General features: G+C 43.8%; 2 protein-coding genes across 2 annotated transcripts; both read right to left on the bottom strand.

Annotated features, from left to right (window-relative positions):
• Positions 1 to 19498: 19498 nt before the first annotated feature.
• LOC138675775 (sodium-coupled monocarboxylate transporter 1) lies at positions 19499 to 82522 on the bottom strand. The gene is made up of 15 exons (XM_069764294.1): positions 82064 to 82522; positions 80298 to 80363; positions 71685 to 71736; positions 68689 to 68756; positions 68095 to 68249; positions 67678 to 67818; positions 53253 to 53382; positions 48900 to 48988; positions 48661 to 48773; positions 44474 to 44541; positions 44098 to 44184; positions 43612 to 43811; positions 42239 to 42342; positions 22212 to 22306; positions 19499 to 20452 (listed from the first exon to the last, which is right to left on the bottom strand). Exons 1-15 carry the CDS (start codon positions 82412 to 82414, stop codon positions 20312 to 20314), a joined length of 1860 nt encoding a protein of 619 aa, XP_069620395.1. The 5' UTR covers positions 82415 to 82522; the 3' UTR covers positions 19499 to 20311.
• Positions 56934 to 60222, bottom strand: LOC138675776 (uncharacterized). The gene is made up of 6 exons (XM_069764295.1): positions 60142 to 60222; positions 59614 to 59671; positions 59397 to 59507; positions 58821 to 58997; positions 58491 to 58601; positions 56934 to 58309 (listed from the first exon to the last, which is right to left on the bottom strand). The coding sequence occupies exons 2-6, from the start codon at positions 59669 to 59671 to the stop codon at positions 57627 to 57629; spliced, it is 1140 nt and encodes a 379-aa protein (XP_069620396.1). The 5' UTR covers positions 60142 to 60222; the 3' UTR covers positions 56934 to 57626.
• Positions 82523 to 131634: the final 49112 nt, after the last annotated feature.

The following is a 131634-nucleotide window of genomic DNA, read 5'->3' as shown; positions in this document are numbered from 1 at the left end:
GTCCCAACCTAATGATGTCATTTGGAGGGCTTAAAAACTGTGGCGAAATCGAGTCCTTGTTAAATTTTATCAGAGTCAGCCTGTCTACATTCTCTGTAGTCAGCTGTGTGCGTGTACCTGTGATGATCGCCCCAGAGGCACTGAAAACACGCTCTGACACCACACTAGCAGCAGGGCAGGCAAGCACCTCCAAGGCATATATGGAGAGGTCTGGCCAACTGTGCAGCTTAGATACCCAGTAATTAAATGGAACCAAAGCGTCAGGAAGGATGCGGGTATAGTCACTTAGATACTCGTTGATCATGTTGTTCAACTTCTGCTGCCTTGACATGGTTACTGGTCTAGATAGCCCTTGCTGATGAGCCGGTTTATTGAAGATGGCCCAGTTTGTGGACAATTCCCCCCACCTCTTTTGGACCTGCTGGGCGTGTCTCTCCCCATTAATGCATGCTGTTGCAAAGAGCTGGTACCTCTGCTACCAGCGGTGTCTGAGTCTGATGTTGTTATCAAATGATTCACAATGGCCCTCTTGATGGATTCAGTTGTGAAACACCTTGGTGACTGTAACAGTAGAGAAGGAAATTTGTCCTTGGGTCGAGAAAGGAGGCCAGCCAGTATAGGTTGCTATTGAATATGTGGATCACGCGAGGGTCTTGAGACAAACAATTAGATATGAATGGTGTCATGTGTGCCAAGTTGCAATGAGGCAAATATTCTGTGGCCCCAGAAGAAGGAACAATACCCATCCTCTCCTCAAAGATTCCATGTTTAGTTTATGCAGTGTTTCTTTCAACGTACATAGCATCGGGATGATAACGCTGATAACAGCCTGATCACTGCTCACGAGGTTCTTGCCGTACTCAAAGTTATCAACATCTCACAAATGTCAGTGATCCACACCCACTCGACAGTTGTTATGTGTTTTGGCTGAGTCGTAGTCTGACGGGCATGTTTAAGCTGGTATTCAGAAAGTGCCCTCTGCTGCTCACTAATCCTTGCCAACATATGATATGTTGATTTCTAGTGTGTGGGCAGGTCACAAATGAGTCAGTGATTTGGCAAATTAAATTGCTTTTGAAGTACTGCAAGATCAGCAACAGCGGTAGAGGAATGGTGGAAATGGGCACAAATACGGCGCACCTTCTCAAGTATGTACGGCAAGTCAGGGTATGTTTTGATAAATTTCTGAACCACTAGGTTCAGCACGTGAGCCATGCAAGGCACGTGTACCAGCTTCCCAAGCTTTAATGCCACCACCAGGTTACGCCCATTTTCGCAGACAATCAGACCGGGTTCAAGTTGCAGTGGGGAGAGCCACTGATCAGTCTGTTGTTTTATTTCTTGCCACAGTTCTGCTGCAGTGTGTGGTGTTTGACCTAAACATATCAGCTTCAGCAGAGTGTGTTGCCGCTTTGTCGATGCGCTGCTGCACAACTCCCAACTTGGGAGTGATGTGGAGGGTAATTCAGCATAGGATGAGGAGGTGGAGGAGGAGGAGGAAGAGGGGAGACTTGATGCATATGATGAGGCGGAAACCATGACTGAGGTTGGGCCCGCTATACGTGGCGTGGGTAGGATATGTGATGTTCCAGTTTGCGACTTTGTCCCACCCTTTACTCGGTTCAGCCAGTGTGCCGTGACAGAAATGTATCATCACTGTTCACAACTACTTGTCCATGTGTCTGTTGTTAGATGGACCTTCCCGGCTACGGCGTTGGTGAGAGCATGCTTTAGATTGTTTAACACATGCTGGTGTAACGCAGGGATGGCACACAGGGAAAAATAGTTCCGGCTGGGAACAGAGTATCGTGGGGCAGCCACAGCCAAGAGATCACAGAAAGACTGTGCCCCCACAAGCCTAAATAGCAACATCTCCATGGTTAGCAACTTGGCAATGTGCGCGTTTAGTATTTGTGCTTGTGGGTGCATGGGTTGGTATTTACACTTCCTTTCATAGATCTGGGGCATGGACAACTGGACGCTTGGCTGGGATAAACAAGTGGATGGGATTGTTGTGTCCTGTGTCTCTGTAACAGCAGCTTGTGAGCAGGAGGTATGAGCAACTGCTTCCTGGCCAGCAGATTGTGAAGGATGGATCACAGGCGACATGGCAGTGATTTGACCCACAGACACTGATTTGGTACCACTGACTAGGGTGCTTGGCTGCCATGTGTTTACGCATACTGGCAGTGCTCTGGTTGTCTTTGCCCTCGCTTCTGCGCAGCTTCGTATGGCAGATTCTACAGATGACAAAGTTTTGTTCAGAAGGACTATATGAAAAAAAATTCCAGACAGAGGATGAACGCCCCCTTGCCTTGACTTGGGGCACAGAGGGATTTCTCTTGGCAACCATTGACACACTTCACACTCTACTCAAACCAGTAGCCCTTGGTGCCTTTGTTGGTGCTACGTATCCACCTTCTTCATCTGTGCTGCTGTGTTGGCTATGTGTACCAACGGTATAGGTCAGATCAGTGGACTCATCATCGACCACCTCGTCATCCATGTCATCCTCCTTCTGTGTTGATGTTGTCGGCTGGCCAGATGGCAACTGTGTCTCATCATCAGCAGCCTCCACTTCTTGAGCCGGTATATCGCGTGGCTGAAAGTGTCTTTCTTCTGTCTGTGGGTTTTCAAATATTTGGCCATGAACAGACGATACCTCCTCACGTTCCTCTTCAATGTTGTGCACTGAGAGGCCAGAGGCAACCAAAGGATCATATGTACCAAACAGATCATCGGAGTGGCCAAGCATGGTGTCAAATGTTTCCTGTGACTGCTGAGGGGGAGAAAGTAGGAACAGGTTGAGGATTGGATAACCCAGCGTTCTGTGTATCAACAGTAGACAATGTGGCCGTGGAGGATTGGGTGCTACTAGAAAATTTCACTGAGGCCTTATCTGCCATCCAAGACAGCATCTGCTCTTGCTCTTCTGGCTTCCAGACACTTTACGTTCCAGACCAGGAATTTTCGCCAGGAACATAGATGCATCAACCTTCTTCTGTCTCCCAGACTCAGTGCCTTGTCGGGCACCACTGACGACCCCACGCCCACGTCCCTTTAAACAGGCTTTTTGGGAATTTGGGGGTTTTGTGATATAGTTGCAGATGTTCAGATGCAGATATTGGGGAACAAGGAGCAGTTCATGCTTTGTGGAAGGTAGCACTACAGCCTAGTACTGCTTTGCGTTTTACAAACAGGAGCACTGTCTGCAATGTAAAAAAATTGGCCTGAGTTTAACGCCAAATATTTTGCTTGCCAGTCACCACAGAAGACAACAGTACTGGCTGTGTGTCAGTTGTGCAGTAACATGCGTGCTATTCGGTGTGCAAACAGCACCGTAAGGGAAAAAAATTGTCCCGAGTTTAACGCCGAATATTTTGCTCACCAGTCACGACAGAAGACAATGGTGCTGGCTGCGTGTCAGTTGTGCAGTAACATGGGTGCTATTGAGTGTGCAAACAGACCGTAAAGGCAAAAAAATTGGCTGGGTTTAACGTCAAATATTTTGCATGCCATTCACCACAGGAGACAATGGTATTGGCTGCGTGTCAGTTGTGCAGTAACGTTCGTGCTATTCGGTGTGCAAACAGCACCATAAAGGCAAAAAAATTGGCCTGAGCTTAACGCCGAATATTTTGCTCACCAGTCACCACAGAAGACAACGGTGCCTGGCTGCATCTCAGTTATGCAGTACCGTGCTTGCTATTTGGTGTGCAAATAGCATCGCAAGAGCAAAAAAATTGACCTGCAGGGGTAAGTGTGACCCCCAAAATAGCTGAGAAAACTGTCACTACTCCCTGACCTTATACAGTACTTTCAGCAAGAGCTGAGATATTGAGGTACTATGTATGTACTGTAACTCTCCTGCCTGTCTCCCTGTAGTACTACAGTCACCTACTACTAGAATAGCTCTCACAAGAGTTTTGTGGTTTTTTTAGATGATTTCTGGACGATTTCCAAAAGAATAACTCTCTCTAGCAGCTGCACACACTCTCTCTATGCTAGCACTAGCTGTGTTCTGGATGCAATGTGCAGAAAATGGCACCGGCAGAGCTTGTATAGAGCCTATAAGCCATAGCCTACTATGATGACTCATTTATGATGCTGTGCAGCCAGCCAATCACAGTAATGCCGCCTACAACCAAGAAGGCTGCTGCATTACTGTGATTGGCAAATGCTGGGTGGTAGATACGAATATTGCGAGGCGAGTAATGAAATACTCGCTAGGATTTGAGTACCGTGAGTACCACATTACTTGCTGAGTACCGAATCCTAATGAATATACTCGGTCATCCCTATGGAGAACATCTAATATTCTGGAAATGTTTGTGCAGGCTGTGCTCTAAGTAGATTCCCCCTCGTAAGAACAGAACCTCTGCCATATTTTGGAATAGATCACCAACGTCACTGGTTTCCTACTCGCCTGCATGGTAGTTATCACCTTGTCTGATAACCCCATGGAGCTTAGGATTTTCTGCTCAGGATCCAGGCCATCAGGCACAGAAGATGAGGGTCTTGGTGCCAGAGGGGACCCTGGGACAGCAGGTCGCGTCTATCTGGAAGAGGAACCAGATCTTTCAAAGCCATGTGGTGTAACACTGGAAACCAGCTCCTCTTGGGCCAGAAAGGGGCTACCAATATCACTGTGGCCTGTTCTCTGATTTATCCCTGGTATGAGGGAAAAGGGGGAATTGCATACAGAAGACCTTCTTCCCAACTCTGAGATAGGGCATCTATGCCTTCTGGGTTGTCACCTGGATTCATAGAGAAGAATCTTGCCACCTTCGCGTTCTTCCGGGTCACAAACAGGTCTATACGTGGTGTTCCCAATCTCCGGGACAACTGGTGGAATACTTCCGGGTTCAGTTCCCACTCGGAGGGTCAAAGTTTTTCTCTGCTGAGAAAATCCGCTGTTATGTTTTCGAAGCCTTTCAAGTGCAAAGCGGAGATGTAATGAACGTTCCTTTATGCCCTGTGATGCAGCGGTATGACCATACACAGTGAAATGGCAGTGACCCAAACAAGTTAAAAAAAACGTTCTTTTATTGTGTTACTTCACACAGTCAATATAGTCAGGGATGGACTGGCCCACCAGAGAACCTGAGAATCCTCCGGTGGGCCCTGGCTTTTCCTTCTGGAGAGTTCATAGTGCAAACCTTGAAGTTGCTAAGGGGCTCTTCACTGGGGGAGAAAGGTGGGCCCTCAGAATCAAATCGTCCGGTGGGCCCAATGTTCTTCAGTCTGACACTGAATATAGTATACGGCTTCTTCATACAGTCCATTAATAATGCATGGATATAATGCAGTCAATACACAGGCCGAACTTCCCTCTGTCCAGTTTCCCTGGGTGAACGCACACCGGTAACAAGACTCTGTACTCACTCAGAACACTGCACTCTTTTTCCTCTGGAGTGCAGCCGGGTACACATAAGACAGCCCAAGACGCAGGGTGCCAGTCTTTCTGGTTCCTTTAGCCTCTGTGTTGCTCCACACAGAGAGAGCTCTGCAGACAACTGCCCTGTCTGCTTCCAAGAACACACTGACACACCTCCCCCACTGCTACAGGGCTTTTTAATCAGTCACTGCTCCACTATTCTAATTACAGCCACACCTGTGTCTGTAGTACGCCCTCATGGCCTCACTACGCTTCCATGCACATTCTGGGGAGCACATACAGCGCCCCATAGCTGTAACAGGGGTCTCTGCCTCACAGCCCATTGAAATAGATTTTCTGCTAAGGTCTGTAAGAGCTGGCCCCTTGGACCTCCCTGGCGCCGCAGAAAGGAAACTGTTGTGATGTTGTCCGGCAGCGCTTTCATATGACGATCTATGACCATATCCCGACAATGTTGCAGAGTCTCATACTGCCTTTAGCTCTCAGTAATTGGAGGATCTTTTCTGGTCTTCCAGGGACAATGTGCCCTGCAGGAAATGACCCTCCACATCTGCGCCCCATCCCTTCAAACTTGCATCGGAGATAATACGGATCAGAGAAAGGATAAATAGCACTCCTCTTCTGAGATTGCTCCTGGATGTCAACCATGACAGGGAATTTCTTAGACTGGCAGGGATTCTCATTTTTCTGTCCAGGCCAGATTAATGCCTGTTCCAAGACACAAGTATTGAAGCCTGAAGCCGTCTTGAGTGAACCTGACTCCAACGTACGCTTGGAATGCAGGATGTCATCAGGCCTAGGATCCTAACGGCATATCTGATGGAGATAGTCTTCTTCCTCTGCAACGCCCGAATCCTGCTTCTGATTTCCTCATGTTTTACGCGGGACAGGGAAGACATCCTGCGATGGAGATTGACAAAGACTCCTAAAAACACCTTCTGGGTCCCAGGACGTAGGTCGGATATCTCCCAGTTCACTTGCCAACCCAGGCCCTCTAGAATGTTAACAGTTTGGGCCAGTTGTCGATTGAGGCAGGTAACCGAGTCTGCTACCAGCAGAATGTCGTCCAGGTAGGGGACCACGATAATCCCTTGCTTCCTCAGAAAAGCAGCCACCTCCGTCATTATCCTTGTAAAGATGTGAGGGGCTGAGGACAGGTCAAATTGAGGGCACGTAAACTGGAAATGGTGGCCTGAACCCTGATGGTCTAAAGCGAACCTCAGATATTGCCGATTGTCTGGGTGAGTTGGCACATGATAGTATGCGTCCCTCAGATCTAAAGTGCACATGGTGCGGTCTCTCCCTATTAGCTGGATGCTTGATTTTATTGTCTCTATTTTGAATCTCCTGTACCTAATCCACTGATTCAGGGGTTTTAGATTTATGATGGTACGATATTTGCCCGAAGGCTTTTTTATGGAGAAAAGGGAGGAGTAGTGACCCTGACCTATCTCTAAAACAGGTACCGCTTGACAGCCCCCAACTCCAAGAGGTTCCGGACATCTGCTGAGTCTGTTTTGCGTGGAGAGAGATTGGGGTTTGGTGGGGCAAAACCGTTAGGGTGAAAGATGGGAAAGTCTATCATGTAATCTTTCCATATGGTCCGCAGGATCCACTGGTTCCACATTCTCCCAGGAAAAGTTGCAGTCTCCCCCCCCCCCCCCCTACCGCTTACCCTCCTGGCATCAAGACCTTCTATGTGAGCTGGAGGAGAACTTTGTCGGTCTACCCTTACTTTTCTTGGGGTAACTCCACCTGCCTGATTTACCCTTCCCCTTATAGTCCTGCCTAGGGGACTGACAGAGTCTACCAAAGGGACGGATTCTCTTGGCTTTTTCCTCTGGAAACCCCTTCTTGTCATCACTGGCCCTCTCTAAAATGTCATCTAGAACTGGACCAAAGACATGTTTACCTGAGAAAAGGATGGAGCTGAGCTTGCTTTTAGACTGACTGTCTCCTTACCATGCACCGAGTTAGAGAGCACATTACTCCTAGCTGCAAACCTTACAGATTCCGCTGAAGCATCTGCAATAAACTGCGTTGCCATCTTTAACATAGGGAGGGACTCTGATATAACCTCTCTAGGGGTGTTAGATTTTATCTGGGTGGACAGCTCATCAATCCAGACACACATGGACCTAGATACCGAGGTGACCGCTATACTGGTCTCAATAATCACCGACTCCCATCTGATCTTCCCAAAGACGCAGCAGCGATGCGGCGACCTGTAGCGACCTGTACAACGATGTCGTTGGTCGTTGTGACCCTGTCACATGGCAGCTATTATGACGATTCAGACCTCGATGAGGGACGTCCTGTGTGACGTTGTAGTCACACAGGCGTGCATTTGCGTTGCCTTTTCTGCGCCCAATCACTTCCGATTGGTGGTCGCTACTGCGTTCTGATTGGTGGCGGCCTTGCCTTATGAGGCGACACAATAGCCCTTCCGTCCTTTGTTCCTGACCGCGTGGTGGTTTGCAGATCGTTGTAGAGTTCTCCGGCCTGCGACTCCTCTTCGATTTATCTATTCTTCAACGGTTCTTCTGACACCTATACTTTGTGCACGGTAGGTATCGTTTGGGGTCTCAAATGCGTTTTCATTTTTCCTTAATTTATAGGGCACCTACTAATTATCTGCTATCATTGCTCTGGAGGGAGGGAGGGCTTGGCTGCTATCTGTGTACATATACTTTTGCACAGGCAGCCATTTTAGGCAGTCTCGTGGGCACACGGTAGTGTGGTTCAAACTTTATTTTTAACTCTTTTTAAAATGTTCCATATATGTTCACTGTATGCTATTCTTTCTTTCAGATGTCTTACAATAGCGAGGAATTTGTCCGTGAATTAATCGAGATGTATCGGTCTCTGCCCTGCCTTTGGCAGATTAAATCTGCTGAGTACAGTAATAGAAATAAAAAAAGGGAGGCATATGGAAAACTTGTTGCTCTTTTTAAGCAGCATAACCCCTGCGAGAAGGTGGATGAGAGCGTTGGTCGGAAAAATATCCAGGGTCTACGCACAGTGTATAAAAAAGAGCTGAACAAGGTGGTGAAGTCAATGAAGTCTGGTGAGGTTTATGTGCCCTCGTTATGGTACTATGACTTGCTTGGCTTCACCCGTGACCAGGAGCTGCCGCGCACAATGGTATCTTCGATGCGTCAGACCCTGGATCAAGACCCTGTGATCCCGACTGACACCCCTGTTGGAGATGTAAGTACCTTCTTTGCTTGCTTCCCTGTAAAAAGCATTAAAACTTGGTCTCTCATGCCATAGTTGAATAGAAAATATTAACTAAGTTTTTACCTGCTTTATTCTGCAGTTTATAAAATATCCCTTCCACTTCAGATAAGTACAATCCTTTACTATTTTTGCCCCACTCAGTGCTCATACCGTTGAATGACAATTCCTATCCTGTACTACTAGTTCCTCCCCTTAATTCTAATTTTCTGTTCCTGCAGCAACATCGGCATGATCTGTCAACCGCAACCAGTGACGACATGCTGGGTGATGAACCAAAACTGGCAGAGGCTACTGAGGGGTCGAGTGAAGACCCTGCACCCTCAACCCTCAACTCAGCTACTGTACCACGGCGAATAAACAATTTACGCAGAAGAAAGGCCACCTTGTCGCCATCGACAGAGCTAGTCTGTTTGGCAAAGCAAATTTTAAGCCAGCAGAGCAACAATAGCGTGGACAGCTTTGCCAACTTCGCCGCTGATCGTCTTGGGAAGCTGGAAGACACACAGAGGATCCATGCCGAAAGGGTCATTTTTGAGACTTTAAGTAAAGCGGCAGCCGGTCAACTGGATGAAACGTCAACTGTACACAGTTGGATGGAACGTGATCCTTGTTCACGGCAGTCAATGACCCAAATGCCAGAGGCAATACGTAGCACACCAGTGCGTCGAATTATATCACATCAAAACCTGCCGCTTGCCCCTCCACCACAATATCCCAGGTTTTCACATTCTTTCCTTGCCCAATTATCTTCTCCGCCCAGGCAAGGATTTTTGAATGCAGAAAACCCAGTATGAAGATCTTTAGTGCCATTTTACTTTTAGGGTTTAAGTTTAATTGTTAAATAGTTAAGTTATTGTTAATGAAATAGTTAATTTAAAATGTTTATTAATTTTAATATTTTGTTTTTTTGATTCAAAACTTGCAGCCTGCTTTACTGAATTCAGCATATAGTTATTTGCAGGTCTAGTAGGCGGGGTAATGGGCTGGGTGCATGCAGGGCTGCCACTAGAAATTTCGGGCCCCCATACTGTCAAAATTTTCGGGGCCCCCTTGAGACTCCGCCCAGGCTCCACCCCAGCCCCGCCACCACGCTCCACCCCTCAAACTGTCCACAGTCCCACCGCTCTCTCTTGGAAAAATTCCACTTCTTACCTATCACACATTGACAGTTCCCATCACCAGATCACACATAAAGCCGGCAGCTTTTGTTTTGGCCAAAAGATTTTTTAAGCCACCAAAATGACAAGGTAGACACTTTTGGCCAGGCCCTACTCTACTGTAACCTATGAAATATTTGTTAAAATATGCAATACAATTAAGGTTTATTTTTATTTATTTTTCAATTTTTAAAATGACCTAAAATACCACATACAAGGAACAAATACCACAACACCATGACCAGACACCATATTATCACCATAGTGACCTATAATACTATCTACAAGGCACAAATACCGCCACACCATGACCAGATGACATTATCACCACAGTGATCGAATAATATCAAATACAAGGAACAAATACCACAACATCATGACCAGACCACATATTACCAGCACATAGTGCCTGAATACTACAATACTGATCAATAATAAAAAAAAACCACAATACTAACACCATAAGTGCCAGTATTCACAGGAGATCTGTACTTAGTATGCAGTGTCTGTGTACAGATAATACAGCGATCACTGGTGACATTATACACAGGAGCTCTGTATATAGTGTATAGGTAATCCAGTGATCACCGGTGACATTATACACAGGAGCTCTGCATATAGTATACAGTGTATAGTGTCAGTGTATAGGTAACACACTGACTCACCAGTGACGTCTCTAGGTGAAGTCCTTCATCTTTCATCCCACACAGACCGCCATCACTTCATCCAGCCAGGACTCGTCTCTGCAGGAAATATAACACCGCTATCTCGAGTTCCACTTGCAGAACACATTACTTAATTTTCCCAACTTCTACATTACACCACATGAAGAAGGCGACATAGTATCACTCTACACAGTAATAGGACCGCCCCTCCATTTAAAACAGTAAACTCAAAAAATAAAATAAATACATCACTGCAGTAATAATATCCCTTAATTAGCCCCTATGGTAATAATATTCACCATCCTGGCCCCCGTGTGTCTCATTCCTGGCATCAGCCATATGTTCTCCCATCCTGCCCTAATAAGTATCCATCCTGCCCCATATGATCTCCCCATCCTGCCCCATCTGTCTCCATCGTATGCATCCTGCCCCATCCATCTCCAATCCTGCCTCCAGTGTCTCCAATCATGCCCGTATCACCATTCTTCCCCATCTCCAATCATGCCCCCAGTGTCTCCAGTCATGCCCCAGTGTCTCCAGTCATGCCCCAGTGTCTCCAGTCATGTCCCAGTGTCTCCAGCGTTCTGCCCCAGTGTCTCCAGCCGTTCTGCCCCAGTGTGTCCAGCCGTTCTGCCCCACTGTGTCCAGCCGTTCTGCCCTGGGCCCCCCGGATCGCCGCTCAAAATAAAATAAAATAAAAAAAAAATACAAGTTCTGCTTACCTGCCGCGCTCCTGGTCACTCCACGCAGCTGCAGCGTGCACTCGCCGGCGACTGACAATGACGTCAGACACCAGCGACATGCACGCTGCGGCTGACCCCAGCTGCCAGCCCAGGCCCGCACGTCAATAACTTTAAACAGCTGCAGTGCAGGCCACCGCTAAGGGCCCGGTTCAGCCTGTGGCTGCCGGTAGGGGCCCGGTGAGCAGATGAGAGGGGGCCCGATGCGGGCCCCCTCTGCCCACCGGGCCCCATACGCCAGTCATGGCTATAATGCCCTGATGGCGGCCCTGGGTGCATGTATACAGATGCATACATATAATGAGTGTGAGTGATGAAACGTTATTTGTTTTTAACAAAGCGTACACAAAGCGTACACAACAGCGGATATATACTTAAATTTTGTTTTATAACGATAATAAATATAACACCAACAAAAAACTAAACAAAAAAAAAAATTAGTGGCTGCCGCTCTGCTGTTGGGCAGCCACAAAACTTGCCAGCATCACTCCGTGCTGTTTGACTACATCAGTCAGTGTCCGCTGTGCCGCCATCATCCTCCTGTGTGAAGCCAGGAGGTTCTCTAATGTAGGGATTTCTATGGAGGGAATGGTAAAACTTATTCTGTACATGCATCTAACTATCAGGCACGTGTTTGTTATTTAACACTTACGGTTTCCGGTTAGCTCGGGTGATGACGAGCTAAGGGACCACCCGGATCCTCTGGCATCACCGGCTAGGGAAAGATACAACACTTCATAGTACACGACAGCCCTATCCTTTACAAGTTGTATGGACCTTTTTTTATGTGCAAGAATTACCGGGAGACAAGGCTGCACCCATATCACGGAGTGCTGCTGCCGAGCCTGTAGGTGACGAGCCTGTAGGTGACTCCGGCTGGGGCTCCGGGTCTGCAGGTGCTGGAGAAAAAATAACTTATTACATACCTGAGGTGCTGCACTGTAATTACTGTTGTAACTAATGTGCCGCCATATACTATGCTAACCTATCTTAACGCCACTCACCACGATGGGGCAGGCTCTGTGACCGGATGCTGACGATACGCTCACTGGACCTGTACCGCAGATCCGCCAGCTTCTTCCGGATCTGGGTACTGGAGCGCTGCACCCCAAATCTCTGGGCTAGGCACAGCCTGCTTGTGGAGGACTGGATGTCCAGAGTGCTCATAACACCCATAATCCCTTGCATCCACCTCTGCAACTAAGTAGCGCACTTCTGCGTCACCCCATGGTGTTGCTCGTCTCCTGGCTGCCATTTTGCCGCCTCTTGTAACAAGCTAGGCCGCATCAACGTCGTAAAACCCGCCCACGACGCATCAACGCCGTAAACCACGCCTACGACGCATCAACGTCTCCAGCAGGTTTATTACAGGACGCTACAGCGTGCGCGAAGGAAGCGGGCTGAATTCTAAATATCTCCAGGTCAGACTGGAGACGCTGCTGCGTTCGAAAAGTGACGCATTATCAATACAGCGTCTCCGGTTGCACAGGAAGACTGGAGTGTTGGTGGTTTTATGTATGGATATATATGTATTTTTAGATAGGTATTTATATTTGTATGTCTGTGAGTCTGTATGTGTATATGTAGGTATCTGTATATCTGTATAGATTTCTATGTATGTGTACAGGGCCGCCATCAGGGCATTACAGCCGTGACTGGCGTATGGGGCCCGGTGGGCAGAGGGGGCCCGCATCGGGCCCCCTCTCATCTGCTCACCGGGCCCCTACCGGCAGACTCAGGCTGTACCGGGCCCTTAGCGGCGGCCGGCGCTGCAGCTGTTTAAAGCTATTGACGTGCGGGCCTGCGCCCGCACGTCAATAGTTAACAGCCACCAGCCAATCTGAGGCTGGCAGCTGGGGTCAGCCGCAGCGTTCATGTCGCCGGTGTCTGACGTCATTGTCAGTCGCCGGCGAGTGCACGCTGCAGCTGCGTGGAGTGAGCAGGAGCGCGGCAGGTAAGCAGAACTTGTGTTTTTTGTTTTTTTTTATTTTATTTTGAGCGGCGATCTGGGGGGCCCAGGGCAGAACGGCTGGACACAGTGGGGCAGAACGGCTGGACACACTGGGGCAGAACGGCTGGAGACACTGGGGCAGAACGCTGGAGACACTGGGGCAGAACGCTGGAGACACTGGGACATGACTGGAGACACTGGGGTATGACTGGAGACACTGGGGCATGACTGGAGACACTGGGGGCATGATTGGAGATGGGGAAGAATGGTGATACGGGCATAATTGGAGACACTGAAGGCAGGATTGGAGACAGATGGGGCAGGATGCATACGATGGAGACAGATGGGGCAGGATGGGGAGATCATATGGGGCAGAATGGATACTCATTAGGGCAGGATGGGAGAACATATGGCTGACGCCAGGAATGAGACACACGGGGGCCAGGATGGTGAATATTATTACCATAGGGGCTAATTAAGGGATATTATTACTGCAGTGATGTATTTATTTTATTTTTTGAGTATACTGTTTTAAATGGAGGGGCGGTCCTATTACTGTGTAGAGTGATACTATGTCGCCTTCTTCATGTGGTGTAATGTAGAAGTTGGGAAAATTAAGTAATGTGTTCTGCAAGTGGAACTCGGGATAACGGTGTTATTTCCTGCAGAGACGAGTCCTGGCTGGATGAAGTGATGGCGGTCTGTGCGGGATGAAAGATGAAGGACTTCACCTAGAGACGTCACTAGTGAGTCAGTGTGTTACCTATACACTGACACTATACACTGTATACTATATGCAGAGCTCCTGTGTATAATGTCACCGGTGATCACTGGATTACCTATACACTATATACAGAGCTCCTGTGTATAATGTCACCAGTGATCGCTGTATTATCTGTACACAGACACTGCATACTAAGTAATAATAATAATAATTTTTATTTATATAGCGCCAACATATTCCGCAGCGCTTTACAAATTATAGAGGGGACTTGCACAGACAATAGACATTACAGCATAACAGAAATACAGTTCAAAACAGATACCAGGAGGAATGAGGGCCCTGCTCGCAAGCTTACAATCTATGAGGAAAAGGGGAGACACGAGAGGTGGATGGTAACAAATGCTATAGTTATTCGGACCAGCCATAGTGTAAGGCTTGGGTGTTCATGTAAAGCTGCATGAACCAGTTAACTGCCTAAGTATGTAACAGTACAGACACAGAGGGCTATTAACTGCATAAAGTGAATGAGAACATTCTTTTTTTTTTTTTTTTTTTTTAAATAGGCCACACAGGGATTGTTACGTTAATGCATTGAGGCGGTAGGCCAGTCTGAACAAATGAGTTTTTAGGGCACACTTAAAACTGTGGGGATTGGGGATTAATCGCATTAACCTAGGTAGTGCATTCCAAAGAATCGGCGCAGATCTCCTGTGAATACTGGCACTTATGGTGTTAATATTGTGGTTTTTTTTTATTATTGATCAGTATTGTAGTCTTCAGTCACTATGTGGTGGTAATATGTGGTCTGGTCATGATGTTGTGGTATTTGTTCCTTGTATTTGATATTATTCGATCACTGTGGTTATTATGTCATCTGGTCATGGTGTGGCGGTATTTGTGCCTTGTAGATAGTATTATAGGTCACTATGGTGATAATATGGTGTCTGGTCATGGTGTTGTGGTATTTGTTCCTTGTATGTGGTATTATAGGTCATTTTAAAAATTGAAAAATAAATAAAAATATACCTTAATTGTATTGCATATTTTAACAAATATTTCATAGGTTACAGTAGAGTAGGGCCCGGCCAAAAGTGTCTACCTTGTCATTTTGGTGGCTTAAAAAATCTTTTGGCCAAAACAAAAGCTGCCGGCTTTATGTGTGATCTGGTGATGGGAACTGTCAATGTGTGATAGGTGAGAAGTGGAATTTTTCCAAGAGAGAGCGGTGGGACTGTGGACAGTTTGAGGGGTGGAGCGTGGAGGCGGGGCTGGGGTGGAGCCTGGGCGGAGTCTCAAGGGGGCCCCGAAAATTTTGACAGTATGGGGCCCCGAAATTTCTAGTGGCAGCCCTGTATGTGTATATGGATGTATCTGTATACATATGAGTACACGTATGTATATACGGGCCCTTACTACTGAAAGAATGAGAAACAAAGCTTTTGCAAAGTAAAACACACAGTTTATTAGACAAATCATTACAATAATAAAAATAGTGTATAAATGTCAGTAGTAGCCCACTATAAGTTCTGATGCTGCCAAGTAACAGCACCAAGACCGTTAAAATATTGGCAGTAGTTGTCTCGGCAGGTCTTCGCATCGTGGGTGTTTCTGCCAGGTCCCAATGGTTGAAGGCCTGCAATTGCGGGATCGTTTGCGCGCCATTCACCGAGCTGCACTTCCCCATTTACTAGGCCCACAGAGTCCATGAAGCCAGGTGGACTGTACGCCAATGCATCGCGATGGCGAAGGAAGTTGTGAAGCACGCAACAAGCCAAAACAACGGAGTCTATTGATTCAAGCTTCATGTTAATAGGCGTGTGGAAAACTCTGAAGCGATTGGCCATGATACCGAAGGCATTTTCTACAACCCGACGTGCCCTTGACAAGCGGTAATTGAAAATTCTTCTTTCCTCTGTTAGACTTTTTGGGGGGAACGGTTTGATAAGATTGGGATGAAGCGGGAAGGCCTCATCACCGACAAAAACAAAATTAAGGTTGCCTCTAGTCTCAGAGTTGGGAGGCAAGTGAAGGTCACAGTTGTTCAAACGCTCCCCAAAGAGTGTGTGCTCTAAAACACCACCATCGGAAACCCTTCCGTTCATGCCAACATCTACATTTATAAATTCGTAATTCGCATTAACAAGGGCCATCAGGATGATGCTGAAATAGCCCTTATAATTAAAGAAATAGGATCCGCTGTTCGGTGGATGAGTGATCCGGACATGTTTCCCGTCCAAAGCCCCACCACAGTTAGGGAACTGCCAAAGCTGCTCAAAATTGGAGGCAATCTTTTTCCATTCCTCCTCCGTGTTGGGAAACTGCATGTAGCTACGTAGACTGTAGAAAATCGCATTACATGTCTCTGGAATTAGAACACTGAGCAGGGGCCTTGAAATGGCTGAAGAAAAATGCCAGTCTTGCAGCGAGCGCCCGGTGGCCAGGAATCGCAGCGTGACTGCCAATCTTTCATCTGCCGGGATGGCAGCACGCATCGCTGTATCCTTCCGTTGAATCAGTGGAGTAATTCTTTCCAGTAAATGTTTGAAGGATTCCTCTGACATCCGCAGATAGTTGCGGAAATCATGAGGATTCTTCTCCTGAAGCTCTCTTACAAGTTGCATGTGGGACAAATCAGACCTCTTCTGCAGCCACTCTCTGGTCCACATGCGACGCTTTCGTTTGGAACGCCTCTCTAGCATCCGTGCCTCATCTTAACGCCGAGCTTCCTCAACCAGCAATGCAGCAAACACAACAGCACACTGCGCATTGTTCATGATGCTGCAAACTGAAACAAATAAAATAAAAAGATGAGAAAGTTATTAAAAAAAAACAATAAATGCACTCCATTCCGTTACCGTGCATGACAGAAAACATGCTGTATGGGTGTGCACGCACAAGACCCCCTAAAATGGCAGCCCGTGCAAAAGTATATGTACACAGATAGCAGCCAAGCCCTCCCTCCCTCCAGAGCAATGATAGCAGATAATTAGTAGGTGCCCTATAAATTAAGGAAAAATGAAAACGCATTTGAGACCCCAAATGATACCTACCGTGCACAAAATATAGGTGTCAGAAGAACCGTTGAAGAATAGATAAATCGAAGAGGAGTCGCAGGCCGGAGAACTCTACAACGATCTGCAAACCACCACGCGGTCAGGAACAAAGGATGGAAGCGCTACTATGTCGCCTTCTGTTGAAGGCATGACCGCCAATCAGAACGCAGTAGCGACCACCAATCGGAGCGGAGGGGTGCGGAAAAGGCAACGCAAATGCACGCCTATGTGTCGGTGTCTGAGTCGTCAACGAGGTCGTTGGTAAGGTGTCAAACACAGTGATGTGTGCTACCCAGCGGGACCTCAACGATCAAAAAAAGGTCCAGGCCATTCCGACATGACCAGCGATCTCACAGCAGGGGCCTGGTCGCTGCTACGTGTCAAACATAGCGAGATCGCTACTGAGGTCGCTATTGCGTCACAAAACTTGTGACTCAGCAGCGATCTCGCTAACGACCTCGCTTAGTGTGAAAGTACCTTTAGTGTTGCATGTCAGGCAACTCCTCATTCTTTTCCAGGAAGAGGAGCCAGATCTTAAGGGAGTCCCTTTATCCTAATACAAAAAACGGAACATTTTCTATTCTTACTGAGTGATCACTAACATGTGGTGAAGCAGGCGCTATTGGGGTTACTTACACTGGCCAAGAACTGCTCAGCTGGTGCTTCTGAGCAGGGCGGATTAACCTCCATGGTTCAGACTGTGCACACCGCCTATTCTATGAGTACCCTTTTAAAGGGTCTTACGTTGTCCAGGTGGCCTTCAAATTACACCCATAGCTCTTTCATGCGTTCCTGCGCCACCCTGATTGGAAGTGCCCCTCTGAACCAGAAGTGTGCATCCTTGAAAGGCGTCCAGCTGGAAACGCGTTTCACGGTGGAACGCATGCTCACTCATGCGGCCAGAAGTCAGCGGCCGGCTGTGGCGTGGAGTCTAGAGCCCTCCGGAGAGGGAATCGGCAATGTCAGAAGCTCCCCTGCTCCACCGACAAGCTGAGGGACCCCCGCCCAGTGAGGTATCAGCATCGTAGCCTCTTGACAGCAGGTAGGGAAGAGATCCAGTCCCCTCCGATCCTGCTGAGCCCCAGTAAGTATCGCGCTCCTGCGCTCCTCTTGTGTGCCCTGTCCTGCTAGGGACAGGAAAAACACTGGGGGTGATGTGGAAGGGGGGGGCTTTTAACCTCTTGTGAGTTTCCTGTCCCTAGAAGATAAATAGGACTACTCCTGTCGTGCTGTCATGAGGGAAGTCCTGGGGAAAAAATTATGAAACATTAATTTTACAATTTAAATCTAACTAAGGGGTGAAAAAGGGGGATTTGATTTACTATTGTTTTTATTTTGATAACTGTGATAGGGTCAATCACAGTGATCAAAAGCAACCAATAGGAAAAATGTCCAATTCTTGTGGGGTGCTGGCCGTCAGATTTTGTCGCGCGCACTGCGCATCCGCCCACCATGTTTTTTCAGGAAGATGACGACAGGCCCGGGGACGGATCAGGAGGGCCTGGGGATGTCAGTGACCGGGGAGGTACCGGTGGGTCTCGGGGGGACATCATTTCTCTTTCCTCTAACATGTACAGTTGAAACCAGAAGTTTACCTACACTATATAAAAAGAAACATATGCATGTTTTTCTCAATATCTGACTTGAAATCAGAATAAACTTTTCAGGTCAAATAGGATTACCATAATAATAATATTTGCCAAGTGCCAGAATAAAGAGACAGAGAATATTTTGAGGCATTTTTATTACTTTCTGCAAAGTCAAAGGTTTACATACTTTTCATTAGTTTTTGATACCGTTGCCCTTAAACTGAATGACTTGGGTCCAACGTTTGGGATATCCTTCCACAATAGTTGGTTGGAATTTGGGCCCAATTTCCTGACAAAACTGGTGTAACTGATCCAGCTGTGTAGGTCACCTTGCTCGCACCTGCCTTTTCAGCTTTGCCCATAAATTTTCAATAGGATTCAGATCAGGGCTTTGTGATGGCCACTCCAAAACATTGGCTTTGTTATCCTTAAGCCACTTTGTTATCATTTTGGCAGCATGCTTGACGTAAAACAGGTAAGGTTTATTCTGATTGATTTCATGTCAGATATAGAGAAAAACATGCATGTGTGTCTTTTTTATATAGTGTATAAAAACTTCTAGTTTCAACTATACATCAGGTCAGAAGAGAGAGAAATCATTGAAGCAGCGAGCACACCTTTTTTTGTGATCGATGTTATTCACTGAATAACAGCGATCACGTGATCGCACACTAGAAAATCCGGCCCTGATCATGTTCTCCGGGGTCTCAGCTACAAGACCCCAGAGATTTTCTGACTCATGGGGGCGCTACAGCCTTATTCCCAATCGCTTTAAAATGGCAATGATGGAATAAATAACCTTAAGAGCCACCTATTAATGTGTATCGGCGGTTGTTAAGGGGTTAAACAAGAGGTCATTTTCTAATTACAGCTTCCCTACACTGTCTTCCATTTAAAGGGAAGCTATCATCACAAAATGACCTTTTATTTAAATCAGGGTTTTGTGCTACATATATTTAAAAAAAAAATCAAAATCAAATGTTTTCATTTTTATATCACAATCTTTATTAAAAAAAATCATAATCTTGCAATTTTCCCACTACACACTGGGGATTGTGTTTAAATCAAATTTGCTGTTCTTTCAGGAAGAGTTTACAACAGGCTCCTTACCAGCAAAGACATAATGACAATGACAGGTAACACCTCTATACCCTGCTGATAACACTGGATCCACAAATCACAATAGGTGATGTCACAGCTGACCCTTTTCAATGCCTTTTGTACAGTCTCATTAGTCACTTCAATATAAAATATGTGACTATGTACATGTGTTGTTTCTTGAGACAACAGAAAATTAGAGTTTAAAAAAAGCTCTAGTGGTCAGTGTGAAAATTGTAAAGATTTTTTTTCTTAATTTAAAACAAAAACCAATAGGTTTAAAAATAGGTCATTATTTGATGACACATTCCATTTAACTACATCTCAGTTAACGAGTCAAACAAAAAAGTTTGCATTGTACAAAAGTGTCTTTTGCAATACTAGATGCACAGATATAGAATAACTCATTTTTATTTAGAAAATAATGTGACGGGTAAACTATATACAAATAGATGCAAATACATAAATCTATTGTTGTATCACATTGGAGTGAATTCCCTGAGTGAACTTTATGCAATTACAGCAGCGCTTCTGTGAGTAATCCCTATGTATTTATTTTTCTATACATATCATTTCGACAAGAGAAGGTTGGCTGATGTGTTTTACGCGACTTCTACAGATCCATATAGACAGTATGGAATCGTTTCTGTTGTCTTTTGTTAATACAACAATATTATTTAAAACCTCAGTAACATCTCATGGGTTAACACTGTTAACTTTCTCGTTTTTTTCTGTGTTATACATTTCCATGTGACTGAAAGCAGGATTGTCTGTCCCTTTATCAGGATTTGGATCACTGTCCCGGGTCTTCCAGTTCAGCACTTCAACTTTCTCAGTCTGCAGAAAAAAATAAAATCATCAAAATGAATATAAATTGTTTGCCCTATAAATAGTAATGCAGTTAACATGTAATAAACACTAGTCAAATCAGCTAAGCCATGTGTCCTAAATATATTAACAAAGGCCTGATTGGCTGCTACGGCTTATGGTGCCCATACAAAATAATTTCCAAAATTAATTTACCTTTTTTTTCCTACAGTACTGTATTTTTCTCAATTTTTCAGAATTATTATTCCATGTACATGTGCTTCTCACAAAATTAAAATATAATCAAAGTGCTAGTTTATTTCAGTTCTTCAATACAAAAAGTGGAACTCATATATTTTATACAGTCATTACAAACAGAGTGATCCATTTCAAGTGTTTATTTCTGTTAATGTTGATGATTATGGCTTACAGCCAATGAAAACCCAAAAGTCATTATCTCAGTAAATTAGAATACTTTATAACACCAGCTTGAAAAATGATTTTAAAATCTGAAATGTTGGCCTACTGAAATGTATGCTCAGTAAATGCACTCAATACTTGGTTGGGGCTCCTTTTGAATCAATTACTGCATCAATGCGGCATGGCATGGAGGCAATCAGCCTGTGGCACTGCTGAGGTGTTTTGGGATTAAGGTCAGGCGAGTTTGCTGGCCAATCAAGCACAGTGATACTGTTGTTTCTAAACCAGGTATTGGTACTTTTGGCAGTGTGCACAGGTGTCAAGTCCTGCCGGAGAATGAAATTTCCATCTCCAAAAAGCTTGTCAGCAGACGGAAGCATGAAGTGCTCTAAAATTTCCTGGTAGACGGCTGTGCTGACTTTGGTCTTGATAAAACAAAGTGGACCTACACCAGCAGATGACATGGCTCCCCAAGCCTTCACTGATTGTGAAAACTTCACACTGAAACTCAAGCAGCTTGGATTGTCTGTCCGTCCACTCTTCCTCCAGACTCTTGGACCTTGATTTCCAAATGAAATGCAAAATTTACTTTCATCTGAAAACAACCCCTTGGACCACTGAGCAACAGGCCAATTCTTTTTCTCCTTGGGCCAGGTAAGATGCTTCTGGCATTGTCTATTGGTCTTGAGTGGCTTGACACAAGGAATGCGACACTTGTAGCCCATGTCCTGGATACGTCTGTGTGTGGTGGCTCTTGAAGCAATGACTCCACAGCAGTCCACTCCTTGTGAATCTCCCCCAAATTTTTGAATTGCCTTTTCTTAACGATCCTTTCAAGGCTGTGGTTATCCCGCTTGCTTGTGTACACACTTCTTCCTTCCACTCAACTTTCCATTAATATGCTTGGATACAGCACTCTGTGAACAGCCAGCTTCTTTAGCAACGACCTTTTGTGGTTTACCCTCCTTGTGGAGTGTGTCAATGACTGCCTTCTGGACATCTGTCAAGTCAGCAGTCTTCCCCATGATTGTGGAGCCTACTGAAACAGACTAAGGGACCCTTGTAAACGCTTAGGAAGCCTTTGTAGGTGTTTTTTGTTAATTATTCTAATTTACTGAGATAATGACTTTTAGGTTTTCATTGGCTGCAAGCCATAATCATCAACATTAACAAAACTAAACAGAAGAAATTACTCTATATAATATATGACTTTCACTTTTTGTATTGAAGAACTAAAATAAAATTAACTTTTTCATGATATTCTAATTTTGTGAGAAGCACCTGTACATGACTCTATTGGCATTCCACCCTTATTACAATAAATGCTACCACACACACCACCAACAAAAAAATCTTTTAGTTTACTTACTTCTTTGCCCCAACGGGAAGGAAGCAATACTTGAAGGTAGTCAAAGTCTTGAGATGTTAATAGGCAATCCCGATTTACATTTTGTTTTAAGCCTCCTGTAAGACAATAGAGTATGATAAGTTAAGAAACATTTACCAGCAGATTTATTGATTATTGCAGGTCTTCATATTTTTCTAACAACTCTCACTGTATATGTTTTAGGAGATCTAAAAGACTTCACTGCGCTATAGTAAGTTCCATCAAATGTAACACTTCTAGGAAAGATATGTTCTAATCAATATAAATTTTGCAAAAAAAACTGTTTTGGATTGTTTATTTTGATTATCAGACTTTGTGACCAAGGGCATTGGTGGGTTATTCTCACTACAGGTAATTATGGCATAACTACAGGATATCTTGGACCTCCACATATCTTGAGAATGTGGTTCTCTGTTGCTTACTGTTTCTCCCATAGACTTATGCTGTGCTAATATAGCAATGTCATATTCCACAGCGCTTTACAGACATTATCAGCACTGTCCCCATTGGGGCTTGCAATCTTAATTCCCTAGCAGTATGACTATGGAGTGTGGGAGGAAACCAAAGTAGCAGAAGGAAACCCACGCAAATACGGGGAGAACAAACAAACTCCTTTCGGATGTTGTCCTTGGTGGTTTGAACCCAGGACTGCAAAGTAACAGTGCTAACCACTGAGCAACCATGATGCCCATTGACTTGAAGTGAGAAAGTCACTCACATGCACAGACACCTCCTCGATCATTCTGTACTCAGTAAATGGGAAACAAGGTTGCGGGATCTAAAATCGGGCTCATCCCTATATCCTCTGTGGGGCTCTTATTTTATCGCTGCTCCCCACCTCAGCATAATCTTGCAGTCTTTTGGCATATCTTTGTTTTACCTACGCACACCATGCTGATGCAGGCATACTGTATCTTTGTTAGCCCTTCAGGGCACATTTCCAGGTTCATGCCCTTTCGACATTTTCTCTGTTTATCATTGATATGTTCCATATCATCCTGTCATCAGTTCAAGCATATATTGTATTTCATTGCATCTAGATGCAGTCCTTTTGACTGCTCCTCTTGATACATTTATCTTATCAGATCATTATCTCTATTTTATTTCTCTAGATATATCTTTACATGGGTTTGTTCACACTATTCATGCTGCAATAATAACTATCGTTCATTACCTATTATATGGACATATGCTTCCATTGGTGGTGTCTGCAGAGGTATAATAATTTTCTTGCTTATATTGTATTATACATTTACTTTGTATGTCATGATATTTACATATTTTGGCATAATAACTATTTATGTATTGTCAGATACTATGGTCTGGGGAACCATTTCTTTTCGTTGTATTTTTAATTGTTTTTAGATGTAACTTGTCTGGTGTTAGATGTCCAATAAAATTATTCTTTTTTACAATATAAATTTTGCACGTGTACACTAATATTCAGGTAGCCCTTTCTTCTTTGCCCTGTTTCATCCTTTCTACCTGATGTAGCACATTATTTTGGTTATTCAATGTCCTAAATTGTGGTGCGCCCGATACTACATAATTTCAGGGATCCACAATCTTGACATAGCTATATCATAGGTGAGAACTGCCTCTTTTAAAAATGTATAATATGGGTATACCTTGACGATTGGTGGAGCAGCTTAATATACATTTTTTTGCAAAAAAACGTATTAACTAAATACTCTGTATTTTTTTTCATTTTTTGACTAGCACTTGCTTATTTACTGTGACTTTTTTACAACAGAGTATTTTTGACCTCGCTGTGCGCTTTTGTGTCTTCAAGTTTCTTGGTGGTGTGTGAACAGGTTCCTACAGACTTGTTCACTGTGCAAGTAGCCCATGTGTTTTGGGTTCTATAATTGTTCTCTTGTTTTTACAAGACTGGGGAGTCCACCACTCCTTTGTGGGTCATTTGCCTTGAAGCTGTTCCATCCTGCATGTCCACATGGATATTCCTTCTCTGAACCCTGCTTATACAGGTACTATACAGATGATCAGGTTTTTAAATACATCAGATAGGGATTATATACATTAGATAGGACTGCTCTATTATGGGTATACCTTGACGATAGGTGGAGCAGCTTAACCCCTTCATGACCTTGGGATTTTTCGTTTTTCCGTGTTCGTTTTTCACTCCCCTCCTTCCCAGAGCCATAACTTTTTTATTTTTCCGTCAATTTGGCCATGTGAGGGCTTATTTTTTGCGGGACGAGTTGTACTTTTGAACGACATCATTGGTTTTAGCATGTCGTGTACTAGAAAATGGGAAAAATATTCCAAGTGCGGTGAAATTGCAAAAAAAGTGCAATCCCACACTTGTTTTATGGTTTTTTTGCTAGGTTCACTAAATGCTAAAACTGACCAGCCAACATGATTCTCCAGGTCAGTACGAGTTCATAGACACCTAACATGACTAGGTTATTTTTTACCTAAGTGGTGAAAAAAAATTCCAAACTTTCCTAAAAAAAAACAAAAAAACAAAAGAGCGCCGTTTTCCGATACTCGTAGCGTCTCCATTTTTCATGATCTGGGGTCGGCTGAGGGCTTATTTTTTGCATGCCGAGATGACGTTTTTAATGATAGCATTTTGGTGCAGATACGTTCTTTTGATCGTCCGTTACTGCATTTTAATGCAATGTCGCGGCGACCAAAAAAACGTAATTCTGGCATTTCAAATTTTTTTCTTGCTACGCCGTTTAGCAATCAGGTTAATGCTTTTTTTTAATTGATAGATCGGGCGATTCTGAATGCGGCAATACCAAATATGGGTAGATTTGATTTTTTTTTATTGATTTATTTTGATTGGGGTGAAAGGGGGGTGATTTAAACATTTATATTTATTTATTTTTTTCACTTTTTTTTTTACTTTTGCCATGCTTCAATAGCCTCCATGGGAGGCTAGAAGAAGGCACAGCACGATCGGCTCTGCTACATAGCAGCGATCTGCTGTTTGCTGCTATGTAGCAGAAAATCAGGTGTGCTGTGAGCGCCGACCACAGAGTGGCGCTCACAGCTACCGGCGATCAGTAACCATAGAGGTATCAAGGACCTCTATGGTTACCATTCTGAAGCATCGCCGACCTCCGATCATGTGACGGGGGTCGGCGATTACGTCATTTCCGGCCGCCCGGCCAGATGCGGTAGTTAAATGCCACTGTCTGCGCTTGACAGCGGCATTTAACTAGTTAATAGGCGTGGGCAGATCGCGATTCTGCCCGTGCCTATTATGGGCACATGTCAGCTGTTCAAAACAGCTGACATGTCCTGGCTTTGATGCGGGATCACCGCCGGAGCCCGCATCAAAGAGGGGCTTCTGACCTCGGACGTACTATCCCATCCGAGGTCAGAAAGGGGTTAATATACATTTTTTTGCAAAAAAACATATTAACTAAATACCCTGTATTTGTTTCATTTTTTGACTAGCACTTGCTTATTTACTGTGACTTTTTTACAACAGAGTATTTTTGACCTCGCTGTGCGCTTTTGTGTCTTCAAGTTTGTTGGTGGTGTGTGAACAGGTTCCTACAGACTTGTTCACTGTGCAAGTAGCCCATGTGTTTTGGGTTCTATAATTGTTCTCTTGTTTTTACAAGACTGGGGAGTCCACCACTCCTTTGTGGGTCATTTGCCTTGAAGCTGTTCCATCCTGCATGTCCACATGGATATTCCTTCTCTGAACCCTGCTTATACAGGTACTATACAGATGATCAGGTTTTTAAATACATCAGATATGGATTATATACATTAGAAAGGACTGCTCTATTATGGGTATACCTTGATGATTGGTGGAGCAGCTTAATATACATTTTTTGCAAAAAAAATATTAACTAAATACCCTGTATTTTTTTCATTTTTTGACTAGCACTTGCTTATTTACTGTGACTTTTTTACAACAGAGTATTTTTGACCTCGCTGTGCGCTTTTGTGTCTTTTAAAAATGTTTAGAAAACCCAGTGAATATGCCTTAATTATAGTAGAAATACCCTTTTAATTCAGATTCTCAAACACTTATTGCTCCCTTAGATTTGGACAAGTTAGTGGAGTCCATTAGGAAGATATTGGGATTTATGATTTGACAAACCATACACTTATTCCGGTCTTCTGGTATAAATGGAAGCAGGGATGCAGATTGGAACATAGCCTAAAACAGCTCTCTGCAGAGGTGTCAAACTCAACGCCAAATCCGGCATGCCATGTCATCTTATGTGGCCAGTGAGGTCAAGATACAGAAGAATCAGCTCTCCACTTTCTTTGTACGGAAAGTTGGTTGGAGCAGTGTGGAAGTGTGCGCCTGAGAGCAAAATCTAAGATACCACCGGCCCCGTGCTAGCGCCACCATTCCTACTAGGTACTGGCTGTGTGTAACGCTCGTGCCCAGACTGGTTGGCGCGTGCGTGCAGGGGTGTGACCCCACTGGACCACAGACCAGACTTCCCTGGAAGGGGCGTGTAACTAAGTAGCTTCCTAGGTGTTTGCTGGAGCCTCTAATGGTGAGGACAGACTTGTGCGGCAGGTAGCTACCACGTACCACTCAAGGGTGAAGTCTGACTGTGGATGCTGATCCCACCGGGGGACAGGACACAGGCAGGCAGGCATGGCAGTGACACTGGCTGATGGACGGGTACGGCAGAGGCCCTGATGGGCAGACTGGCTTGATGGAGATACTGTCAGGCAGACGGGCACGGCTGGCACTCTGGCAGACAGGCGTGCATGGCTGGCACTCTGGCAGACAGGCGGGTGTATGGAGACAGGTAAGATCCTGTTCAGACTGGAGGGTATATGGAAACAGGTAGGAACCTGTTCAGACTGGTGAATATAAAGAGACAGGTAAGACCTGTACTGCAAGTTGCAGAACAGAGATAGAGCAGAGAAGAGGAAGGCGGAGTTAACAGTGAAGAAGAAGGTAGAGAAGGAGAGGAAAGAGCTAAAGACGGAGCTGCTGGAGGCAGAGCCTAGAGCGGAGATGCAGGAGGCAGAGCCAAGAGCGGAGATGCTGGAGGCGGAGCCAAGAGCGAGAAGGCACAGAGCCACAGGTAGTGGTGAACAAAGCAGCGAAGCACAGGACCACAGGTAGTGGTGACCAGACCAGAGAAGTGCAGAACCACAGATAGTGGCAAGCAGAGCAGAGATAGCACAAAGATACACACAGCAGAGTGGGAATGGCAACAACCAAAGCAGGAACAGGAACAGACATAAACCAGAGTTCAGACAGGAACAGACATAGACCAGAGTACGGACAGGAATGGACATAGACCAGAGATCAGACATGGAAGTAACGGAACACAGATTCAGACCAGGGTATGACGCCCCACTGAGTGGTGAACACAGACCAGGGTACTACGCCCCACTGGGTGGCGGACACAGAGACAGAACCAGACACCTCAGCAGCAGAGTACTGACTGAGGAAGTAAGTTTGCTCAGGCATCCTCCAATGGGTGAGGTCGCCTTAAGAATCAGAGGCCTCTAGGCTATTGGCCAGAGACACCTTAGGGAGGTGCCACTTTTATCAGCCTTCTTGGGTTTTGCTTGGGTAGCTGCTGGGACAGGTAGAGGAACAGGCGGGTTTTGGACGGACTTGGACTGACGTGGCAGTTTCTTCGGGGATTCGCTCGTCTGGACCGCTTCTGGGATCTAGTGAGGGAAAAATTTGCAGGAGGAGCTGACTTAGGCGCTTTGGAGGCTTTGAGGAAGACCATCAGGAAGGCCTCAAGGTCAGAGACGAGAGGATCCCTTGCTTCCCAGAAGGGGTTAATCCAACTTAATGCATCTCCTGCTAGGTAGGACATCAGGAATCCCACCTAGTACCGATCGGAGGGAAATTCTGAAGCATTCGATTCAATATACATCAAACTACGCATCAGGAACTCCATGCACTTCTCTGGATCCCCTTTGAATCTTGGCGGAGGCTTCGGACGGAGTTCTTCATAAGCAAGTTGATAATACATCTCATCAGAGATTATGAATTGACCACCTGGAGTAGGTGTAGGTAGATCTTCCAATCGGGTATAAAAATCTCTCGGGGGCCAATACTGGCTACAAAAAAGTTCATCTCGCTCCGAGAGCAATGACTCATGGGACTCAGCGGGGACCATGGCCACAGCAAACTGTAACGCTCGCGTCCAGACTGGCTGGTGCGGGGGGGTGGCCCCACTGGACCCAGACTTCCCTGGAAGGGGCGTAACTAAGTAGCTTCCTAGGTGTTCGCTGGAGCCGCTGATGGTGAGGACAGACTTGTGCGGCAGGTTGCTACCGGGTACCACTCCAGGGTGAAGTCTGACTGTGGATGCTGATCCCACCGGTGGACAGCACACAGGCAGGCAGGCAGGCACGGCAGAGACACTGGCTGATGGACGAGTACGGCAGAGGCCCTGACGGGCAGACTGGCTTGACGGAGATACTGTCAGGCAGACGGGCACGGCTGTCACTCTGGCAGACAGGCGGGTACAGCTGGCACTCTGGCAGACAGGCGGGTGTATGGAGACAGGTAAGATCCTGTTCAGACTAGAGGGTATATGGAAACAGGTAGGGACCCGTTCGGACTGGTGAATATAAAGAGACAGGTAAAGACCTGTACGGCAAGTTGCAGAACAGAGATAGAGCAAGGCCGCAAGAGCGGATGCAAAGCAGAACAACAGGAGGTGTAGCCAAGAGCAGGAGGCGGAACCAAGAACAGAAACGCAGGAAAGAGCAGAGAAGAAGAAGACAGAGCTAAGAGCAGAGAAGAGGAAGGCGGAGCTAAGAGTAAAGAAGAAGGTAGAGAAGGAGAGGAAAGAGCTAAAGACAGAGCCGCTGGAGGCGGAGCCAAGAGCGTAGATGCAGGAGGCGGAGCCAAGAGTGGAGACGCTGGAGGCGGAGACAAGAGCGGAGACGCTGGAGGCGGAGACTAGAGCGGAGACACTGGTGGCGGAGCCAAGAGCAAGAAGGCACAGAGCCACAGGTAGTGGCAAGCAAAGCAGAGAAGCACAGGACCACGGGTAGTGACGACCAGAGCAGAGAAGTGCAGAACCATAGATAGTGGCAAGCAGGAACAGGAACAGACATAAACCAGAGTTCAGACAGGAACAGACATAGACCAGAGTACAGACAGGAACGGACATAGACCAGAGTTCAGACACGGAAGTAACAGAACACAGATTCAGACCAGGGTATGATGCCCCACTGGGTGGCAAATACAGACCAGGGTACTGCGCCCCACTGGGTGGTGGACACAGAGACAGAAACAGACACCTCAGCAGCAGAGTACTGACTGAGGAAGTAAGTTTGCTCTGGCATCCTCCAATGGGTGAGGACGCCTTAAGAATCAGAGGCCTCTAGGCTATTGGCTAGAGACACCTTAGGGAGGTGCACACAGACTGAATAAGAAACAGGAGTTTCTGGCGCCGCCCCCTATGCACACAGACAGAAAGTGTACACAGAGCAAGCGGCCATGAAGCACACAGCATGGAGCCGGCAGCAGACAGATCTCACAGCATGGCACTGGGTGAGTGAGTTGATGTAACAGGCAGGTGGGTTATGGAAGGCCATGCAGTGATGCCGGCAGGCTTGTTACACTATGTTATACGTCAATACAGTCAGAGCTTAGCAGACGGAGAGGAGTCAGCACAGGAAGCTTGTGTCATCTTGGAATCTGAGTGGACGCAGCAGTGCTTACAATGGAGCAGGTGCCATCTTTGAAACCAAGTGAACACAGTCAGCCAGTACAAGAAGTGAATGCAGTCAGCCAGGACAAAACATGAATGCAGTAAATGCAGTCAGCCAGCACAAAAAGGGAACACAGTGAACACAGTAAGCCAGCACAAAAATGTGAATGCAGTCATTCTTCACAAAATTTGCAGTGAATGCAGTCATTCATCACTGTCAGCCAGCACAAATAGTTACTGCAGTCAGTCAGGACCAAAAGTGAACACAGTTGATGCAGTCAGCAAGCACAAAAAGTGAATGAAGTGAACGCAGTCCGCCAGCACAAAAGGTAAACACAGTCAGCACAAAAAGTGAATGAAAAGAATGCAGTCAGCGAGCACAAAATGTGAATGCGTCAGCAAGCACAAAAGTGAACACAGTGAATGCATTCAGTCTTCCCAAACTGTGAATGCTGTTAGCCTGCACAAAAAGTGAGAGGTCAGCTAGCACAAAAATTGAATGCAGTCAACCAGCATAAAAAGTGAACAGTCAACCAGCACAAAAAGTGAACATAGTCAGCCAGCACAAAGAGTGAATGCAGTAAATGCAGTCAGCCAGCCCAAACATGTAACTCAGTCAGTACAAAAAAGGAACAAAGTCAGCCAGCACAAAACGTGAAGGCAGTAAGCACAGAAAGTGAATGCAGTTGATGCAGTCAGCAAGCACAAAAATTGACTGCTCGGTGAGAGGCTTGACAACCTGAGAAAACCCCTTAATGAATTTCCGATAATTGGCGAAACCCAGAAAACGCTGCAACCCCTTGAGGTCTCTGGGTTGCACCCAATCAACAATGGCCTGTACCTTTCCGGGATCCATCCGAAACCCATTGGCAGAAAGGATGATCCCCAGAAAAGAAAGCTCCTGGACACAAAACAAACATCAGAAAGACAACCATTGGAACAGTTAGGACCCCATTTAACAATATCACGAGATCCCCAGTCTATAACAGGATTATGCCTCTGCAACCAGGGGAAACCCAACACCAGTCCCGCAGGAAGATTATTCATAACATGAAATTCGTTCCTGGTGCAAGGACCCCACCTTGAGGAACTCCTCAGAGACAAATTTAAGGACATTTTGAGCCAACGGTGTCTTATCAATGGCAGCGATATGGATGGGAGTCTCTAGCCTAACTGTCCCTAACTTTAACTTGGACACCAGACTAGAGTCAATGAAGTTCATGGAAGATCCACAGTCCACAAACGCTGAAGTGGATGTAAAACCACCTCCAGAACACAGTTCCACCTCTACCAAAATTTTTTGAAATGTCGAAAATGGTACCTGAGAGTCTGGATGGCCTCCCAGATCATCACCCAGACTCAGCAGCTTGTTACTCGATGGACAAGAGGGGCAGTCCTTCTTCCAATGTCCCGGATCTCCACAATAAAAACATAATCTCCCATCACGTCGCTGTTTTCTCTCCTTCTCCTTGAAATTGGTGGCACCAACTTCCATTGTCTCCTTGAATGACATCGCCTCAGACTTGGCAGGCAAAACAGGAATCTCACGCTGGATAATTCTTCTCTCCCGTAACCTCCGGTCCATACGAATGGCCTGGGTCTTGCCCTTTACCAGGGAACTGGGTGGAGTATGAAGGGCCAGCGCATCCTTGAGATGATCTGAAAGTCCTCTCTCAAACAGGCGCTTCAGAGCAGCATCACCCCAATACACCTCAACAGACCACCGCCTAAACTCAGAACAATACTGTTCAGCAGTGAGTTCATTCTGGGAGAGACTCATGATCATGTCCTCTGCTACCCTGACCCGGTCTGGTTCATTATAAAATCAGTCCCAAAGCCTCAAAGAATTTGTCCACAGACACACGTTCAGGGGCAGAAGCAGGTAAAGAGAAGGCCCATGACTGAGGTCTCTCCCGCAGTAAGGAAATGATTATCCCCACCCGCTGACTCTCATCTCCAGAAGATCTGGGTCTTAAGGTACCTTCACACATAACGATATTGTTAACGATATCGTTGCATTTTGTGACGTAGCAACGATATCGTTAATTAAATCGTTATGTGTGACAGCGACCAACGATCAGGCCCCTGCTGGGAGATCGTTGGTCGCTGAACAAAGTCCAGAACTTTATTTCGTCGCTGGATCTCCCGCGGGCATCGCTGGATCGGCGTGTGTGACACCGATCCAGCGATGTCTTCACTGGTAACCAGGGTAAACATCGGGTAACTAAGCGCAGGGCCGCGCTTAGTAACCCGATGTTTACCCTGGTTACCATCCTAAAAGTAAAAAAACAAACAGTACATACTTACCTACCGCTGTCTGTCCCCGGCGCTGTGCTCTGCTCTCCTCCTGCACTGGCTGTGAGCGTCGGTCAGCCGGAAAGCAGAGCGGTGACGTCACCGCTCTGCTTTCCGGCCGCTGTGCTCACACAGACAGTACAGGAGGAGTGCAGAGCAGAGCGCCGGGGACAGACAGCGGTAGGTAAGTATGTACTGTTTGTTTTTTTTACTTTTAGGATGGTAACCAGGGTAAACATCGGGTTACTAAGCGCGGCCCTGCGCTTAGTTACCCGATGTTTACCCTGGTTACCGGCATCGTTGGTCGCTGGAGAGCGGTCTGTGTGACAGCTCTCCAGCGACCAAACAACGACGCTGCAGCGATCCGGATCGTTGTCGGTATCGCTGCAGCGTCGCTTAATGTGAAGGGGCCTTAAGAGAAAAAAAAAGCTTGCAACTCTCAGTAAAAGTAAAACATCTCTCCCTCTCCCCAGAGAAGGTATCTGGGAGCTTGACTGTAGGTTCAGGAGAGTGCAAAGAGACATCAACAGTGTCAGAGCGCTTACAGTCAGTCTGCAATGATTTAGCTGTGTCAGAAAGCTCCTTTTGCAGGTGGTTATGAGAAGAGGACAATGCCCTCTGTTCCACAAACAAGTCTTGTATCATAACTGTCAAACTATCCATTTGATCTGCTATGGTATAGAGCGGATCCATAGCAAACAGAGCAGAGAAAAGAAAAAAAAATGCAGAAATCCCGTTAAATGTGTTGGTCAGCTATAATGTCATGCAGCTGCAGTGCAGTACAGCGCAACCTCCACCAGGGGGAGCCTGGTAGGGAAGCCAGACTGCACACAACTGAACAGACGCCACCTAGTGGCGAGAGCGAGGTCAGAAAAACCAAGTCAGAGCACAACAGTACAAAAGGATTTAGACAGAATGGATAGTCAGGACATAGCAAGGGATCAGTAAACCAGGACGGGCAAAATACGGTACAATAGGGACAAACTGAAACGGAGTCAAAAAGCCAAGCCAAGAGATCAGAACCAGGGAGTCAAGCAGATATACAGACAAACAAAGAGACACTGGGAAAGGGCAGGCAGGGGGAGATAACAGACACAGGACAAGTCAGGGTTCACAGTAGGAAAAAATCAAGGGCTTCCAGAGTCAGGTTCACATGCCAAAGACAGAGCTATAGCTGACACCACCCTCAGGATACCTGGAAGCTAAATAGCAAACCCGAGCCCAGAATGAGGCAGAGCAAAGTTAACCCTTGACATGATCCACCAGAGAAAGAGCAGACAAGACTAAACTTCCGAATGGATCATGACAGTATCAACCACAGAGGACTCTCAATTCCAAATATTATTCATGACACCAAGAGAGACAGAGGTGCATAGGAGAAGACGCTGCATGACAGGCCGCAGCAGGAAGCATGTGCACACAGGTTGATGCCTGCTTGCAGATGGGATCCAGATGACACCAAATCAGATCCAGACCCCGAACTACACCACCATAGTCCAGACTGTGCCATTCAAGGCCCAAATCCCAGACCTGCGCCGGTCAAGGTACCGAATACTGATGACACCAGTCAAGATCCGGAGCCCATCCCTCTTCTCCCCATATCCAGGAGTCAAGCATTGTCGATTAAGCACAGAAGACCCCTGAGGAGACTCCACCAAGAGGAGGACGCCTGCGGTGGTACAAGGAAAGCACAAGAGAGCCGAGCCATCGCTTCCAGTACTAATGTAAGGAACAGTGATCAGTCTGGGCTAGGACAGCAGACAGAGTGGGGGTGAGGTGGAGTGAATGAGGCTCAATGTGCATTAATAGACTTTGTCAGGAGAACATACAGACTAGCTGGAACAACCTGCAATCCATGCTAGTGTAACACCCCAGGTAACCAGTTGTTACAGTGATGTTGCCTTCCTTTCGGGGAGGGTGATATCACGCTTGGAGGCAAGGAGGATTCTCTTTACCAGGTAAGCATCTACATTCAACACATTCTGAATCCAGACCAGAAGGCGGAGCTGTGAACCCGGATTCAGGGGAGCTTCCCCAACTTTATGTATTCTGGTCCCAAAGAAGCTAGTTAGTCTGTTGGAGGGAGAGATAGGAGAAGGATGTCTGGAACAGACAGTGGGGCTGAGCAGCCACGTGGGAGCTGTAGCCCCTGATAAAGGAAGAGAAAACCTGAAGGGTTGGATTGTAGTGGAGCTTAAGAGGAAAGGAGCACAGTGGAAGAGGAAGGGCTCAGAGGGGAATGGCAACCGGACACCATCAGAGCCAGAACGCAGAAACCGGGCACCGGGAGCCCGAGGTCGTGTTGTTCTCTACGATGCACGGCAGAACCGGAGGGCATAGGACTGTATGTTAATTGCCCACACAAGTCTGAGGTGAAGCAGTAACCTGGAGAGCCCTGGTCGTGATAGAGACTCTATAAAACGGCTCACACTGCCCACTGTGCAGACATCTGTCTCAGGACTTTGCCAGCAAGCTACAAGCAGCAGGGTCCTCACCAACTAGCACAAGTAAGAAAGGCTTACGGACCTCACCTGGGAGAGGGATCCCCTATTGCCTCCAAGCCGGCCGGACCACAGCTACCCCTGCACTTGGTACCTTGGACTGAGGCTGACTGCTAACATCAGTAGACCAGGTAAGGACTGCAAACCTGTTTCCTGGTTCTTTACTATACCATCCACCACACCATCTGTGCAATACACCTTGGGAGCCCTGGGGCCCTTGTTTCACCTGTGGGAAGTGTCACCATCTTGCTGCATAACATCACCCCAGAGGACCCCTTTAACCCTTTAAGCCCCAAGGGTGGTTTGCACGTTAATGACTGGGCCAATTTTTACAATTCTGACCACTGTCCCTTTATGAGGTTATAACTCTGAAATGCTTCAACAGATCCTAATGATTTTGACAATGTTTTCTCTATACATATTGTACTTCATGATAGTGGTCAAATTTCTTTGATAAGACTTGTGTTTATTTGTGAAAAAAATGGAAATTTGGCAAACATTTTGAAAATTTCGCAATATTCCAACTTTGAATTTTTATGCCCTTAAATCACAGAGATATGTCACATAAAATACTTAAGGAGTAACATTTCCCACATGTCTACTTTACATCAGCACCATTTTGGAACCAAATTTTTTTTTGTTAGGGAGTTATAAGGGTTAAAAATTGAACAGCAATTTCTCATTTTTTACAACACCATTTTTTTTTAGGGACCACATCTCATTTGAAGTCATTTTGAGGGGTCTATATGATAGAAAATAACCAAGTGTGACACCATTCTAAAAACTGCACCCCTCAAGGTGCTCAAAACCACATTCAAGAAGTTTATTAACCCTTCAGGTGTTTCACAATAATTATTGGAATGTTTAAATAAAAATGAACATTTAACTTTTTTCACACACATTTTACTTCAGCTCCAATTTGATTTAGTTTACCAAGGGTAACAGTAGGAAATGGACCCCTAAAGTTGTTGTACAATTTGTCCTGAGTACGCCGATACCCCATATGTGGGGGTAAACCATTGTTTGGGCGCATGGCAGAGCTCGGAAGGGAAGGAGCGCTATTTGACTTTTCAATGCAAAATTGACTGGAATTGAAATGGGATGCCATGTTGCGTTTGGAGAGCCCTTGATGTGCCTAAACATTGAAACCCCCCACAAGTGACACCATTTTGGAAAGGAGACCCCCTAAGGAACTTATCTAGATGTGTGGTGAGCTCTTTGACCAAACAAGTGCTTCACAGAAGTTTATAATGCAGAGCCGTAAAAATTAAAAATCATATTTTTTCACAAAAATTATATTTTTGCCCCCAATTTTTTATTTTCCCAAGGGTAAGAAAAGAAATTGGACCTCAAGAGTTGTTGTGCAATTTGTCCTGAGTACGATGATACCCAATATGTGGGGTAAACCACTGTTTGGGCGCATGGCAGAGCTCGGAAGGGAAGGAGCGCCATTTGACTTTTCAATGCAAAATTGACTGGAATTGAGATGGGACGCCATGTTGCGTTTGGAGAGCTCCTGATGTGCCTAAACATTGAAACCCCCCAAAAGTGACACCATTTTGGAAAGAAGACCCCTAAGGAACTTATCTACAGTAGATGTGCTGTGAGAGCTTTGAACCCCCAAGTGTTTCACTACAGTTTATAACGCAGAGCCGTGAAAATAAAAAATCATTTTTTTTCCACAAAAATTATTTTTTAGCCCCCAGTTTTGTATTTTCCCAAGGGTACCAGGAGAAATTGGACCCCAAAAGTTGTTGTACAATTTGTCCTGAGTACGCTGATACCCATATGTGGGGGAACCACCATTTGGGCGCATGGCAGAGCTCGGAAGGGAAGGAGCGCCATTTGGAATGCAAACTTAGATGGATTGGTCTGCAGGCGTCACGTTGCATTTGCAGAGCCCCTGATGTAACTAAACAGTAGAAACCCCCCCCACAAGTGACCCCATATTGGAAACTAGACCCCCAAGGAACTTATCTAGATGTGTTGTGAGAACTTTGAACCCCAAAAGTGTTTCACTACAGTTTATAACGCAGAGCCGTGAAAATAAAAAAATCTTTTTTCCAACAAAAATGTTTTTAGCCCCCCAAATTTTATTTTCCCAAGGGTAACAAGCAAAATTGGACCCCAAAAGTTGTTGTACAATTTGTCCTGAGTATGCTGATACCCCATATGTTGGGGTAAACCCCTGTTTGGGCGCATGGGAGAGCTCGGAAGGGAAGGAGCACTGTTTTACTTTTTCAATGCAGAATTGGCTGGAAAAGATCGGACGCCATGTCGCGTTTGGAGATCCCCTGATGTGCCTAAACAGTGGAAACCCCCAATTCTAACTGAAACCCTAACCCTAGTCCCAAACCTAGCCCTAGCCCTAACCCTAACCCTAGCCCCAACCCTAGCCCTAATTCTAACCATAGCCCTAACCCTAACCCTAACTTTAGCCTTAACCCTACCTCTAACCCTACCCCTACCCCTAACCCTAGCCCTAATCCTAACACTAGCCCTAACCCTAGCCCCAACCCTAGCCCCAACCCTAGCCCTAGCCCTAGCCTTAACCCTACCCCTAACCCTAGCCCTAACCTTAACCCTAGCCCTAACCCTAGCCTTAATCCTAACCTTAGCCCTAATCCTAACCCTAGCCCTAACCCTAATGGGAAAATGGAAATAAATACATTTTTTTAATTTTTTTATTTTTCCCTAACTAAGGGCGGCATGAAGGGGGGGACGTTGATTTACTTTTATAGCAGGTTTTTTAGCGGATTTTTATGATTGACAGCTGTCACACACTAAAAGACGCTGTTAATTGTAAAAAGTTTTTGCGTCTCCACATTTTGAGAGCTATAATTTTTCCATATTTTGGTCCACAGAGTCATGTCAGGTCTTGTTTTTTGTGGGAAGAGTTGATGTTTTTATTGGTAACAATTTTGGGCACGTGACATTTTTTTGATCGCTGTTATTCCGATTTTTGTGAGGCAGAATGACCAAAAACCAGCTATAAATGAATTTCTTTTTGGGTGGGCGTTTATACCATTCCACGTTTGGTAAAATTGATAAAGCAGTTTTTGTTATGAACAGGTGATTCAGAACCACAATGGACCTAGTGGTTAAGAGCACACAAAGTGACCTGATAGTTACTAACATAGGACGAGCTCTGAGACGTGGGAATTCTGCTGACCGCAATCCCTAATCCTATCATACCACACTAGAGGTAGCCGTGGATTGCGCCTAACGCTCCCTATGCAACTCGGCACAGCCTGAGAAACTAACTAGCCCTGAAGATAGAAAAATAAGCCTACCTTGCCTCAGAGAAATTCCCCAAAGGAAAAGGCAGCCCCCCACATATAATGACTGTGAGTTAAGATGAAAATACAAACACAGAGATGAAATAGATTTAGCAAAGTGAGGCCCGACTTACTGAATAGACCGAGGATAGGAAAGGTAGCTTTGCGGTCAGCACAAAAACCTACAAACAACCACGCAGAGGGGGCAAAAAGACCCTCCGCACCGACTAACGGTACGGAGGTGCTCCCTCTGCGTCTCAGAGCTTCCAGCAAGCAAGAAAAACCAATATAGCAAGCTGGACAGAAAATATAGCAAACAAAAGTAACACAAGCAGAACTTAGCTCATGCAGGGCAGACAGGCCACAAAAACGATCCAGGAGAGAGCCAGACCAATACTGGAACATTGACTGGAGGCCAGGAACAAAGAACTAGGTGGAGTTAAATAGAGCAGCACCTAACGACTTAACCTCGTCACCTGAGGAAGGAAACTCAGAAGCCGCAGCCCCACTCACATCCACCAGCGGAAGCTCATAGACAGAACCAGCCGAAGTACCATTCATGACCACAGGAGGGAGCTTGACCACAGAATTCACAACAAGTTTTATTGTTCGGGTCAGTACGATTACAGCGATACCTCATTTATATCATTTTTTTATGTTTTGGCGCTTTTATACAGTACAATAAAAACTATTTTATAGAAAAAAATAATTATTTTTGCATCGCTTTATTCTGAGGACTATAACTTTTTAATTTTTTTGCTGATGATGCTGCATGGCAGCTCATTTTTGCGGGACAAGATGACGTTTTCAGTGGCACCATGGTTATTTATATCCACTTTTTATTCGGCGATATGATAATAAAGCGTTGTTTTTTGCCTCGTTTTTTTTTTTACCGCGTTCACTGAAGGGGTTAACTAGTGGGACAGTTTTATAGGTGGGGTCGTTACGGACGCGGTGATACTAAATATGTGTATCTTTATTATTTTTTTATTATTATTTAGATAAAGAAATGTATTTATGGGAACAATATTTTTTTTTTTTACTGTACAACATTGCCCCGGGGGGGAGGGGTGGGGGGGGGAAGCATCATGTAATAGCGTCAGATCGCTAATCTGACACTTTGCACAGCACTGTGTCAGATCAGCGATCTGACATGCAGGGTTGCAGGCTTACCAGCGCTTGCTCTGAGCAGGAGAAGAAGGTAGGAGACCCTCGGAGCAACGCGATCACATCGATATCACAGCAATAGTCAGCAGACACCCGGCCGTGATCGGCCGCACTCCCCCCGTGAGCGCGGCCGATCGCATATGATGTACTATCCCGTCACTGAGGATTAAGTCCCAGGTCACCTTGACGGGATAGTACGTCATATGGGATTAAGGGGTTAAGCAGCGTCGGTCCCTACTGGCCGATAACCACAGGTGGAGTCACGAACACAAACTTTAATTCTAATTCCCTTAAGACACCTTTCCCCATCAGTTTGAGCACTAAGGGCCACGGAAAGGGTCGCAGCCACCGTGACATCCCCTTTAAGTGCGACCGGACCCGGTACCGAGTACCCCACTACCCAGGTGGGTGACTCACTAGGGCCATTGCTTCAGGAACAGCCAAAATAGTATCTCCCACTGGGACAAGTGTATCACCACTGTCAGAAGAACACTAGTATAATTTCTGAGAGGCATTACTGCCATTCTAATTGTAGTTTGAAACTCATATGTTCTGTATTGTATAATCTACTTGTGATTACCCTGTTCAAATTGTTTAGCTGTTTCTTAACTACTGTAAGTCCTCGCCAAAGCAAAGGAAATAAATAGTTCATTGGCTGTTCCTGCTTTGTGACTATCTGTGCTTTGCATCGCTGCTGAGAGACGCTGAATTGTGTGCTGGATGTGCAGAGTAGCACTGTCTGGCACTAGGTAGCTTCCACCATTCGCAAGCAGGCAACAACACTAGGGATGGGAATGATTTGGATCTTTCATCCATCGACAGACATACATCCACACACATTAGCAAGTTTACACTAGTGCATGGCCGAGCGGCCATGCAAACCTTTTATAGCAGTAGCGCTCCGGGACCTTCCTGATGGTCCAATAGGATCCGCAACAGGACCTGAGCATGTGACCCCGACCTACTCACTGCTGATCAGTGCTGGCTACAAAGGCAGAGCCTGGAAAGGCAGCAGTAACCATTCGCACAGTATCAGCTTGAGCCAGATGCTGGGGCGGATGTCTCCGCTGAGCAGATTCCACTGCGGCTGGAGGAGAATGGGAGACCGCAGCGGACCTGGTTCGAGATTCCCACTGTGCACTTAGGAGACTCCGCCTAGAGGAGGACGCCTGTAGTAGCAGAAAGAAGGCATGAGTGAGCCAGGTCATCGCTTCCAGCTTTAGCGTACTGAACAGGGGTCAAGACCGGACAGCAGACAGGGTGGGGGCCAGATGGAGCACAGGAGGCTCAAAGTACATTAGTAAACTTTGTCAGGAGGACTTACAGCCTAGCAGGAACAACCAGAGACCCCTGCTAGGGCCATTCCTTAAAGGGAACCTGTCACCTGAATTTGGCGGGACCAGTTTTGGGTCATATGGGCGGAGTTTTCAGGTGTTTGATTCACCCTTTCCTTACCCGCTGGCTGCATGCTGGCCGAAATATTGGATTGAAGTTAATTTTCTGTCCTCCGTAGTACACGCCTGCGCAAGGTAATCTTGCTTTGCGCAGGCGTGTACTGCGGAGGACAGAGAATGAACTTCAATCCAATATTTCGGCCAGCATGCAGCCAGCGGGTAAGGAAAGGGTGAATCAAACACCTGAAAACTCCGCCCATATGACCCAAAACTGGTCCCGCCAAATTCAGGTGACAGGTTCCCTTTAAGAAGAAGCCAAAGTAGTAGCTCCAACAGGGACGAGTGTATCACCCTTGTCAGAGGAACACTAGTATAATTTCTGCGAGACTTTACTGCCGTTCTAATTGTACTTTAAAACTCATTATATGTTCTGTACTGTTTAATCTACTTGTGATTACCCTGTTCAAACTGCTTAACTGTTTCTTAACTACTGTAAGTCCCGCTCTAAGGGCAGGGTGGCATATTCATATACACTTCAATTTAACATGTTAAAGGAGTTTATCTGGTGATGCAGATGAAAAACAGATTATTTGACATGTTATATTTGCAATATAAAGTTATATCTACGGTAGCTTGCATTTCTTATCCCAAGTGCAGAGGATGGCACATTGTGGAAAAAAATAACTTAAGAATCAATATGAGTGACTATTGCTTCTAAGCAGTGTTATCATTATCTTACAAACTACCGTACATGCTATTTTAATTATATGAACACTAAAAAGCAAATACCAACATCATTAAAAGGAATGATTCAAGATTTCCAAAATGTTCAAAGTACTTCACTATCACCCCAATATATAATTGTTCTTTCTACAGTTTTCTGGAGTAATTTGCTCTTTAGTGGATATAGTATATGTGCCTTATTATCTATAAGATTTCCTCCATTTTTGATGTCATCTTTCTTTTTTAATCCTTTCTTATCCACATTTTTTTTTAGATAGATTTACAAAATGCAACTTTTTTCAAATGTCACATTTTTTGGCACACCTTACTACAGTCCTTGCCTATAGAAAGAATTCTGGCAGAATTTTTAATTTGTCATATTTTTAGACAAACATCCAATTTTTAGGCTATGTGCACACGTCAAGATTACTTGCAGAAATTTCCTGAACAAAACCGGACTGTTTCTGAAGGAAATTCGCATGCGTTTTTTGCGCGTTTTTTGTGCTTTTTTTGTGCGGATTTTTCGCGTTTTTTCCCAGAGCTTCCCAATGCATTAAATAGCGGAAAATCCGCAAAAACTCCGCAAAATTAATGAACATGCTGCATTTTTTTCCGCGGAAAAAAATGCAACACATGCACAAAAATTGCGGATTGCATTCTATTAATAGGATGCATAATGGATGCGTTTTTAACGGTTTTATCGCGGTTTTATAGCGAAAAAACGTGAAAAATCCGGAACGTGTGCACACTAAAAACTGCAAAAAAACTGTTACAGACAACAAAAAATAATTTTTGATTTTGCACCAAATCTGTGAACTGTGTGAGCCATTTTGAAGAATTTGTTGCAAAAAAAAAAAATATCTGCAAATTCCCAAATTCCACAAGACAAGCAAAAAAAGTGACGGCAATAAATCACAAATGACGAATCAAAACCCGATTATTTTCTATTTCTGCTTTAGCATATTATATTGTATATGTATAAAAAAAATTAAGTTTGCTTACCAGATAATAGACTGACTACTACTCCAACAATAACAGCTACGAGTGTACCAATGGTACTAAAGTACAGATAGGACATTGAGTACCAATTATCAGCCAGTGCTGGTCTGGAAAATAGATGGAAACAAATGTAAAAACGGGATATTCATATTTATAAAGATACAATAGTTATCTACAGGTAATAGTAATCTTATTTTTGTTTCTTTAAAAAAATGCTATGCTCTTACAGTGATATAGGCCTTTTTATTTAGGGCAAATTTTTAGGGTCTTTGCTAAGGGGGTATTGCTTAGAGGGTAATAATGCAATGTGGCCTAAAGATATGCCCCCAGAAAATTCAATAAAGCCACACATTTTGTTAAAAGACATAAACTTTATCACTACATATAAAGGCTCATATCTCTGGAACAAAATTGTGGATTTAAAAAACAAGCAAACAAAAAAAAAGCAAAAGCATAAAACGCAGGAGAGCACAGGTAATAAAGTAAGACCAAAAAAAGGCCAGATTTGACCTTGTGACAAGTCCTCTTTAAGGTTTTTTTTAATCATTTTTCTTACAAGTGAGAAAAACAGAGTAATCACTGACACCATTAGGGAACAACTCTGTTCAGCACATTAGAGAACAGTAAAATATTAAAACATTAATAGATGGCTAACATTCCTAATTCTGGGCAACAGACCAAAGACTTGGAAAAAAATTGTATAGCTACTTCCTTCATGTTTTTGTGTATTACTGATGTCCAAATATGTCATAATGTAAAAGCCATCAGCTATCGCATGAGTTCTTGATAGTCATGGTGATAAACAAATGTCATCATCACACAGAAAATTCTAGAATAGATTTGTTAGATTTAATCATGTGGTAAAAACTACTTATGCCTTAGCCCGTAAGTAGGAAAGTTATTGAGATATAATGTCAGGATAATTAATATCTTAAACAGCGTATTATACTTCTTTATAGTCTCAATTCTAGGGTCAATTGTTTTTGCATACAGTGACAGGATTGTTTTCTAATTACTGATAGATTTCAGCTGGTGTCTTGACTTTCCATGGCTTTTTGCACCTCTCTACTTTTCCCCTGTGCAATTTCTCATTATTACACATAACTTAATTTATAGGCATCTATGGCTTGAGTTCTTTGCCTGTGTGGATTGGATGGGTTGTTACTGACATCTGGTGAGAATTTCATGTCAATAGCACATTTAAAAATAATAACATTAATTAGAAAATTGGTGATGTGTTCAATACTTATTTCATAAGCTGTATATTCACGATTTGCTCTAATTCTATCAATTATTTCTGGAACAGTCAAACATTATTTCAAAACGTCTTCGTTTCATTAGCATTAATGTCATACAGTGCCAGATGCATCACATACCTCTCACTAACATCCCCCATTAAGTCTGTCACTAGGGGCAGTGCTGTTGTTGTCCAGTTGGTATCGATGGTACTAAAATTACAGCCTTCTATAGACAAGTGTTTAGGCAATGATCTTATAGGAAGCGGAGGGTAAATTTGAGATCCAATCCCAACCCACAATGAAACTGTGAATCCAACCAGGAGACCAACTATTGCACCCTGCAATACAAAACAAGACTGGATTTAATGGGTTGGGTTGAAGATGAAATAAAAATAGAAAATATGTATATTGGAGAGAGTATGGTAAGGAGATGGCAATAGCTAGCACAGGACATAACATAGCAATGAAACAATATGAAAAAAAAAACCTAGCTGACATGCCTTTTCTTGTCTGCTCCACGCAAGTTGGCCTTGTCTAGGAGTAAGAAGGCTGCTGGACAACTGAAATATTATATAAGTTTATCCAAAAAGAATTTACAATCAATGCGTGATTATATGTACTTACTAATGAGTTTACAAAGGGAAAGAGGATTCCTAAAGAAAATAGCCCCAGCAATGGACCTCCAACCATGCCAAAAATAGAGAGCGCTGCCTGTATAAAATATAGACATAAGTTTAATTGAGCAAGGACATACAATGTTTTATCGTCAGCTCAAAGTTACAGTATCTAGTTCCATGGTTCATAATGATGTATGTATGAAATTCATATAACGCCAAAATTATACCAAAACACTACTCATACACTATGTTTTATATTTGTTTTAGATTTCATAGCCGTGAGCCATCTTACACGGTACACCAAGTATCAGTTTCTTGTAGAGGGAGAAGTGATAAACGTTTTTGTATAACACACTCTTAATGGATGTAAAAAGACCCCTTACTTGTAATAAACCTCCCATCATGGATGCCAAGCCGGCCATGCCAATACACACAGCACCATAGAAGAAACCTGAAAAGTATACAAATCTTTTAGAAGCTTGGTACATGTGAAAAATGAATTTGGTATATTTTTAAATAGCTAATTTTATGTGTGACTACACCCCTTAACATTGAAATTAGAACACCGAGAAGTAAAATTCATAATTATGGAAAGCACAGAATAAAATGTTAATTTTACTGCAAATGATGAAAAGATGGAAACTAAATTTTCAAAATATCTCAGCTTATTTAGCATCAAGTAAAGGTGCAGAAATATATGCACATGCATGGCTAGCTATGTTAACAATGAGGTTATTAGTGGTTATTAGAGGAATGTTCTGTCATGTTGAATGCACTTGCACATGCAGTTAATCAAGATCCACCGCTGGCAGCTCTCTTTGCAATCAATGACCAATGAGGGGCCAGAAGACAAGTCCAGAGATGTTGCAGTCCATGGCAGCACATTTAGGCCCCACAAGCTGCTCACAGTAGTTTGAGCAACAAACAGTTTGGCATGGTGTTAAATTACAGCTTAATTCCATAATCCCAGAAGGATTGGTGTGACGTTCCCTTATGAAGACCTCATCATTGTGTTGCCCAAATGGTCTTATCAGATAAAAAAAATGTTGCATATTGATCCATTCTGCACCGCAAATGAAATTGGATGTCACACACCAAGCATAAGTGGTCAAATCTACAAAAGCCATCAGAAGATGTTTGCACGGAAACTGATTATGAGCCAGACATTCAGCTGTAGGTGTTCCATTGACATCTATAAAGACATCTTTGAGCAGAGCAATTCTGGAATGGAGGCTGGAATGGTAGGCTATTGTGTTCACAGATGAATCCTACTTTTGGGTGCGATGATAGCCACAGATTGGTCTGGGGACCACATCAAGGTGTCCCAGGGTCTGCTTTCCAACAAAATGCTAGGTCACATGTTGCTCATGCTATTGTGAGTAGCCTACATATCCTAAATTAGCTACTCTGCCCTGCACTGTCTTGTCTGCACATCATTGGTCAACAATTGTAAAAAGATCTTGACGATTTTAATGACCAAATGCATTCAGCGTGGCTGAACATTCCTCAAACAGCCATTAATATCCTTGCTAATAGCAGCCAAGGCATATACTGTAAGTGTGCGTATTTCTGCACGTGGCACTCATGCTTCATAATGAATAAATCGAGATGTTATACAAACGTTGTTTCCATTTTTTAATTATTTGATATCATCAAAATGTTTATCGATCCTGGGATTTTCATAATTCTGCAACTTTTACTTCTTGGTGTTGTAATTTCAATATTGAGGAGTGTATTTATAGGAGGAAAACCTGGATAAATTACATAGAGTGGTGGTGCAATTTATACTTTTGTTTTCTTAGTTCAGCAATTCATTCTCTTACTCTCTCCATATCCAGTTGCCCACATTTCACAGCGATGATAATTTAATTATCTCCATAACTCCAAGCTGCACAGCATTGATCCATTTTGTGCAGAAGACTAAATACAGAAAGGCACTGAAGCAGGTATAAATACAGGGAAACTTTTCTCAGCAAAATGTTTGTAATTTAAAGGGAGGCTGACAGGAGGTTTGAGCATTTGAAACTGCGGACAGTACTTTATAAGTGATGGACTTGGTGTAATGGACCTTTCAGCACTTGGATCACATTAAACTGGCCACACAATGGAATAGTGGCTGCAAAGCTGAATAAAAATGGAGTTTTTATTTTTTATTTTTTCCACTCCGTTGCGGAGATATTAGCTTATAAGGTGTATGTTATAATTTATGTTAAGTTCATGGGGGCGTTACCAGAAGATCAGAAGAGCATGTTTTCTCCTGTGATAAGTAATGATAGACAGTCCAGTTTTCAGCCTTGATCTCTGCAGCTTCAGAGTAGAATAGAGAGGAGCATGATTACACCTTTAGGTCGGAGTCTGACTAGCATATGGCATCCGATATGCTGATGACCCTCGGCTCCTGCTCTGCTGCGAGCGTGATAAGAGTGTCATGCTACTTTGCTCCAGTCCTCTAGCACAGAGAGAATCAGAGCACAGCTGGGGAGGAGACGGAGAAATCAATTTCCCCATCTCCTCTGCTGCCAGCATCGGAGCATATCGCATATCGCACTGCACTCAGATGATATCCGATGTGCATTGTGTCACTCGCACCCATAGGCTTACATGGGTGCGAGTGAGCCGGGACTCGACAGAGTCTCGGTGCCAATCAGAGCATGCTACGATTTCACACGCAAGGGCGAATATTTCAGAGAAAAAATATGTTGATGTGGATTTCCCCATAAAGTAACACTGGACCGAGTGCTATGAGATGTTTTATCGCATAGCAGTCGGCAATATTGTACGGTAGTAAGATTCCAGCCTTAGCTCTTTCATCTCATGGTGGTCAGGGTGAGGGTATGAGAAGTAAAACTGAACTGAGTGTGATTATATACTGTACACCTCTGCAGCTCTCCCATCATTATGCTGTCAGTTCTGCTGTATACCCCTTCCCCCACAGTGACTGCTGTGGGATGAAATTTGAAGGTGTAATCTCACTCAGTTCTGCTTTGTAATACACAGTAGATGCAGAGATCAGGGTTGAGAGCAGGACTGTCTATCATTACATGTGTCATAGTAGATGATATGTTCTAGGGGTGTGTTCTTTCCCCAATTGTCACGTTTGCAGGTGGTGCACATGGTTCATGGATCCACTGTGCCACAGGGCCGTGCCTGCCTTCTGGCTAAGTGGCTACCAGGTGTTCACTGGAGCTCCTGATGGTGGACACAGGCTTGCCTGCAGGTAGATGACAGGTACGACTCCTAACTGAGAGGTACCACTCCTAGGCAGTGTTCTGTGCTGCAGCTGCTGACCACAGGGGTCAGGTTTGCTGACATGGACTCAGGCTACGTTTAGACTGGACTGATTCAGAAACTGGTTTTAGCAGTCTGGATACACGGAATAAACGGTGGCACACATACAGACAAACGGGTGTCAGATACTTTTACTGGCACCAGCTGCATACGGACTGGGGGCCAAGGATCAGCCACTAGTCGCACTTGGACCAGGGACTTCGGGTTCAGGACTGGCCTCACTGTGACTGGGGATTCAGGTTCAGGACACTGGCTACACAGGGACCAGTGATTCGAGTTCAGGATCCTGGCCACATCGAGACAAGGGATTCGGTTTCAGGACACCGGTCACACCGGGACCAGGGATTTGGGTACAGGACCATGGCCACACCGGGACCAGGGAACCTTACAACTGCACTGAAGAAACACCACACTACCAAATGACTAAATGTGTTTTTTGGCACCTCCACATTGGAGAGGGTGCCTTTTAAACAAGATGCCTCTCAGCTATTGGCTGGGAGCCATCTTGCAGGCAATCACATTGCTACTAGATGTGTTCGGCGCCTCTCAATTCATTTTCACTGAGAGAAGCCAGATGAGACAAGGCAGCATATGACCGCAGGTATGCAAAGCGCATCTGCGCGGTCAAACTGGTAATACCAAAGTATCATGAGAGCATGCGCACTGAAGGCTGAAGTCATGATTCAGAAGTCTGCAGCCACATAGAGTGAATGACTTTACTCTCAAACCTGGACAACCCAGAGTAGAGAAAGATAAGTGGATATCTTTTCTTATATTCAGGAAAGTTAATGCAGACAGTAAAAGTTGACCCTTTGTGGATCTAATTTTACAAGATAAAAGCCACTGGAATTATGGTCTATGTGACTTGGTATGTTGATGGATCCTCTTAAAGGGGTTCCCTAATAAACACAGAGCAGAAACCTTTTCACTCTCTAAGGCCTCCTTCTCACGTCCTCATATATCAGGTACTGGAAAAATCAGTACCGATGGGTCCATGTGTAACATCTGTGTGGCATCCGTTTGCCATCCGTGTGCATCATACATTTTCTAAATACCGACTTCTGGGAAAAACAGTACAGTGTGCGCTGCTCCCAGGCGCCGGGTGCTGAATCCTGATCTCATCATTGTTGCCTGGTCTCCCTGCGATCAGCGTGATCAGGCAACACTGATGAGAGTTGAAGTCAGCACCCGCTGTCTGTGTATCATGTGTACTAAATAATTTTTTATTTTTTTTTTAAATGCGTGGGGTCTCCCTTATTTTTTCTGTCAGTTGTTATCTCACTTGCTCCTTTCGAAATCCACGATAGCTTGGTCTCACTGAGAGATCTGAAATAAGGCTTCACAAGGTCTTCTACTGTAACGGCTGCCAAAGCATTTATACTGGATGACACCGTGCTGAAAAACATATGAAATAGTGGAATTAGTGGTAGTATTTTTATTTTATAGTAATAAAAAACAGAAGGAAAATGGTGCATGATGTGCAGACATATATTTAAATTACATTGAAAAGAAATGCTTTACCTTAAGGTCCCACTGTATGCACATGCTACAAACAATCCAGGAAGTCCTGGATAATCCCGCAAAATGTCAAGGGATAGGTAAGGCATCAGCTGTGGGCAAATAAGATGATATATCTAATATAATCTATACCCTAAAGTATAACAAACGAATATTAGATATTGCAATGCATTGGTCATTTTGTAGATATGGAGTGATTTAAAAACTTGAAAAGTTTCCATGTCTTTAGGGTTTCTGGAGTATTAATCAGACACATAAGAAGGCTTACAGATCCCATGCGATTTTGAGAAAATGGCATGGCAGTTCAGACAACTATTAATAACGTCATTGATAGCATGCCAATACATGTAAGTGTGTATTTTTGCAAGTCACGGTTTATAAAAGCAGAGCAAAGCACATAGTGGAATTTCCTTCAGACAAGATACTTTAAACAAAATGATGACTGAGTACTCATGCTTAATTAAATAGCAAGTTTTAACAGTTCTATAAAAACAAGCTCTTCAGATAAAAGACCAGAAAAATTATATTCAAAAATGTACATGGTTTAAACATCTCCCTGCCTCGTCTCTCACTTACAATTTTTTGAGAGGAAAGACAGGTCGTATGTTATCTTTTTTGGCATTTTCAATATTCATTAATAAAAACAAATTGAACATAGGATTAAGATTAGGTTTAGGAATAGTGTTAAGCCTATGATTAGGACTAAGATTAGGGTTAGTACTAGGGTAAGGACTATGAATAGACCTAGGATGAAGGATAGGGATGGGGTTTTAGGTAATCTTACACACTACACTAATGTTTGATGCACCCACCAATATAGACGAGAGTGGCTGGCAGTCTAATGTGTATGGTGGCGAGAATGTTGATCTTTCAGCAACATTAAAAATTATTTCTCCTGATTAATGTTTTTACTACTTTATCAAGTGAATGGTAGCCCGTTTAAACAGATAAGGAAGCAAGCCTTCTAAGGAATTATTGCTGCACATTATAAGGTAGTCTAAGTGTATTCTTAGGGGGTGTCATATATAGTAGTTGCCATGCCTCAAGCATCTCTAACCTTGCTTTGCCACTATGAACATGCATTTTTTGATGCACACAAAGAGTTCTGTAACACAACTGACATGCTGCTGATTTTAAAATCTGCACTGCATGTCAATTTACAAATAGTAAAAAAAAATCTGCAGTGTACACATTGAGTGAGGAGAGCCACGGACAGTCCATGCATCTCAGTCTGTGCTCGGACTGTGACAAATGGTTGAGTGAAGCAGCAAGAATTATTGTCCAGAAGGACAAGGTGCATGCTTTTGGAGGATGGCCTGGAGTCAAGAAGGGCATCAAAGAACCATTTCTCTCCAAGAAAAACATCAAGTACACACTGACATTTTGAAGAGAGTACAGGGATTGGACTGCAGAGGTCTATGGTAAAGTTATTTTCTCTGATGAAGCCTCCTTCAGACTGTTTGAGAAACCTGGAAGATTGATTATTGATTGTCTAGAGAAGTAAAGGTGTGAGATACCATGAGTCCTGTGTCTTGCCAATTGTAAAGCTTCTGAGACCATTCATGTTTGAGGGTTGCTTTTTATCCAGGGGAGTGGGTTCACAATTTTTCCTAAGAACACTGCCATGAATGATATATAGGAACATTCTCCAAGAGCAACTTCTCCCAATGATCCAGGAGCAATTTGGTGATGAACAATGCTTTCTTTCAGCATGATGGAGCACCATGTCACAAGACAAAGTGATAACTAAGTGGCTGGGTGAACAAGAAATTTAACTTTATGGTCCTTGGCCAGGAAACTCAGAGATCTCAATCCCATTGAGAATCTGTGATCAACTCTATAAAAGCATTGTCAGGCTGCTGCAGTGCAGTACAGTGCAACCTCCCCCAGGGGGAGCCTGGTAGGGAAGCCAGACTGCACACATAGAGCAACTGAACAGACGCCACCTAGTGGCGAGAGCGAGGTCAGGACAGCCAAGTCAGAGCATAAGACAGCACAACAGTACAAACAGATTTAGACAGAATGAATAGTCAGAACGTAGCAAGGGATCAGTAAACCAGGACGGGCAAATACGGTACCATAGGGACAAACTGAAACAGAGTCAAAAGCCAAGCCAGAAGATCAGAACCAGGGAGTCAAGCAGAACGACAGACAAACAAAGAGACACTGGGAAAGGGCAGGCAGGGGGAGATAACAGACTCAGGACAAGTCAGGGCTCACAGTAGGACAAACCAAGGGCTTCCAGAGTCAGGTTCACACGCCAAAGACAGAGCTATAGCTGACACTGCCAGCAAGATTCATGGGAGCTAAATAGCAAACCTGAACCCAGAATGAGGCAGAGCAAAGTTAACCCTTGACATGATCCATCCAGAAAAAAGGGCAGACACTAATAAACCCTGGAATGGATCATGACAAGCATAAGGCTAATAAGCATATAAAGCACTGATTAAGCAAGAATGAGTTGCCAGGATTTAGCCTACTAGCTGATATCTGGGAGCTAGGGCGAATTGCAGAAGTCTTGGAAAATAAGAGACAACACTATACATATTGAGTCTTTACATAAAATGATGTATTTGTTAATAAAAGTTTAAAAACTTGTGAAATGCTTATAATTGTATATCAGTAACTATAGAAACATCTGTCGGGACGCATTCATGCATTCACCTGCGTGACCATACAGGTCACTCTCATTCATTTGTTCACATTTTGTGCCTGCCATTTCTGTACACTCTGCTTTACTTCCAATGTGCACTCGGGACAGTCTGCCCTCTTTAGTGTTTGCAATATCTGGCACTTCCACACAGTGACGATGTGTACATAGAGACGACTATATACAGATCCTCTACACCCATTGAGGTTCTACAGCTGTATATGCACGTCATCCCCATCTTTGACTTTTTCTGTGCCATTTTTCCTTATGCTATCATTACTACATTTGTTTGACACCCTGTTTCCCTGTGCAGCTCTTTGGTCATAAAGCCTTACTACCTTCTGTGTACAGTAACATGTTATACGGTTACCTTCTTTTAACCATTGACCTCACCTCTAACTGATAACAACCCCCTCCTTACTTAGGCATTCACCACTTTTTATGTATCTTTCATCTTCCTTTGACACAAGTATTTACATTCTTCCCCTTGATACACCCGATTGGTGTTGTTTACCTCTTACAAATTTGTGTTCTATATATTTACATGTTTGGTACCCTTGGTACCCCACTACTTGGTCTATTGTCTTTCATGCGCGTCTCATGTTAATTATATCATCATCAGTATATGTGGTCACATCTGTGTTTGCAGGCACTCGCTGTATGTTGTTAGTGCCATCTTTTACCCTTTCTTATCTTTGTCTAAAGGTACCTTCACACTAAATGACGCTGCAGCGATCCAGACAACGATCCGGATCGCTGCAGTGTCGCTGTTTGGTCGCTGGAGAGCTGTCACACAGACCGCTCTCCAGCGACCAACGATGCCGGTAACCAGGGTAAACATCGGGTTACTAAGCGCAGGGCCGCGCTTAGTAACCCGATGTTTACCCTGGTTACCATCCTAAAAGTAAAAAAAACAAACGCCACATACTTACCTACCGCTGTCTGTCCTCGGCGCTGTGCTTCTCTGCTCTGGCTGTGAGCGCCGGGCAGCCGGAAAGCAGAGCGGTGACGTCACCGCTCTGCTTTCCGGCCGCTGTGCTCACAGCCAGAGCAGAGAAGCAGAGCGCCGAGGACAGACAGCAGTAGGTAAGTATGTAGCGTTTGTTTTTTTTACTTTTAGGATGGTAACCAGGGTAAACATCGGGTTACTAAGCGCGGCCCTGCGCATAGTAACCCGATGTTTACCCTGGTTACCAGCGAAGACATCGCTGAATCGGTGTCACACACGTCGATTCAGCGATGTCAGCGGGAGAGCCAGCGACCAAAGAAAGTTCTGGCCCTCTAGCCCCGACCAGCGATATCACAGCAGGATTCTGATCGCTGCTGCGTGTCAAACTAAACGATATCGCTAGCGAGGACGCTGCAACGTCACGGATTGCTAGCGATATCGTTTAGTGTGAAGGTACCTTAAATAAAAACAATGTTTTATCCTTTACAACCATTGTCTTATCATCCTTTGTGACCTTCTTGTTCGTTTTTCCTCCTTATTTAATTATCTCACATCCGAATGGTCTGCCATTTATTTTTATAAGCAAGTATATATGTATATTTAATACTAAATTTACTTTTCGGTACTACATACCTTACGTCCCAGCATATACTATTGCTTTGTTCAGTGTGTATTTTTCCTTTTTAAGTATAAGTAGACCCTTGACTAACGAATAAAGTAAAAATAACATATTTGTCCTTTGTTTTTTATTACATACCTGGTCAGGGGCTGATACAAATTTTGCAGTCCAAGGGTCACAGTCCTTATAAATAGAATACATAGCCAGCCCACTAAGCACAGCACAGCAGAGAATAGCCCAGAGTCCTACTAGATTCACATACAGCGACCTAAGAAGATATGTAATATATAAGGCCCAGGTAAGTATGGAAAACTATTAGTTACACATATTATTCATCTCTGAAGTCATCAATCATATCAGACATTATAATCTGGATGCATGGAAATATATAATTCCATTCTAATGAGCGCTGATTTATTTTAGATTTTTTTGTCCTTTTTGGTCGAGCTTTTAAGTGGGTAGACTGTGATTTTGGAAAGGTTCATTTAATCCTTTTACGACTTGCGGGAGCGGGTGTATGGAGCAGACACACAATGTGAGCTCGCCCCATATTCAGTAAATAATGGCTGTGTGTTTACAGCCACAACCTGTCTCAAATAGCTGGGGGTGACGCAAATCGCTGCTCGTCATTGTGAACCTGTTAAATGTAGCTGTCAAACTCTCACGGCAGCATTAACAACGCACTGACAGGTGGGTACAACATTCTAGGTGCCCATCTGTGTTCCAGCAACGTGGGTCACCGATGGGTTGCTATTTCAGACGGAGATCTGTTGAAGATCTCCGTGAGTAGTGTATAATAGCCATGTCTCGTCAAACTCAATCTGACAGGTGCCCCGCCCCTATCAAAGTGTATCAAAATGTGTAACCCCTCCCCTCCCCTTGTCTGACGGCTGGTATCCAGCTGTCCCTCCTTGTTTGATTCCCCCTTTTGATATAGTTTAATATAGTTTAATTTGTTGTAGTTTTGATATTATTCCCGTATTTTGTGGAATAACACATGTTTATAATTATAGCCTAGTCGTGTATTTATTTTACACGTGGTTTATAACACCTTTTTCATTTGTTTTATAATAGATTTTATACGTAGCCCCGAGTTTGATTCTGTAAGCTTTTGTTTTATTCACAGTGTATCCATATAGTGAATAGGGCTGATGTTTCTGTATGCAATCCTACAGCCTGTTATGTGAAAAGTATTCTCAAACACTAACTAAATGGTAAACATTACCTAAATTAGGTTAACTGTGGGTCAGAGGCTTATAGCACCTAGGTCAAGCAATTGTTGTTGTATTTGCGTACCCCATAAATGTTTATTCTCACAAACAGAAAAGTTATTGTGTCCTGAAGATGGCATCTGAGGTTATTTGTTTTTTGTATTAGCTTTCTCAGAAAACAGCTGTGTTATCTGAGGGTCAGATATTTTTGTACAAACTCATGCTGTTTGGTGATCTTTGTGAAGCAGAACTTTGTTTTATAACACATTTGTACTTGTATTGTACCTGAATTGATATTTGCTTTCTCTTTTTTGTGTCCTGAAGATGGCATCTGCAAAGTTATTTGTTATCTACTGAGGCCATTGCAAGTTGTGTTTATTCACATTGTAGCAGGTTTTATCCTTGTGGCTGCCTTATATACACAGAAGAGATATGCACCAATGTCACAACACAAGTTATAATATGACCCAATGTTACAACACAAGTAAGAAGCGTCGTGTTTTATACGAATAAAAGTCATTTAGGACTTATGTTATCATGTTTTTGCACTTTATTAATATGCTGACCACATAGGTCAGTGATTTTTGCACTTTATTAATATGCAGGCCACATAGGTCAGTGATTTTTGCACTTTATTAACATACAACACACAAGAAATAGACATTTAGAACTTATTTATGATTAATATGCGATTATTAGGCATTTAGGACTTATGTTATCATGTTTTTGCACTTTATTAATATGCTGACCACATAGGTCAAGGATTTTTGCACTTTATTAATATGCGGTCCACATAGGTCAGTGATTTTTGCACTTTATTAACATACCACACAAGAAATAGACATTTAGAACTTATTTATGATTAATATGCGATTATTAGGCATTTAGGACTTATGTTATCATGTTTTTGCACTTTATTAATATGCGGTTATTAGTCATTTAGGACTTATGTTATCATGTTTTTGCACTTTATTAATATGCTGACCACATAGGTCAGGGATTTTTTGTACTTTATTAATATGCGGACCACAAACACTTCTGCACCCACGGGCACTTCTCAACCAACCATGCATCCGGTACTCATCAGTCACTGTGAAATAATGCAAAAATACATCTGTGCGCGGCTGTCGGCATCAACATTGTGCTATTATAAGTTTATGGTTCTGTAAAGAACACACAACACATACAGAACTCACACACACACACAAATACACACAGCACACAACACGCACACATTTCTCAAAATGCCATACACTTCAGAATATATTTGCAATTCACTACGCATGTAACACATATTTCTTCGCCCCACACGCATTTAACAGTCTTTCATATGTATCGCAGAAAGATTTTAGTTCCAACTGCGGGTCAGCGGCTTAAAGAAAAGTTATTGTGGCCTTGATTCTGGGGTAACACATGTTTATAAATATAACCTAGTCGTGTATTTATTTTACACATGGTTTATAACACATTTCATTTGTTTTTGTTGTTTGATTGTCATGTAAGAAGCGTTGTGTTTTATACGAATATAAAAGTGACACATTCCCATATATTATTACAGCTTTCATTAATTCTACATTATTTTAGCACATATTAATTTTACACTATTAATTTTACAGGAGCCTGTGCTGCCTATAATTTGACTCCTTTTTATACAAAGACATCTAACATATACAGACTTTTAATATTTTTGTGTAAAATCGCGGTCAGACAGGCACAAACACACACACACACAAATACACACAGCACACAACACGCACACATTTCTCAAAATGCCATACACTTCAGAATATATTTGCAATTCACTACGCATGTAACACATATTTCTTCGCCCCACACGCATTTAACAGTCTTTCATATGTATCGCAGAAAGATTTTAGTTCCAACTGCGGGTCAGCGGCTTAAAGAAAAGTTATTGTGGCCTTGATTCTGGGGTAACACATGTTTATAAATATAGCCTAGTCGTGTATTTATTTTACACATGGTTTATAACACATTTCATTTGTTTTTTGTTGTTTGATTGTCATGTAAGAAGCGTTGTGTTTTATACGAATATAAAAGTGACACATTCCCATATATTATTACAGCTTTCATTAATTCTACATTATTTTAGCACATATTAATTTTACACTATTAATTTTACAGGAGCCTGTGCTGCCTATAATTTGACTCCTTTTTATACAAAGACATCTAACATATACAGACTTTTAATATTTTTGTGTAAAATCGCGGTCAGACAGGCACAAACACACACACACACACACACACACGCACACAACACAGAACCACACACAACAAACACACAGAACCCACACACACACACACACACACAAGAAATAGACATTTAGGACTTATTTATGTTATTATCTTTATGCACTTTGAATGTGCTGTCTATAATTTGACTCTATCCTTGTTTTGTTGAAAATAACTGGACATACATAAGAAACCGGGCAATATATCTTTATAGAAATAACACTTCTGCACTCTTTGTGTATTTCTATCAGTTTTATTCAGGCATTTATAACACAACATGTTTGATATTGGTAATTTGATTCTGGGAACACATTTTAAGTTACTGCTGCACATGTATTACTGTTTTTCTTGTTTTTTTGTGTAAAATTTCGTTGTTGGCTTACAAAGACATTTCTTTGAGAAATGTGTAGCATAACCAATTACCCATCACGGCCACTAGATGGCAGAATATCATATTAATTATTCTGGGATAACATTTCTCTTTGGGCATTTCTATCAGTTTTATTTATGCTTTTATAACACAACATGTCTGCTATTGTTAATTTGATTCGGGGATAACACATGTTTATAAAAATAACGCTATAGCAAGCGGTAATGTCAAATTCTGAAAATAGCCATTTTATATTGAATTACTAACATTTTTCTATTTTAGCGCTGACACAGCCACATATATTATTCCAGCTTTCTTTAATTCTGCATTATTTTATCACATGATGAAAATAGTCATTTTATATTGAATTACTGCAGCTCGCGGCGCGTTACCACTGGACTCGTTTCTCAATTAATTTCCCAGCTGACGACGCTATCTATAATTCTGCGTATACCTTAGGCGTGTATTTACATGACAGTGTAATTATTTCTCACAATAAAACAACAGCTCAAATTTTAAGTTAGCTAACAGCATAATGATGACAAATGCATCTTTGCGGAATCTGATAACGACACGCTGAACAAAGGACGGAGCCTGACAAATACACACAACACACAACACGCACATATTATGAAAAATGACAACCATTGTATGTGATTTAAAAGACTTTAGTTAGATTTATCAGGGGTGATTTAGTTTGAAAGCACGCAACTCCTCGGTAATGTCATGTGTTGGACACGCATTTAACAGTCTTTCATATGTATCGCAGAAAGATTTTAGTTCCATCTGTGCGAGTTTGCTTTGAGCGTACTGCGCAGACATGTCAGTAAACATTTTGACATGGTCAGCATCCCACGAAGGACGACCTGTGTAAGGTGTATGTACAGCAACTTTCTGCTTTCTACCTACACGGCGTCGGGATACGGTTCGTTTCTTTAGAGGTAATACAGGGGCAAAAACGCTAGAAAAGTCTGCAAGAGCAGTATCTGCAGATTGCACAGTCTGGCACACAGGTATATTGAGGGGCTCTGTGGGTGACCACATACCCTCGGAGAGCTGTTCAATTTCTCTGTTTTCAGGCGTAACTTGGGGTATGGCGCTTGTGCTATTGGCGGGCCGAGTTATGCGGGGCCTAGCGTTCGGCGCTGCACGTTTCTCTCTTGAAACGTTCGTATATTTCTGATGTGAAATCTTGGGGCTTGGATTCCCGGGTTGTTTTGGTGCAGCGTAGCATTCATCACGATCCACAACACAGATGGGCGAGAGAGATGTTGTTCGCACCGCCGTATTAGCTCTTTGTGGTTGATTCTCTTCAGTGTCGTAATTACGCCGGTGCAAAACTCGTTGTTGAAGAGGCGACGTATCTAAAAGAAAAGATACAAGTGGCGGTTAGCCGCGAAACGGCGCAAAATTGGAAAAGCTAAACGGCGACGCATAGCTATGATCATACGTAATATTTGAAAAGTTAATGGGGACAGGTAGCCATGAAATCATTGTAACAATATTTACATAAACCTGTATAGAGCAGTCCAGATATATACTTACAAGTATGAAGCGGGAATTGTCCCACATCAGCTCCTGGTTTAACGGGAGGCGCAATGCTCAAACTCGCAGAGGCGGGAATATTCTCTTTTTCAAGCTGTATTTTCCGGGCAACTAGATTAGCGGGTGTAAGTAAAAATATAACGATTAGCGAACACAGAATTGATTTTCTACACAAAACTGCAGCGGTGAGAAGAATATATATATATATATATATATATATATATATATATATATTCAAAAATGAATTTTCTGACAGTTAGCTAGCAGCTGTAAGTAAATATGAGTATTACACAAAAGTGAGAATCGACTGTATTTCAAGTGAACAGATACCTTTTCTATTCTTGAAACATCGGCGTAACGAGTTGCCGCGTCTTTTAGGCGCATCGGGTTTCGCTGAAGTTGCAGGGTTCTTGACATCTATGATCTCCACGTCTGAACCCAGCGTATCGCGTGGTTCGGGAACACACCAGTTTTCAGCCATAGCGTCAGATGTCTCCGTGTCAGTATCTGTATGAGAAATTGCGCGTAGTTCGTGTTTACATACAAAGGATTAAAGCAACTGATATAGTATAATATAGTTTTACGGTATAAACATATTTGCGGTGTAAATTAATATAGCAAGACTTATGCCGCTATATATTAATAATTCAGTATTATATTGATGGCTACCGCTATTATTTGTTTTATTAATTTAATCATATATTTATTATGCCATAATTTGTGTAATACAATAGTTAATAGATGCTATAGTTTTACGCCATAAACAGTATATATTAACATAGATAATATATATATATATATATATATTTAGCTTTCTTACATGTGATACATGAAAGATAAATATCTTTGTACCGTGTTACAATGACATTTTTCCCTATCTAAAAGCAAAAAGGTGCTCCTAATTACCCATGATGAGATGAAGAGCAGGCCCATTATCGGCTATCGGCGCCACGGCTTCAATGCGCGCATAATTCTGCGTTATGAAATTATTGCGCCAATCGGGCGACATACACGGCTCTTAAATAAGAAAGAATGCATGAATATATAATTAATATAATTTACTTATAATATAATGACACAATCAGAATGAGTCAATACTCTGTACATTATACGCGTATAATACCTAATTGTGTGCTTGCAAGAAGGGGGCTGCATTGCTCGCGAGGGTATTGGGCTTCCATCTTAAATAAATAGGGGATAAGTTTTATCTATAACTGCGCCGCCAATAAATACAGTTTAAAACTACGTTACAAAAATATGCTTTACAGGCATTGATAATATTAGACCGCAAATAAAACAGTAAACACCTACTTTTCAGAGAGTAGCGCAACTGTTCAGAGAGAAATTACCACCCACCGTGAACACACCTACAGGAAACAGCATTATACGTCACCCGTGACTAATTGCGCGCACATGTCAGATAACAATGGTTGTTATGCCCCATCCATAAGCCTTTCTATATTAATTATGTCCCACAAATATTGCTTATACAGTAAAAAACTATATTATACATCGCTACTAAATATGCAGTTAGCTGCCAGTATAACACTAACTTATTAAACAAATAACAGCCTTAATTATGGTTTAGAGATGCATAGTTAAATATAATTATGCATTTGCGAATAATAACACAACTGTCTTATATACTTACATTTAGAATAGCTCTGCTTTTTATCCTAGTCGGACTTCTGGTGGATGTCTGTTGTACTGTAGTGGGACAGGCAGCTGTATTTATCCTGAGTGTCAGAAAGCAACTCAGGTGTTAACACCCAGAAACACACCCAGTTACGCCACATCACACGCCTTCTGTTAACACCCAGAACACAGTCATACATGCAATTAATGCATGTATTAACTCGGTATTATACGCGTATAATGTACAGAGTATTGACTCATTCTGATTGTGTCATTATATTATAAGTAAATTATATTAATTATATATTCATGCATTCTTTCTTATTTAAGAGCCGTGTATGTCGCCCGATTGGCGCAATAATTTCATAACGCAGAATTATGCGCGCATTGAAGCCGTGGCGCCGATAGCCGATAATGGGCCTGCTCTTCATCTCATCATGGGTAATTAGGAGCACCTTTTTGCTTTTAGATAGGGAAAAATGTCATTGTAACACGGTACAAAGATATTTATCTTTCATGTATCACATGTAAGAAAGCTAAATATATATATATATATATATATTATCTATGTTAATATATACTGTTTATGGCGTAAAACTATAGCATCTATTAACTATTGTATTACACAAATTATGGCATAATAAATATATGATTAAATTAATAAAACAAATAATAGCGGTAGCCATCAATATAATACTGAATTATTAATATATAGCGGCATAAGTCTTGCTATATTAATTTACACCGCAAATATGTTTATACCGTAAAACTATATTATACTATATCAGTTGCTTTAATCCTTTGTATGTAAACACGAACTACGCGCAATTTCTCATACAGATACTGACACGGAGACATCTGACGCTATGGCTGAAAACTGGTGTGTTCCCGAACCACGCGATACGCTGGGTTCAGACGTGGAGATCATAGATGTCAAGAACCCTGCAACTTCAGCGAAACCCGATGCGCCTAAAAGACGCGGCAACTCGTTACGCCGATGTTTCAAGAATAGAAAAGGTATCTGTTCACTTGAAATACAGTCGATTCTCACTTTTGTGTAATACTCATATTTACTTACAGCTGCTAGCTAACTGTCAGAAAATTCATTTTTGAATATATATATATATATATATATATATATATATATATATTCTTCTCACCGCTGCAGTTTTGTGTAGAAAATCAATTCTGTGTTCGCTAATCGTTATATTTTTACTTACACCCGCTAATCTAGTTGCCCGGAAAATACAGCTTGAAAAAGAGAATATTCCCGCCTCTGCGAGTTTGAGCATTGCGCCTCCCGTTAAACCAGGAGCTGATGTGGGACAATTCCCGCTTCATACTTGTAAGTATATATCTGGACTGCTCTATACAGGTTTATGTAAATATTGTTACAATGATTTCATGGCTACCTGTCCCCATTAACTTTTCAAATATTACGTATGATCATAGCTATGCGTCGCCGTTTAGCTTTTCCAATTTTGCGCCGTTTCGCGGCTAACCGCCACTTGTATCTTTTCTTTTAGATACGTCGCCTCTTCAACAACGAGTTTTGCACCGGCGTAATTACGACACTGAAGAGAATCAACCACAAAGAGCTAATACGGCGGTGCGAACAACATCTCTCTCGCCCATCTGTGTTGTGGATCGTGATGAATGCTACGCTGCACCAAAACAACCCGGGAATCCAAGCCCCAAGATTTCACATCAGAAATATACGAACGTTTCAAGAGAGAAACGTGCAGCGCCGAACGCTAGGCCCCGCATAACTCGGCCCGCCAATAGCACAAGCGCCATACCCCAAGTTACGCCTGAAAACAGAGAAATTGAACAGCTCTCCGAGGGTATGTGGTCACCCACAGAGCCCCTCAATATACCTGTGTGCCAGACTGTGCAATCTGCAGATACTGCTCTTGCAGACTTTTCTAGCGTTTTTGCCCCTGTATTACCTCTAAAGAAACGAACCGTATCCCGACGCCGTGTAGGTAGAAAGCAGAAAGTTGCTGTACATACACCTTACACAGGTCGTCCTTCGTGGGATGCTGACCATGTCAAAATGTTTACTGACATGTCTGCGCAGTACGCTCAAAGCAAACTCGCACAGATGGAACTAAAATCTTTCTGCGATACATATGAAAGACTGTTAAATGCGTGTCCAACACATGACATTACCGAGGAGTTGCGTGCTTTCAAACTAAATCACCCCTGATAAATCTAACTAAAGTCTTTTAAATCACATACAATGGTTGTCATTTTTCATAATATGTGCGTGTTGTGTGTTGTGTGTATTTGTCAGGCTCCGTCCTTTGTTCAGCGTGTCGTTATCAGATTCCGCAAAGATGCATTTGTCATCATTATGCTGTTAGCTAACTTAAAATTTGAGCTGTTGTTTTATTGTGAGAAATAATTACACTGTCATGTAAATACACGCCTAAGGTATACGCAGAATTATAGATAGCGTCGTCAGCTGGGAAATTAATTGAGAAACGAGTCCAGTGGTAACGCGCCGCGAGCTGCAGTAATTCAATATAAAATGACTATTTTCATCATGTGATAAAATAATGCAGAATTAAAGAAAGCTGGAATAATATATGTGGCTGTGTCAGCGCTAAAATAGAAAAATGTTAGTAATTCAATATAAAATGGCTATTTTCAGAATTTGACATTACCGCTTGCTATAGCGTTATTTTTATAAACATGTGTTATCCCCGAATCAAATTAACAATAGCAGACATGTTGTGTTATAAAAGCATAAATAAAACTGATAGAAATGCCCAAAGAGAAATGTTATCCCAGAATAATTAATATGATATTCTGCCATCTAGTGGCCGTGATGGGTAATTGGTTATGCTACACATTTCTCAAAGAAATGTCTTTGTAAGCCAACAACGAAATTTTACACAAAAAAACAAGAAAAACAGTAATACATGTGCAGCAGTAACTTAAAATGTGTTCCCAGAATCAAATTACCAATATCAAACATGTTGTGTTATAAATGCCTGAATAAAACTGATAGAAATACACAAAGAGTGCAGAAGTGTTATTTCTATAAAGATATATTGCCCGGTTTCTTATGTATGTCCAGTTATTTTCAACAAAACAAGGATAGAGTCAAATTATAGACAGCACATTCAAAGTGCATAAAGATAATAACATAAATAAGTCCTAAATGTCTATTTCTTGTGTGTGTGTGTGTGTGTGTGGGTTCTGTGTGTTTGTTGTGTGTGGTTCTGTGTTGTGTGCGTGTGTGTGTGTGTGTGTGTGTGTTTGTGCCTGTCTGACCGCGATTTTACACAAAAATATTAAAAGTCTGTATATGTTAGATGTCTTTGTATAAAAAGGAGTCAAATTATAGGCAGCACAGGCTCCTGTAAAATTAATAGTGTAAAATTAATATGTGCTAAAATAATGTAGAATTAATGAAAGCTGTAATAATATATGGGAATGTGTCACTTTTATATTCGTATAAAACACAACGCTTCTTACATGACAATCAAACAACAAAAAACAAATGAAATGTGTTATAAACCATGTGTAAAATAAATACACGACTAGGCTATATTTATAAACATGTGTTACCCCAGAATCAAGGCCACAATAACTTTTCTTTAAGCCGCTGACCCGCAGTTGGAACTAAAATCTTTCTGCGATACATATGAAAGACTGTTAAATGCGTGTGGGGCGAAGAAATATGTGTTACATGCGTAGTGAATTGCAAATATATTCTGAAGTGTATGGCATTTTGAGAAATGTGTGCGTGTTGTGTGCTGTGTGTATTTGTGTGTGTGTGTGTTTGTGCCTGTCTGACCGCGATTTTACACAAAAATATTAAAAGTCTGTATATGTTAGATGTCTTTGTATAAAAAGGAGTCAAATTATAGGCAGCACAGGCTCCTGTAAAATTAATAGTGTAAAATTAATATGTGCTAAAATAATGTAGAATTAATGAAAGCTGTAATAATATATGGGAATGTGTCACTTTTATATTCGTATAAAACACAACGCTTCTTACATGACAATCAAACAACAAAAACAAATGAAATGTGTTATAAACCATGTGTAAAATAAATACACGACTAGGTTATATTTATAAACATGTGTTACCCCAGAATCAAGGCCACAATAACTTTTCTTTAAGCCGCTGACCCGCAGTTGGAACTAAAATCTTTCTGCGATACATATGAAAGACTGTTAAATGCGTGTGGGGCGAAGAAATATGTGTTACATGCGTAGTGAATTGCAAATATATTCTGAAGTGTATGGCATTTTGAGAAATGTGTGCGTGTTGTGTGCTGTGTGTATTTGTGTGTGTGTGTGAGTTCTGTATGTGTTGTGTGTTCTTTACAGAACCATAAACTTATAATAGCACAATGTTGATGCCGACAGCCGCGCACAGATGTATTTTTGCATTATTTCACAGTGACTGATGAGTACCGGATGCATGGTTGGTTGAGAAGTGCCCGTGGGTGCAGAAGTGTTTGTGGTCCGCATATTAATAAAGTACAAAAAATCCCTGACCTATGTGGTCATGCCGCTGACCCGCAGTTGGAACTAAAATCTTTCTGCGATACATATGAAAGACTGTTAAATGCGTGTGGGGCGAAGAAATATGTGTTACATGCGTAGTGAATTGCAAATATATTCTGAAGTGTATGGCATTTTGAGAAATGTGTGCGTGTTGTGTGCTGTGTGTATTTGTGTGTGTGTGTGAGTTCTGTATGTGTTGTGTGTTCTTTACAGAACCATAAACTTATAATAGCACAATGTTGATGCCGACAGCCGCGCACAGATGTATTTTTGCATTATTTCACAGTGACTGATGAGTACCGGATGCATGGTTGGTTGAGAAGTGCCCGTGGGTGCAGAAGTGTTTGTGGTCCGCATATTAATAAAGTACAAAAAATCCCTGACCTATGTGGTCATGCCGCTGACCCGCAGTTGGAACTAAAATCTTTCTGCGATACATATGAAAGACTGTTAAATGCGTGTGGGGCGAAGAAATATGTGTTACATGCGTAGTGAATTGCAAATATATTCTGAAGTGTATGGCATTTTGAGAAATGTGTGCGTGTTGTGTGCTGTGTGTATTTGTGTGTGTGTGTGAGTTCTGTATGTGTTGTGTGTTCTTTACAGAACCATAAACTTATAATAGCACAATGTTGATGCCGACAGCCGCGCACAGATGTATTTTTGCATTATTTCACAGTGACTGATGAGTACCGGATGCATGGTTGGTTGAGAAGTGCCCGTGGGTGCAGAAGTGTTTGTGGTCCGCATATTAATAAAGTACAAAAAATCCCTGACCTATGTGGTCAGCATATTAATAAAGTGCAAAAACATGATAACATAAGTCCTAAATGACTAATAACCGCATATTAATAAAGTGCAAAAACATGATAACATAAGTCCTAAATGCCTAATAATCGCATATTAATCATAAATAAGTTCTAAATGTCTATTTCTTGTGTGGTATGTTAATAAAGTGCAAAAATCACTGACCTATGTGGACCGCATATTAATAAAGTGCAAAAATCCTTGACCTATGTGGTCAGCATATTAATAAAGTGCAAAAACATGATAACATAAGTCCTAAATGCCTAATAATCGCATATTAATCATAAATAAGTTCTAAATGTCTATTTCTTGTGTGTTGTATGTTAATAAAGTGCAAAAATCACTGACCTATGTGGCCTGCATATTAATAAAGTGCAAAAATCACTGACCTATGTGGTCAGCATATTAATAAAGTGCAAAAACATGATAACATAAGTCCTAAATGACTTTTATTCGTATAAAACACGACGCTTCTTACTTGTGTTGTAACATTGGGTCATATTATAACTTGTGTTGTGACATTGGTGCATATCTCTTCTGTGTATATAAGGCAGCCACAAGGATAAAACCTGCTACAATGTGAATAAACACAACTTGCAATGGCCTCAGTAGATAACAAATAACTTTGCAGATGCCATCTTCAGGACACAAAAAAGAGAAAGCAAATATCAATTCAGGTACAATACAAGTACAAATGTGTTATAAAACAAAGTTCTGCTTCACAAAGATCACCAAACAGCATGAGTTTGTACAAAAATATCTGACCCTCAGATAACACAGCTGTTTTCTGAGAAAGCTAATACAAAAAACAAATAACCTCAGATGCCATCTTCAGGACACAATAACTTTTCTGTTTGTGAGAATAAACATTTATGGGGTACGCAAATACAACAACAATTGCTTGACCTAGGTGCTATAAGCCTCTGACCCACAGTTAACCTAATTTAGGTAATGTTTACCATTTAGTTAGTGTTTGAGAATACTTTTCACATAACAGGCTGTAGGATTGCATACAGAAACATCAGCCCTATTCACTATATGGATACACTGTGAATAAAACAAAAGCTTACAGAATCAAACTCGGGGCTACGTATAAAATCTATTATAAAACAAATGAAAAAGGTGTTATAAACCACGTGTAAAATAAATACACGACTAGGCTATAATTATAAACATGTGTTATTCCACAAAATACGGGAATAATATCAAAACTACAACAAATTAAACTATATTAAACTATATCAAAAGGGGGAATCAAACAAGGAGGGACAGCTGGATACCAGCCGTCAGACAAGGGGAGGGGAGGGGTTACACATTTTGATACACTTTGATAGGGGCGGGGCACCTGTCAGATTGAGTTTGACGAGACATGGCTATTATACACTACTTCCGTGCTTGTCATTACAGAGCTCCTTTGAAACCCTGTCCTGACCCTGTGACCGTGATTTTTACTATTGCTATCTATAGCATAAGTGATCAGATAATGGCGGGGTCCAGTACCCTAAAGGCTCTAATAAAGAAAGTGAAAAATAAAAAATAAAGGATTTAAAAAAATATAAAAAAAATATAAAAAAAAATAAAAAGCAAAAGTTCAAATCACCCTCACACTAAAAATAAAGATAATATAAAAAAAATATACATAATTGCGTTCAGAAAAGTCTGATCTATCAAAATAAAAAAAATAATTAACCCGATCGGTAAACACCGTAAACGGAAACAAATTAAGAATGACAAAATTAAAATTTTCGGCTTCTGTAATATCACAAAAAGTGCTGTAACAACTGAGTAAAGCATCAAATATATACCAAAATGGTATTAATAAAACACTCGTCTCATCCCGCAAAAAAATAAGCAATCACACAGCTTCACTGCCAGAAAAATGAAAATGTTACGAGCCTCTTGAAAGAGTGACACAAAAGTGTCACAAAACATACACCATAAAACTAATTCCCATAAAAACAATGTCAGCATTGCAAAAGCTTTTTTTTTCACAATTTCTCCACACTTAATTTTTTTTCACTTAATTTTCTTTTCCCATTTGCCAGTACACTATGTGGCAAAATGAATGCCGTCATTCAAAAGTACACCTTGCCCTGCAAAAAAATAAACCATCATATGCCTATGTGGACAGACAAATAAAAAAGTTATAACTCTGGGAAAGAAAAAACAAAAAAGTAAAAATGGAAAATGGCCGCATCGTGAAGAGATTAATACTCACATTTTAGCATGGAATCTGGTTTTACAAGCAATATATCTCTGTACTTGTGCCTGATTGACACCATAGATTCCAGTCCATGTAAAGGTTCCTCCAATTACAATTGTCCAAAAGGAATGCCGCTGCAGTGGATTGGGGTTGAAGCTAGAGATGATCAAAAATCTAGATTAGACTCACATTCTAATATCAGAAGCATATTAGTAAATACTGTCAATTAAATTCTAATGGTGCCCATGTCCTTGATATTCTCCAACAGTAAAAAGAGCGATAAAACAAAGTCTGTTTGTAAAACTTTTAATATAGTTATATGTACGGAAATGCTCCTTCTATTTTACAGTTTTCTTGCCCATCTGTTAATCACTATTAAAGTTACAACCAAGTAAAGACGTGCAGTAAAACACAGGTAATACATTTACTTACTCCCAAAAGTTTAGTCTTCCTCCATAATAAGAGTCATTCAAAATGGGTTCAATTCCACCTTGGACGACCACAGCTCGAATAATCACAGATGAAAATCCGGCAACCATGATCCCGACTTGGAAGACATCTGTCCAAACAACTGCTTTAAGACCACCCTGCAACAGAGAAAAAAGATATTAAAGTAGGAATATAGACTACTAACGCAGTATAGTTTATCGGCCCTGTAAATGTGAGCTAGTCCGACAGTACATGACCGCATAATTGGACACATATGCCCAGAACCTAGTGGTCATGCTGATATATTGAAGTTATATGATAACAGAAAAATTAAGTCATTTATCAGATATTATAAAAAAAATAATAAAATAGATGCTTGTTATATATTGTAGTGTTTTGTGTCAATTTAGCCAACAGTTACCAGAACTGATTTATTTCCACTGTGTCTGATTTTGCTACAATCTTGGTTTTAACAATTTGTAGAATGTCTGACAACACATTTAAATTATCACATGACTAAAAAAGAAATACATAAAAAATTAAATATCCATCATTTTAACTATTGTTTTTGAATAGTAATGTGACAGCATTACTAACCAGTGTGCAGTAGAAGGTACAGACTACCCCCGTGGCCACGACTGCACCCCACAAATCAAATTTAGTCACTGAAATAGATAAAAATATTGAAAAGCATTAAAATTAGTTTAGCCTGCACACAAAAGTACTGATACAGATGTGGCCATAAATTCACTTAGCTGTCCACGACAGCTATCCTTCCTGTTTCATATACACAACACATGTATGCTCAACCTGGCCAAGTGTGCATGTGTTCTGAGGGGAGAAATGAGGTGTATGAGCCACTGCATCTGTTATGTTGACTTATTCCACCTAGAATGTGAACCATTTCCTGGAATAATGTTGCTTCCTTTAGCTACTGTCGTGAATTTTTATAATTTATAGAGTTGTGGCATTTCTCAAACCTTATCATAGGACATTAGGACACGTAATGTATAAACTGATAAAGAAGCTGAAAAAATTCAATCAATACTAAAATCCATAATAGAGCCTTGTTCTAATAAGAGCAGCCATTCATCTACTACATCTCCCATGTAGTGTGCTAGTAGAACATGCCACGTTAATACATTGTTTTAATATAAAACCAGGAAATGTAGCTGAGGAAAGCAGCTGTATTTTATTTGACTGCTATTTTATTAGATTTAGATATGTACGATAGCTATTCCTAGCGAGAGTACAGTTTTTTAATTTAACCTGTTTACTATGTAGTAAAACTGAATTGGCAATATGATTCTCCAGTACGAGTATGTGATACCAAACATGTACAGTTTTTTGATTTATTTAAGTGGTGAAAAAAAAATTGGAAATTCGTAAGGCTGGGTTCACATTACGTTTCCCCAGTCCGTTAGACGGACTGCATTACACCGTGGCATAGCGCGGTGTAACGCAGTCCGTTAATGCCACAATTAAACCCTATGTTGGGCGCATCGCTAGCTAGTGATGAGCCATCATTGAGTGAAGGACCCTGAGACACGGGCTGCAGCGTTTCCGGGTCCGTCACCGCTAGCGCAGATACAGCATCTGCTAGCTTTATCTGCGCTAGCGCGATCACATTTTGGCACTTGCTTTAATGCAGCCCGTTTAATGCATGTGTTGAACGGGCTGCTTTAACGCAATGTGAACCCAGCCTAAGAAAAAAAATAATAATAATTTGTGTCGCCATTTTCCGAGACCCATAACATTTTCATTTTTTGGGATATGGGGTCCTATTTTTTGTACCATGAGCTGATGCTTTTACTGATACCACTTTGGGGTAGATACAATATGTTAATCGTATCTTATTTCATTTCATTGCAATGTTGCGGCTGCCAAAAAAATTTATTCTACCGTTTTATTTTTTTTTCTTGTTACACAGATCGGATTATTTTATCTTATATTTTGATAGATCTGACTTTTACGAAAGCATCGATACCAAGTATGAGTATTTTTATTGTTTTATTTTTAATGGGGCAAAAGGGGGTGCGATTTTGTGGAGGGGTTTCATATTTTTAAAACCTTTTTTCTCACTTTTTACTGTATTTGTTAGTCTCCTCAGGTTGCGATCGTCCAATTGCTTGTGCTATACATAGCAGTGCTGTGTAAGGGTAAAATCATGATCTCCTATTGTCATAAGAGGATCATAATAATAGGCACAAGGGTCATTGCAACCCTTTGGTGTCCCGCGATCATGATTTATGTTGCTGTTTCGATAAAGTCATTGTTTTATCAGTAGGAGATTAAAGGCCCCGTCACACATAGCGAGATCGCTAGCGAGATCGCTGCTGAGTCACAAGTTTTGTGACGCAACAGCGATCTCAGTAGCGATCTCGCTATGTGTGACACGTAGCAGCGATCAGGCCCCTACTGTGAGATCGCTGCTCGTGTCGGAATGGCCTGGGCCATTTTTTGATCATTGAGGTCCCGCTGACATCGCTGAATCGGCGTGTGTGACGCCGATTCAGCGATGTCTTCGCTGGTAACCAGGGTAAACATCGGGTTACTAAGCGCAGGGCTGCGCTTAGTAACCCGATGTTTACCCTGGTTACCATCGTTAAAGTAAAAAAAACAAGTGCTACATACTTACCTACCGCTGTCTGTCCCCAGCGCTGGGCTTCTCTGCTCTGGCTGTGAGCGCCGGGCAGCCGGAAAGCAGAGCACAGCGGTGACGTCACCGCTCTGCTTTCCGGCCGCTGTGCTCACAGCCAGAGCAGAGAAGCACAGCGCCGGGGACAGACAGCGGTAGGTAAGTATGTAGCGTTTGTTTTTTTTACTTTAACGATGGTAACCAGGGTAAACATCGGGTTACTAAGCGCGGCCCTGCGCTTAGTAACCCGATGTTTACCCTGGTTACCCGGGGACTTCGGCATCGTTGAAGACAGTTTCAACGATGCCGAAGTCTTTCCCCTGATCGTTGGTCGCTGGAGAGCTGTCTGTGTGACAGCTCTCCAGCGACCAAACAGCGACGCTGCAGCGATCCGGATCGTTGTCGGTATCGCTGCAGCGTCGCTAAAGTGTGACGGTACCTTATCACTACAGGACTAGGTGACTCGTGCCTCCTAGTCAACTACTCTGTGCAGCAGCTTTCTACATATGCACTCTGTACACAGAAAGCTGCCAATTAGTGATGTGGGGGTTATAAAGGTTCAGCACTCTGACCACTGCTAGATCTGCAACATTTATCAAAATAACAGAATGCAGACCAGCAAGTGACAAATTGCTGCAACCAGGGTCTCAGCACCTACCTTATGCTGCTCACAGATTACATAACAAAATCTGGTGACAGATCCCCTTTAATAAATCATGAATTTATACCTTAGTAAAGTCACTATCGATCTACACTAGACATAAATCAGACCTCACCCCCGAGTAGGACATCAGCACATAGTTCTGAATCTGGAGCTAATGTTAATGGTCCAGCAATGGTGTGCTTATAGGAATACAGTTACTATTAGTCTAGAGATACATATATCAAAAGGGAATGATGTCTAAAGGACTATAGAGATCTCTTCATTATATTTCTCCTCTATCTTCTTTCTTACCTTGATTCAGTGCCAAAGCTGGAGCATAAATTACAATTCCTGTATAAAGAATCTAATAAAACACAAAAACAAGAACAAGAATTTTATATGCGTAAAAAAATGCAAAATACATCACTAAACAAGTAAGTGATTATTATATTGACATAAAAATAGAGTATACTTATCTAGTAAAAATTTGTATCTTCATTACCAACCTTCCTCATCTGCCCATTGAGACACACCTCAGCGGACAGGCAGATGTTGGTAAATAATGTTAGCACTTCTGCCTGTCCCTCCAGATAGGAGACCGTGCTGACGTGTAAAATTATATTATATGACAGTATGTGGAGTTGGTTTAAGAATACTTCTTTCACATATATTAACATGTGAGAGTCCTCAGTGGTTGATACCTTTTAATGGCTAACTGAGAAGATAGTAACAAATTGCAAGTTTTCAAGACTACAAGGAACAGGACACAGGAATTATGCAATAGATAAGGCAAGTGACGGGAAGCAGAATTATCAATGTGGGACAGGAGAAAACAGTTGTGGCCGTAAATATTGTAAGAGTTCATAGATAAGGAGTATGAAAGTTTTATTGTTGTGTGATTGTAGGGATGAGGGATCATCTACATTACAAATCTAAGCAAACAAGCAACCGGGTGCCTCTAGTAGTCACCTACAATCCAAATCTGGAGATGTTAAGGGGAGCTGCACAAAAACTACAACCTTTATTACGAAAACATGCCAGATTACAATCTATGTTTCCAGATCCTTCCCACTAATGTGTTTTAGGCAGCCCCCAAATCTAAGAAGCATCTTTGTCAGACGCTCCCCGTCCTCTCCCACAGCTGCAGGAACCTTTACCTGCAAGCAGACAAAATGTAAAACCTGTCCATTTATAATGACCACGGCCAAGATAAAGATCCCCAATTCACATCAGGACTACAAGATCCCAGGTACCTTCAGCTGTGTCACTTCTAATGTAGTGTACTATTTGTACTAAATGTCCAACTGGGGGTCTGTATGTTGGGGAGACAGGGCAAAAACTGAGAACAAGGATGAACTCTCATCGCCACACAATGAAAGAAAAGATAATATATCTACTTGTGGCCAAACATTTTTGTCTCCCCAATCATAGCATTATGGACATGAAATTACTGGTATTTAAAGGTAACTTAAAATCTCAGAGACAGAAGAGTCTGGGAGTATAAACTTTCGCCAATTGCAGGACTGCTGGTGTGGTGTATCTCTGCACGTGTTCTTGCCCCAAGGATTATGTAGGAAAAACTATACGAAAACTACGTGTTCGCATTGGTGAACACCTTGGGGACATTGGACACGGCAGAGATACACCAATTGCGCGACATATTAACACTGAGCATGGAGGTGATATTGGTTCCTTATTTTCCAGGGTTATTGAGGTAATTCCTCCCTCAGTGAGACTGGGGGATTGGGATAGGAGAATTGTACAGCGTGAAACGAGATGGATCTATTTATTGAAGTCCATGAGCCATTTGGGTCTCAATGAACAGTTGTCCTTTGCGAGTTTCATTTAGCCATCTGATGTGGCACCCCTGTTTTTGGAAACTTTTTGTGTGCCGTGTATATTTATATTTTTTGTATATAGATGGTCATATTATTTGACTATTACATATTTGGATTATTTTTTGACTTTATTCTTCTTTTTCGTTTTTGTGCTTGTGTTAATACCCTCTTTGTTCTATTTAGTTGTGTGGCTTTGATGCTATCTGTATTGTTACTTTTGTCAGGTAATTAGTTATTATTTTGCTGTTTGTTTATTTATTTATTAATTTGATACATTTGGAGATGTTTTTGATTCTCTGGTTTATTGGTATCAAATGCCGCAAATGTCGTAATTAGTTACGGAGCGTATTAGTATGGATACATCATCCCTGTTAGGACTACTTTATCCTTATTCCGCATTATTCTGTGGATGTACGATGCGCCGCTTGCTATTATTGCCATTGGCTGCTGAGTATTGTGCCTGCTATTATATTGCCATTGCGCATGCGCAGCATAGTTTGCCATCTTTGGGGAGCCACTTTGAGCTTCTTTCTGCGCGTCATTCAGCTGGCTTACATTGTATCCGGTTATCGCATTATCAATTCCCCTGAGCCGCTGTGTGATGTGGAACGCACTCTGCAATCCACTCGGCTCCATGACGCTATTTCCGGCTACTCCACGTGGGGGAAGCGCCGATTTTTTTGTGGCCGGCTTCATTACAAAAAGGGTATCATGGTGAGTGTTTCTTTTCTCCACAGCTCCTTTATCTGGCTGCTGAACCCCTGATGAACCCCCGTCATTCCCAATGGGGGGGAAACGCATCGGGTATTATTTGGGGACTCTAAAAGACATTGATCATTGCCGTTTCTACTATATCATCTTTACACCTGGGTTTTGTGGATAACAGGATGGGACACCGCATCAAATAGATGAGTATAGATTTGACATGTTACATTGCTTCCTTCCTTAAATAAGACGATTGTGTCTTTCTAATAGACATTTGCTGTGCTGGGGTGTCTTTTTTCAATATTTTTTCCATCATTTATTTTCTTGGTATCTAGAAAACCCATATATGGCTATTATTACTGGAATAATCTCTGGTAAATTGGTCACATCCTGTGGTAGTATAACAGACGCCAATTAGCGCTTGGTCTATTATCTTATCCCTATATTTGACTGTTTCAGTAAACAGGATGGGACTTTGCAGCAAGTAGATGGGTGCATGTATCTAATTTATAAACATTGCTTTCTTATTTGTGACTGGATGATTGTACCTTCACATTGTGCACTCTTATGCTGTAAAATATCTTGCTGGGACAAAATTATATAGATATGCATTCTGCTTACCCGTTTATTTTTCTTGGGTCAAGTTGCTGAGTTTTGTATCAGCTTCTTCTGGTTATTATTACTCCCTAGAGATATCTGAATTATTATTTTTTTTGTTTTGTTACTTTTTTTTAATTGCTTTTTTCATTTTTTTCTTTTTCTTCTTACGCGTACCAGGGTGTTGTTGGGACATTGCTTCTGTCTATCTCGGTTGTAGGGACTGTAAGGGACCCTAGGGTCAGCCACCGCTGAGTGGGGGCACCTATCGTCATTTTTTAGGGTGTCGACCTCCACTGCCAGGCAGGTGTTACTATAGGGATGCACTATAGGGCTCACCAGATTTCCTGTATTGCAGGGATTCTTTAGGGATTTTAAGGGTGAGCCGTCGAGGAGTGGGGGCGCCAACCGCAGTAAATTAGGGTGCCAACCTCCACTGTCAGGCAGGATACATTGAAGTACGATTTAGGGTCTTTTTGAGGTACATTTATTGTCTTCCTACTTTTTTAACATTATTATGAATAATAAAGTCTTTTAACTTTTTCTATTAAAAGGTATATTTTAGGGATCCTTGTTGCTGTCTTGGTTTTTTTTTTTTTTCCTGTCTGACCTAACACCCAGGAGGCACGGTGGCACCCCTCCGAGGCCGGGGCGTGCTAGAGTCCCTATAAGCCACCAGTCATACGGGTTATGTCCTAACCTACCCAGGGGACAGAGAGAGACAACATCTGTGAGAACCTTATGTGAGCTTTTAGCAGTAAGGGACTACAACACTACGGCGCTAAAGGAAGGCTTTTGATTTCCACCTGGGTAAGGGGACTCCTAACTTGCCTTCAAGCCAGCCGGATTCTGCCTACCCTGTGATCCAGTGCTCTGGACTGTGGCTGCCTGAAGTCTTCAGTGAACCAAGGTAAAGAGACTGCAACCTTGTGTCCTCATTCTTTACTGCACTCTTCACCATCTTCCATCTACACACCGGGAGCGCTCGGGATACACTTCAGCTGTGGGAAATTATACCATTTAGCTGCCATAACATCACCACAAAGGACCCCTTAAAGCAGCGTTGGGTCCCCACTGACCGAATACCACAGGTGGCGTCACAAACACAAACTTTATTCCCTTAAAAGACCTTTCCCTTTTCAATGGACGCTCCAGGGCCACGGACAGGGTTGCCACCGTGACATCCCCCTGTGAACTCAAGACCCGGTACCGGTGGGTTTTTTTGCTAGGTCGGACAGGTAACGTAAAGTTCAGCTGTCCTGCCGGTCTCTCATAGAGTGCCTTACGATCCTCGGTGGTCTGGCTACCAGTCCTGCACCTCAGAAGGAGGCAACCTGCTCGGGGCTGGTCTCCCTCTGATATCGACTCCTGCGCTTTGCTCTCCTGCATGCTCTCTGAAATCAATTCGGCTGTCTGAATGTCTCTTTCCAGGAACTGCTGCACTGGGGATTCACAGCTCTGTAAAACCTTCGCCTCCCTCAGATGGCTCCTGTCTGCTTCCTGGCAGGAACCCTCTGGAAAACAGACTAACTTTCCCTGCGGACTACCAGTTATATATATATGGGGAGTCACCTAGTAAGAGTAGGATCAAAAGCTCCCCCTGGTGGCCTGGAGTGTGAATGTGTTGCATGTTTGTGGTACCTGGTTGCAGTTATCCCTTCTTGCCTTCAAGCGTAACATCACTCTCCCCGTGAGGAAAGCAATGCTCCTGTGACAACCAGGACCCTGGGGCACCACAAACAGTTCCAATATTTACGGCTACAACTGTTTTCTCCCGGTCCCACATCTATAATTCACTTATCTTATTGTTGCATTATTCCTGTGTCCTGTTGTGTATAAATATGTGATTCTTCAGATTTTGTGTTGTTTTATGTCTGATGAAGAGACCCGAGTAGTTGTGACCATTTTTTCAGTTAGCCATTAAAAGGTATTAACCACTGAGGAGTCTCAAATTGTAATATTTTTCTATCTACTGGCTAACACGGTACAGAGATATATATCTTTCCTCATTTCATGTATGTCACTTGAGGAACAGTGGTAGTTTAGAATGAGAAAGATGACAGCTTATCATATTTCATTTATGAATCACTTGACACAGACCCTCCCCCCTTTTGTTCTTTTTCAAGAATATATTTGAGAATTAAAATGAATCTGACATCTGATGCATGCTGTTGGAGCCACGGACAGCATGTATCAGACACTGGCTTTATTATCTCAGCATACTTTTAACAACCGCAGGAACCAAGCTGCGCAGACTAGTCGGACAGGCATTGGACAGGTGGATCCCCAGCAGCTGCTCCCTGCCAGCTGACAGTAATTGGCAGGCCTCTGCCTATATGTACATGTAGACAGAGACCTGTCACTCCAGGGCAGCAGGCGGCGAGAAACCATCTGGGATCCGCTTGTCCGACTAGCCTGCTGCATGGCTCGGTCCCTGGCAGCTATTAAATGAATGTTTTTCTCTGAAACACCGCATTATTTCAGAGTCACACCTACTTATCTGAGATCGCATGGCCAGTGTGCAATATATGCTGTCCATGGACTAGGCAGCATGTATCAGATGTATGTCAGGTTCTCTTTAAATATAGATAATGATTGGTCTTTTACAGATATGATGGCATCTATACTTATATCTGAAGGCTATGATGTGATGCTTCACTTACAGGGATTAAATACATTATCTCGTGTGATGGAGTTCAATGCAAATTAAATACATTATCATGTATAGTGACGTTCACTGTGAATTAAATGCATTATCATATATGGTGAAATACATTATAATATATAGTGGATTTCATTGAGCATTAAATGCGTTATCATATAGATTGGAATTTACTGTACACAGCGCATTATAAGAAGAGCCACATAAAAAATTGCATTGAGACTGTGAAATGGAAAGTCTCTACACTTATCTACCTGAGTATTAGAACACATTTATCTCTGCATAAATACATATATTCCTGTTTGTTATTCTTTATGCAACTTTCATTGTAAATTATTGACCTATGAAAACAGTTTTTTGGTGGAATATGTGTATTATCTCAAGATACATAGTGATCAGTGGTCCAGACGAGCTTCTTTTGTGAGAGTATCAAAGTCGTTCTAATATACAAGGTTGGAGGCCGTCTCAGCTTTAGTCTGCTTCTATTGATCCCTGGGTAAGAGCCTCTTTTACAAAGCCTTTTGATTGGCTGTGATATCGGGTGTATGTCATAGTTTTAATTAATAGAAGCAGATGTGCCTCCGAATGCGCCAGCAATCTTGCTAGTATGTGCACACTACAGTGCAAGTTATTAGCATTGCGCTAATAATGGAAAAAATGTAATATCTAATTTATTGCCTAGACCCTGATGAATCAAGGCAACGATTGATGAAACGTAGGGGTTTTCAAACTAGATAGAGCACAATAGCTACACTATTTCTCTCCATGATTTCTCTTATAGCGGTGCATCTTTCTGTCATCTTACCCGTTAGGGTAGGACAATTGGGAATTGATGGAGGTGTCACAAATGGCTCGATAAATGTAAACTACAGTACTGGAATATTCGAGACTTGAGCTCAAATCAATCTATTATTTGGATTGTGGAGACTATTGGTAATAACAGCAACAATACCATTTGTAATGATGCAGAAACTACATTATGAATAAAAGTATTCATACCCTGTGAACTTTTCCACATTTTTTCACGTTACACCCACAAACTGAAATGTATGTCATTGGAATTTTATGTGATATACCAACACTAAATAGCAAGTATTTGTGAAATATGAAGGAAATGATACATGGTTTGCTAATTATTTTAAAAATGTAAATCTGAAAATTGTGACATGTATTTGTATTCAGTACCCATGAGTAGGACCACCTTCACTGCAATTACTGCTGCATGCTTTGGGGCCTCTACCAGCTCTGCACATCTAGAGGCTGAAACTTTTTCCTATTTGCCCTTTGTAAACTAGCTGTAGCTAAGGCCAGGTTCATATTGCGTTAATGGCAATGCGCTGACGGCATCCGTTACACAGCGGCACTAACGCAATGTAACGGATGCTTCAGCGCACCCATTGACTGCCATTATGTAGCACATCGCTAACACATGTCATAATCGGCATGCGTTAGCAATGTGCCGTCATTCTGTGACGGACCCTCGACGCAGTCTGCAGCGTTTCCGGGTCCGTCACCGATAGAGCAGATGGAGCATCTGCGCTATCGCAATCGCATAACGTGATCTTTGAAAAGGCACTAGCATTGCGCAGTCCATTTAACGCATGCGTGGAATGGACTGCACCAACGCAATATGAACCTGGCCTCAGTGAGATTGGATGAAGAGAGTCTGTGAGCAGACATTTTCAAGTCTTACCACAGATTCTCAATGGGATTTAGATCTGCACTGTGGCTGGGCCATTCACACACATGAATATGCTTGATGGAATGGTTTAATTCCATTGTAGCTCTGGCAGTATGTTTAGAGTCGCTGTCCTGCTGGAAGGAGAACCTACACCCCAATACGAAGTCTTTTGCAGCCTCAAACAGGTTTTCCTTGAGAATTGCCCTGTATTTAGCTCCATCCATCTTCCCATCAACTTTGACCAAAAATCCCTGTTGAAGAAAAGCATCCGCAGACCATGATACTGCCACCACGTTTTGACAATTAGGATGGTGTTTTCAGGGTGATGTGCAGAGGTAGTTTTCCGCCACACATAGCATTTTGCATTGAGCCAAAAAAGTTCTACTTTGGTCTCATGTGACTAGAGCATCTTCTTCTTCCTTCTTCCACATGATAGCTATGTGTCCCTTACATGGATTTTTGCAAATTGCTAATGGGACTTCTTATGGCTTGCTTTAAAAAATGGCTTTCTTCTTCCACCTTTTGTAGCGCATACGACTAATAGTTGTCCTCTGGACATATTCTCCCACCTGAGTTGTAGCTCTCTGCAGCTGCTTCAATGACCATAGGGCTCTTGGCTGCTTCTGCTCTAGTTGCTTGGGATGTCAGTCCAATTGGACAGCTATGTTTTGGTAGGTTTTCAGGTGTGCCATACTTCTTCCATTTTTGGATGATGGATTTAACAGTGCTCTGAGAGAGGTTCTAAGTTTAGGCTATTTTTTATAACATAACCTTTTACTCTCCTACAGAACTTTATCCCTGACCTGTCTGGTGTGTTCCTTGATTTTCTTAATTCTGTTTGATCCCTAATGTTCTCAATCAATCCTTCAGAATAGCTGTAGTTCTACTGAGAATAAATAAAACAGGTGGTGTATGTGACGTCTGGAGGCAATTGGTCACTCAGGATTTTATTTATGAGTAAAAACCCTGTATCATTTCCCTTACACTTCTCAAATACTTGTGTTGGTAAATCACATAAAATCCCAATAAAATAAATTTAACCTTGTGAGCATATAGTGAAAAAAATGTGGAAAAGTTTTTCAAGGCATAGTATATTTAATTGGAATCAATGTGGCATTACTCATTATAAAAATATTTTTACTTTCATTAACAGGTGGACACTAATAGCAATTTATTAGTGTCATAATATTGATATCGGGAATTGTGCAGTATACAGTAATATATACTGTAATATATTATATAATACGTAACACATATCACTGTGGATATTAATTTAGAAGTACATAGGAAAAATATTGTTAGTAATCCTATATATGTAATAAGATATTGCTTTTGGAATGTGAAGCAATGGTGGCTTTAGTCAGAGTGCATTAAAATATTGTGCGCACAATATTAAAAGTTAATTTCAATAATATTTTTACTGCGTTTTGGGCATTACATACCGTTTGGATGATGAACAAGATGGTGCCAATAAGTCGTACATATTTGTTAAATCTGAGCTCAAGGTACTGGGAAAATAATAAATATGGTTAGTTATTACATGGACGCTAATCAATAAATAGCAATCTTCTGAATGAAATATTGAATATAACTAATATTATAGAGTATGTTATAAAAACCAAGCAAATGATCATTCGTCCAACTATGATTAGTTATTACAGCCCATAGCATGGCTCTTGTTACAAACTACAGGTTACAGGTAGCAAGGTTTAATTTTCCGAGTCACAAGAAGGAATTATTAACCAGCATCTTGAGAAGCTTCTGTAACAGTTAACTACACCGGAATACATTGCTTTCCCTAGTGATGATTCATCGTAATAACAGATTCATTTCCAGACACACCAATAAAAGAAAAAAACATTCTCTTTGTAGTAGATAAGCAGGCAAATTAGGCATGATTTATCTAAACTAGTGCCATTTGCCAGCGATCAGATTGCAGTTCCGGATTTTCAGAGAACATTCAGAATTGTTTGCTCTGATTATAAAAAATATCCACTACAATATACATTAAACTTACTCCATATTTTGTCTTGGAGAACTAAACTTAAGGACTTTTTGTTACTCCTACTTCCTACATTTTGCATCAAAACAAAAATCACAGAAGAATTGCAAACCTTTCATTTCATCCATTTTACTGTATAGGTTCAATCTCTGGTTTTGGCTTACAAATGCTGATGAAAATTATAGATCCAGATAGTAACGCGAGAATACGGCATGAAGTTGTAAACACGAGTGTGCCATTCAGCTACATGAAAAACGATGTGCAAAAGGTGGTGTCATTCAATTGTGCTTCTAATAAAACCTCGATAGCCGAAGTAAAATCAAAGGAGTTTAATAGTACAGTTTTTACAAGTCAACGCATTTCAAGGTTCTGCATGACCTCGTCATCAGGACAAAAACCTATGGTTGCTGTCAGAAATGTTCATCTTATAAGCGATATTTTTATAATAGGATTTATGTGTTATATATGCCAAATAGATCCGGATTAACAGTTTGAACTCTACTCAGTCATGTACCCGTTTTTTATTTCTTTCAATGACCGCTTATAAGATGAACATTGATTTTACCTCGGCCATCGAGCTTTTATCAGCAGCGCAATTGAATAACACCACCTTTAGCACATCGTTTTTCCTGTGGTATTTCTGACCGGTGTTCTCCGGTGTTCTGCAGCAGCTGTTACATACACCTTTCTCATGTTGCTAGTCTGCACCCTTATCAGGTTCTCTCCGTACCATCGGATAAGAACCTATTGCGCTTTTTGTCTCCTGGCCTTCTCTCCATTGCTATTCCGCTACATAACATTTCGTAATTTAACGATTTTGCTTATTCTACAAACTAGGGCTTTTTTGCTTTTAGAAAAGTGGAACCAAATATCGCCTGTAGTATAGCATAACAAAATCAGATAGTAGTCGTTTTTTCGGGGTCCAGTGACAGCTTTCCACTGCTACTGTGGTCTCACTGTTTTGGCTGTAGTGGTGCCACCACATCAACAGCGGACATCACTACTGCAGCCAATCACTGAGCCCAGTGGCTGAGGTAAATGGCATAAGACACTGAGTTCCATGATGTGACGTGAGCTTCAGCCAAAATTTTAGATGGCTTTGAAAGTTTCTAAAAGTAAAAAACCCCTTTAAAGCTGTGAAACAAAATTACGATTACTCACAACCTGCTCTAATATATATCTAGCAAGCGATATGTCTGCACTTACCTCATAGGTGCTGGTGATGCCCAGTCTGTAGAACACCGGCAGAAATATTTCCGATGAGATCAACACAACAAAGCTATAAGATATAGCGAATATGCTGAACATGGCGCCAAATCTGTATACCTCTGCTGGGGTACCCAACACTGTAACAGCAGACATGAAGCTGGCAGTAAGGGAAAGAGCCACTGGTACGGCCGTCATGCTCCTGCCTCCCATTAGGAAATCTGTTGAGGTTTTCTGTCCGCCACCAGCAAAGGCATAGTAAATCCCAATGACAGCAGAGATAAGCAGCATTAGGGCAAAAACAACATAGTCCCAAACTGTAAAAGAGCCAATGTCACCTGCAACAGCCATAGTTGCTCCGATGTGCAGTTGGAGGTGAACAACTTCAAGTAGAAGTCAGTGGGTATCACGGGCAGAATGAGCAAGGTGTGATCGGATACCTGGGCTGGCTTTCAGCTACCTCTGAACTGTTATATGCAAATCACAACTGCACTTATTAACTGAGTAAAGGAAAAAGAAACGCCAAAGTACACAGAGTACTCAATGACTGGCAAGATGCAGATGGGATTGTGCCTCAGGCAGGGCAAGGTTGTCATTACCACAATGTGACAGCAGGTGGAATTACCACACAGCTAGATAGTGCCAAACAGAAGACATAAACTATGATAAAGAAGTTAGCCTATGCTATAAGAAGAGAGTAGGCTTAAAATGGATCAGAACATAAAAAAGGAATAAGGGGGAAATAGAAGGTTGGGTAGAAACCAGCAGCTAAAAAGCTAAGTTGGACTGCCTAGCAGAAAAAGCTGATTGAAATCTGAGTGATAGGCAAGCTAAGTTTAAGGATCCTGGAGCGAGGAGTAGATGGGCTGAACAAGAAAAAAATATAGAGGTGGTAGCCTTATAAAACAGCCAGCCCATAAGGTGGGCCACCACATTGTCCTGTCACAGAGAGTCCGCACTTCTAGTTTGTGAACTAAGCAGGTTTCAGATTAAACTTGATTAATTTAGCATAATACGTTAAGAGATGGCACAGGAGACAATGAGGGCATATCAAGGATAGTATTGACCCGATTCATTGTCCTCTAACTCTACAAAGCATAAGTCAACATGACAATGAGTTTCACCTGATAAAAGGAATTCTAAGAAGGAACTTTAATTTACACCTAATATTTTTTTCAGTAGACAGCAACCAACAACAATTCTGTCATCGTAGCTTCTTAACAAAGGTTTCGTTGTATATGTCACAATCTTGGACGAAAGTTCATACAGTGACTACATCTTAAGATCTTTGTCTTTCCACAATGGCACTTTTGTCTAACCTCTATGAAAAGTCTGAAAAGTACCATAACACAGCTGCAGTCTAGTGTTATAAATATTATAAGTATGCTAAGCATAAGAGTACTGTTATGTAGAGAATATCTGTGCTTAAAGGGGTTGTCCACTACATTCTATAACACTATGTAACACAATTTTTGTTCCTGGCTTCCAAGTGTAATATTTCAACTGCTTATGTTTAAAGACTATGGAAGAATGACTTCATTCAGCACAAACTTTGATTTTATGACCACGGGGCAGAAAAATATTGTATATATTGTGTCAAAAAAAAGGAAATTACTGTACACTATAGCAAATTTTTATATATTTTTGTTCCTGGGTCCAAAGTGTGTTTTTCTAACCCGTTATGCCTAAAACAAATAGAAAATAGTTGTTGTTCCAAAGAAACTTTGCTTCTGTGATCAGGACAATGAAATTTTGAAATGTGTCTGTTTTCTGGAAAATTCTCGATTCGTATTCAATACTGAGTAGTATTCATTGTTCTGATCACAGAAGCAAAGTTTTGTTTTAGGCATAACGGGTTAGGAAAACACACTTTGGACCCAGGAACAAAAAATAAATACAAATTTGTTACATAATGTAATTCCCCCACCAATGTAGTCCTTGTATAGAAGTATTTTTGTAAATACCTCTTGTTGTCCTCTCTGCCTGTGAGTGGGGCTATTGCTGACTGCTCACTCGACATCACGTGACCCTGGCTGCTGCTGCCGCTGATGTCATGTGAAGTGCCAGAATGCATTGCTTCACCTGGGCGTAATTGACAAAATTTCTTCTATACATGGGTTAAATCAGTGGGGGAATTATTGAATGTAGTGGACAAAGAGGTTTTCCAGTTTTTTACATTTGATGGTGTAGTATAAATTAAATCAGTGGAGCTCCATCCCTCAGCAACTCGTTCAGCAGTTGTTTAATAAGAGCATTCCATTCATTGCTCCATACATGTCAGGCACAACAGCTACCAAAAGATTGGAGTTGTGCTGTTCTGAGAGGGGCTGTGTTTTACTGTACTGCCTGAAGTACTGTAGCCCCTTTAACCTCTTCCTAACGTGGCCAATTTTAAGTTTTTGCGTTTTCGTTTTTTCCTACCATTCTTCCTAGAGCCATAATTTTTTTTTATATTTCTGTCCACATGGACGTGTGAGAGCTTGTTTCTTAAGGGACGAGTTATATTTTTGAATGACACCATTCATTTTATCACACAATGTACTGGAAAATCGGAAAATTCCAATTGTGAAAATAACGCCATTGTGATATTATTCTTTGGAAAAAAAAATTCTGGCGTAAATGGTAATCAGTATGATTACAGCAATACCAAATGTTAAGTTTTATTTTATTACTAGCTGAAGAGCCCGGCGTTGCCTGGGCATAGTAAATATCTGTGGTTAGTTATAGCACCTCACTTCTCTTATTTTCCCATCATGCCTCTCATTTTCTCCCTTAAGGTACCTTCACACATAACGATATTGTTAACGATATCGTTGCTATTTGTGACGTAGCAACGATATCGTTAATGAAATCGTTCTGTGTGACAGCGACCAACGATCAGGCCCCTGCTGGGAGATCGTTGGTCGCTGAAGAAAGTCCAGAACTTTATTTCGTCGCTGGACTCCCTGGAGACATCGCTGGATCGGCGTGTGTGACACCGATCCAGCGATGTCTTCACTGGTAACCAGGGTAAACATCGGGTAACTAAGCGCAGGGCCGCGCTTAGTAACCCGATGTTTACCCTGGATACCATGCTAAAAGTTAAAAAAAACAAACACTAGATACTTACCTACCGCTGTCTGTCCTCCAGCGCTGTGCTCTGCTCTCCTCCTGTACTGTCTGTGAGCCGGAAAGCAGAGCGGTGACGTCACCGCTCTGCTTTCCGGCTCACAGACAGTACAGGAGGAGTGCAGAGCGCAGCGCTGGAGGACAGACAGCTGTAGGTAAGTATGTACTGTTTGTTTTTTTTAACTTTTAGCATGGTATCCAGGGTAAACATCGGGTTACTAAGCGCGGCCCTGCGCTTAGTTACCCGATGTTTACCCTGGTTACCGGCATCGTTGGTCGCTGGAGAGCTGTCTGTGTGACAGCTCTCCAGCGACCAAACAGCGACGCTGCAGCGATCCGAATCGTTGTCGGTATCACTGCAGCGTCGCTTAATGTGAAGGGGCCTTTACACCTCTCATTTTCTCCCTCACACCTCTCATTTTCCCCCTTATTCCTCTCATTCCCCCCTAACACTTGTCATTTCGACCTCACATCTGTCATTTTCCAATCACTCCACTATTTTCCCTCACACCTCTCATTTTGCACTCACACCTTTTCATTTTCACCTCACACCCCTCATTTTTACCTCAGTATATACATGTTTGTCATCTCCCTTATATATAGTATACACCTGTATGTCTTCTCTTGTATATAGTATATACCTGTATGTCATCTCCCCTGTAAATAGTATATACCTGCTGTATGTCATCTCCTCCTGTATATTGTATATACCCATGTGCCATCTCCTCCTGTATATATTATATACCTGTATGTCATCTCTTCTGTATATACTATATACCTGTATGTCATCTCATGTATATAGTATATACCTGTATGTCATCTCCCCTGTATATAGCATATACCTGCTGTATGTCATCCCCACTTCTATATACCTATGTATCATCTCCTCTTTTATATAGTATATACCTGTATGTCATCTCCTCCTGTATATAGTATATACGTGTGTCATCTCCTCCTGTATATAGTATGTACCTGTATGTCATCTCCTCCTGTATATAGTATATACGTGTGTCATCTCCTCCTGTATATAGTATATACCTGTGTGTCATCTCCTCCTGTATATAGTATATACCTGTATGTCATCTCCTCCTGTATATAGTATATACCTGTGTGTCATCTCCTCCTGTATATAGTATATACCTGTGTGTCATCTCCTCCTGTATATAGTATATACCTGTGTGTCATCTCCTCCTGTATATAGTATATACCTGTGTGTCATCTCCTCCTGTATATAGTATATACCTGTAAGTCATCCCCTCCTGTATATAGTATATACCTGTGTGTCATCTCTCCTGTATATAGTATATACCTGTGTGTAATCTCCTGTATATAGTATATATCTGTGTGTCATCTCCTCCTGTATTAGACCGCATTCACCCATTATTTGGTCAGTATTTTTATCTCAGCATTTGTAAGCTAAATTGGCAGTCTGATAAATCCCCAGCCAACAGGAAGCCCTCCCCCCTGGCAGTATATTTTAGCTCACACATACACATAATAGACAGGTCATGTGACTGACAGCTGCCGTATTTCCTATATGGTACATTTGTTGCTCTTGTAGTTTGTCTGCTTATTAATCAGATTTTTATTTTTGAAGGATTATACCAGACTTGTGTGTGTTTTAGGGCGAGTTTCATGTGTCAAGTTGTGTGTGTTGAGTTGCATGTGGCGACATGCATGTAGCGACTTTTGTGAGATGAGTTTTGTGTGGCAACATGCGTGTAGCAACTTTTTGTGTGTCGAGTTGCATGTGACAAGTTAGCGTAGCAAGTTGTGTGCAGCAAGTTTTGCAGATGGCGAGTTTTGCGCGTGGCGAGTTTTATGTGTGGTGCATTTTGAGTATGTGCAAGTTTTGTGTGAGGCAACTTTTGCATGTGTTGCAACTTTTGTGCATGTGGCAATTTTTCCGTGTGTGCAAGTTTTGTGTGTGGCGAGTTTTCCATGAGGTGAGTTTTGCACGTGTGGCGAGTTTTGTGTGAGCCTAGTTTTGCATGTGGCGAGTTTTGCACGTGGCGAGTTTTGAGCGGCGACTTTTGTGTTTCGACTTTTATGTGGCGAGGTTGGTGTATGTGTGGTGAAATGTGTGCTGAGGGTGGTATATGTGTTCAAGCACGTGGTAGTTTGTGGCGCCTTTTGTGTGTGTGTTCATATCCCCATGTGTGGTGAGTATCCCATGTCGGGGCACCACTTTAGCAACTGTACGGTATATATTCTTTGGCGCCATCGCTCTCACTCTTTAAGTCCCCCTTGTTCACATCTGGCAGCTGTCTATTTGCCTCCAACACTTTTCCTTTCACTTTTTCCCCATTATGTAGATAGGGGCAAAATTGTTTGGTGAATTGGAAAGCGCGGGGTTAAAATTTCACCTCACAACATAGCCTATGACGCTCTCAGGGTCCAGACGTGTGACTGTGCAAAATTTTGTTGCTGTAGCTGCGACGCCTCCAACACTTTTCCTTTCACTTTTTCCCCATTATGTAGATAGGGGCAAAATTGTTTAGTGAATTGGAATGCGCGGGGTTAAAATTTCACCTCACAACATAGCCTATGACGCTCTCGGGGTCCAGACGTGTGACTGTGCAAAATTTTGTGGCTGTAGCTGCGACGGTGCAGATGCCAATCCCGAACATACATACATACATACATACACACATACACACACGCATTCAGCTTTATATATATTAGATTTTAACAGTGAAAAAAATCAGAAGTTTTAAAAAAAATTGGGGGTTCATGTTGCCATTTTCCGACACCCATAATATTTAAATTTTTAGATCGAAGGATCTGTTTGACAACTTATCTTTTTTAATTAACTTTAATGGGTTACCAATCAAGGGCGGTGCTTCGCGCTACCCGTGATTGTTAGAGGCAGGTTCTGGCTGTAACAAACAGTCATGACGTGCCAGGTATAGGGCGAGCTCACCCCGTGAGCCCACTCAATACACCCGCTACTGGCTTGTGCCGTACATGTACTGCAGATGTCAGTAAGGAGTTAAGAGGCTGCTTGGGTGGGGTTGCCGAGAGTTGAACCTCCGCTGAACTAATTTTGATGTCCACTTTGAAAGACAATCCATTAATTATAAATAAAAGCTTGCTAATTTGTTCTGTGGCTCTCTCTTTTGAAAAATCATTTGTGATTCCAAAAGCTAACCCTAATAAGATCAAAAGTGGCCAGTTTTTGCTCTTAATTTATTCACTAGATATATGCATTCACATTTTTGTTTGGCTGAAAAACATATTACAGTACAGTATGGGTTCATGCACACTGTTGTTTTACATCTCTATGAAGCCCCTGATAAGTTGAAAAAATAATTTTTGGTCAGATTTCGCATAAGTTCAACAGAAATAATCATGTTTTGGTCTATATGATGTTGTATTTGTGAGATATCCTCCTTAGTATTGCTTGTAGTGGAAAGTTGTGAGGGTCCAGTCACCACAGTGGTACTGCACCTCAGCCAGAGGTGTGGTACCCCAACTCTCTGGTAAGGAGGGGACACTGTACAGAACCCTGAAACTAGCACCCATCACTAGACCTCTGCAGGCCAGGGAGGGATTAGGTAGAAGGTGTGGGTGGAGAAAGTGAAGAAGGGAAGGAGTTAAGTGAGATGTGAGGAGTAGGAGCTGGGGACTTGAGCTGTGAGGAGCTCATCCCAGCTCGAGAGAGAGAAGAGAGTCTGAGGAGAAAGAGAAGGGAGAGAAGCACCCAGAAGGAACTAAGGGATCCTAGGGGCACGGGAAGTGTGGAAACCACCTGTGGGGCCCGCATCCACGCTGACTATAGTCAGGTGGAGGGACCAGGTCGCAGTAGGGGACCGTCCCCAAACTAGTGGAGGTAGTACAAGTCCCAGCTAGAAATCCAGAGGCTGTCATATCTGTATGCGTGAAAGCCACAGCCACGCATAGCTTGTTGAAAAGGGAGTCACAGACGTTCAAGGGGACAGTGAGGATGTTGCCCGACAGGACCCGCAATTACCGGCTTAGGACACTGTGTGTGAGGTGCAGGGCAGGAGGACAAGAGCCAGCGCAGTGAGTTGGCCAGGAAAAGGCACATACTAAGGGGGTCCTGGACAAGTGCCACTAGCTGCTGTAGAGTTGAGTGGACCACTAACCCGGAGGACACAGCACCCGGCTGGATACTGTACTCTGAGAACTGTGAGTAAAACGTGAAGACTGCACTCTGCTATGTCTTCTCAATTCTTTCCTGCGACACCTGCCCTGCACCACTACCATCTATCCGTAATTCTACTATACACCTTTAACTGTCTTGGGGCCCCGCTCCACCAGTGGGGAGCAGAACCATCCCAGCTGCATTACCATAGACCCCAGGGGTCTCCTTAAGCAGCGTCGGTCATCTATAGCCGAACACCACAGATGGCATCATGAACAATCCTCTTTCCAATATAAACTTTATTTCCACCATCACAGTAAAGTCTCCATTTATAGTAAAGCTGTATTTATGTTTCTAGAATATATATGTAATGTTTAAGGAAGAGAGTACCTCCCATAAAGGGAAGAAGAGTTACCGGTCCAACTGTTTACCTTGTTGAGATGCATCTCAGAAAATATTTGCATGTTTTCTAACATATTTGTTTACTCTGTTCCAGCCTGCGGACATTCTGTATTTAATGGGGGGGAATGTGGCGCCCTGAGGGTCCAGTCGCCACAGAAGTACTGCACCTCAGCCAGAGGTGTGGTACTCTGCTCTCGAGTAAGGAGGGACACTACCCAGTACCCACACACTAGCACCCAACACTAGACCTCTATAGGCCTGGAGGGATCTAGATAGAGGGTATGGGTGGAGAGAGAGGAGTTGTCATGGAAACAAGAAGGAGTTAGTCAGTTAGTGAGAGGCAGAGGGAACTGGAGCTGGGGACTTGAGCAGTGAGGAGCTCGTCCCAGCACCAGAGAACAGAGAGAAAAGTTCCAGAGAGTGAGAGAGGAAGAAGGGGTCCTAGGAACATGGATAGTGAGTAATCCACGCCGACCGTAGTTGGATGGAGGAACCAAGTCGCAGTGGGGGAACCGGCCCCAAGACTAGTGGAGAACTACAAGGCTCAGCTAGCAAGCCAGAGGCTGTGGTAATTGTATGTGCCACAGCCATAACCACACACATTCGCTGAAAAGGGAGCCACATAGGATCAAGGGGACCAGAAGAACATCGCCCGACAGGATCCGAGGCTGCTAGCTTGGGACACTGTGTGTAAAGGCGCAGGGTAGGAGAGGCGGAAGCCAGCGCAGAGAAATGGCCAGGAAAGGAACACAAGAAAGTGGTTCTGGTAAAGTGCACCCCAAGCTACCTCAGAGCTGGCTGGACCACTGACTTGGAGGACACAGCACGCCGGCTGGGGAATATCATCTGGAAACAGTGAGTAAAGTGTGGAAACTGCACCCTGCTGTGTCCTCTGAATTATTACTGCGACACCTACCTTGCATCATAACATTCATAATCATTGACTTTAACATCATAATTACCCTGGGGCCCATCTATACCCGTGGAGATCCATAACAACTCTGCTGCATCCCCATCAGCCCCAGCGGTCCCCTTAAGCAGCGTCGGCCACTCATTGCCGAACACCACGGGTGGCATCACGAACAAACCCCCTATAAACTTTATTTCCCTTTAATTTCATTAATTTTATTGGATGCCCAGGGCCACAGACCTGGTCACTGCTGCCGAGACCACCCCCTTAAGAACCGTCGGACCCGGCCCTAGTACCCCACGGCCCTAGCGGGCACTCCAAAGTATCCTTAAAAGAAGGTGCTGTGTGGAGTATTTAGACTTTATGGGCTACAAGTCCCATGATGAGTATTTGATGAGTTTTCGATGTTGCAGAATTATAATTTCTCCGGCATGTCTGCATCTATAATTTATATTAGGCACTTTTGGATGTGTTTTTATTTCACGTTATTGCACTTTTGGATGCGTTTTTTACACGCATTTTATTGCGTTTTTGATGCTGCTGTTTTTGTCCTTTTGTTGGTATGTCATGCTTTATCCCCTTCACGACCTTTAAAAGAATGAAGAATAAAGGAGAGATAAGAAGAGGCAGAATGGTTCCGATTAGCAGGGGCCGGAAAGATGTGCAGGAGCATGCACACTAAAGGTACCGTCACATTAAGCGACGCTGCAGCGATCCAGACAACGATCCCGATCGCTGCAGCGTCGCTGTGTGGTCGCTGGACGTAAAAAAAAAACAAACACTACATACTTACATTCCGGTGTCTGTCCTCCGGCGCTGTGCTTTCCTGCACTGTCAGCGCCGGCCAGCCGTAAAGCAGAGCGGTGACGTCACCGCTGTGCTTTACGGCTGGCCGGCGCTCACAGCCAGTGCAGGAAAGCACAGCGCCGGGGGACAGACACCGGAATGTAAGTATGTAGTGTTTGTTTGTTTTTTTACGGAGGATGTGGTGTGCTTTGGATCATGAGCCATTCCAAGCATTCTCTATACTTTCTTCTTCTTGTTCCCATCATTCTGGCATAGGTTGATCTTAGTTTGATCTTTACGGCTGGCCGGCGCTCACAGCCAGTGCAGGAAAGCACAGCGCCGGGGGACAGACACCGGAATGTAAGTATGTAGTGTTTTTTTTTTTTTTTACGTTTACGCTGGTAACCAGGGTAAACATCGGGTTACTAAGCGCGGCCCTGCGCTTAGTAACCCAATGTTTACCCTGGTTACCAGTGAAGACATCGCTGAATCGGCGTCACACACGCCGATTCAGTGATGTCTGCGGGAGATCCAGCAACGAAATAAAATGCTGGACTTTCTGCTCCGACCAACGATGGCACAGCAGGATCCAGATCGCTGCTGCCTGTCAAACTGAATGATATCTCTAGCCAGGACGCTGCAATGTCACGGATCGCTAGCGATATCGTTCAGTGTGACGGTACCTTTAGGTTTTAGGCTCTGCCAACAGTAGGGCAGAGCATGGTGTTCCTGCAGAGGGGCGAGATCTCGTTCAACTATGTGGATGATGCAGGACATCAAGATTTTTGGGGGGATATACAGGGGAGGTAGAACATAATATGTAACTTTCTGGAATGCAGCCGAGGCGCTGAGGAATGTGGTGGTATTGGTTCATACACACATCATATGTCACATCATCGATAAACACTAGTGACCCAGTACCACTAAAAGACATGCATGCCCATGCCATGACAATGCCTGTACTCCTCTATCATATTTACAGAGGATGTGGTGTGCTTTGGATCATTCATGAGCCATTCCAAGCATTCTCTATACTTTCTTCTTCTTGTTCCTATCATTCTGGCATAGGTTGATCTTAGTTTGATCTGTCCAAAGAAAGCTTTTCCAAAACTGGGCTGGCTTCTGTAGATTTTTTTTTTGCAAAATCTAGTCTGGCCTTTCTATTTTTAAAGCTGATTAATGGTTTGCACTTTGTAGTGAATCCTTTGCATTTGCTCTCATGAAGTATTCTCTATATGGTATACTTACAGAGGGAAAAATTACCATATATACTTGAGTATAAACTGAATTTTTCAGCACATTTTTTATGCTGAAAAAGCCCCCCTCAGCTTATACTCGAGTGAGGGTCCCAGAAGACGGAGGGGGAGCGGCAGCGGCGGAGTATAGGGACACATGAAGCAGGAGCCGGCTGCTGCGGCTAAAGCCTGTGCCCGCTGCTAAAGATAAATCAATATTCACTGCGCTCGCACTTAATATTAATTTCTCTTTAATAGTGGGCACAGTAGTCGCAGCCGCCAGCTTCCAGCAGCGTCTGGGCTATCACGTGTCCCCACTATTTAAGGGAATGAATATTCACTGCGAACGCAGTGAATATTCATTTCTCTTTAGCAGTGGGCACACGTGATCGCCCTCCCACAGCAGCTGCTGGCATCAGAACAAGACGCTGCAAGGGAGCGCAGGGACGATAAGTAGGATGGTTTAATTTTTTTCTAATGTTTTTCGGATGGAGGCCATGCATACAATGGTATGGATGAGGAGGCATGTAGACCAGGATAAAGAAGAAGAGCCATGCATACAAGGATAAATATGAGGAGCCTTGCATACCAGTATAGGGATGAGGGGGCCATGCATACCAGGATGGGGATGAGGGGACAATGCATACCAGGCTTATACTCGAGTCAATAAGTTTTCCCAGTTTTTTGTGGTAAAATTAGGTGCCTAGGCTTATATTCGGACCAGCTTATATTCGAGTATATACAGTATTTGATACTGTACACTGCCGTTTTGGCAAATTTTCACACCTATAAAGAATGGAGAGGTCTGTAATTTTTATTGTAGGTGCATTTCAACTGTTAGAGACAGAATCTAAAAATAAAAATACAGAAAATCACATTGTATGATTTGTACATAATTACATTGCATTTTATTGCATGAAATGAGTATTTTATCACATAATAATCAACAAGAATTCTGCCTTTGTTAGTTTTTCTTAAAGAAGCCCTCGTACTCTGCACTCATTACCTGTACTAATTGTACCTGTTTGAACTTATTACCTGTATAAAAGACACCTGTCCACACACTCAATCAATCACATTCCAACCTCTCCACCATGGCCTAGAGCAAAGAGCTGTCTAAGGACACCAGGGACAAAATTGTGGACCTGCACAAGGCTGGGATGGGCTACAGGATAATACTGTAAACAAGCAGCTTGGTGAGAAAGCAACAATTGCTGGCACAATTATTAGAAAATGGAAGAAACACTGTCAATCTTCCTCAATCTGGGGTCCATGCAAGATCTCGCCTCGTGGGATAAGGGCGAATCTTAGAAAGGTCAGGAATCATTCCTGAACTACATGGGAGGACCTGGTCAATGACCTGAAGAGAGCTGGGAACATAGTCTCAAACATTACCATTAGTAACACACTACGCCGCAATGGATTAAAATCCTGCAGGGCACGCAAGGTCCCCCTGCTCATGCCAACACATATCCAGGCCCATTTGAAGTTCACTAATGATCATGTGGATGATCCATAGGTCATGGGAAAAGGTCATGTGGTCAGATGACACCAAAATGGAACTTTCTCACTGTGTTTGGAGGAAAAAAAAGGATGTGGGGGAAACATCATAGTTTAGGTGTGCTTTTCTGAAAAGGGGACAGGATGACTGCACCATATTGAAAGGGAGGATGGATGGGGTAATGTACCATGATATTTTGGCCATCAACTTTCTTCCCTCAGTAAGAGCATTGAAGATGGGTCTTGGGTGGGTCCTTCAGCATGACAATGACCCGAAACACACAGCCAGAGTGACTAAGGCGTGGCTCCGTAAGGCTGGGTTCACACTGCGTTGTGTGAACCCGTTTAACGGACTACGTTACACCGCGGCATAACGTGGTGTAACGTAGTCCGTTAACGCCGCCATTACTTGCAATGGCGAACGCATCGCTAGCGCACGCCCACAATGGGCGTGCGCTAACGATGTGTCATCATTGAGTGACGGACCCGAGACGCAGGCTGCAGCGTTTCCGGGTCCGTCACTGCTAGTGCACTGCTAGCACAGATGGAGCTAGCAGATGCTCCATCTGCGCTAGGGCAGTGCCAAAGTCAGCACTTGCGTTAGTGCAGTCCATTTAACAGATTTGTTGAACGGACTGCACAATGCAAGTGTGAACCTAGTCTAAGAAGCATTTCAAGGTCCTGGAGTAGCCTAGCCAGTCTCCAGACCTGAACCCAATATACAATCTTTGGAGGGAGCTGAAACTCAATGTTGCCCAGTGACAGCCCCAAAACCTGAAAGATCTGGAGAAGATCTGTATGGAGGAGTGGGCCTAAATCCCTGATGCAGTGTGTGCAAACTTGGTCAAGAACTACAGGAAGTGTCTGACCTCTATAATTGGGAACAAAAGGCAGCAAAAAGATCCAAAAGAAGAGCACCAGACACAGAGAAACAAACCACACAGAGCTGAATGTACATCTAGCAGAGATCTGGGACTCACAGTCCAACAAAGTAGCTGGGCAATCACCTGGGACAGGGAATGCCAGGAGGCTGCCCAAAACCTTCCAGTCTCAGATTGAGCGGTTGAACTGTCAATCCAAACACAGACCGCTTAGCATGCCCCTGTACCAGATTGGACAGTTGAGCTGTCAAAGTACTGACAGCTTCCAAACGTCCCTGCAATAGATTGGACGGCTAAGCTGTCAGTAACTGTATCCCAGACATATTGAGGGGTGGAATCGTGACACCTTTAAAAAGAGTCAGCTACATATTAAAAAGCTGTAACTCCTAAACCCTTACTCCAATTAGGTTGTGAACATACTTAAATCAAAGCTGAGAGTATGTGCTTTAAGCCTATATTAATTGTATAACTGTATCTTGAATATGTTTGGTAACCAGCTAAACTGCCCAAACTTGTGTAACTGTCCAAATATTTCTGGACCTAACTGTTGCAGGGATCCTTGCTCTCAGGTAAGCATTAGGTAGCATTCTCACAGGAAATGTGTTTTTTTTCCAAACGTGTAGTTGTATTGCTTTCATAAAACTCCAGGAATTCAAAACCAAAACAGCTTCTTCTGGGCACAAAGGTATAATGGCAAATAAATAGTTAATTTTGCAGGCATATATATGTTATTGTGGCCTCAACCGCACAGATTACAGTCCTCTCCCTCTGGGCATCTGGCTGAGACTGCCAACACTAGAAGTCTTTTTTTTCTTCTAGATACAAAAAGGAGTACATTCTCCTAGAGCAAACTTTGCACAACGAAGAGGTATAGTTCTACCAGTCTCAGCATTCAGCAGCTTCCAGCACCAAACAGAAGTGTCCAACTCCATGCACAGCTCACACTGAATGTGCTGCAGCTTCCACACATTTCTCTGCAGCACCAACACACAGACTGCTCAGATTTCCCTGCTGACCCTTGCAGTCTCCATTCAGAGACAGATTCTGGTTTGTCTCTCTCTCCCAGCTACAGCTCACATATTGGAAGGCCTTTCACCAGCTTTAACACACTCCTCTCTGCTCAACCCCTAGCAGATTTATGCAGGGTGAACCCATTTCATGGTTCTTAGATGCACCAGGCTAGCTTTTTACTAATTAAGACATGCAGTGCTTGGATTTAACCCATCCCTACCTGGCTTTGCTGTATTGTATACACAAGCATGAAAAAGTGAAATGAAAATTGCATAATATTTAAAATGTGTATTTACTGAGCTTTGTGGGTAATTATTGTTTTGTATACAAGATTCTAAAAGGTCTAAAGTGCCAAACATAGTTGAATAAAAATATATAATTTGTTTAATAAAACAATGAATGTGCTAGCTGGCTAATCTAATATCCTTCAGGTTGCATATATTGTTGACACAATGTAATCGGTGATTAAAAATCCACTGATATCATTATTGATAAAATGTGCTGTGATGTTGCAAGCTGCGCATTGAGAAACAATAATTTATTTGGCAGATGACTGTAAGCATCATTCACTAAATTATCTATTCTTACTGGCATCCTGCAACTTTCTAGTCTTTAATAGCATGTTGACGTAAGGAAAGGGTTTGGTTTGTAATAATTGCAGAATCATTACCACCAGGTAAAATGCTGGGAACATTCAATGTCTCCAGTGATTGTGGTTTATATTTCACAATGTGAGTAATGACTTGTGAGAATGAACCAGTACAGTTGGTAGCAGTAAATATGAATGTGATTAATTAATAGGTACTTAATAGCGATTAATGAGCACTTTGGACTGTTCGGGTGCTCAACTCGAGCAAGGAGTATAATGGAAATCAATGAGAAACCCGAGCATTTTTCCAGCAGACCCCACCTCAGGATTTTAAAATCGCTGAAATGGATGGAAAGAAAGTGCTCAAATGAAATGGGAACTGTATGGGGAAGATGCCTGGATGCATCTCTAACTCACAGGTCGCTGCTGGTAACAATGTTGTCAGAGTATTACGCCACTTTTACGGACTGACAATAAAACATACCAAACTGAAGATAAAATGGATTTATCCATGGTTAGAAAACATTATTTCCAGTATAATGACTTGTATATATAGTAAGGCAAGTAAGGCTACTTTCACACTAGCGTTTTTTTCAATACGTCGCAATGCGTCGTTTAGGGGAAAAAACGCATCCTGCAAAGTTGTCTGCAGGATGCTTTTTTGCCCCATAGACTAACATTAGCGACACATTGCGACGCATTGACACATGTCGCAACCGTCGTGCGACGGTTGCGCCGTGTTGTGGCGGTCCGCCGGGAGCAAAAAACGTTACAAGTAACGTTTTTTGCTGCCGACGGTCCGCTTTTTCCGACCACGCATGCGCGGCCGGAACGCCGCCCCTACCTCCCCGCACCTCACAATGGGGCAGCGGATGAGCTGGAAAAATGCATCCGCTACCCCCGTTGTGCGGCGCTTTCACTGCTTGCGTTAGTGCGCCGCAACGTCGCGTAGCGATGTGCGGTGCACAACGCAAGTGTGAAAGTAGCCTAAAAAGAGAAAAGGAAGCGCACTCCTAAAACCCCTTAAGGTACCGTCACACTCAGCGACGCTGCAGCGATATAGACAACAAGCCGACCTAAACTAGATCGCTGGAGCGTCACTGTTTAGGTCGCTGTAGAGACGTCAAACACAGCAACTCCAGAACGATGCAGGAGCGATCCAGTGACGTAACGGCGACTCACTTCTCATTCTCGTTGGTTATTAGCTCCATGTCAAATAGCCAGAGTGTACCGATCCGACACACATCTAGGGGCCCTATGCTCGTTGCTGGCGTCGTTGCTTTTGATGTCAAACATGACTATACACGCCGACCTGGCGACGAAATAAAGTTCTGGACTTCTAGCACCGACCAGTGATGGCACAGCGGGATCCCGATCACTGCTGCGTGTCAAACACAACGAGATCGCTATCCAGGACGCTGCAACGTCACGGATTGTTGTCGTTCTCTTTGCAAAGTTGCTGAGTGTGACGGTACCTTTAGGCTATGTTCACACATAGCATTTTTGCTGCACTTTTGCAATTTTGCTTTCAATGGTGAAAAAACTGCAGCAGTTTTCCATTTCAGTAAGTAAAAAAAAAGGAATAAGGAATGAAATTTCAGATTTTTTTTCCCATTCATAAGGAGTGGGACTCTTAGACTATTGAAGCCTATGCAGTAAGTGTAAGGTGGGAGGCAGATCCTCCTGGGCCAGCTCAAAGAGTCAAGCAGCGCTGAAGCTTCAAATAGAACGAAGCAGGGGTTTCAAAACATTTTCTGTAAATCTTTTTATTGGAATAAATTGCATGAAATTATTCATTACAGATCGAGTCATCATCAGACAAATATGTGGTTAAACAACTTTCAATGTAAGCACTTTTGAACAATAAAATGAGTTATGATTTGAAACAACTTGAGTGATAAAATTCCTTTTATCATCCTTAATGTGGACATATAGAATTGATTAAGATTCAAGAACTGGAACAGCTATATTATAACATCATATAATAACTTCGCAATAGCTTAACCCCTTCATGACCCAGCCTATTTTGACCTTAAAGACCTTGCCATTTTTTGCAATTCTGACCAGTGTCCCTTTATGAGGTAATAACTCAGGAACGCTTCAACGGATCCTAGCGGTTCTGAGATTGTTTTTTCGTGACATATTGGGCTTCATGTTAGTGGTAAATTTAGGTCGATAATTTTTGCGTTTATGTGTGAAAAAATTGGAAATTTGGTGAAAATTTTGAAAATTTCGCAATTTTCAAATTTTGAATTTTTATTCTGTTAAACCAGAGAGATATGTGACACAAAATAGTTAATAAATAACATTTCCCACATGTCTACTTTACATCAGCACAATTTTGGAAACAAAATTTTTTTTTGCTAGGAAGTTATAAGGGTTAAAATTTGACCAGCGATTTCTAATTTTTACAACGAAATTTACAAAACCATTTTTTTTAGGGACCACCTCACATTTGAAGTCAGTTTGAGGGGTCTATATGGCTGAAAATACCCAAAAGTGACACCATTCTAAAAACTGCACCTCTCAAGGTGCTCAAAACCACATTCAAGAAGTTTATTAACCCTTCAGGTGCTTCACAGCAGCAGAAGCAACATGGAAGGAAAAAATGAACATTTAACTTTTTAGTCACAAAAATGATCTTTCAGCAACAATTTTTTTATTTTCCCAATGGTAAAAGGAGAAACTGAACCACGAAAGTTGTTGTCCAATTTGTCCTGAGTACGCTGATACCTCATATGTGGGGGTAAACCACTGTTTGGGCGCACGGCAGGGCTTGGAAGGGAAGGAGCGCCATTTGACTTTTTGAATGAAAAATTGGCTGCACTCTTTAGCGGACACCATGTCACATTTGGAGAGCCCCCATGTGCCTAAAAATTGGAGCTCCCCCACAAGTGACCCCATTTTGGAAACTAGACGCCCCAAGGAACTTATCTAGATGCATAGTGAGCACTTTGAACCCCCAGGTGCTTCACAAATTGATCCGTAAATATGAAAAAGTACTTTTTTTTCACAAAAAAATTCTTTTAGCCTCAATTTTTTCATTTTCACATGGGCAACAGGATAAAATGGATCCTAAAATTTGTTGGGCAATTTCTCCTGAGTACACCGATACCTCATATGTGGGGGTAAACCACTGTTTGGGCACATGCTAAGGCTCGGAAGGGAAGGAGCGCCATTTGACTTTTTGAATGAAAAATTATCTCCATCGTTAGCGGACACCATGTCACGTTTGGAGAGCCGCCGTGTGCCTAAACATTGGAGCTCCCCCACATATGACTCCATTTTGGAAACTAGACCACCCAAGGAACTTATCTAGATGCATATTGAGCACTTTGAACCCCCAGGTGCTTCACAAATTGATCCATAAAAATGAAAAAGTACTTTTTTTTCACAAAAATTTTATTTTAGCCTCAATTTTTTTCATTTTCACATGGGCATCAGGGTAAAATGGATGCTAAAATTTGTTGGGCAATATCTCCTGAGTACACCGATACCTCACATGTAGGCGTAAACCACTGTTTAGGCGCACGGCAAGGCTCGGAAGGGAAGGAGCGCCATTTGACTTTTTGAATGAAAAAATAGCTCCAATCTTTAGCGGACACCATGTCACGTTTGGAGAGCCGCCGTGTGCCTAAACATTGGAGCTCCCCCACATATGACCCCATTTTGGAAACTAGACCACCCAAGGAACTTATCTAGATGCATATTGAGCACTTTGAACCCCCAGGTGCTTCACAAATTGATCCATAAAAATGAAAAAGTACTTTTTTTTTCACAAAATTTTTATTTTAGCCTCAATTTTTTTCATTTTCACATGGGCATCAGGGTAATATGGATGCTAAAATTTGTTGGGCAATATCTCCTGAGTACACCGATACCTCACATGTAGGCGTAAACCACTGTTTGGGCGCACGGCAAGGCTCGGAAGGGAAGGAGCGCCATTTGACTTTTTGAATGAAAAAATAACTCCAATCTTTAGCGGACACCATGTCACGTTTGGAGAGCCGCCATGTGCCTAAACATTGGAGCTCCCCCACATATGACCCCATTTTGGAAACTAGACCACCCAAGGAACTTATCTAGATGCATATTGAGCACTTTGAACCCCCAGGTGCTTCACAAATTGATCCATAAAAATGAAAAAGTACTTTTTTTTCACAAAAATTTTATTTTAGCCTCAATTTTTTTCATTTTCACATGGGCATCAGGGTAAAATGGATGCTAAAATTTGTTGGGCAATATCTCCTGAGTACACCGATACCTCATATGTAGGCGTAAACCACTGTTTAGGCGCACAGCAAGGCTCGGAAGGGAAGGAGCGCCATTTGACTTTTTGAATGAAAAAATAGCTCCAATCTTTAGCGGACACCATGTCAGGTTTGGAGAGCCGCCGTGTGCCTAAACATTGGAGCTCCCCCACATATGACCCCATTTTGGAAACTAGACCACCCAAGGAACTTATCTAGATGCATATTGAGCACTTTGAACCCCCAGGTGCTTCACAAATTGATCCATAAAAATGAAAAAGTACTTTTTTTTCACAAAATTTTTATTTTAGCCTCAATTTTTTTCATTTTCACATGGGCATCAGGGTAAAATGGATGCTAAAATTTGTTGGGCAATATCTCCTGAGTACACCGATACCTCACATGTGGGGGTAAACCACTGTTTGGGCGCACAGCAAAGCTCGGAAAGGAAGGTGCGCCATTTCACTTTTTGAATGAAAAATTAGCTCCAATCGTTAGCGGACACTATGTTGTGTATGGAAGGTCGGTAGTGTATGTCAGGTTGGTGTGTGTGTGGTGTAGTATTCACCACACACACACACACACACACCTGACGTACACTATACCACACCACACCAAACTGACGTACACTACGCCATACACACCCTGACACTACGTCAGGTTGGGTTGTGTAGTGTATGTTAGGTTGGTGTGTGGTGTAGTGTACGTCAGGTAGGTGTGTGTGGTGTAGTGTACACCACACACACACACCAACCTGACGTACACTATACCACACCACACACCAACCTGATGTACACTACGCAACACACACCAATCTGACACACTACGTCAGGTTGGTGTGTGTGGTGTAGTGTATGTCAGGTTGGGGTGTGGTGTAGTGTACGTCAGGTAAGTGTGTGTGGTGTAGTGTACACCACACACACACACACACTCCAACCTGACGTACACTATACCACACCACACACCAACCTGATGTACACTACGCAACACACACCAATCTGACACACTATGTCAGGTTGGTGTGTGTGGTGTAGTGTATGTCAGGTTGGGGTGTGGTGTAGTGTACGTCAGGTAGGTGTGTGTGGTGTAGTGTACACCACACACACACACACACTCCAACCTGACGTACACTATACCACACCACACACCAACCTGATGTACACTACGCAACACACACCAATCTGACACACTATGTCAGGTTGGTGTGTGTGGTGTAGTGTATGTCAGGTTGGGGTGTGGTGTAGTGTACGTCAGGTAGGTGTGTGTGGTGTAGTGTACACCACACACACACACACACTCCAACCTGACGTACACTATACCACACCACACACCAACCTGATGTACACTACGCCACACACACCAATCTGACACACTATGTCAGGTTGGTGTGTGTGGTGTAGTGTATGTCAGGTTGGGGTGTGGTGTAGTGTACTTCAGGTAGGTGTGTGTGGTGTAGTGTACACCACACACACACACCAACCTGACGTACACTATACCACACCACACACCAACCTGATGTACACTACGCCACACACACCAATCTGACACACTATGTCAGGTTGGTGTGTGTGGTGTAGTGTATGTCAGGTTGGGGTGTGGTGTAGTGTACGTCAGGTTGGTGTGTGTGTGTGGTGTAGTGTATATCAGCCTGGTGTGGGTGAGTTCTGTAGTGGAATATCAGGATGTGGCTAGTCCACGGACGTGTGATGAATTCTGAAGCATTCATTCAAACACAGTGCAGGTTTGTCGGGACACGTTTCACATTGGAAACGAGTTTCCCTTCTTATCCCCCTTTTATAGCACACCCGGCACCTTTTTTTTGCTCTCCCCTCACAGGGAAAATGTTGCATCGGTACCATACGGGAACCTTGAGTTCCAGGGGTGCTGGGGCCCGCTCCTTCCACGCCTCCAATCAGGGCCTTTATCACCGCCTCCTGGAACTGAAGGAAGGTGTTGTTGGTCTGGCCTGCACATCATGATAGCACGTATGCGTTATACAGTGCCATTTGTACGATGTGCGTAGCCAGTTTTTTATACCACACCTTCGTTTTCCACATGGCACTATAGGGCTGGAGGACTTGATCAGAAAGATCAACTCCCCCATGTGTTTGTTGTACCCCAGCGCACAGTCCGGTTTGTGGACCTGTGCTGGGGTACCTCGAACAGTGCTGGCCGTGGTGCCGGGACCATGGATTGTTGTCAAGAAAAAGACGTCCCTTTTGTCTTTGAACTTGACCGCAAGCATGTTGCCACTACATTGGGCCCGGCTCTCACCCTTTGGGAGAACCTGCTCAATTAGTGACAAAGGGAGACCCCTCTTGTTTCTGCGCACAGTACCGCAAGCGACGGTAGCTCTGGCAGAGAGGGATTGAAAGAGTGGGATGCTTGTATAAAAGTTATCAACGTACAGATGGTAACCTTTATCAAGCAGTGGGTGGACCAAATCCCACACTATTTTCCCACTCACCCCCAGAGCAGGTGGACAATCTGGGGGCTGGATACTGCTGTCCTTTCCTTGATAAACTCTAAAGCTGAGAGTGTACCCTGAGGTACTCTCACAGATCTTGTAGAGTTTTATCCCGTACCTCGCCCTTTTGCTTGGCAGGTACTGACGGAACTGAAGCCTCCCTTTGAAGTGGATGAGGGATTCATCCACACAAATTTCCCTTTGGGGAATGTACACTTCAGCAAACTTGTTGCTGAAGTGTTCGATGACCGGCCGAATTTTGAACAGTCTATCAAAATTCGGGTCATCGCGAGGAAGGATGTCCGTATTGTCCCTAAAGTGGAGAAATTTATGAATCGCCTCAAAACGTTTGCGATTCATAACCATGCCAAATATTGGAGTTTGATATAAAATATCAGTACTCCAGTATTGGCGAATTTCTGGTTTCTTCACAATTCCCATGTGAAGGACCAGTCCCCAATATTTCATCATTTCTACGGAGTCAACGGGATTCCAAGTAGAAAATGATAAACTTGGGTTTTGGGCAAAAAATTGCAGGGCGTACAAATTTGTTTGCTCCACCATGAGACTGACGATTGACTCCGAGAAAAAGACTTTGAAAAAGTCTATCTCCCGGAGGTTGGCAGTCTCAAATTGGATTCCTGATTGGGGAATGAAATCAGGAATCCGTGGAGCAAAGTTTTCAGGGACGGGGGTCCAGACGGGGGCACTAGTGCTAGGTTGGGCGTCACTAGCACTAGGTTGGGGGTCACTTACACTTGGCTCCGACTCTCCTCCCCTGGGCTCCGGCTCCCCTCCCCTGGGCTCCGGACGATTTCTCGACCTGCGACATCTTCGGGGTGGCGAGTCGGTGTCACTAGGGGAGGAAGAGTGGGAGGAATACAGAAAAGTGGGGTCCTCTCCCTCACTATCAGCTTCGGAGGCAAGAAAGGAATATGCCTCCTCAGCTGTGTACAGCCTTTGTGACTGGGATGACTGGGATGAGCGGGACATTGTGTGTGTGGTGCGTGTGCGTGTGTAAAAAAAAAAATCTAAACTTTATTATAGTGTTGCGTGTGCGTGTGTATGTGCGAGTGTTTGGTGCAACTCTTCTGCAGGAGGAGGCTATCAGGTGCGGGGAGCTGTCAGACGCGTGTGGGGGCTGTCAGGCGCGTGGGGGCTGTCAGGCGCGGGGGGCTGTCAGGCGCGGAGGGGCTGTCAGGCGCGGAGGGGCTGTCAGGCGCGGGCGGACAGGAGGGGGCTGAGGAGATGCAGCGTCAGATGGAGATGAAGCTGGCAGCAGCAGGTGATCCGGGGGGCAGGGGGTGATCAGGGGGGCAGGGGGTGATCAGGGGGTGTAGGGAGTGATCAGGGGGGGCAGGGGGTGATTAGCAGTGATCACTAAAGAGGGTGATCACCAGGGGAGGAGGGGATTACAGACGCAGGGGGCGGTAGGAGAGAAGAAAACACAGCAGCAGGTGATAAAGGGTGGCAGAGGGGTGATCAGGTGGATGGGGGGGGTATTGGCAGGGGGTGATCAGGGGGGGCAGGGAGTGATCGGGGGGGCAGGGGGTGATTAGCGGTGATCACTGAAGAGGGTGATCACCAGGGGAGGAGGGGCTGACAGACGCAAACGCGGTAGGAGAGAAGAAAACACAGCAGCAGCAGCGGGTGATGAAGGGGGGCAGAGGGGTGATCAGGTGGACAGGGGGTGATCAGGGGGGGTAGGGGGTGAGCAGGGGGGGGCAGGGGGTGATTAGCGGTGATCACTGAAGAGGGTGATCACCAGGGGAGGAGGGGCTGACAGACGCAAACGCGGTAGGAGAGAAGAAAACACAGCAGCAGCAGCGGGTGATGAAGGGGGGCAGAGGGGTGATCAGGTGGACAGGGGGGGGCAGGGGGTGATCAGGGGGGTAGGGGGTGAGCAGGGGGGGGCAGGGGGTGATTAGCGGTGATCACTGAAGAGGGTGATCACCAGGGGAGGAGGGGCTGACAGACGCAGGGGGCAGTAGGAGAGAAAACACAGCAGCAGCAGCAGGTGATAAAGGGGGGCAGGGGGTGATCAGGTGGACAGGGGGGGGCAGGGGGTGATCGGGGGGGTAGGGGGTGATCAGGGGAAGGCAGGGGGTGATTAGCAGTGATCACTAAAGAGGGTGATCACCAGGGGAGGAGGGGCTAACAGATGCAGGGGGCGATAGGAGAAAAGAAAATAGAGCAGGAGCTGGTGATAAAGGGGGGCTGGGGGATGATCGGGGGGCAGGGGGGAGGGAGCGGAGGTTGGGGGGAGTGGAGGACAGGAGAGGGGAGGTACCTGTCCTCAGCAGCAGCGGTGGTACTGGCGGTAGCAGTGGGGGAGGCGGCGGTAGCAGTGGGGTATACAGCGGCGGCGCTCTGAAGAGGTGTGCGGCGGCTGCGGCGGCGATCGCGGTGTCTGGGGGGGGCAGGTGAGCAGTCGGGCACCTCGCTCCTCAGCTTTCACGGATGGGATGAAGCTGAGGAGCGAGGCAGACACTGTTTTTCTCCGCCCCTCCAGCTCTGATTGGAGTGCTAGCGTCACATGGAGGGGGTTAAAAAAAGGTCACCAGGAGCGATCGTAGACCCGGGGGGGCAAAGCCACCCCCCCTGGGGTGAAGTACAGGTCCCCCTGCACCTGCGGGTACGGTGACATTTGAATGACCCCGGTCACCGGACCCGCAGGGAAGCATTCCCGCCATGACGCCACATAGGCGTCATGGGTCGGATTGGCACCGACTTTCATGACGCCTACGTGGCGTCATGGGTCGGGAAAGGGTTAAACTTTATTTATGTTTAAGATGAGATAGAGAAGAAAAGAGAGAAAAGGTGGGAAGAGGGGGGGGACAAGAGAGCGGGGGTTGGGTTCCTGGTTTCCTGTCTACAATCAACTGCATCCCATCCAAGATATCAAATCCAGAGTCTCTCTGAACATGATCCATGGAGACCATATGTTTAGAACTTTGTCTAGGGTTCCTGTATCCTGTCCAATCAACTGCTCCATTCTGTATATATGGTTCAATTCTAAAACAAGATCGGAGCGTGATGGAGATTTGGATTGTTTCCAATACCTGGGTATTAGGTTGCGTGCAGCTGTGAGAAAATGTCTAAGAAGACCTCCCTTAACCTCCCTTAAATCTGGCAATTGAGAGATCGCACATCGATAACAAGGCCAGCTCCATAGTTGGCTGCATCTTATAAAAGGATAATTTGTTGTGTAGATCAAATACATCCTCCCAGAATTTATGAATGGGTGGACAAGATAACCAAATATGTTAGTACGATCCCTTTTCTGTCCAACACCTCCAGCAAAGATCTGGGGTGGAGGGGAACGTGCTATGGATACTGTCCGGGCATCTATACCATCGGGTCAGTAGCTTATAACTTCTCTCTTGATGGTCAGCACACAGTGAAGATCTGAAGGTGTGAAGAAGATACCTGGATCTATCCTCTAGTGATAAAGTTTTATTTAGATCATTCTCCCATTTGACAAAGAATGCCGGAGAGCCAAACGCGGTTACCTGATGGTCCTGGAACATCCTATATAAGAATGATACCAAATGCGTAGGAGGGCCCGCACCCAGGCATGCCGACTCAAAGGGAGTGAGGGGTCTAAATATGTTGATCTGCTTAGAAATCACATTGATGAAACTCTTAATCTGTTCATATGGGAACCATGAGCCAGGAGGTGGATCTGATTCGGCAAAGAGGGACCGTAGGGTTTTTATTGCAGATTGGGTTATATAATCATAGATTATCGGGTGACTGTCCTTGTGTTTATGCAAAAAGAAGGCTTTATCCCGTCCAGCGGGAAAACCTAGGTTGTCGATAACCGGGGTCATGGGGCCAGGTATCGAGGAAATGTTGAGTTTTTGATGAAGCGCACTAGATTTCTTGTGAGGAGGGGAAGTTCCTCTCTCAGTTCCTGTGCATTTTTCTTTTGCCAAATGTTGGTAATAGGATTGGTCGCCGAGAGTTTAAATTCCAAGTTCACCCATTTTTTGTTACATGCGTGATGAAAAAGATCCAAAACGCATGTTCCCAGGGATGCGTAGTTGTAAAGTTGGAAGTTTGGAAGGCCTAGTCCTCCTGTCTGTTTAGACCTGTATAGGAGCTGGTATGATATACGTGAGTGCTTGCCAGACCAGATATATCGTGTGATCATAGCCTTAAGCCTGGAGAAAAAGGAGGGTGGGAGAGCCATAGGGATAGTCTGGAAAAAGTAGAGAAGGCGTGGCAGCAAATCCATTTTGATGGCTACCCAGCCAGGATAAATGAAGTTTATTCCACCTTTCCAGATCTATCTCTGCTCTGCGAAGGGACGGTCTGTAATTGGCTTCATATAACTGTGTCGTTTTTGGGGTTAGTGTAATGCCCAGGTATCTAAGGGAATCTGTTCGCCATTTGAACGGGAAAGAGGAGCGCAACTGGGAGACTAAGGAGGGCGAGAGTGAGACATTTAGAACTTCTGATTTATGTGAGTTTATCTTGAAATTGCTCAAGAGCCCAAATCTCTGAAGCTCTGAGATGATGTTGGGAATAGTGGTTATGGGGGAGGTGATGTACATGAGCACATCGTCAGCAAACAGGGCTAGTTTGTGTTCTTCTGACTGAATCTCTATCCCCTTTATGGATGGGTTGTTGCGGATTGCAGTGGTGAAATGTTCCATGGTTAATACGTATAGTAAGGGTGAAAGGGGACACCCTTGTCTAGTGCCATTGCGAATTTGTATAGAGTTTGACAAAGACCCGTTCACTTTGATCTATGCCGAGGGAGCCTCATAGAGCGCCATGATACTCCTCAGCATCTTCTTTTTCAACCCAATGCCCTCTAGTGTTCTGTACATGAATTCCCATCCCACCCTATCGAATGGCTTCTCGGCATCAATTGAAATATACACATGGGATCACCGCCCCTGTTGGCCCTATCAATCAGAGAGATGGATTATTATTATTATTATACATTTTTATAGCGCCATTTATTCCATGGCATTTTACATGTGAATACGAGGCAAATATAGACAAATACATTAAACATGAGCAGATTACAGGCACACGGGTACATAAGGAGGGAGGACCCTGCCCGCGAGGGCTCACAGTCTGCAGGGGATGGGTGATGAAACACTAGGAGAGGGTAGGGCAGGTTGCGCGGCGGTTCAGTAATTTCAGGATCACTGCAGGCTGTAGGCTTATGGATCTTATGGTATTATCTCTCGCCTCCCTTCCTAGAATGAAACTGACCTGGTCCTGGTTGATCAGGTGGGGTAGAAGACTATTTAATCTTTTGGCTATCATTTTAGCATAAATTTTCACGTCTATGTTAATAAGTGAGATGGGACGACAACGATCTCCACGAGAACCTGGATCTCACAAAGGGATCCAGCTGTATCGAGAGGTAAATAGGCGCATTATCAGACCGCAGGACCGACCCCATGTCAGCCTCCACCCCGCTATCCAACAGGGAGTGTGAGATAAAGAAATAGTCAATTCTGCTATATGTAGAATAAATTGGGGAATAAAAGCTATAGTCTTTTACGCCTGGGTGCAACGCCCTCCACACATCCATCAACCGCAAGTCACTCAGCTGCTTCTTCACTTTTTTGATAGAGGATGCGGGATATGAGGACTTACCTGATGACACATCAAGTAGAGGATTCATTGGGAGATTGAAGTCACCTCCAAGGATTATCGGCGAGTCTCCTGCAAATTTTTCTAGAAGCTGTTTGCACGTGGAGCCGAATTTGTGCTGACCCTGATTAGGGACATAAACATTTGCCAATATGAGTTCACGAGATCTCCATGCCAGTTTCAAGAAGATAAATCTCCCCTCTGTATCAACTACCGAATCGAGGATCTCTGGGAGGAAGGACTTGTAAAAACCAATAGATACCCCTTTAGATTTTGAGTGAGGGTTTGCACTATGGAACCATTTGGGGTAGTGATACGATGTACAGTTAGGAGTCACTCCTGTCTTAAAATGAGTCTCCTGCAGCATTAATATTGAGACAGTTTATATGTTTATGTGGAGACAGTTTATATAACGAAACTTGGTTAATTCCCACCACGTATCAAGCCCAGAAGTAGAGCGGCTCAGTGAGGTATAGAAGATTAGGTTAGATCACAATAAGGGCAAATGGAGTATTGAGAAAAGGCTCTCAGGTCTGTTCGGAAGACAAGTCATGTTTTTTGTGTTGCTTAGAGCGCTGGACCCTTGACCATCTCGGTGGAATATCTGGAAGCTGAGGAGAGCTTGGCCAATCAGGTAGGGCAGTCATCGGCAGCTCAAAAGTACCTAGGAAGTTGGCCAGGTCCCCCAGGTTGCGGAAGGTGGCTGTTTTCCCTCCTTTAAAGGCAATCAATTGAAATGGAAAGCCCCATTTGTAAGGGATATCTTTTCCCTGGAGGAGAGACAGTAGTGGACGTAGAGCTCTTCTCAGCTGCAGGGTTCGCCTGGACAAGTCTGATAGTATTAGGATCTGTGTTCCACAGAAATGAATTGTGCCCTTCTGCCTAGCCGCTAACATTATAGATTCCTTAGTTTTGTAATAGTGCAATCTGCCGATGACGTCTCTGGGTCTTGATTCTGATTGTGGTTTTGGGCCAAGGGACCTGTGGATTCGGTCAAATTCTATGGAGCCCGACCCCGCTTCATTTAGGATTTCGAGAAACAACTTCTGCACTGTGGGGTCTAGTTCAGCTGGGCCTATGAACTCCAGTAAACCACGTATCCTGATATTATTACATCTATTATGATTTTCTAGATCCTCCATTCCGGTTGCTAATTCTTCTAGTCTCAAAGTATGACTTGTTATGACCTCCCTGTCTTGCATTACGAGTTCCTGGGTTTTCTCTACCTCTTCCACTCTTGTTGTAAATTATGATTTTAGGGCATGGAGCTCCTTTTTATAGGAATTTTCTATTCTACAAGCAAATTTCTCCAAGTCTATTTTGGTGAGAAGGGTTCTTATTAATTTACTGAGGTCCTGTACGTTCAGGTCATCAGGAAGTTCGTTGCTATCATCACCTTCCTCTGATGCCCTTTCAGATGAATTGTGTGGGGTCATTGAGTCTTGTGAGGATAAACGATCCTCTGAGATCTTAATGGAGGACTGAGATCTGGTGTTTCTGTGTTGCTTGTTAGTGGTTAAGAAGCGATCCATATCTGTAGGGTGGGCTGTAGAGTCCAGGCACACCTCTGAGCGTTTTTTGAATTTGCCCATGAACATTAGTGATTTTTATAGGCTAATGGTTGGCCGTGGGGGGTACACATGAGATCCGAGGAGCTACATCACGTATCTCACTCCTTGCTCAGCAAAAACCTCTCCCCAGGGAGACTTCCCCTTTATTTTTGGTTTCGAGGGTTAATCCGGGGCTCTGCCGGTGCAGGACAGTATCTCCGGTCCGGCGCTGCACCCAGAGACAGTGTGGTGTCACCGTAGAGGAGCTGATCCAGCTCTTGCTTGTAATGGCGGCGTTTGGCGCCAAAATGAGGGCCCAGAAGGGGGGACAAAGACTACCACCGCTCCGGCTCCCCGCAGACCTCTGCTCTTCACCTGCGCCTGGCAGGACCGACATGGGGGAGGTAAGTGTGAGGGGACGATAGGGACGGGCAGCGCTAGAGTCTTTGCTTAGTGTGCGGTCCGGGACGCCGCGGCCTTTGAGCGGTGCTGGCCGCCGGGGTAACGGGCGGTCTCCCCTGGCTCCGCCGGTGTTCCCAAACTCACCGAGACCTTCTGCGTTGTGCCGCAATCCCCCTCCTTGCCTCGCGGTTCTGTGTCCGCTCTGTTAATCACCGCTCCCTCACTGCAGGGGCTCCACGGGGAAGCAGCGATGGCGCATTCTGATTGTGGTGCTGCTGGCTCCGGCCGGCGTCTCCTCCGCAGGATGTCTCCCTCGGTGCAGGGCTCAAGCAGCGCCAGTTAGGAGGCTCCCCGATCTCTGGGTTAGAGGGTTTCCGAGGATGTGGACGTGATTTTAAGGTCCCCAGACAGGAAAATCTGGGGAGCTCATGTCGGCCACGTCCGCACCGTTCAAGCTCCAGGCCACGCCCCCCTCAAAACATTTTTTTATTATTACCTTGGAGACTTGCCAGTGAAAATTCTTGAACCCTGTGAGGGTAACTTCTTCAACCCACTTCTTGGGTAAAGAACACCACAAGTCCTTTGTCCATTTATTCACACAAGATGTGCATTTGGCCCTTTCTCCCATTGTATGAATGCATCTTTACTTTTATTTTAGACAGAGTTGAGGCAAATCTGAGGCTTGTAGGCTGCAGTCATTTCTCCTTCCCTGCTTAAGTTGATTCCATGGGGTTCTTAGTGTCACCGTGGCATAATAACTAATAGGCGTGTTCGCCTGAAATTCTGACAGGATGACTGTTCTCACAATGAACAAGGCCTGTATTGGCCAAGGCTTCTCAGCTCTACTAGATGACAGCAGCGGAACATAAAGGCACTTAAATTTTTTATTTCTGGTGCATTCCCATGCACCCCTTCCTACCCCAAAAGGGTTTGACGGTTCTTTGCTTTATTACTTTTCTTTTCCTCCTCCTCCTACGCCATATCAACAGGGTTATCATGTGGCCCTAACTCCAAATTTTCTTCAGGGCCATCAGGCGGCCCCCAGTCATACATTTTGGAGGACCATCAGTCTTACCTTTTGAAAGGCAGCCCTCAGTCATACATTTTGGAGGGCCATTAGGTGGCCATCAGTCATAAATTTTGTAGGGCCATCAGTCATACATTTTTGAAGGCCATCAGGCGGCCCTCACTCAATTTTTTGAAGGCCAGCAAGTGGCTATCACGCAAAAAATTTGGAGGGCCAGCACACAAAAGTTTTGGAGGGCCATCAGGAGGCCCTCATAAATTTTGGAGGGTCATCAGGTGGCCCTCATGCAAATTTTTTGGGAAAGCCTCATCCTCCATCTCTGAATTGAAGTCCATATCAGTCACAAGCTGGAAAGCACTGCAGCAATGCCTCAGTGAAGCGGCAAAAGGCACTGCTGAATCTCATTTGTTTAGATGACAAACAGTACACCACTGTAGAATTGTGGAAAAATATAACAGACCAGACTGAGCAGTGAACAGAATCTATTTACATTATCACTGAAATGAATTTTGCTTGTATGTGGCAGTACCATGGACTGTAATGCAATAAACCTTAACTACATGCCTGTAATACACTATCTCAACTCCTCCAGCTAACCCTACACGAATTGCAGTTAATAGCGGTATTATTAGAGAATGTAATCTATATAAATTCTCATTGAAAGAAATTTTGCTTGTATGTGGAAGCATCAAGTTATGCAATGCAACCAACCCTGCTCTAAGTGCCTCTAATACACTATTCCTACTCAAGCAGCATTATAGAATAGAATCTATTTGAATTGGCCATAAAAAGGGCTATTGGTTTAATGTTGCACCAGCAGGTAATGGAACGCTATATACCACACTGTCCCTTCTTCAGCAGCATCTCTTTCTACACTATTTCCGAGTACAATGCGTCCAAGATGGAGTTATTGGGTCTTATATAGACCAGATGACGCTATGCGGTTGGTCAAACACAGTAATGCCAGCAGCAAGCCTGGCTACAGCATTAGGTGATTGGCAGGCAATCCCTGCATATTTAATGGCTAAAAATCAGGCGCTTGATCGAGCCCCAAGCAGTGCCAAGCATACTCGCACATCACTGGTATTTAAATGAAATATACAATACATTATTAGTGCAGCAAATACCATTAGTTATCACTCCTGGTTTTGGCTAAGACCTCATTCACACATGTTGCACCGTGTTGCACCTATGTGTTCAATCCTTTTTTCCATGGATAGAACAAGTAACCATGGTGCTATAATTCACATGTCCATGTTTTCCTCACATCGTGTGTCCATGTGAAACTCACGCAGATGTGTTCATTTTCTTCCGACAGCATGGGTGAAAAGGGCCAATTCAAGTCTATGTGCCTGTCAAAAACAAATACAGCACACGAATGGCATCAGTGTGCAATTCGTGTATGGTCTTTGGTTAGCATTGCAAAGTATAAGAAAAGCTTTGTCATTTATTAGCGGTTGAGACATCCTGGACACTTCAGCGGGGTACTGAGAGTGGAAAGCGCTGTGCGCCCGGACGAGAGTAAGACCGTGCTTGTGCAGGAGAATGAGAGCCGGATACAGGACATTAAGTTGCGGTCCCCCCTGCTGGACAGCGTGCATCAGCCCACGTTTGATACCATGATCTCTGGAGCTCTCTTTACTTTTGCTGCACAGGCTGATGGACTAGGGGCTCAACAGGCAAAACCGGAGACCGCCCGTTGCAGCCAGAAGTTGGGCCATTAGTTTTTGGACCCCATCTGAGGACACTACGCCAGCCATTGACGGTACTACAACCCCCAACTGATCATCTGCGACTGAGGAACCTAAGGACACGATAAATTTGTTGTTAACTGGACTGTTGCTACAGTATAACTTTCTCTTTCAAATTAACTATTATCTCCCTGTGAGGAGCCTGTTCATTGTACCAAATTAAATTGTTAACCCTTGCTCTGCCTCCATTGTGTCACTGCATCCCGCAACCTGCTTACATTTGGTGTAGTCGGCAGGATGCAGTCCATGGGCGCAAAGGCAGCAGAGGAAGCGTCATGGGTGCCCCAAGGGCCAGATTGCCGCTGGGGGCCATGCTCAGCAATCTCCCAAAGTTTATGGGGAGCAATTCACTGGTGTGGGACTGGACTGAGCGGGTAAAGGGCATGCTGAGGATGCACCTTATGACCCCCGCTATACAAGCAGAGAATGCTGTGATGGCCCTGGAAGGAGAAGCTGGATGTTCTGTAATGTTTTGGCCCCAGCATGAGCAAAACACTATCACCAAGGTGTTGCAAATTTTGGAGGAGATGCACGGGGTCCCCACTGATGTCGGAGAATTGCGTATGCGATTTATTAGCCGCGTTCATGGGGATGGGGAATCCGTGATCCAATATATGAACATGTTATAAGAGGTGCACGTGGCGATCGCCAAGCGGGATGATGTGGGCATGGGGCCTCCTGATGTGGTCTTGAGAGACCAACTTGTAGCAAGCCTCAGGGATGCACTGCTTAAACAAGCTTTTTGGGAGCGCCTCTGTACTAATCCATGCTTGACTTTCTTAGAAATTGGGGCAGAAGCGCGCGAGAGCAGGAGCAGGAGACGGCAGGCTCGGCAGGAAAGGTGCAGAGCAGGGAGGTACCCGCCTCCCCGCTGCCGAGCCAGGATGGGCCAGAGAGATTCGGAAGGAAATACAGGAAATGCAGAAAGAGTGATCTGGCCTCAAAAGAGCCCCCCTGTAGCTCCAAATTCATTCAGAGACAAGATTGACCCCGAGTCTCACTTACCCAGTATGCCTCGCCAGGAAATAGGGCAATCCCGGGCAGAGAGACAACCGACCTGTTTCAAGTGTGGGGACATTGGACACTATGCCCCAGGGTGCACAAGATGGGGGTGGCCTCTTACACAGCAGCAATTAAACTAGTGGGCTCCGTGGCTGGGGGACGATGTTCAGAGCCTGAGCAGCCAAGGAGGAGAGAAGGCAGTCCCGAAAGTTTAATTTCCCTGAGCCCCCTCATATGGGCCGAAATAAATGCTCGAGCCATCCGCTGCCTAGTTGATACCGGTTCCCAAGTGACCAACATGCCAGAAACGTATGTCATTTTCCTGAGGTGATGCGGCCCAAATGGGGCTCAGTGATCAAGTTAACGGTGGCCAATTAGTTGCCCATCCCGGTCGCAGGGGTGGTATGGATGCAAATTACAGTGTGCGGCAAAGATGTGGGCCGGAAAGGAGTTGTGTTGACCGCCAGAGACCCTGGCAATGGCCCTGCAGTGACTTGGGGGATGTATGTGCTGAAAGAACTCGGGACTCTCTTGATCAGCGAGATACCAGATGCTTTCCTGGACCGATGGAGCCCACAAACTCCCCAGAGGAAAGTGTTTCAACAAGTGATACGGGTTGCCCAGGCCCAGGTGAAGGGAAAGTCTTAAGAAAAGTGATAGTCCCTGCCACTGCTAAACTCGTTCTACCGCCTGGTCAGACTGTGCTCATGCTGCCCTACCGACCCTGCCCACCCCTTGAAAGGGTGGAAATCCAGATAGAACAAACCTTAATAGACCAAATACCCTCGGGACTCCTCATTAATTGGACATTAGCCATCGTCCATGATGGTAACGTAGTGGTGCGGTGTGTCAACCTGGGGGAAGACAATCTTACTCTCCCGCCCAATAGTGAAGTGGCCCAGGTGCTGGGCATGCCGGAAGAATAGATGCAGCCGGAGGCCTTTCAGTTGGTATTAAAACAAGGAGATCCATGGACTATAGCCGTTACCATGATCCCAGATCACCCGCCTGGAAGTATGAAGGGCGTCGAATCCTGGAACAGATGAAGGCTGAATTGATGGGACTCACTGCAACAGGTGCAACAGGTGGAATCTGTACTGGAGCATTACCAGAATGTCTTCGCCCGTCACGAAGATTACTTCAAGTGCACTACAGCCACAGGATACCCACAGGAAGTGCCGCACCAATCCGGGAGAGATATCAGCAGATCCCGCCCCAGATGTACAAGGAGGTGAAAGAAATGTTGGCACACATGCTGCAGAGTGGAGTCATATGGGAGAGTCAGAGCCCGTGGGCAGCTCCCATTGTTCTAGTTCAAAAGAATGACGAGACCCTGCGTTTCTGTGATGACTATCAGTGATTGAATGCCTACATGGTGCGCGGGAAATACCTAATTCCCTCCTTCTGGAAGTCCACTCTTACTCCCACTAAAAAAGCAAGTTCTAGGCAAAATAGATCTATTGTACAGCACAGCTGAGTTGGTTGCATATACCCAGGAATCCCTTACTTCTTTCCGGAACATTTGGGAGCCGTGGACCGTGTATCGCTCAAGTTCTGACTTTCTGTCCAGCTTTTCAGCAGCCTCGGGAGACTAATCATTACTTGCTCTCATTTACCTTTATTCATGGGATGACTCGTCCTGAATTAACATCTTTCCTCGGATCTTCCCTTCCTTTTCCCTCAAACCTTCCCCCCTCTTGTTCTTTCCTCTATATACTCTGTATTTCCAGGTTATTGACACTTATAGTGTTAAATATTTCTCGGAATCACTATACGCCACTCTGCCTTTGGTTCACTAGGCTGGCCTGTGAATTAGGGGTTGGGGTTAACTCCATAAATCTCTTCCAATTTAACTTCTTTAAAGTGATTCTTTACAATCCATATTTGTTTGTGTTTTATTACATTATTATTATCTGCTAACGCATTTTACCATTTTATTACCCTCTTCCTTTCCTGTATTATACCTTATCTTTAATAAAAAGAACGTTGAAAGAAAGAATGCCTACATGGTGCGGGACTCCTACCCTCTACCTAGAATTAAGGAGTCGTTGTCCGCCTTGGGGAAGGCGAGGTATTTCTCATCTCTGGATCTGGCCAGCAGCTATAGGCAGGTGCCCATGACTGAACACAATCAGCCGAAGACAGGGTTCATATTGCCCATGGGATTGTTTGAATTAAATTGGATGCTCTAAAAAAGTGTCACCTTTTACTTATGCAGATCGAGTACCTGGGACACATCATATCCGCTGAAGGGGTGAGACCTGCACGTGAGAACATAGCGGCGGTACAGGACTGGCCCACCCCGAAGACCATGAAGGATGTTTGGGGCTTTCTGGGGCTTACTGGGTACTATCGAAGGTTTATGAAGAATTTTACTCACATCGCTAATCCGCTGCTGTAACTGTTAAAAGGAGTGCTGTCTGGTGCAAACAATTGAACCATTCAGTGGGGAGTTAGCAATGAAGAAACCTTCCGAGCCCTGAAGATGGCCTTGACTGACGCCCGAATACTTGCCTATGCAGACTTCTCCCAGCTCTTCATTCTACACACCGATGGATGTCTACATGGTCTGAGGGCCATGCTACCGCAAATGCAGTACGGGAAGGAATGAGGGATTGCCTATGCGAGTCAGTCCTTCCACGACATGGAACAGGACCCGGATAACTACAGCTCCTTCAAGTTGAAATTGTTGGCGTTAGTGTGGGCGATGCCCAAAAAGTTTGCCGAATACTTGTCCGGAACCGAAGTCTTGGTGCGCACCGATCACAATCCCATGGCCCACCTGGAAAATGTGAAACTGGGGGCCTTGGAACAAAGAAGGGTGGCCTGCATGGTGAAGTATCGGTACAAGATTGCATGTTGGACTGGAGCCGAGAACATGCACGCTGATGCTCTGTCAAGAGTGACCCATGAGAGACCTGGACGCGACCAAGGCGAAGAGTTGGAGGCAGAAAAGATTCATGGTTTTCGCAACCTCACCAGGTCATTGACGGCAATGCAGGGACAGATTGGAGAGGTGTCTGGAAAGCAGATGCTGGGACGACCTCAGGATGACTGGGTGCAACTTCAACAGGAAGATAGGGAATTCGCCCAAGTGAGACAGTGGGTTGCAGTGAAGCGACTCCCCAGTCGGAGTGAGAGAGACACTGTCCCCGGTGACTCTTGAAGATTCTCAGGCAGTGGGAGAGTCTCCAATTAGAGGACAGCTTACTGTATGGAAAAGTGCAGTTGGTACGAGAGTTGGGGATCACCTGGCAAGTGGTGCTCCCAGAGAAGTTGATCCATGCAGTGGCTATGGAGGCCCATGAGAGAGGAGCTCACTTTGGTCCGGAGAAGACATTCCAGTGGTTACAGAAGTAGATATATCACCCCCGATTGAAGATTGCAGTCGAAGAGGCCTGTCAGTAATTTTGGAGCTGTGAACTGGTTAAACTCCCACGGCAGAGAGCCCCCACACAGACCATCGTGACTTCTGCCCCCTTGAAGTTATTGATGATTGACTACTTGACCGTGGGTCCAGCTCATCAAAGGTATGAACATTGTCTGGTGATGACGATCACTTTACCAAGTTCGCTGTGATTACTCCGACTCGGGATCAGACTGCTGAGTCAGCCGCGCAGACTATCTGTTGAGACTTCATCCGGGTGTACAGTTGCCCGAAGAGAATTCACTCCGACCAAGGCGCTTGTTTTCAAGGTCGAGTGATTGAGGAGTTACATTGTCTGTACCAGATTGAGAAGTCCAGGACGACGCCCTATCATCCTCAGGGGAATGGAGCCTATGAACATTTCAACCGGATGCTATTTCAGATGTTGAGAATATTGGAAGAAGATCGGAAAGTATGATGGACTGAGTATGTGGCTGAATTAGTCAGGGTGTACAACAACAGAGTGCACAGTACAAACGGATACACTCCGTATACCCTACTGTTAGGGTGGAAAGGACGGAAGATCACAGAGCTGGAATTGGATCGAGAAGAAGACTGCCCATGGACAGGGGTGTCTTTCTGGGTCCGTGATCATCAACATCGGCTGCAGAATCTCCACCAGCTGGTGGAGACTAAGTTGCAGGAACTCGAACATCATGAAGTGACACCCATTCGAGGGACAGCTCTTAAGGCCGGAGACTGAGTGTTAGTTCAAGACAAGCAACCTCGTCACAAGTTAGAACATCGATGGGAAAAGACTCCATATCGAGTGAAATGCCGAGTTGGATCCAATGGGCCAGTGTATGAAGTTCAACCCGAGGGAGAAGAGGGGCGCCCACCTGAGTAGTCCACCATAGCATGTTGCGTCCTTGCCTGTCACGGGATCCTGAGGAAGAGGAGAGAGGGCCAGGCTCCATCAAAACGCTTACTCCCACGATTCTTGACTGTGATGAGGAAGAACCACTGGCCTCATTCTTAGACTTAGATAGTCTAACGCCCGCCAGTCCAAGGGGAAGTATGTCAGTCCGAAACTCCAGAGATGGCTGCTCCATTGGAACCGGATGTGCTCCCGTCTTCTACCACCCAACCCGACTCTACCACTAAACCTGAACTACGCCATACAGAGCGGATGACCACTGGAATACCTCCCACTTGTTTTTGGCAATGGATTGTTCGAGAAATGGAAGAGTGTCAACGTCTACTGAAGGACACCACCATTAAGCCCTATGTCGGATGCATCGCTAGCGCACGCCCAAAATGGGCGTGCGCTAGCGATGTGCCGTCATTGAGTGATGGACCCAGGGACGCGGGCTGCATTTCCAGGTCCATCACCGCTAGCGCAGATAGAGTATCTGCTAGCTCTATCTGCGCTAGCGCGATCACATTTCGACACTTATGTTAACGCAGCCCATTTAACGCATGTGTTGAACGGGCTGCTTTAATGCAATGTGAACCTAGCCTTAGTAATCTACATAGGCTCTTGTGACCCTGACCTAAGTCTATCTTGCAGATATGAATTGCAATGCTTGGACTCACCGCAGGTCTCTGAAGACCCAAAACGTAGGGTACCGTCACACAGTGGCACTTTGATCGCTAGGACGGCACGATCCGTGACGTTCCAGCGATATCCTTACGATCTTGCTGTGTCTGACACGCTACTGCGATCAGGGACCCCGCTGAGAATCGTACGTCGTAGCAGATCGTTTGAAACTTTCTTTCGTCGCTGGATCTCCCGCTGACATCGCTGAATCGGCGTGTGTGACGCCGATTCAGCGATGTCTTCACTGGTAACCAGGGTAAACATCAGGTTACTAAGCGCAGGGCCGCGCTTAGTAACCCGATGTTTACCCTGGTTACCAGCGTAAACGTAAAAAAAACAAACAGCACATACTTACCTTCCGTGTCTGCACTGGCTGTGAGCGCCGGCCAGCCGGAAAGCACAGCAGTGACGTCACCGCTCTGCTTTACGGCTGACCGGCGCTGACAGTGCAGAGGAAAGCATAGCGCCGGAGGACAGACACGGAAGGTAAGTATGTAGTGTTTGTTTTTTTTTACGTTTACGCTGGTAACCAGGGTAAACATCGGGTTACTAAGCGCGGCCCTGCGCTTAGTAACCAGAGGTGTACCCTGGTTACCAGGGGACTTCGGGATCGTTGGTCGCTGGAGAGCGGTCTGTGTGACAGCTCTCCAGCGACCACACAGCGACGCTGCAGCGATCGACATCGTTGTTTTATCGCTGCAGCGTCGTTTCAGTGTGACGGTACCCTTACAGCCGCTTGAACACATATGAGGCTGTATATTTGGGCTGGTAGAGCCACTGTCCTTACAGGCATTGAAGTCTTTATACAAACTGAAAAATGCTAACGTGTGCCCAGCCTTATTAAAAAAAAGCTTAATTAAATCAATATTTATCAAATCTACACATATATACACTGGTCAAAAAATAAAGGGAACACTTAAACAAACAACAAAATGTAACTCCAAGTCAATAATAATAAATAATAATAATTTTATTTATATAGCGCCAACATATTCCGCAGCGCTTTACAAATTATAGAGGGGACTTGTACAGGCAATAGACATTACAGCATAACAGAAATCACAGTTCAAAATAGATACCAAGAGGAGTGAGGGCCCTGCTCGCAAGCTTACAAACTATGAGGAAAAGGGGAGACAAGAGAGGTGGATGGTAACAATTGCCTTAGTTATTCGGACCAGCCATAGTGTAAGGCTCGGGTGTTCATGTAAAGCTGCATGAACCAGTTAACTGCCTAAGTATGTAACAGTACAGACACAGAGGGCTATTAACTGCATAAAGTGTATGAGAGCATGATATGAGGAACCTGATTATGTTTTTGTTTTTTTTTTATGATAGGCCACACAGGGATCGTTAGGTTAATGTGTTGAGGCGGTAGGCCAATCTGAACAAATGGGTTTTTAGGGCATGCTTAAAACTGTGGGGATTGGGGATTAATCGTATTAACCTAGGTAGTGCATTCCAAAGAATTGGCGCAGCACATGTAAAGTCTTGGAGACGGGAGTGGGAGGTTCTGATTATTGAGGATGCTAACCTGAGGTCATTAGCGGAGCGGAGGGCACGGGTAGGGTGGTAGACTGAGACCAGAGAGGAGATGTAGGGTGGTGCTGAGCCATGGAGTGCTTTGTGGATGAGGGTAGTAGTTTTGTTCTGGATTCTGGAGTGGATCAATCACACTCCTGTGAAATCAACCTGTCCAGTTATGAAGCAACAACGATTGTGAATCAGTTTCTCCTGCTGTTGTGCAAATGGAACAGACAACAGGTAGAAATACAATAAAGGAGTGGTTCTGCAGGTGGTAGCCACAGACCATTTCTCTGTTCTCATCCTTTTTGGTTGTTGTTTTGGACACTTTTGCATTTTGTCATTGCTCTCACCCCTAGAGGTACAGTAGCATCAGGAGGTGTCTACAACCCCCAGATGTTGCTCAGATAGTGCAGCTCATCCAGGATGGCACATCAATGAAAACTGTGGCAAGAAGGGTAGGTATGTCAGAACAGTGTCCAGAGCATGGAGCAGATACCAGGAGACAGGCCAGTACACCAGGAGACATGGATGGGGCTATAGGAGGGAAACAACCCAGCATCAGGACTGCTACCTCCTCCTTTATGCAAGGAGAAACTGAAGGAGCAGTGCAAAATGAACCTCCAGCAGGCCACTAATATCTATGCGTCTGATCAAACTGTCAGAAACAAACTCCATGAGGGTTGCATGAGGGCCCATCAAAGTTGTGTTTACATCCCAACACTGTGCAGGACAATTGGCATTTGCCAGAGAACACCAAATTGGCAGATTTGACATTAGCGCCCTGTGCTCTTCACAGATGAGAGCAGGATCACATTCACATATGACAGACATGACAGAGTCTGGCAATGCCGTGGAGAGCGTTCGGCAGCCTGCAACATCCTCCAGCATGACCGGTTTGGTAGTGGGTCAGTAATAATGTGGGGAGGCATTTGTTTAGAAGACCGCACAGCCCTCTATGTGCTAGCCAGAAGTACCCTGACTGCCATTAGGTACTGGAATAATATCCTCAGACCCATTGGGAGACTATATGTAGGTGCAGTGGGTCCTGGGTTCCTTCTGATGCATGTCAATGCCAGGTCTCATGTGGCTGAAGCGTGTCAGCAGTTCCTGCATGATGAAGGCATTGATGCTATAGACCGGCCTGCCTGTTCCCCGGACCTGAATCCAATCGACCACATCTGGAACATCATGTCTCGTTCCATCCACCAATGCCACATTGCACCATAGACTGTTCAGGAGTTAACTGATGCTTTAATCCAGGTCTGGGAGGAGTTCCCTCCGGAGAACATCTGTTGCCTCATCAGAAACATGCCCAGGCTGTAGGGAGGTCATAGAGTAACGTGGTGGCCACACACACTATTGAGCATCATTTCCTCGTCTTGATGCATTTCCACTGAAGTTGGATAAGCTGTAATTTGATTTTCCACTTTGATTTTGAGTATCATTCCAAATCCAGACATCCGTGGGATATTAATTTTGATTTACATTAATCATTTTTATGTTTTATTGTTCTCAATGCATTCCACTATGTAATGAATAAAGATTTTCAACTGGAATATTTCATTCAGTAATATCTAGGATGTGGTATTTTAGTGTTCCCTTTATTTTTTGTGCAGTGTATAATATCCCAAATACAGCATCTATAGAAATCCATGGCCTACACTGCATTTCTGTGTGCCTTTAATTTTACATAGATGCAATCAGAGGTCTTGATAAAATATATAATCCCGTATTGAATTGCAAGTCATATTTGGGAGGTATTGTCCCATAGGGCATTGAATCTTGGGCATAGCAGGGAACCTAATAGAGGCATTATATATTGGCACACGGAGTGCACCTTGTTGGTAGTATGGACCTAAAAGCACTTTCTGTGTACAAGTTTCATGCATACACATGTCTATCGTCGTGCATGACATTGCTGCTTCTTTGATTCTAAAAGATTACTCTGTGACACTAGGCTATGGCGTCTTTCAAGAGATAATCAAGTGTACAAAGATTGTATACATCAGAACACCCAGATCAGATACCAGAAAACAGACTGAACTGATGACATTTCCCATGAAAGATTTTAATCAAGAAAAAGAGGATAAGGAGTATTTAGTTTTAGACAAAAGAGTGTCATTCAACTCAAATCATTCTTTCCACTATCAGAACAGAAACTTGGTTTGTGTAACATCTTAATCTGAAAAGACATTTATCTACCCTGGATGATTAAGATTTAATGGAAACATTAACATGTTGTAATCAATTGGCTGACCTGCAATTCATTTCAACAAACAGAGAAGTAGGGATTTGTCACCTAGCATTTAATATTTTACATTCAAAGGAACAATGGCTAGCACCACAGGACTATGCAAATGTGCTGTGGGCATAGAATTAGCTGGTAAGTTGTGTATTTTAAATAATGGTCATATCACTCTTTGGTTACAGTACCTACATCCTTTCCTTCTATGCAAAAAAGTTCATACCAATTAAAGAATAACTCTAAAGGTACCGTTACACTAAACGACTTACCAACGATCACGACCAGCGATACGACCTGGCCATGATCGTTGGTAAGTCGTTGTGTGGTCGCTGGGGAGCTGTCACACAGACAGCTCTCTCCAGCGACCAACGATCAGGGGAACGACTTTGGCATCGTTGAAACTGTCTTCAACGATGCCGAAGTCCCCCTGCAGCACCCGGGTAACCAGGGTAAACATCGGGTTACTAAGTGCAGGGCCGCGCTTAGTAACCCGATATTTACCCTGGTTACCATTGTAAAAGTTTGAAAAAAAAAAACACACTACATACTCACATTCCGATGTCTGTCACGTCCCCCGCCGTCAGCTTCCCTGCACTGACTGTGTCAGCGCCGGCCGGAAAGCAGAGCACAGCGGTGACGTCACCGCTGTGCTCTGCTTTACGGCCGGCGCTGACAGTCAGTACAGGGAAGCTGACGCCGGGGGACGTGACAGACATCAGAATGTGAGTATGTACTGTTTTTTTTTAAACTTTTACAATGGTAACCAGGGTAAATATTGGGTTGCTAAGCGCGGCCCTGCGCTTAGTAACCTGATATTTATCCTGGTTACAAGTGAACACATCGCTGGATCGGCGTCACACACGCCGATCCAGCGATGACAGCGGGTGATCAGCGACCAAAAAAAGGTCCTGATCATTCCCCACGACCAACGATCTCCCAGCAGGGGCCTGATTGTTGGTCGCTGTCACACATAACGAGATCGTTAGCAGGATCATTGCTATGTCAACAAAAAGCGTGACGTTGCAACGATATCGTTAACGAAATCGTTATGTGTGAAGGTACCTTAAGGCCTCGTGCACCCCACCGTAGTTTCAGTCCAAGTGGTATCCGTAAAAAAAAACAAAAAACAAACACACAAATCACAATCAGCACAACATTATTCAATGGAGCAGTGCTGCGACTGATCCATTCAAGTCTATGGGTGCACACAAAAAAAAAAAAAATCGGATGCCATATGAAGCCACAGTGTAACATCCAATTTGTATGGATACATTGCATTTCTAGAATATAGGAAACTGTAAATGGTCTAAAGATGATTAACACCTGCTGCTGTTAAAAAAAAAACGTATTGCATACGGACTGCACACGGATGACAAGTGAGAAAAAAATCCTCCCACTTTTTTGGATGAAACTCTGAACACTTTTTTATTTGGTCGTGTGTACCTAGCCTAATGAAAAATCCACTCCACCCTTGCCTGCTTCACAGCGTTTGCACAAACATTTCACTGTATTTGGTGCATCTGAAAATATATCACTGTCATCTAGAGATGTTTTATCCACTGTGTCTTCTGGGACATGCAGTGGGCAGCTAAAGCTGTCAGACATACTCCTGATTAGAGATGAGTGAATTTGTACAGGTCAGACTTATTCGGAAAGCTATAGCGCTTAACGAATAAGCTGCAGAGGGAACCCGGCTTCCTGGTGCGCTCTGATATCAGCTGTTCGGCGCCACAGCTGCAAGTGTCGCTGCTTTGTCGCAGTCACAGCACATGCATGGAGACCCCAACAAACAGGCTCTCCATGAATGTGTTGTGACAGTGACACAGCCATCGTCCAAAGGAAGATGAACAGCGCTCCAGCCGGGTGTCGTGGTATCAAAAAGGAAACTTTATTGGTCCATGTATAAGCAACGTTTCGACCAGTATCCTGGTCTTTTTCAAGCATGTAGCACAGTACAAAGTGTCGGCTTAAATGGTGTGGATACCACACAGGGCACCAATCACCAACCAGCCACTAATTACATATACAAATACAAAAAGTAACATCAATCAAACTATATATAATACATTAAAATAGATACATACAATATCTGCAGCGTTAGAAACAAAGAAAATCAAATCTCAAGAGCATATAACATAATATTGCTGCAATGTTTATATTCCGTCCAGCCAATTAGGTTCCGGCATATCCATAGTCACGGCTACAAATTTCCAATGAAACAGTCCTTGCAGCGATCCTCCTGTCCAATCCGGATCAATTCTGCGGTGGGCGCCAAAATTCAACCAGCCTATCAAACCCCATCATGCTTCCAAGCCAGTCCCAGGTAACCAATCAGGCAAACACTTATATCATATACCATGACTACATCACAACCCTGCGACTCACTACGGCAAGCCACCTGGCCGCAGAGGACTCAGAAGCACCCTGATAGGTGTAGCTGTGCGTCATGACAACAGCCCGCCCACCTCACGTGACCACACAACCGGGTCCGCCCCACAGTGATGCAACCATCCATCCCCCATGCACAGGGGAAGCCGCGGATGCGCGCAGACTCCGTACCGCCGGAAACCGCCGCACCGTAAGCCACGATACAGGCAGATCCAGCGGCACAGTGAGATGCCACGCCCCCCGCCAACCCACATGCAAAGAGGACGCCGGCGCGTCACAGACAGGACGTCCCAGATGCGACGTCACAGAGTCGGCTAGCCAGATGCCAATACACAGGCGCCTATAACCATTGGATCTGTGCAGCCACGGCCACAACGGGTTGCCAAGGGAACCTAAATAAATATAAATAGATATAGTTAGCCATCTATAAGGTGTAACTCAAGATAAAACATGGAAAAATCCATTTTGATCAAATAGATCAATAGAGTGACACTACCTAGGGACGGAAAAGGACATTGTATAATCAATCGCTAAAAACAATAAAAAACGACAAAAACACTATAAAAACAATATACCGATGAATAATGCCATAACCAAGGGGAGAGAGAACAATAAACCAGGGGAGAGAAAATATTACCTAGGAATGCAGACCTGTAAATTAAAGTCTAAATTAAGGCCTCCAGGTTGTAAGGTCCCTAATGAGTAAATCCATCTCATTTCTTTCTTCCTAAGCAACGATAATCTATCCCCACCCCTCCTCAAAACCGGAACACTATCTATTACCCTAAAGCGTAATTGGTTGACAGAATGTTTATTGTCCAGAAAATGTTTGGGGATCGGCAAATCTGTAAGTCCTGTACGTATCGTGCTTTTGTGTTTACTGATTCGCGCCCGCACCTCCATCGTGGTCTCCCCCACATAAGCTAACCCGCACGGGCACGTAATCATGTAAACAACAAAGCTCGAAGAACAAGTGTAACGTTCCTTCAGATAAATCTTCTTCCCCGTGTGAGGGTGATAGAAAAATTCCCCTTTAAGCATGTTGTTACAGCTCGCACACCCCAGACATGGAAAATTTCCAAGTCTGGGTGTGCTTAGAGTCGATTGGACTAGGGAGCTCTTAGATGATCCAATATCCGATCTCACCAAGCTATCACCCAGATTGCGACCCCTTCTGTATGACATCATTGGATAGTTTTTAAACGCTGGTATAGATGGTAAACCCCGCTGCAAACCCATCCAATGTTTTTTCAAAATCCTGTCAATTTGACCACTAGCTGAAGTGTATGTAGATACAAAAGGGATACGTTCCCCGGGCTGCTTCAAGGACCCTGATTTACGAGTGGACTCCCGTGATACATTCCGAGCCGTATGACTAAATCTGCAAAGCTCCTTCTTGGGATTACCCCTGTTGGAGAACTTCAGACACATTTCATCCAGCCTCCGATCAACCACAGTGTCATCCGACACTATTCTCCGCACCCTCAAGAGTTGGCTCCATGGTAAGGAGTTAACCATTCTCCGAGGATGGTTGTTATCAAATAGCAACAGGCCATTTCTATCGGTCTCCTTCACAAAAATGTCTGTCTTCAATTTATCTCCTTCTTTATAAACAAGGGTATCCAAAAACTGGAGCTGAGAAGTAGAAGAGGTCAAAGTAAACTGTAATTCCACGTATACTCCATTAAGATATTGATGAAACTCATTAAGTTCTGTCACATTACCATCCCAAATCAAAAAAATATCATCAATGTAACGCCACCAGGCTCTGACGTGGCGCCAGAGGCTGGAACAGTACACAAACCTGTCCTCGAATACCACCATATAGATGTTTGCATAAGTGGGGGCCACATTGGACCCCATGGCGGTACCCCTCAACTGTAAAAAGAACTCATCCCCAAAGAGAAAATAATTCCTCCTGAGGATGAGCTCTAACAGTGTGAGGACAAGTCGTGCACTCTCCGGGGCCACGTCAGAGCCCGATAGCGCACAAGAAACTGCGTCGAGCCCCTTGTCATGCTCGATCGACGTGTATAAAGATACAACGTCAAACGATGCAAGCAAGGTGGTCTCAGACACAGTGATGCCTTCAAGTTTGTCAAGGAAATCATTCCTGTCACGAATGTAAGATCTAGCTGATATAGCATAGGTACGCAATACTTTATCTAAGAAAATCGCTGTCTTATTAAATAGAGAGCCCCTCCCCGACACAATAGGCCTTCCGGGGGGGTTTTCCAAATCCTTATGAATTTTCGGTAGTATATATATCACCGGTATCACCGGTGCATCAACGATCAAAAATTCTGACAACTTGTGGTCAATGAGTCCCATGGCTAGGGAGTCACTGACCACAAGTTGTATTTCCTTCTGAAAACGAGTAGTGGGATTACTTGGTAGTTTCTCATAGACACATCGATCTCCCAGTTGCCGTAAGATTTCTGCTTTGTATTTTACACTGTCCATAACGACAACCGCCCCGCCTTTATCGGCCTGTTTAATGGTCAACAAAGAATTATCTGCCAAGGCCCTCAAAACTTTCTTATCAGCCACTGTCATATTACAATTGCTCGGAGGTTTAAATGTCTTTTTTAATCTATCGATATCCCTCTGAACCAATACAATATAGGATTCTACAAAATGATCCCTATTGGGTGGCTGAAAATCACTTTTTGTATATAACCCCAACTCCCGCAGAGTAAAACTCCGTGATGGTACATTCGTACTAAACGACTTATCATTACATTTATCAGCAAAAAATGAAGATAGTCTTAACCTCCTAAAAAAGGCATGCAGGTCAACTTCTAACGAAAACCAATCAGGGTTACTAGACGGGCAAAATGAAAGGCCTTTAGACAATACTTTGAGTTCAATTTCAGAGAGAGTGACAGAAGAAATATTTACCACCAAGCTCCTATTATCATTTAACTGTCCTTCGTGTTCCTCATTTTCATCGTGTTCTTCCTCGTTGGACGTTGTTCTCTGTGCATACTCCGATTTTCTGTGTTTCCGGCCGCCTCTACGGCCCCTCCTCCTGGATCTGTTTTGTCCATATTTTCTCTCTCTAAAAAAGGCAAACGCCTAGCGCCCTCCATATTAGAATCCTCTGTGGAATCAGATTCAGCTGAGGTGAAGCCAAAATTCGAATGATTCTTCACCTGTTGCCTCCTGCGCTTTTTAGGCACCCCGGGCTTACCCCTACCATTATAGGGGAGATGATTAGGTCCCATATGCCATGAGAAAACCCGGCCCGCCTTATAGTCTTCCACGTCACGGAACCACTTTACCCGTTTAGTGGATTCAATGTCTGCCCGGAACTTCCCCAAATTTACCTCGATTTTATTTTGTAGGGAGCCCCAGTCCTGTGCTGTCAGCTGCGATTTCAGTTGTTCCTCCAGTTCTAAAGTACCTTTCTTCAGCACCTCCATTTCCTTCTTTAGAAATTCAATGTTCAATAACATGATGTCAAATGCAAATTTATTAGTAATTGACTCGAACTTAGAGCAAAATTGTTCATTATCTGGTAAAAGGGTGGGTCTAAGATGTGGCCGTAGCCCACGTGGAATTCTCCTCGCTCTGAAATATTCCATCAGAGTCACCACATGGAGTTCCAGGGAAATGTATCTCCTTCTGTCATTCTCCCACTTCTTTTTAAGCATATCTGCCGTGGGTTTACTCAAGAATGACATGTCCGCATTAGAGCCAGAAAGTATCCGTCTGGCATCATCGTCAGTATACGAAAAAATCATGGCATTATCTAGGCCACCCACCTCTAGATTAGTATTCACATCCATATTTATGGTTGGGGTGCACATCAGTCCAGGTTCAGTCCATGTAGTAGAAAAAAGATCGGGCTGACAGCACTCACACAAACGGGTGCTCATTCCTTGTCCAGGGAACCAACCTGGATATGTACAATAGTACTATTGTACATATCCAGGTTGGTTCCCTGGACAAGGAACGAGCGCCCGTTTGTGTGAGTGCTGTCAGCCCGATCTTTTTTCTACTACAGTGACACAGCCATGACACATGCAGCTGCGGCGCCGATCAGCTGATTATCAGGAGCGCTCCAGGTATCCGGGTTCCCGCTGTAGCTTATTCGGTAAGCGCTATAGCTTGCTGAATAACCAGGGACCCACCATATTGACCATATTCGCTCATCTCTACTCCTGACTTCACTGCACTCCTGAGAGAACTGCTGAATGGATGGGATGCACATGGATGAGATTTCATGTGGGAACATGAGCTTGACCAAGAACCAGAAATCCAGTCAAGAGCTGCACTACATTTGTGCTATAACTTACCCTGGTGTAATATATCATCTGTTAGCCATGCTAGTCCACATTCCCTTTAATCAAGCTCAACCACAAAAAAAGCCAAATGACTTCAATGAAGCCCTTCTACTGCTCCGTATGGCTCTATACACTGTAGAGTATGTTCACATGTGGTGTTTTTTTTCGTGTGATTTTTTTTAGGGCTATAAAATTTCGGATTTATTTTTTCTGACTGACTTCAAAGGAAACCTTTCACCTGAAAAAACACTCTGAATCTGCCTGGCGCCGGCACTTAGGGTATGTGCACACGTTGCAGATTCTCTGCGGATCAGCAGCGTTTTTTGAGGTGCAGAAACGCTGTAGATCCGCAATTGATTTACACTACAATGTAAATCAATGAGAAAAATAAAATGCTGTGCTCACTTTGCGGAAAATCCGCAGCAAAAACGCACAAACAACACTGCAGAACGGCACAAAAAACGCGACAAATCCGCAGGTGCGTTTTCTGCCAGGAGAGGCAGAATCCGCACCAGGAATTCCTAAGCCTAATCTGCAACGTGTGCACATAGCCTGAGAGTCCTGCTGCTGGAAACAGCAGCTGTAACCGTGTCCCCCAGAACTGACTGACAACCGGCCCTAATGTTGAGCTGATATCAGTCAGTGCCAGACATGGTTACAAATGCTGCTGTCTATACACAGAGCGGTGACTGAACCGCAACGGCGCCAATTCCACCTCCATGACTGAACACCTAATGCTGCCAGGAGGAATAAAGTTCATTTCCTCCTAGCAATGGGGCTCTAAGTGTCGGGCATGGGAAAAATTCAAAACGCAATTAACCTGCAGATTATCCCCATATCTGCAGGTTAATGGCATTTCTCCACATGACAGGTTCCCTCTAAAGGTACCGTTACACTAAACGACTTACCAACGATCACGACCAGCGATACGACCTGGCCGTGATCGTTGGTAAGTCGTTCTGTGGTCGCTGGGGAGCTGTCACACAGACAGCTCTCTCCAGCGGCCAACGATCAGGGGAAAGACTTCGGCATCGTTGAAACTGTCTTCAACTATGCCGAAGTCCCCGGGTAACCAGGGTAAACATCGGGTTACTAAGCGCAGGGCCGCGCTTAGCAACCCGATATTTATCCTGGTTACCAGCGATGACAGCGGGTGATCAGCGACCAAAAAAAGGTCCTGATCATTCCCCAACGACCAACGATCTCCCAGCAGGGGCCTGATCGTTGGTCGCTGTCACACATAACGAGATCGTTAGCGGGATCGTTGCTACGTCACAAAAAGCGTGACGTTGCAACGATATCGTTAACGATATCGTTATGTGTGAAGGTACCTTAAGCACTACAGCGTTTTTGAAATTCTGCAGCTTGTCAATTCTTTCAGTATTTTTGCACCTTTTTTAACTATGGAAAGCAATGAAAAACTGCAAAAACACAAACAAATAAGCAGAACATTTGTTCTGCATTCTTGGAGAGCTTTTGGTGAATATAACGAATTTTATTAACCCCTTAAGCCCCGAGGGTGGTTTGCACGTTAATGACCGGGCCAATTTTTACAATTCT

Source organism: Ranitomeya imitator, chromosome 4 (assembly GCF_032444005.1).
Source record: "Ranitomeya imitator isolate aRanImi1 chromosome 4, aRanImi1.pri, whole genome shotgun sequence".
In the NCBI taxonomy this organism is placed as follows: Eukaryota; Metazoa; Chordata; class Amphibia; order Anura; family Dendrobatidae; genus Ranitomeya; species Ranitomeya imitator.
Note: the sequence above shows the minus strand (reverse complement) of the source record. Positions and strands in the feature narration are given on the sequence as shown.

What these genes read in the sequence shown, in the direction of transcription:
- LOC138675775 (XM_069764294.1), bottom strand. Translation starts at nt 82,414, where the DNA reads ATGGCTGTTGCAGGTGACATTGGCTCTTTTACAGTTTGGGACTATGTT. An exon ending in ATGGGGGATGTTAGTGAGAG is followed by an intron (nt 42,343 to 43,611) that starts GTATGTGATGCA and finishes TCTATTTTCCAG; the next exon opens with ACCAGCACTGGCTGATAATT. An exon ending in CTTCCCGTTGGGGCAAAGAA is followed by an intron (nt 20,453 to 22,211) that starts GTAAGTAAACTA and finishes TTTTTTCTGCAG; the next exon opens with ACTGAGAAAGTTGAAGTGCT.
- LOC138675776 (XM_069764295.1), bottom strand. Translation starts at nt 59,671, where the DNA reads ATGGAAGCCCAATACCCTCGCGAGCAATGCAGCCCCCTTCTTGCAAGC. An exon ending in TCTTGCAAGCACACAATTAG is followed by an intron (nt 59,508 to 59,613) that starts GTATTATACGCG and finishes TTCTTATTTAAG; the next exon opens with AGCCGTGTATGTCGCCCGAT. An exon ending in ACAATTCCCGCTTCATACTT is followed by an intron (nt 58,310 to 58,490) that starts GTAAGTATATAT and finishes CTTTTCTTTTAG; the next exon opens with ATACGTCGCCTCTTCAACAA.